The sequence below is a fragment of the Heterocephalus glaber genome, unplaced genomic scaffold, assembly GCF_053883595.1.
Source record: "Heterocephalus glaber isolate CG9 unplaced genomic scaffold, H.glaber_assembly_v1.0 deba00001457, whole genome shotgun sequence".
Taxonomy (NCBI): domain Eukaryota; kingdom Metazoa; phylum Chordata; class Mammalia; order Rodentia; family Bathyergidae; genus Heterocephalus; species Heterocephalus glaber.
In genome coordinates, this window is record NW_028258305.1 from 37,271,590 (window position 1) to 37,380,548 (window position 108,959).

The 108,959-nt window shown below is 45.3% G+C and overlaps 1 protein-coding gene, 1 long non-coding RNA gene and 1 pseudogene across 2 annotated transcripts; all 3 read left to right on the top strand.

Moving 5' to 3' along the window:
- The first annotated feature begins 778 nt into the window (after positions 1-778).
- On the top strand, positions 779-79,507 carry Capn13 (calpain 13). Its single transcript, XM_087216500.1, has 22 exons — positions 779-1,142; positions 17,549-17,781; positions 29,652-29,724; positions 30,789-30,904; positions 39,225-39,361; positions 46,091-46,265; positions 47,231-47,305; positions 50,289-50,374; positions 53,620-53,694; positions 54,883-55,028; positions 56,902-57,044; positions 60,992-61,194; positions 62,169-62,205; positions 62,551-62,607; positions 65,393-65,450; positions 65,543-65,601; positions 67,100-67,168; positions 69,189-69,264; positions 71,199-71,315; positions 72,267-72,322; positions 72,881-72,937; positions 77,976-79,507. Exons 2-21 carry the CDS (start codon positions 17,584-17,586, stop codon positions 72,905-72,907), a joined length of 1,983 nt encoding a protein of 660 aa, XP_087072626.1. The 5' UTR covers positions 779-1,142; positions 17,549-17,583; the 3' UTR covers positions 72,908-72,937; positions 77,976-79,507.
- On the top strand, positions 33,623-36,942 carry LOC106008877 (pre-mRNA-splicing factor CWC22 homolog pseudogene; annotated as a pseudogene).
- Positions 79,508-92,165: 12,658 nt separating the features above from the next.
- LOC147827034 (uncharacterized) lies at positions 92,166-107,968 on the top strand. The gene is made up of 3 exons (XR_015453053.1): positions 92,166-92,319; positions 107,110-107,227; positions 107,764-107,968. It is a non-coding gene; the product is annotated as an uncharacterized LOC147827034 (long non-coding RNA).
- The last annotated feature ends 991 nt before the right edge of the window (positions 107,969-108,959 follow it).

Here is a 108,959-nt window from a genome sequence, read left to right on the forward strand (position 1 = left end):
TTTATAGATTAGTAAACTAACACTCAGAGAAGAAAAGACTTGCCCAGATCATAAAGCCAGAACTTGTAGAACTAGAATTAAGACCCACTTCCCACCAAGCCAGTGTCCCCTACCCCACCCACTGTGCTGTCTCCCAGGGTGATTTGAGCCACTTCTCATGGGTGCTTGGATTCTTCCTTCCGTCATCCAATTCCCATCTTTTCCCACCCATCCCAGCCTGGATTTGGACCACTCATAGAGTGTATGGTGATTTCCCCATTTTTCCTGCTTTACTGATTGCATCCTTTTCTCCTATGACTGAAGGTGAACCATATTATCAGGGTTGTAGACTCAAGGAGCACGGGGTTTGCCTGCCTCATCTGGTTCTCCCTAACCTGTTAAGCAGGAAGGATGCAGGCACCGTCTCCAGGTTTCAGCATCCTCTATGTTAATCTGTTCTGAAATTTACTTGTAAAAAGAAGATTCTAATTCCAAAATAGAAAAGGCACAGGATAGGATTTTCCTTGAGTGGGAAAGACCCTTGATGGGGAAGACATAACAGTGTGCTTCCAGGAGGAGAATGAGGCATGACAAAACGTTGCTTCCCTGAATATTCTCTTGGTACTTCCTCTGTGCTTCTAGAAAGGTTTTGTAAAAACACAGATTCCCTGAAGCAGAATAAAGATGAAGAAATGGACATGTTAGGAAACAAGGAAAACCACAACCAAGGCAGCCGAGCAATCAATGGCTAGGGTTGTCCAGGAGGGAGGTGGGGTCAGGTAGGGTTTGTGTTGGGGTGGAGGATCTGAGAGATCTTACTGTTAAACCTTATGATCTTTTCATATACTTATATTCTCATATTCTCTCCCTCCCCTTCCTCCCCACCTCTCATGCCAGGCCCAAACACTGTTTGACTAAGGTGGAGTCCCAGCACCTGCTGTGCAATATAAGGAAGAGCCTGAGGGGTGGAAGTCAGCAGTTGCTGGCACTGCATTTGCCTCACAGTTGCTCCAGAGAGACTGTGCTGTCCGCCGTCCCCTCTGCCACCCTCCATCCTGCAGACTCTTGGTGCCGAACCTGCAGGAGCAGCTCAGTCCCGGCTCAGCCTCTTGCAAGGACACTGCTGAGCAGCACTCCATCATATGTACTTGTGCAGGACACAGGTAAGGTGTGAGTGGAGGTCGCTGGGCTCTGGAGCAAGCCAGTGCTCCAGACATAAATGACCTTCTGAATTTTCCAGAGAGCTGCTTTACGATGCAGAGTTTGAGTTCCCACCCCTAGAGAAATAATAATTCAATAGCTCTGCAAACTGGGTATTTCTCATTCAAGTGGTCCAAGGAGATGCTTTAAGAACAAGGGGAAAAAAATACATTGACTCCTTAAGAGAAGCCTATCAAAAGTTGTCCAGTTCATGAAAATTGAGGATTTATCAATCAGTGAATCACCTTCGCTTTCTGCTTATTCAAAGTCCCAACCTTGAAAGCGATATTGACCATGAGGGATTCCCTGAGGCAGGAATCATGTCTTCTGTGTTCACTGATGTCTAGAGTCTGTTGCACAGTAGGTATTTTTAAAATATTGCTAAAAGGAAGAAATGAGCCCAGGCCCTCTGGTTTCTAACAGTTTAGTGTACTAATTACATACATGAATAAAGGTGAAAAATCTGGGCTAATCCCAAAAGGCAGATCACTCCCACTTCCAAAACTCAGATGGTTGCCGCATCTCTGTAGCTGCACTAGTGTCACCTACTGTATATGGCTCTTCATCTGCTAGAGTTGTGTCACCCGTGAGATGTGGCGCTCTTCTCAGGGAGACAGTTCTAGCTGTTTAGTTTGAAACCAAGCTAACCACATTAGAGTAAATGTAGATGTCTTCCCTCTCTTCCCTCTGTGGTTACAGTGGAGTTACTGACCTGGGTCAAAAGCAGAACTTTGCTTATGCCCAAGAGGCACTAACTAGGTCTTCTTCCATCAGTACTCCCTCTTGGATTGCCTCAGCTTGACCTTCCTGCTTGTGGAGGGAGAGCGCATGAGGGCTGTAGGAGGTCCACTGGTCAGTACTTTGGCTGACGAGAATATAATGACCTAGCAATTGTGTAATAGGTAACAGTGATATGTAGCATGACCTCATGATTCTTAATTTGTACATGGAGAAAGTGACTTACTGTTAAGTTCACAACAGACACAAACGTGGCTGAGCTGGAGTCCTACTGTGCCTCATCTTGTCCCACCTCCTGTTACTTGGTTATATTCTGTGACTCCCTTGGAAGAACACCTTAGAAGAAAAAGTGATATCAGGAAATATACCAATTAATCATCTATATATTGGCATTGAAGGTGTACTCTGTTCGTTCTTGATACTACCCTATGTGTTATCTGTGTGACTTTCGGCATGGTATTTTACCTCACAGTTTCCCCATCACTAAAATGTAGTAGCCATAGTATCAGCCTCATAAGATTGCAAGGGTTAAATGTTGTAGTATGTGAAGCATGCAGTAGTGCCTAGCACATGGTAAGTGCTTAAGAAATTTTAGTTATTACTATTGTTATTACTTGGACTGGGTTCACTGTGAAAGACAACCTGAGGCCAAGTGGGACTGCTACTGCATGGACCTATTGGGAGATACAATCCCAGAGCAGGTAGAGTGAGGGGAATGGGAAATAAACAGAGGAAGATGGGAAGCAATACAGGTCACCCAGCTGGCCTCCCTTCACAGAGTCATAGATGGCACTTGGCCAAAGCAGAACATCCCAGGACTAGCTCTACAGAAACACTGTGTCTTATGGCCCATCAGAGAGTGGAGAAGTGATGTCAGTTTCTCCCGTCTCCTCTCTCTCCTTAAAGCAGCTCAGTCTCCTGCATTGGTGAGCCTGTACCATCTGGCTCCCTTGGCAGCCACTGGGAAACCTGGACCCTGTTCCTTGAGACATAGAACCTTTTCTGAGTCCAGAAATAGATTCCAGAGCCACTTTCCTGGCTAGGGTAGAAAGAAAACCAAGAGTCCCAGAAACAAAATAGACTAAAAGAACTGAAGATAGTACCTAAAATATGTTCAGTAACCTTGGAGTTTTCATTATTAGGGTTTTCTGGACTCTGTGCAGGGCACTGGTGTTTCCTGGCGGCACTTCTTTCTCCCATGAGAAAACCGTGAAGTTCCTCAAGTGGGCTGCTCCAGCCTGTTGTGCTTCAGGGCTTGGAAGAAGTCTGAACACACCCGAAGGCTCTCAAACTTTGTGTGGTGGTGCATGCCACTGACAGTACAGAAGCCCAGGGCCCTGCAGAATCCAGGGAAAATGTCAGTCCCAACACCCCTTGGGATGCTGAAACAGTGTTTCCTAAAGATTCATGCAGAGAAGGAGAATTCTAGGGGCTACTGCTGAGAACTCCTTAATATAAAGGTTCTAGGATGAATATTTGGGCTAATGGTGCCACCTATTCCCTCCTTCTCAGATGGTGATGATTCAGATTTGCATATAAAGGCTCTTAGAAAAACCAGACACAGATATTGGCCAACTGAGAGCGTCTGCCACCCCCATGCTAACATATTAGGAAGCACTGCCTTGTACCATGGAGACCCTGTCTCCCTTCTGTCTTGATTCTTGAGTTCTCCAGGGACTCTTTTCACTTTTGTACTTGTTTTTCACTTTGCACTTTTTTTCACATTGCATAAATATTTTTGGATAAAAATTCTGCACTATAATGAGAAGTTGTTCAGTACAGGAAAGTTCACCCATCTGCAAAGCTGATTCTTCCAAGAAACAACCAGGAAAGCTCAGCCAAGCACCATCTTCCCATCTTAGTAATGAAGACAATTGAACATGGGATCCCTGAGGGGGGCTCCTGTACTCTGGTGCTCATGTTAAAAGGAAGGTGAAGGTCATTTTATCCAGACTCTGCATTCATAGAGACAATCTCTTTGCTTTCATTTGTTTAAATCTGTTTATGAGTTGGGTCTGACAAACAGATCAGATTTGTAAAGAGATGACATAGGGATATGCAGCGAAGGTTTGCTCCATTGCCACTCCCTCTTGTGGAGTTGTGTGTGAGATGAGAGGAATATAGTATAAATTAACAGAACAGGGTATAATACATATCCTCCTGACATGTGTATTGATTACATATATCCCACTAGCTATATCCTAATTTACAGTTGGCTCCCATATCTGTGGGCTCTGTAGCCACAGATTCAACCAATCATGGATCAAAAATATTGGAAAAGGGCTGGGGATTTAGCTCAGTGGTTCTGCTGCCTGCCTCGCAAGCACAAGACCCCAAGTTAGATCCCTGGTACAAAAAAAAAAAAAAAAAAAAATTGGAGAAAAGTTTCTCTACTGAATGCGAACAGAATTTTTGTTATTCCCTAAACAATATAGTATAACAATGATTTGTACTAAATTTACATTGTGTTAGTATAAGTAATCTAAATGTAATTTAAAATACACAGGAGGATATGCATAAATTATTAAGAAATATGTTAATATGTATATTGATTATGCCATTATATATCATAACATACATTTGTCCCTCCATACCTACGTTATGAGATGTGACTGAAATATGGTAAATGTTTAAATTTTTTAAAAAATGAATCCCCTTCAAAATACTCTTCTTCACTTCAAACACTCTTATCCCATCATTATTGCCACTTTCTGAAGCAGTTCCGGAAGTGCTCTTTCCTGAGTGTCTTTACAAGGTATGATCAGGGATATGGTGAACGGTGCGGTCTAGGGCCATCCAACAGAAGGACAAGCTTATAAAAATATCACGGGGTGTCCTCATCCACCTTATTTGCCAGATCTGGCACAATATGACTTCTGGCTCTTCCTGAATGTCAAAATGACCGTGAAAGAGAAATGTTTTGCATTGATTCTGAACATCGAGGCAGCCAGGACAGTGCCACTAATGATTCTCATGAAAAAGGACTTCCAGAACTGCTTTAGAAAGTGATAAGGAAAACAGAATAAGTGTGTTCACAGAGAGGGAGGGTATGGGGAGGGGGTTAATGGCAATACGTCTTTTACTGCAATACATTATTTAAAATTTAAACATTCACCATTTTTTCAATCATACCTTGTATAGGAGGGACTTGAACATGCTTGTATTTGGGTATCCACAGAGAACCTGGCACCTTGGAACCCCTATGGGTCTGAAGGCTGCTATGTCCTGATGCAGTGGTCTGGCTGATGGGCTGCCTCTAACTCCTTGCACTGGGAGAGAGCAGGGCTTTGGGGTTAACATCTTTCTTCCATTAAATAAGCCCCAAGGCACTTCTGCTTTCCCTCTTTCCTTTGGGAAGCACTCCGCCCTTGCACCATGCTGGCTCAACTCTCCCACAGCCACCTCCCAGGCCTGACCAGGGGGTCCCACCCTGCAGGGAGAACCAGCCACACCCTATCACCCTGTAGACCAGAGCCACTGTTCTAAAGACTCCAGTGACTTCATCTAGATCCAGTGGGCTCTCAGGGCCTGAGGAAGGAGAGCCAGTGAGGTCCACAGGAACACGTGCCTTCTCCCTAAGAAGCCTTCATTGGTAGTGGCTGCAAACCAGCTGAACTACATCATTAAGCCCCATCTCTGAAAGCACCAGCTTCCTTTCCGGAATCAAATTTGAGGAATTTTCAGGAGGCATCACCTGGAGGTGGAGTCCAGGGCAGAGGCTTCTGAACAAGCTGGTTCCTGGCATTCTAGTGGGCTGGTACATTCCATCAACTCAGGGCTATCCTGATCCAGTGCCACCTTCTCCTTACCTAACCCTAACCCTGATCTTCTGCCATGCCCAGGATGGCCACGTGAAGGCTGGTACTCCCAAGGGGCCTGGCTCAGAGGTCCACCTGCTGGCTCCACGGTGGTTTCTTCCCCAACGTGTGGTAGCCTAAGCAGCACTGGGTGTGGGATCACTCAAGAGATCCATCTGGGATGCACAGCAGTTGTATGCTTTCCTGCTGCGGCTTGAGTATGCACATCCGTTGGACGAGGCGGCATGTGACAGTGACACCCTAGGCTGGTAGGATGGCATGGGAACACCTTCCCTGGGGCCTCCAACCCTTCTTGCATCATTCTCTCCCAGGCCTCCATCCTCATCCTCAAGGGCCCCATCCCTACTCCCTGGCTAGGCCTGGCTTCCTTTCTATCCCGGGCCCTCTCAGTTGAGTCCCTGCCACTTTCTCTGTGTGGTCCCTTTGCCTTGGTCCGACTCTTCCCTTTTGTTTCTCTTTGTCTCACTTTAAGGAGAAGCTAAGAAGATAGGTCAAGAGGAAATCCTTCAGGAATAAATGGATTATCTGAGTGTGGCCTCAACATGCAAAAGGCCTTGAAAAGGAAAAGGAAACAGCAAAGGAAAAAAGACCTGAATGTGGTGCTCTCTGGTTCATACCTTTAGGGACTGAGCAGGTGGGAGCCTGGGTCCTGTCGGGGGCACTGGTTCAAAACAATAGCTCTGAAGACTGAGCCTGGTGCCTGGCAGTCCCCACTTCCAGGGTCCCTCCAATACGCTTTAGAGGAAATCTGAGTTAGTTAAGTGGGAAAAGCGTATCTTCTTCATGGGTGGAAAACAATCTATGCCCAGAAATCTAGGAAAATATCCAATATTACACACTGTTTCTGAGAGGCCTATAGTTGTAGTACCCAGAAAGACTATTCCACCTTGTCCACAGAGTAGAACTGACAGTTTATTCAAGAACGTTGCAGGTCTCCTTTTAAATTGAATGATACATCAAAGGTCTCTGGAAAGGGGAGAGGAGGATTCTTTCCTGCAAAGACAAGTTTCCTTTTCCTGTGTTGGCACAGGATGAACCTAAACTTAATGGAAAGGAATAAAACATTAGTTGGGTTCCTATTTTATTGTCTGCCAACGATATTATTTAGGGTACATAAGAACCCATATTCTTGATGCCAAAAACACAGAATATTACAGGTAAAAGGCACTTCAAAGAGTAAGTCCAAATTTCTTAGCTTTCCCAATGGGGGAACTGAGGCTAGAGGAGGGAGAGACGTGATCTAGGCCCAGAGATTTCAGGGGAGCTACATGGATCCTTTGGGTGACAAAGAGGGGCAATGTCTGCACTGTCTGTCACAGAAGGCAGCCTCTGCTGTCTCATGCCAGGCTGTTGCTCTGCTTGGCAGCTGGCCCTGAGGTTGGACCCAGTCACTGGCAGGCGATGGATAGTTCTATTCTGAGTGCTCGCTTCTCTGGCACCTGCTTCAGATCTGGGATGCTTCCTGGCTTTCTCAATCTGAAGCCACGAGACAGGCTTCTTTCATGTCTCCCACATTCCTGGCCCAGGGTAGATTAGAGACAGTCTTGGAGGATGAAAACTACTTGCTACCCCACACCCTTCTAGGCCCTGATCAAGCAGAAAGGAGGACAGAGGACGGACAGAGCCTGCTTTCCTTGCCTGGAAGCTAGGGCGGGACAGGAGTGTACTAAAAGTGCTGGTGAAATTCATTTGACCTTAAGCCTCAGTTTTCCATTCTGTAGAGTGAGCCCTGTATAGTCTTCCTCTAGAATTGCCTTTCTGGGTGCCACGACCCCAACCCATTTTTTAGGACACCCAGGCATAGAAACACTCAGATGCCCGAAGTGTGGGGCCCTGGGGATAGCTCCCCTGGGGGTTCCGTTCCATCCTCAAAATCTGACATTTATGTTCCTTTCTCACCCTGAGATGTCTTCCCCCAGCCGTCCTTAGAGGAGTCACAGGGTCTCTGTCACAGCAGATGGCCGCATGCACAAAGGTCTCCTTCTGTTGCTCTCCCTGCCTCCCCTCTCCTTTTCTTCCCTTTCTCTTTCCTCTCTGCTTGCTTCCCTCTCTCTTCCGGGCTGTCTCCTCTTTCTCTGCTCCCGTGCCTCCCTGCTTTGCCTCACTCTCTTCCTCCTCCTCCCTCCCTCTCTCTCTCCTCCTCCTTCCATTCCTCCACCTCCCGCCCTCTCTCTCCCCCAAAGCCCTGAGGTGTGCCTTGCCGAGGTGACAGAGAGCTGGAAGTGCTTTGCACCAGCGTTTTTCCCCCCACCAGAGAGCAGCTAAGTGCCTTATTTTCTCCACTCGGGTGGCTAAATTATTCTCCATGTGTTAAACAGTGTAATTAAACACATACACACGAGCGTGCAGGGGCCCTCCCCACCCTTCCTTGTTCCTTGTCAGCAGAGAGAGTGTCAGCCGCAGGCTTCGAGCTCTGTTAGTTTTAATTTGAGTTGTGGAATTAGTAATGGGTTTTGCTGGAACACTGTTGCGGGAAATAGATCGCTCCTCGTGCAGGGTTTGGGCACCATTTCAAATGAGTATTTGTTAAGGAGAAAACCGTCCCTTGTCATGTTCTGCTACATTACATCAGATTTATTCCCATTGTTCAGAAAAACACCAGCCGGGAGAGGGCTGTGGTCCTCACTCCTGGGCAGGCAACAACTGGAAGCTTCTTCAGGTTTCTTAGCTGACTGAAAACCAAATGCAAACAGAGTCACCCACTGTGGCTGGGATATGCCAGGCACCTAAGCACATCTGTCCCACAGACAGGGACACCGGGGCACCTGTTTCCGTGCAGCCTGGGGGGCTGGTGTCCTGGGACCCACCCTAGGCACAAAGAGACTGAGCAGTTTGGTGGTGTGAGATTTGGGTGTTGAAAAAAGGCAGCTGAGTGGAGAGAGCCCAGCAGGTCAAAGGTGAAAAGGATCTGGTGGATTCAAGTGTTCTTCCCCTCCATGCTTTTACAATCATCTTTTCTGCCCTGCTGCGCTCCTGTGTCCTTCCTTGTTCTGTGGTAATGCAAGTCCTTAGTAGCTTTTCGTCAGCACTGTCCAATAAGGTAGCCACTAGTTGCACGTAGATGTTTGCAGTTAAATGTAAATGAAATAAAATGGGATCAAATTAAAATTCAGTTTCTTAGTCATAGCAGCCATATTTCAAGTGCTCCATAGCCACATGTGGCTAGGGGTTACTATATTGGACAGCATGAGTATAGACCATTCTGCTCGTTGCAGAAAATCCTAATGCAAAGCTCTCTAATCAAAATCACCACTACAGAGCGAGATCCTGCCTCAAAAAAAAAAAAAAAATCACCCCCCCCCCAGTATCTGGGACCCAGTTCCACCTTCTGGACCACATAGCTTATATGTGGTTCCTTTGCATTCAAATCCTTTCCCACGGAGGGCGAGCACTCAGTTTCCTCCAGGCAGTTTCCTCCATGCAACATATGGGAAAAACAGGATGCTGGGAAACTGGAGAGCAGCTGGTGTCTGTGGTGTCCACCACCTAGATTAAGGATACTGGTCATTAGGCTCAAGTTCATGGCCAAAGCAGCGAGCCAGGTGGGACACCTGAGGAGCTCCGGATGGGGTGATGGTCACAAGATTTACTATGTGCCATGCCAGGCCCTTTATAGGACTCTTCTCACTGCTCCTAACCAGTGCTAGGAAGCTGGTTTTACTGCCTCCAGCCCATTTTATATATAAGGAAATGAGGTTCAGATATGCCAGTGTTCAAGGGCTTCCAGTCGGTAAGTGACAGCCGGGCTTAAACCCAAGTTCTGACCTGATTCCACTTGTCCATAACCATCATTCAGTGCTGCTGTTTTTATTCTTTTAATATTTTTTCTTGAGAGATAAGGCACAGCCTAGTTTTTCAAACTAGAACCTAACCTTGGGAACCAGAGAAGCAGCCAGGGAGACTTAGGGGTGTGGAACTCATTGTGGGTCCAAAGGTATTTTACTGTCTCAGAGCAGGATTATTCTGGAGAACAGGGCTAAAGGGCTGAGAATCTGTAGGCTCTTCTGCCTGCCTTTCCCCCAAGATTTTCTGTAGATCTCCAGCTGTTCTTCTCTGGAGAGAGATCTCTTGACAGTCTCTTGACAGTCTACCTGTTCACTTGTCAGGACGGCCTCCAGCCTGGATGGTGCATTTGAGCTGATTAGATGGAGTCACCACTCGCTCCAGGTGGGCATTGCTGCAGGCCTGTTCTGGCTGGGAGCATGGCGCTTGCTTCCCTGGCCAGGTGTCCTTAAGCTTCTCCAAGCCTTCTTCAGCTATGACTGAGAATGTTGCTGGCCCTCGGAATGTGGCCCCTAGAACGAACACGGATGTCTGTGTGGGTCAAGAGCAGCGTTAGACAAGGGACTGGCGCCGTCTCGGCTAGAGCTATGCTGCTCCACTCTGGAAGCTGTTCAGAACCTACCAAACCTTTCATAGTTTTGCTTCATTTTAAACAGTAAGGCATGCAAAAGTTTTTTATTGGGCTATACATTTGTGATACATAATTATTATATTCATCTTGGGGAATTGGTACATACACATATTGTATCTTGATCATTTTTATTTCCCTTTTCCTCTTTCTGTCCTTTTCCCCTTTCTCCAGATCCTCTTCCCATCTTCACAAATTCTACCTCCTATTTCCTACCATATGTTTTTCATTTTGCCCTTAAATTATTTATATGTTAGGGTTTCTCATATAAGAGAAATCATGGGATATTTATCTTTCTGTGTCTGATTTATTTCACTTAGCATTGTGGTCTCAAGATCCATTTTCCTACAACTGATTCAAATTTATCTTTCTTTAGGGTTGAGTAGTATTCCATTATGTACACCACAGTTTTTGTATCTATTCATCTGTTGATCCCATATAGGCCACTTCCATAATTTAGCTCTCGTGAATTGTGCTCTATAAACATGTACATGCATGTGTCAGTGTAGGATGATAACCCTAACTCTTTTGGGAAGATACCTAGGAAAGGAATAGCTTGATCAAATGGAATTTCTATTTTTTAGTTTTTTTGAGCAAAATATTTTTAAGTGAAATTTAGCCAAGGCAGACCCTACTCACTGTGTGCTTGCATGGTTCACCTCCAAATGCAAAGACACTTACAGTGGCCTTGGTTAAGTTTCATCTTCTTGGTGTTGAAGTCATTTGGGGTTTTGATTCTGTCCTCAGTTAATGGTACTTCCTTTATTTCTATTACTAAACATGATAAAAGAGGAAAATGATCTTCATTTTCATTTCAAGGACTAAGATAAAAATGTTGAATGAGACAGGACTGGGAACAGAGTTCTTTGACTGTTACAGTGGCATGAGTCTAAGATAACCCCAAAGAATTCGTCCATAATCTCTGGCTCAAACTGTGAATTCTGTTTATGATGCTATACTTTACTTTAATGTGCTACATTGCACTGTAAACCATACGACATGATGTATGACCTATCCAGTCTAGTCTGGTTTTACCATCTTATGCATAGGGAGTGCAGATTTTATCAAATACTTTAATTAATATATATATATATCTGCCTCCAGTATTATTTACTAATTATTCAAAATTTTTCTTTGCAACTCTGTATCATAATTTTGCTATGAATATCAAACTTCTTAAAATTTTTATAACTGTAAAAATCTTTTATTTTTTATTTAAAATTTTTTTATTAGTACATATTTGCCATACATAGTACTCACATTTGTCATGGCAATTTTGTACCTATACATAATATACATTCATTCTTTTTTCCCATTCCCCTCCTGTTCCTTCAACCCTTCTTCCCTTTCCCATTTACAGAAGCTTTGTTTCCATTTTTTCCTTCCATTCTTTGTTTTCTTAATCCCTGTTCTCTTTCTGTCCTTCTCCCTCCCCCTCCCTTATTCCCCTTCCCATTGGAACGTGTTCTTCCTACTTCCCAGTATCTAAGCTCCATTTTTCCCCTTGTTTACCCTTAGGGTTTCTCACACAAGAGAAACAATGAGATATTTAAACATGTGTGTCTTATTTATTTCACTTAAAATTATGATCTTGAGGTGCATCTATTTGCTTACCAATGACTCTTCTTTATGGCAGAATAGTACTCCATTGTATATAAATGCCAAATTTTCTTTATCCATTCATCGGTTGATGGGGAACTGTAAAAATCTTTAACTCAGTACTTTGGAAAACAATAGTGTTCATTACAAATAAATTTTTTATTATAAAAAGAGAATCTCAGATTAGAGTTCCATAATAATGAACAGTCGGCTCAATTTATAAAAATTACATTCATTAACAAATATTTGCAATATGTTTCTGTTTGTATAAAGAATACCTGTGTTCTACAAAAGGCCCTGTAAAAGATCGAGATAAGCCACAAATTGGGAGGAGATATTTGCAACACATACAACCAACAAAAGATAGATGTCCAGAGAAAGTAAAGAATTCCAACAAATCAATAAGAAAAAGACAACCCAATAGACAAATGGGCGTAAAATATGAATATTCATTTCTCAAGAGAGGGAACAGGGATGGAAAAGAACCCCATTGAAAGATGCTCCATCTTGCCAGTAATCAGGAAAACAAATTAAGACTACAAGGACCTGTTCTTTACTTCCACCAGACAGATACAAATAAGAAGCTTGCCAATACCAATAGTTACTGAGGATATATAGCAATAGGAACTTCTTTACAATACTAGTGAGATTCTAAATTGGAATTAATTGGGCATTGTCTTAGTTACTTTTCTTGTTGCTGAGATAAAATATTTGTCCCAAACTTAAGGAAGCGAAGGTTTATTTCAGCTCACTATTCATAGAGGTTTCAGTCCATACTCAGCTGGCTTTGAGGCAGGGTGGCATGGCAGAGGGATGTTGCAGAGGAGAAACAGTTCATAATTTTTCACTAAAACAGGAGGAAAAGAATATTAAATATCCATGGAAAGGAGGTATCTAAATAAATGGTAGAGCGCTAACATGTTATGTAGCAATCAGAATAAATAGCATTCAACTACTCTTGTAGGGCTAAAACAACAAGTTGCTGAACACTATATAAACTATGCATAGCACTTAATTTTTAAACAACTTTAAGTGTGGTTAACATACACAATGGTACATATTTAGAGCGTAGGCTTTGACGAGTTTCTGCGTGTGTATATCCACATGAAATCACCACTACACTCAAAATAATCAGTATTTGCACTGCCCCTCAAAGTTTTCTCATAATCCTTTGAAATCTGTTCCTCCTTCCACCCCATTTCTGAGCGATCGCTGAACTTTTTTCTATCATGGTACATTAGTTTGCATTTCTAGGATTTTATATAAATGATATCATACAACATGTATTCTGTTTTGACTGGCTTCTTTCACTCTGCATAATGATTTTTGAGATTCATCCATGTTGTTGCAAGTATCACAGATATTTCTACCATTAAGACATTTCTACCTCATCATCCTTCTGCCAATTCAAATAACATTTGTATACTCAGCAGTTAGGTGCTGCTCTGCCATTTGCCCTCATGCCCATTGGTATCCTTCATCTGTACTCTGAGGTCCTACTTGCTATGTCCCAATTCCTCTTGGATCTGCATACTCCCTGGAATACATAACCAGAACCAGGAGAGTTGTTAGGTCAGCCTGAGGTTAGTCACTGCTGTGGCCTGAACCATTTCCCCCCAAATTTTATGAAGCTCCAGTCCTAACTGTACCTGTTTCTGGAGATAGAGTCTTTAGGAGCAATGAAGGTTAAAGATGTCATAATAATAGTCCTGACGGATAAAAAAAAGAGGGAGCCATCTCAATCTTTCTGTGTCTGCTTGCCCCACTCCATGTGACCATTAAGGCTAATATGTCAACTCCATTGGATTAGGAAATGCCTAGTAGATTAGTAAAGCACTCTCCTTGGTGTGTGTCTGGGTGAGTCAAAAAGACATGACCTTGAGTATTAAATATGGTCCCTCATCTATTCCTCTCTGGCACTGTTCCCCTGTTCTGAGTTCCCAGCCAACGTGAACTAAGAAATTTTGCTCTGCCATGCTCCTTTGCTATGATATTTCTGCCTTGGAGCCAGCTGGCCATGAACTGAACCCTCTGTAACCATGAGCCAAATTAAACCTCTTTTTTAACTTGTGGGAGTTGGGTATTATGTCCCAACAACGGAAAGCTCACTAATACACCCCATCATATGAGGACATAAAAACCTGACCAAGCTAGGAATCTGTTTGCAGACTTACAGTCTCCAGAAAGAACTGTGAGAAAATAAATTCTCTTGTTGAAATCCCTAGTCCAGTGATGGCACACATTTAGAGACCAAGTGTCCAAACTGTAACCCACTTACTTATCACAAAGTGCCAACACTGCAATTAAACCTGAACACTGTGTTTTAGTTTAGAAAAAAGCAACTGTTACCTGGTGCTCAGCTACTGGGGTGAGTTGGCTTGTGTGCCAACAGAGAGGGCTCTGTGTGCCTGCTGTGGCACACGTGCCATAGGTTCACCATCACTGCCCTAGTCCGTGATATTTTGTTATGCAGCCTGAGCTGACTAAGACATCCCCTCACTCAGCAAGGAATCAAGGGAGCCTGCATTCTGCTTGTTTCGTACACAGTGAGGTGAGGAACAGAGGAGGTTTCATGGCCCCAAGTGCACTTTCTTCCTGCTTCTGAAGCTTGATCATTAGCTTACACAGTTACTCACAGGAAAAACTTCATGTCAACTCTGTCACGCCAACTCCTCCTGGGTCATTTTTCTTGCCACCTCCAAGAAATACCTTACAGAAAGACAGACTTTAACCTGAACATCAGGTAGGCCTTCATCTCCCTGATTCTCTTTCTTAAATCCAAGCAGTAGCATCTTGTCTTGCCCTTGCGTGCCTTACAAAGTGAGGCAGGAAGGGAAGAGAAGGAACCAAAAGCCCTCTCCAAAGTGACACACAGGAAAATGGGTTGGTCTTTTCTGGGGTACACAACGTGAATTACTGTCACGTTCTCTAGATGAACAATCCAGAGAGAAAGGAGGCGGCCCTGGGAGGTGTAAAGTGTGTGTGTGGAGGCTGAGAAAGCTTCTCCGCCTGCCTCCCTTCTCGGCTCCTCTAAACTTTCTCCCCAGAGCAGCCACCTCCTATAGCACAGACACCCACCTGCTCTGTATTCTCTGCACCTTTCCCTTCCCACCTCGGCCTGAGCAGCCAGGGAGCAGAGACGGAGGTGTGATCGCCCGCCATGCTTAAGCCCACCACCTGCAGGTCCCCCTGAGCCCAGCCTGTCCTTAGGTCTGAGCAGGTCCTTGTCTGAATGTGCCAGGCCTCTGCACAGTCCCTTCATGCTAAACAGTCATCATGATCATCACACTAGTAATGATTATGTATTGACTGCTTTCTATTTACCAGTCACTGTGCTAAGCATTCTGCAGGCATGGTTTCATCCGAGTCTCACCACAGCCCGATTACGTGTGTCATATTATCTTCATCTCCATTTCACAAATGATGGAAATGAACCTTACAAGGCATTCCTAAAGTCTGGCCAAGCTACTACCCACGGGGGGCAGTGGGGACCCTCCAGATGGGCTGGAAATTGACTCCCTCAGGTAGGGATTTTCCATGGTTCTAATGGAAAAATGAAGCAATTCTTCAAGTTTTTATTTTTATATGCAACAAATGGCTTCTTACTAGCAATCCTGTAATTGTGTACTAAGGATAACTACAATTTAGTTCCCATAAAAATAAACTTTCATAAAAGTAGCTCATTACTGGAGTTCATCACACACTCCAATGTTTGGGAGGACGGAGGCTTGGCAGCGCTGTGTTCATTCCTCTGTTCCCATGCACAGATGCAATTGGTAAACCCGTAATTTTCCCAACTCTTCCTTACTGGGTGTCACTACCTTTGCCTTGAATTGACAACTGGTTTCCATCACTATCTTTGCTCTTGAATGATAGCTTGCTGTTATTTTAGCTTTATCGCTATTTATTTAATTTGTTGTGGTTCTCTACATAATCCTACTGTAAGTGGGGAGGCATATTGAATAGTTTAGTCTGCTGTTTTCCAAGAACGAGGTTGAAGAAATACACATATTAGGCCTGTGAAACTGCACCTGTTTCACCACGTTGTACCTTAGGTTAAACCATACAAATCTGACTATATTCAACTATTTTTAACCCATAAAAATGCCAATTTTGTGGGGTTCAATTTATTAGTTCAAATGTAAATTACTACTATCTTGTCTGGAAGGCAATTGTATGTGCAATTCCCTCTAAATAAGTGTGTGCAATGACACTTAATTGGTGATATTCTGACTCTGAATTTGTGCTATCTAAATAATTTGCCACATACCATTATAAGGTAACGGCAAGATAATTGCTACATTATTTTAAGTTTGCATATATTTTTCTGGCATTCAAAATCTTGAGTGTATGTTCATGCTCTTTCTTTATAAGTCATTTATCCATGTCCTCTCTCACCTTTGTTCACTGTAGTGCAGCAATGGGCGGGACATGCAGACCATGGAGTCTTTTGTGGCACCTAAGCAGACAGTGGCCAAAGAAGCTTCAAAAGCACTACCATAAGGCCGGGGAAGATTTCTCAATTAATAAAATTAATCTAGAATGCAGATCTAGGCCGGCCTCATGGGTGGAAGAGGTGATGCATGTTTTGGTAAATGGCATCAATTGCATCTCTGTAACTGCCTAAAAGTAGAACCTCAGCCTTCTTTCTCTTTAGGGAACTGGACACACATCTATTGAAAGCATACTGTACACCAGCCACTCTACTTCATCTGTTAGGTCAAACCATATTTGACCTAACTGCAATGAACTCCCTGAGGTTTAGTATGATCAACCCGTACAGGTAAAGAATTAGGTTCACGGGCTTAAATACTAGCTCACTTTTACAGAACCAGTAGGTAAGTGGTGAAAGCAAACTCATACCTGTTCCCCACACTGCCTTTTCTTTTTCCTCTTCTTCCTCCCCTTCATCCTATATTCAATTCATCATCGAATCCTATTGGTTCTACCTATAGAATGATACTGGGATCTGTGTCTCCCCTCCCCCATCTTTACTATTTTTGTTCTATTTCTGTCTCTCCTGTGGGCAAAAGCAGCAGCCTTGTAGCCTCCACTCTGCTTATAGTCTCTACCCATCCTCCCCACCTCCTAACCCCATCTTGCTCCCAGCAGCACCATCATATTTACAGATCTGATGAGATTCCAACTCTTCCATCACCCTGCTGTGCTTATAGGATATAAACATTTCAGACCAGTTTTCCAACCTGCCTTTCTAGCCATCTCTTCCAACACTTGCTACCCCACCAAACCCTCTAGCCCTTCTCTCTTCCTTCCACACCCATGATTTGCCACCCCAATTCTCCACCTGGCAAATTTTCAAGGCCCAATTCAAATGCTACTGCCTATCGAAGAGTCATGCCAGTCTGTTCACAGAGTGCATAGCCCCTCCTATTTCTTTTATCCACAGGATTTTGTACAGATTTTTAATTGAATAATTTCTGTTGAATAATATCTGGTTGTTGAAATGTCTAAGCTGTCTTCCTCACTTGATAATGAGCCCCTAGGGGGCACAAGTTTAGTGCTCAGTAAATGTGCATTACATATATAGATACTCCCACGGCCTTTGGTGCACATAAAAATGTGCTGAGGAACTACTCAGTACAGTGAATTGAACACTGAACTGAAGTAGGGATTAGTTGAGGCTCACCCACCATCTTGGCTGTGTCACCAGGCACAACAAGGATCTGGGTCTCAGTTTCCCACTTGTAAGAGGTGGGGACAACAGAGTGCCCTTCTGGGACTTACATCTGATGATGTCAGGACTTGACTGCTTACCCCTAAAAATACGTCTTTTTCTCACCAGAAGGAAAGGACCTCAGAAGTCTTCTACGGAGAGTTATGGCACAGAACCCAGAGCTTCTAGCAGAGACCTCCGTCATCAAGTTCAAGGGTCAGGACTTTAACTCTTTGCGGGACCATTGCCTAAACACGGGGAAGCCATTTACGGATGAGATGTTCCCTGCTGAACCTTGTTCCATAGGCCAGAAGCTGCTCACAGGAAAAAACCTTTCCATCCTGAAGTGGATGCGGCCACGGGTGAGTGAGCCCCCTGGAGCACAGGCAGCTCTGGGACCCATGAAGCCGCCCACAGTGATACCTCCCAGTGAAAGGAAGATAGACCTGGGACAATTTTCAGAGATGGCCCAAACCAAACGAGAAGGAGAATGAAATCAATCCAGTCCCTCTGCTGCAGTATTGTATCTGCTCAGTGGCATGGGAAGACCCAGTGCCTGGAGTAGGATCCCCATCCTAGGGTCCCAGCCCTGTCCTCACACTGAGCCTGGCACTAGATTAAAATGCCTCTGTTCTCTCATAGGAACAATAAGAAGCCATGGGTGTGAGGATTATAATAGCTGGTCTTTAGGGTTCTCCCCCTCCATAATTGAGCCCATCTATCAGCCTGTCACCCTTTATTCTCTCCAGGTGTCAATGTCTTTATATTCTCCTTTCCTATTAGAATTTACTCAGAGGGAATATATCATGTCAGTAATTTATACTATAGGAGGAATTTAAATAATCGCCTTGCCTTTCTCTTTTTTATTCACACTCTCAATCTTGTAAAGGCTTGATCACCCATAAAAGAATTTTAGACAGCCACTGTAAAATTAGGAAGATATTGCAAGGCTGCATTCAAACCACTAATTCCCCTGGCTCCAACGACAGCTGCTAACTGCACCTTGTAGCAAGGGGAGTGTCTTTTAATAGTCTATGCCATGGTGAGTAGGAAGCAACAAGTAGCACCAGCAAGCCTGCCTTTCCCTTTTGTCCCATCCAGGCTACAAGCCTTTTGGGTGGTGTCACCCATGCCCAGCAGGGCCTTCTGTCTTCAGTAAATCTATTCAGCCACACCCGGAACTATGCTATTTCCAATCAATGGACTAATTTAGTATCACACACCCCTAATCCTAGTATCTCACACCTTAGACCCAGCAAGCTCTGAAATGCCCTACCTATGAGTACGTGAGGCTTTGGGGAGACATCTAAATACAAGCCATAACATTCTGCCCCTGGCTCCCGAGAGACTCCTGCACATCTCTTTATATAAAAGGCATTTAGTCAGTCTCTAAGAGTTGCCAAAGTCTTAACAGTTTCACCGTTGCTGAAAAGTCCAAGTTCAAAGTCTCTGAGATTTAAGGCAGACTCTTAGCTTCAGGCTCCTGCACAAATGAAAGAAGGTTAAACAGTTTCAACATACAATGGCACAAGATAGACATTCCCAAGCCAAAAGGTACAAATAGGGGACTATAAAGGAATGGAGCCAAAGCAAGTCCACCATCCATGGCAAACATTAAGACCTGTAGTTCCATGTCCAGTACCCAAGGAAATCTGTGGCAAGGTGTGTACTCCAACAGGCTTCGGTGGTTCCACCTCTATGGCATCATTGGTGGTTCCAGCTCTCATGGCTTATCACTTGGGCTGGCTTTGCTCATTCCTTGTAGCTTTCCTCAGACAATCTGCATTCCCGACTTCTCCAACTTTCTGGGGTCTTCACTGCACTTTGGCTTCACACTCACAGCTTCATACAGACTGTGCCCTTAAGGGGCACCTTGCCTGGCCTCCCCGGCCTCCTTCTGAAATCTGAGTGGAAGCCTTCCTGACCCCACAACTCTTGCATTCTGCATGCAACTGAAATCAGCACTGTATGAATGATGCCAAGGTCTTCCTTCTCTCTCGGCTGTAGGGGTTCAGTACCTGGATTGTTGAGTACTATGAACCCAATCCCAAGCAGCAAATTCCCTAGGCTGCCACTATTCTGGAGCATGGTGCTCTCAAGTCCTCATCTCAAAGCAGTCTTTCACCTTTGCAATTTTGAAGTTGCAAAGGGTGGAGTCCTGCTGCTTCTTGTGATGGCCTCAGACCATCTTTTCTATTGTCTTGTTCCTTCTCAGCAACCAAGTTCTCCTCTGCTCAGTCTTTGCAGTCCAGAATTTACCCAAATTAAAAATGTTTTAAATCATTCTGCTGGCTCTTTGCTCTTGATTCTCAACATAGATCTGGCTAAAAGACCTCAGCAATAGCCATGATACCGCTTCAACCTTAGACTGTCTTGAAACTTCTGCTAGATTAATTAGTCCACCACACTTAATCGCAGTCTCAGGCAGTCTCTGGACATTAGCACAATGCAGACACATTTTCTGCCAAAACCTAACACACATGGTCTAGAGTCTAACAGCCAATGCAGTCCTTGCTCCTAACTGAAAACTCTTGAACCTGGCCTTTACCAGCAGCATTTCTTTCAGCATTTTGGTCTTCTGAGTGCTGAACAGAATCTCCTATCAAGTTTGATTTACAGCACTCCAGGACTGCTTCTTCAACCAGCATTTCTGACCTTCCCAAACTCTTTCCACAAGCCAGTTCCAAAGCCTTCTGAACCACATGGCCAGAAAGTATCATAGCAATGACCCCACTTCTCTGTCCTAGTTACTTTTCTCGTTGCTGAGACAAAATACCAAACACCCACAAGCTAAAGGAGGAAAGGTTTATTCCAGCTCATAATTCATAGAAGTTTCAGTCTATAGTCAGCTGGCTCCAAGGCAGGGTAGCATGGCAGAGGGTCATCACAAAGGAGAAACATTCCATGGCATGGCAGGCAGGAAGCAGCAAGCAGTGAGTCTGCCTTTCCCTTTTGTCCCATCCCTGCTACAAATCTTTTGGGTGGTGCCACCTTCACCCAGAGTGGAGCTTGTCTTCAGTAAATCTATTCAGCCACATCCAGAACTATGGTAATTCTAATCAGTGGACTGATTTAGTACTATACTCCCTTAATCCCAGTATCACAGAGTCTAGATCCAGCAAGCTCTGAAAAGCCCTACATATGAGTACATGAGGTTTTGGGGGGACGTCTAGATACAAGCCAAAACAAGGAGTCTCACTGGTTTTTCTAGAACTATCTCAATTTTAGAGTGTGATGCTCAATGGGATATTTCACAGCAGCCTCAAAATTCTCATAACCTCATCAGAACTACTGTTGATTCAAAGGAACCAAATAAGAACCACACTGAGGATCCTGGTGCCCAAACCTCCTATTCATGTCTCCAAACTCCGCTGGCAGAACCTGGAACAAGAAAAAGCAGTACCAAATCTAGCAGACAAATGACAGTTTTATCAGCACCATTACTGAGCACTGATTAAATGCCAAGCTCTCTACTGAGCACTTTCATTAAGGTCAGGTCAAGTTATTTAGCAAAGGTATTTTCTGATAATGCCTGGTAAGAGACTATGATACCCCAACAGTATCTGTCTGGTTCACACATGCAAATTCCCTTCTACCCTTGGGAAGCAGAAATCATGACATCAAGCTCTGGAGGACACGGCTGGCTTCAGTTGAGACAGATTTATATTTGGTGGAAAGAAAGGGTTAGTGAAGATCAGGAAGGGCCTGAGATGCTGCTTAAAGAAAGAAGGCTGTGGACATTTCCACCTCCTTTGGCCCCCCTCATCAGCCATTGGTAGTAAGTCACCAACAACAAATTCTTCTGGCTTTTATCTCCTAAGAAGTGCTGAGGAGGCAGAGAAGTCTATTTAAAAAGTCTGAAGGGTCATTTTTTTCCCTTTATTATTTTCAAAAGCTGAGATTCTTTTCGGAAGTGGTGGGTTCTTTTTTTTGTTCTCACAAGGTGCTGAGCAATAGATGTGAGACCATATTTATAGTCTTGAGGAATTTATAACATTTCTATTTAGAAAGGGTGAGAGTTTCTTATTATCTAATTCCAGCAACATCTCAACTTGTGATGTCCTGTGGGAGTAAAGAGAAACTGAGGCAAACAGAAGTGAAAAGACTCAGGCAGAGTCATACTAGGAACCAAAAGTAGAGGCAGCTAGGGCCCCTGTGAGTTTTCCTTTCCTCATCCCAAAGCTTACCTGAATTTTCCCATGTCATTTTTCATTCTCACACCTCTTTTAAAATATCATATTTCTATTTGCCACTTCACACAATTACCGGTTCTTACATTTGTAAGTACTTTCCAGAGCTTTCTGAATGTCTTCTCTTCTTTTGTGTCCTTTGTTTTCTAACTTTATAGAAAAAAATGAGGTTCAGACTGGTAATGTGACTTGCCCAAGGTGCCACAGGGAGAGAAGGGCCCTGGATGTAAACTAAGATTCCAGTCCCCACATGCTGCATGGACTTGACAGCCTCATAGGGAGCTTGTTAGGATTTGGATGAATAGATGAGGAATGAGTGACTTTCTCCAATTGCCTGGCACAGGTTTCTAGTTTATATGTGCAGTAGAGAAACCTTGGGTTGATCCATTTTCCATGTAGCACAGCAGAGGGATAAGCCAGCTACTCACCTCTTCAACACTGTGATGTCCTTGACTGCTGAAGCTTATATCTGTGATGGCCAAGAACCTTAGAAAAAGAAACTCAGCCAGCCTGGTTCAATCCCAGTAGGAATAACCAATACACATGGTACTGACCGTAACATAAGCCTGGTTATAGGTGCTTTGATTCATTGAATCCTCATTGTAACTCTGTGATGAGGTCTTAATAGTAGTCCCATTTTGTGATGAGAAGCAGACACAGAGAGCAGAGTGACCTCCCAAGTCACACACCTAGACAGTGGTAGAGCTGAGATTTGAACCTTGGAGTCTGGCTCCAAGACCTGAATTCCTGACACCACACTATAGTGGTACCTCAGTTTATGAACTTAATTCTTTCCATGATCCTGTCACACACCAAATGGGACGAGAACCAAATCAAATTTCCCCATAAAGTCAACATCGAACCTAACCATTGAATTTGATTCAGTTCTCATCCCATTCAGTTTGCAACCAGAATCATAGAAAGAATTAAGTTTGTGAACTGAAGTACCACATATGGTCCCCTGTAAGTCTCCACTAGAAGCATATATTGTATTCTGGGCTTTTTCTTATCACTAATGATATTTTCTGCACCAACAGAATCTGCTACCTCACGTGGGTAAACTGGACTCAGTTTCTCAGAAGTAGATCTTTCCATTTATATTCTGCCCATCTTTCTATTTTTTTGGTGAAAATAATGGGGATAAACATAGCACTTGTTCCTCATATGGTTATTTTAAGGAGTAAATGAGTACAATACTTGTAAGAGTGTCTAGCACCCTGTAGGTAATTACTACACAGTGGCTATGGTTCTTGTGATTAACCAGGGAGGGTTTTCTTACAGCAGAAGCCTCAGGTTGGTCCCCTGTCATTTTGGGGCTTTCTTCATCCAGACATCTCAGCTTCAGCCCTCAGCCAATTTTAGCAAATGCTTCCAAGGGGACATACGGGTCTGAGGAAGACATTAGGGGGATAAGACTCCAGATCCCGCATGCTGCATTTTCCCCTGCATGAACTTGACAGGATAGGGAATTTGCTAGGATTTGGATGGATAGATGGATGGATGGATGGATGGATGGGTGGATGAATGAATGAATGACTATATCCAAAATTTTGGCAGGAAGTATGCAAAATGCCTTTCTTCTCATGTTCTGAGTCCTATTGCTCCTTTCAGAAGGTTGCAACTCACTCTACAGCTTGTTCAGTGCCTGTCCAGAGGTCTGACTGGTGCACCTTGAGCTTCAACTGTATAATGGCAAAGGAGGCACCAAGGCTCCTTGGGCCACTTCTGCATTCTAACCTTCTCTAGACAGTTGGGAAACTCCATACTCCAGGAGACTGTTAAACCCCCATGGACATCATACCTTAAGTATTCATCTCAGTTTGGTAGATTCAACCATAACCGAAGAGTCAGAGCCACAAGAACCAGCCTCAGCTTTCTCTGCCTGGTGCAGAAACATTGTTTTATGTCCCCATCTCTCTCTCTGTGTCTCTCTCTCTCTCTCTCTGTCTCTCTCTCTCTCTGTCTCTCTGTCTCTCTCTCTCTCTCTCTCTCCCCTTTTCCTTTACCAACCTTTTCATTTCTTCTCTTATCCTCTCTCCCTTTAATAACTAACCTAATTCACATTTGAAACACATGCTCATTAACAATCTGCTTTCTTCTGGGCCTCTTTGTTTGACACCCTCTCCACCACCCCCACAGTCAAGTACTGCAGTAGCCTTGTAGCGCCCTTGTAGCGAGGGGTCTCAAGGACTCCTCAATCTCAGTGCTTCCTGGAACCCTTGGTCTCAGCAAGAAACAATGCTAAGTGTTACACTCATACAAGAGCTGCCTGTGTAATATTTCCCTAACCTAAATCTGCTACTCAAGTGACCCCTTTTAGGAAAATTTTTATTTTGTGAATAACAAATCCCATTTGTCAAATGTGTCCATGTGTTAGGTGTTATGCTAAGTACGTTATGTTCAAGTTTTCATGTAATTACCCTCACAGTCCTTTGATATTGTCCTCACTAAATAGATGAGTACACCAGGTAGAGGAAGGGAAAAATCTTCCTCTTCTCTGCCTGAATGATTGAGCTGAAACAGAAGTCTTTCTTGCCCTCAGATTGGTAAGTTCACCACTGGGTCCCTTGGTTCTCAGGCCTCTGACTCACACTGCTGACTTTCCTGGGCCTCCAGATCGCAGACTGCATTGTGAAACTTCTCCACCTGTGTAACTGTGTGAGCCAATTCCTCATCACAAGTCTGGGATGGTGGAGATGTTCCTCCTTCGCTGTTCATTGCATAGCCACTAATCACCTGCAGCTACTGGGCCCTTGAGATGTGGCCATTGTGACCAAGGGACTGACGTTTTCATTTTATTTAATTTAAATTGCCACAAGTGGCTTATGGGTACCATACTGGACAGCGTAGAATTGTAGGAGATGGTTGATCTTCACAATAGTCACCAATGTATCAGATTGAGAGATTGGAATTTTATCTTTGTCCCTATTCTGTAGTGAAAAACCTTTCATTTCTCAACTGGAGAATGGGCAGTGTGCCCAGGGCATGTCATGTGGTGGTTGCTCAGAGCTCTGCATGCAGCCCCATTAGGGGTCCAGCCTGTGGCCTACCAGAGGGACGCACTGACTAGCCAGGTGACAATGATCATCATCAATGTAGCAAAAGCAGCTTCTGATGGGGTCACTCACTGACATGATTTGCCTTGCACCAAAATGGGTTCTTCAGAAAAAGAAAAAGTGAGAAAGTCAAGGTATGAGTGTAGAGTAGTTTGGGAAGATATCCCATCAGGTAATAGATAACAGAAGGTAACGGAAGTGACTATGCCAGCAGCCAGTTGCCATTGAGCCAAAGACCTGTGATGCCAAAGTATCAGAGCTCTCTAGGAAAAATAGAAAAGGGAATGATATTGCCACCTGTTTCAGCCTAAACTCTGGCCATTGTCCAAAAGGGCTGAATGGCAGGATGTCAATTAGGCCTAGTGTTCTCTCATCCAAGAGCAGGACATAGTGTGAGACACTGATGAGCAGCCTTCAAAGAAAGCTGGGAGATGCAAATGCTGTCACATCAGGAATAACACCTGCAGAGATGATTCAGGGACAATGGCTGGTGTGGTGCCACCTCAGAGACACAATTTGCTAAGATCCCAGGGATTCTTGCATTCCATGAGCTTCTGACACACCTAATATCACAGAGACCACCCCAAACTTTGCCTGAAGAAAGGGCCCCACAATCTGGAAGTAGGTCGCTAAGCTTACTTGGTTTGTCTAATGCTCCCAGCTTCTGTATTATTCAAGTTTCTTCAGAGAGACAGAACCAATAATATATATCATATCATATATATATATATGCATATGTCATCAATAACTTATCAGTGTGTACATTAATACTTTGTCCTATGGTATATTCTACCTTATATAGGCCATTGATTTTATATCTATATATTGATATGCTTATTTTATATACAGTAAGTCCCCAATTTAAGAATGAGTTCCATTCTGGGAGAACATTTGTAAAACGGATTCCTTCCTGAGTCCAACAAAGTGAGTCTTACACACAGTTGACATAAATATACAATGTAATGCATGAAAAACCCAAACACACACACATACTGTATACTGTCTCACTGTACAGTAAGCACACAACAGCAAAATCGTGACAATGTCCGGCAGACACATGAGCTCCTTCCGTGATTTGTTCACATCTGTGAGTGTTCCTAATTCGAGATCCGTTGGAAACTTGAATGTTCTTAAGGGGACTTACTGTGTATTATACAAGTATGAGTTATGTATATTTTATAAGTATGTTTTAAGTATTGCACAAGTGTATATTTGCTTTTATGTGTGTATAGATACTGTATTGATACCCATATTAGGAGAGAGGTATTATGAGACAGTTGTGCGGGCTGAGTCCCATCATACCCAGGCTGCAACCCGGAGACCCGGGAAAACCAGTGGTGTAAGTCAGGGGCCTGAGACTCAGGGGAGCCACCGGGCTAGTCCCCAGTCCAAGGACGGAAGAAGTCTGACGTCTCAGCTTAATCAGGCAGGCAGAGAAGGAGCAAATCCTCCCTTCCTCCTCCTTTTGGCTATTCCGGCCCTCCGTGGATTGGCTCTGCCTACCTACACAGAGAAAGGCATCTGCTTTCCCAAGTCCACCGATCCAAGTGCTAATCTCATCTCCAAACACCCTCACAGACACATCCAGAAATAGTATTTACCAGGTAACTCCCAGAGCTGGTGAGATTGACAAATTATTCATCACCACTTCCTTCTCTAGGAATGGGCGTTTGGGAGCCCTCAGAGGCCCAGTCCATATCACAGCATCAGGGAACATTATAGCTGAGAAGACTCTCACTGCTGGAGTGCCAGAGAGGCAGGGAGGGCTCTGGGGGGCAGACAGCTGATTCCTGTCCAGCTGGAGCACAGCGTTCAAGATCTCTGAACCCCCTGGCTTGCCCTAGCTGGGCCTCAGAATCCCCTGCGGAGCTGCATCAGTCGTGAACTCTCCCTCTGACCCAGTGACCTCCTAAATCAAAGTTGTGGACAGCAGGGGTCTGCAGCCTTCATGTCTGTGAAGCTGCCAGGTGACTCTGAGTCACCATCCGGTGCAGTTCAGCCTGAATCCCCAGGATCTTATCAGACTGACCTCACCATTGCCCTGGTATGCCTAGGGCACAGCATTTCCACCTCTCGGCCACAGTCACCCACAGTGCTCTAGGGCTCATGCCCCAGGAAATGACTGCAGTGCATCTGGGCATCATTTCCAGCCATGCCTTCCTTCCCTCTGTTTGAGTGAAGCTCGGGGTGGGGAAGGAACCGGCATGTAGAGAACAGGAGGCATAGGAGCTCTCCCCCACCTCTCTGCAAAAGACTTTGGTGTGTCCCTGTAAACTTCATACTGACAACTGATTTCAGGCTTGAAATAGTTGCCGTTTAATTTTCATCACATTAAAATAATCATTCTCTTCCTAATTATCAACTTTTTGGTTCTTTAATGATAACTTCTGTTATTTCAGTAAATCATAGAAAGTTGATGTGTATCAAATGCCTTCACAATATTTATCGAAAGGATATGCATTTTTCCTCCTTTGGCCCATGTAAGTGCTATTTCATATTATTAGATGTCCTGACATGAAACCATCTTTGCATTCTGTAGTCCTACAGCCAATCCTACTTGATAGCAATCAAAATGAGTCTGGGATGTGTGTGTGTGTGTGTGTGCATGTTGGCCATCAAGGCTATGCTGGCTTCTTAAATAGCAGCAAGATTCACCTTGTTTTCTTAATATTGAAAGTGTAACTAACATAGAGATGGCCCATTCACTGAAATTTGTGAGAACTCAGTGAGAAAACTGCACGTACTGTACCTAGAAATCTTTACAGATTATTAGGACAATATTCTTTGATTATATAAAAATACTAGCCCAAGGTGATTAATCTTTCAGGTTATTTACTAACTTGAGCCATTTTTAGCTATGTTATTTTCCGTCAGAAAATTAATAGTACTTCAAGATCAATCAGCATAGAATCTTACATCTTTTTTTATACCTCTACAGCCCATTTTTATTTCTAATTTTATTGGAGCTTCTCTACCATATTTGCCAAAGGTTGGGTTCAAGTAAATCCCCCATCCCAAGTAGAACAATTATTTTCTTTATTAATCTTGCTGTTTTTCTCCTTTGTTTGACACAAATTGTTCTCTTTATCACTTTCTTCCTCTTACTTTTGTGAGGCTCTTTTGTCTTGTTCTTTTTAATATCCATGAATTGACAGCTTAATTCGTGTTTTTATTCTGTCTTGTTTAATAATGAATGCATCTAAGGCTATTGGGTCTATCCATGAGCATAGCCTTTTTAATTTTGCAGATTACAGGAAGAAGGAATCAATATTTATCGAACCTGTACCCAGTCAGATGCTGTGCTAAGTATTTCATATCCTTTCTCCTTTGCAGAATGGAAGGGCTTGTCTTGTTTTGCAAGGCTGTTGGGAGCCTACAGGGAATAACCTGGGATACAGCAACTGGTGCTCTCCTTACCTTTTGTTCCCGTTTTAGACCTGAGGAAATTGAGCCTCAGCAAAGGAGAGGAAATTGCTCCAGGTCTCCAGGTCACTGAGGAGAAGGGTGGGGCAGGCCTCCACAGCAGATCTCCACAGGTTGTCCTGCGTGGGTCACAGCAGGGACCCTATCAGGACAGCAGCAGAAGAGCTGGGTGGTGGGTCAGAAGGATCATTGCCTTTGTTCTTGCTGCAAAAACCACAGGACCTCCACTGTCTTCCTTAATTCCTAAAAGATCATAAATACCTCACTCTTACCAGCAGGCCACCTTTGGGACCTGTGGTTCCTTATTTCCAGTAGAAGAGAGGGGACAATTAGCTGTAATTAAAGCAGCCCCAGGTTATTTTAAAACCAAGCATACGGCCAAAGCCCCATGGGACATTCTTCCTACTTGCTTGGGCTGGGGGAGATTCTCAAGTTCAGCCTGGCCTGGCTTTCCCTCTCCCAGGAGAGCCTATGTGAGCCTCTCCTGGTACCTCTGGGGTCACTTAGTTGTTGAGACAGCCAGAGGAGGGTGAGTGAGAGGATGACCCCTACACCGGGATGACGTGTTCGCAGGTGGACACGCCTTGTTTGTGAGGGTCTGGCAGGAGCCACAGGTGCAGAACTCTGTGCTTCACGGCTGTTGAGCAAATGAATCTATTCCCACTGTGCAGCCCTGCTGCCTGAGGACTTATCTGTCAATATGAAAAAATTGATAGAGGAACATTCACCAAATTATGCAAACATACACAATGGAAATCTAGAGAAGCTGCACGGAGAGGTCGCTGAGGATGATCCTATGGGGCCCTAGCAGGGGCTTGGGTAGGAGCTGGACCGTCAGCCCAGTGTGCCCCCAGAGTGCCCAGTGACCCCACCTCAGGGACTGTCACCTGGGTCTTCTCTGCTGAGAGTTCCCGAAACTCCCCCCGCACTGTACAATCCTTGGGGGCCCCCTCCGTGTAGTGGACAGGTGCATATGAGAGGGAGACTGGGGAAGGATGGAGTCTTCCACTCTCAGTCTGGGGTGAGCCATGGGGCGGACACAGATCTGAGTGCCGGGCAGCTGTGTCCTATGTGGCACATGGCTGAACTTAAACCTGGAGCTCAGAATACCCATGTGGTTTTCTTAGAGATGCCATTTCATAAGAAAAGCTTTCCTATGAAATACCATAGTACTTTATTATGTTTAGAAAAGTCTCATCTAGTAAATGTATCCAGTTCATTTTTGTTTGTTCCTAATCTCTTCATAAAACACTTGGCTTATTGGGACCAGAAGGGATGACTATTTGATAAAAGGCCGTGAGTCCTTATTTATGTTGTTTCCTCGTGTGGTTTGCTTATGCATTTATTGCCTGTCTTGTCAGTTACATATTCACCCCTTTGACACTTGCTTTATCAAGAGCAGTAAAACCTGAAGAATGAAGGGAACTTTTCTAATTAAAACTTTAACCACCTATTTAAGAATTAACCTCTATCCCTCAAAGACCAAGTGAATGATGTTATAGGTACCATACCGGGACATGAAGGAGTGAACGATACTCATAGGTTTTCTCCTTCTTCCCTAAGGATTTATCAGATGGTCCACCTCACTTTATCCTGGAAGGTGCAAGTAGATTTGACATCCAACAAGGAAGAGCAGGTAAAACTCAACATCTTCCCTCTCAGCCCTTGAACTTGGACTTCACCTGGGAAATCACACCATCTTGGACCAACTTAACAGACGCCACTTGGCCACTAGCTATAATCCACCTGTTAGGGTTTCACCTGGTTGGAGAAATGACCTCTCTGGAGGTATCTTTGTGACTTCTATGCCAACCACAGTGCCTGATGTGTAGTTACATTCTAAGAATGAATGATGTTGAAGGTGAAGAAGGCAGACTTGGGGGAGGAGAAAAGCATATCCAAAAGGGCTCACAGTGATATCTAAGGAGAAACTCAAGACTGCACATCTCACAGAGGAGAAAACCCCTGTGTGGTCCAGAGAGGCCCCTGCATAGGCTGGGATGAACAAAGAAAATTATAATATGTTTTCTATAAGTGTACAGAGTACCACTGCCACCTGTGTAAAACTTACTATGACTTTCACTCTGGACACTTCTGGCAAAAAGAGAACCAGAGAGCAAACTGGACCCCCAGCTCTGCCAAAGCCTGGCTGGGGTTCCCCTGACCTTCAGTACACAATCACCCAGTACCACCACTACCACCACCTTTACTCCATCTTGCTAGGAACTGGCCATAGAGAATCCTTTACCTAGTTCTCCTCTCTCAGAGAGCAAAACTGCCTTATAGGTTGAGCATCCTTAATCAAAAAATTCCAAATTCAAAATGCTCCAAAATCTGAAACATTTTGAGCACTACCACAGGTAGAAAATCCCACGCCTGACCTCATACGACATGTCAAAATCAAAACGCAGGTGCACTGAAAATATTGTTTAAAATTTCCTTCACATGATGCCTATGTATGAGACAAGTGAATTTGATGTTTAGACTTGGGTCCCATCCCCAGTGTAACTTATTATGTATATGCAAATATTCTAAAATCTAAAAAAAATTCAAAACTGGAAACTCTTCTGATCCCAAGTTTTGCTTGGGACCTGTATTCAGAAGGAAGTGTCCTGATACTGGTGGCTGGGACAGGTGAGATCGTGGGGTGGGCCTTTCAGGGACATCCAGTTGGTGTCTCACAACTTTGTCTCCTCCTAGGGGACTGCTGGTTCCTGGCAGCGCTGGGCTCCTTGACCCAGAACCCTCAGTGTCTGCAGAAGATCCTGATGGACCAAAGTTTTTCACACCAGTATGCCGGGATTTTCCATTTTCAGGTACATATATGAGGGGGCCCTCTGTGAGCCCAAAGGAGAGTCTTTAATATTCTCACGGCCTGGGAGCCTGCCGTGAGAGTGACTGTCATGTGTAACAGGATTTGGGCTTATGACCTGACCACCCATAGCGAAGGTGAGAGTTAAAATGTTTTCATTGAAATAAGAACTGGTAGGAACGATTAGCAAAAGAAAAAGAATCATGGATCCAGAACGCTGTAACTATCATTGAGTTCCCCTCTATATTTATTCCTGTGCCAGGTTGTGTTATTTTGATTGCAGGAGTATTCTAGCAAGTCCCAACATCTGGGTGGATGAGTTTTCCTTCATTATTAATTACCTGTTTCTCAAAATCATCTTGATAATTTTTGTGCATTTATTCCTCCATGGGAATTTTAAAATCATTTTGTATAATTAAAAAGAAAAGCCGCTGTGATGTAGAATGGAGCTGCATTCAATTTATGTGTTAATTTGGAAAAATTTCATTTTTGTTGTTTTAATTATTCCTTTCCGGAAACATGGTATATCTTTTTATTTATTCAGAACTGTTTTTATGCCCTTCAATAAAATGTTACATTCATACTTTCATATTGATGCTATACCTTTCTTGGTAAATTTATTCTCAAATATTTTTTAGTTTTATAGCAATGTGAGTGGGGCTTTTGGGTTTTTTTCTCATTTCCAGATCTATGGTGCTGTAAAAGAAAAAAGCTATGGTATATCACACATTACACTGTGTCTGGACCCCTTACTAAATTCTTTTATTAGTTCTCAGTTTTCTTCTTTGGTGGAATTTGGATTGCTTTAGTAACCTAACGGTATCTGTAAGTAACAGTAATTCTGTCTCTCCTTTTAATATTTATTGAACTTATTTCACTCTTTGACCTCGTCATAGCCATTACAGCGTCACAATTTTAAGTCAGTGCCAAGAGTCAAAATCTTGCCTTCTTGTGATTTTCGTCATTTACTTTCTTGATAGGCTGTCAGATTTAACTTGCTAAAAATCTCATTAGAAGTTTTTTACCAATATCATATGTAAAATTATTTTCTAGCTTGTTATTTTTATCACATCTGAGTTAGCTTTTTAAAGCAAACTGATTATAGCCTACTTTGTCATTTGAAATAATTTAAATAAAATTTGCTAATTGTTGATTAGCTGTCCTCAGAAAGTAAAATAGACAAGGTAGAAATAAAGTAAAATAGATAATAGTTATATTATCTGGCCCTGCCTCTTTTTTTAAATGTGGTTTCTTTAACTCTTCATTGTATTCAGTAGCCATTAATTTGCTTGGGACACTTATTTCTACTGAAAACTCTTGGAATTTTCTATCCCAGAAAAAAATCAACAGTTTTCCTGTATTTCTAAGCCATGGAGTAGCTGAAATGATTCTGTGAAAATTCCTTTAATGTCCAGTAATGGGTGGTTAAATCTACTTTCTCAACCTCAGGGCTATATTTTTATTTTTCCGGTTTTTTTCTTAATCTAGCTTGTCTTAATCCAACTAATCTGTTGTATTGATTTTGCTTAACAAGTCAACTTTTCGTTTTCATTATTCATTCTGTTCTTTTTCTTTTAAGGTATTGATTTCTATATAATGAATTTAAATTTCATTTTTATTAACTCCGTTTGACTTTCTCTTGGCTAATTTTTTTTTCTTTTGTGAAACTGCAGTTAAGATTTTTTTTTTAATGTCAAAAGCTTTTAAGAATATAAATTTTCTTCTGAGCTCTTATCTGTATCTGGGTTTTGGCCTGAAGCATCTTACTTTTGTTAATTTTAAATTTTAGTTTTGATTTGTTCTTTCATATGCATTTGAGGCTGTTTCTTTAAAGTTTTTTCAATTTTCAAGTGATTAACTTTCCTTTGGTGGTAATCTTTTGGTTGCTGAGTTTTAGTTTTATTAAATCATGGTCAGAGACTGTAATTTATAAAATGTCTACACTCAGGGGAATTATTAAAGTAGTTTTATTTATGGTCAAGTCTATGAGTTTTGGCTAATAGCATGAATACACAAGAATAATGTATATTTTCCAGTGGTCATGAGTTTTATTTATTAAATTAGGCTTTCTGATTTGCAATTGGTATTATCTCCAATTGTCTGTTTTATCTTGGCTTAATTTGTCTGTTTGGTTTATAAAATACTAAAACAACAATCGAAGTTCATCCTCACAGTCATATCTGGAGACATCTTTGGCTTTTGGATATTCTACTTCTGCATGTTTTTCTGTTATGTCCTTTGAGGGCCAATAGTTTATGATCTTGCTGACTTTTTGTTAAAATAAAAATTGCATAATATCTGGATTTGTTATATTTAGTACCTTTGGCCTTGAATTTCTCTTTATCTGATATTCATCTTGTCACTCTGACTTCCTATTATTACATTTCCCTCTCATGTTTTTCCTTATGTCTTTATTACCGATTTCATTTTCAGCGTTACAGATATCTTTCTTACCAAAAGAATGCTTAAACTCATTCTTTACTACTGCTTCTCTCCTTTACCTCTCCTGCCTTCCTTGTTCAAATTTATCTTTCATTAGATAGTAGTAGTTCTTTGCATACTTTTCTCAGGCTGCATGAGAGTTTTTCATTTACTCTCACAAATGGCATTTTGGCTACCTGTAGGATTCTTGGATCACATTCCTTTTCCTCAAAATTCCCCTTGTCCCATTGTCTTATAGCTTCAAAGTTGCAGAAGAAAACTCCATTATTAATCTATTCTTTTGATTTTGTATGTAGCATGTACTTTCAAATTGCAAATCTCCGAGAGCTTCTCTCTCTCTGGAATGCTTCAATTTTCTTTAGAATATATCCAGATGTGTGCCTTTTTAGAAACCATTAAGTTTAGGCACAGCCAGTGTAACGGCAGCATGGTGGAGTCTTAGAGTTTACAGACAGAAAAAGTAAACTGTCAAGGGATTCAAACCATTGAGTACTTGTAGGCCCAGGGATTTAGCTCAGTGGTTTCGCCGCCCGCTGCAGCAAGCACAAGGACCCGAGTTCAATCCCCGGTACCAAAAAAAAAACAACCCCACAAACCATTGAGTACTTGTAACTTGGACCAACTTGAGGAGTCTGATTTATCAGAGCAGCTGACAGCAGAGAATGAAAAGTAGTGTGACAAAGATCAGACATTCTTCTGGTCATGACAGAAGAGAAAGCTGTAATTCTTACCAGGGGACCTCCTCTGCATAAGACAGAAGCAGGGTCCGAGAAAAAGGCAGACAGAGAGAGAGAAATGGATAGGGAAATGATCCCAGAAATCTCCACCTCTGGGGAGAAGCAGCCCAGAAGTAGTAAACCAGAGTTCGGCTCAGGATGAACCTACTTCAAAGAAGAAAGACGAGCTGGATCCTCTCCTTACTCGCCATGGTGGAGCACATATTCCTCCTGCAAAGCTCAGGATGATGTAAGAACAGATTACAGACAAAAACAGCTTAGCATACCAGAGGATGAGCTGGGGGCCCTGAAGAAGCCAATCAATGGTCTTATCGACAAAGTCAACATTTCTTATGTAAGTATTTGTATCCAGGAGCTTCTTCAAGAAAATACAGTCAGAGGAAGAGGACCGCTGTCCAGATCTGTTTTACAAGCACAGAGTGCATCTCCAATCTTCACACATGTTTTTGCAGCATTGGTGGTAATTATCAACTCAAAATTTCCACAAATTGGAGAATTAACCTTCAAGAAGTTAATTCTTGATTTTCAAAAAGGCTATTGAAGAAATGATAAGCAACATTGTCCGACTGCTTCAAAATTTGTGGCACAGCTTACTGACCACAATGTGGCACATGAAGTTTTGTGCTTAGAGATGCTCACCTTGCTCCTGGAAAGACCCACAGATGACAGCGTTGAGGTGGCTATTGGTTTTCTCAAGGAATGTGGCCTCAAATTAACATGAGTGTCCCCAAGAGGAATCAATGCTATCTTTGAATGCCTTCGAAACATTCTGCATGAGTCTGAAATTGACAAAAGAGTTCAGTATATGACTGAAGTGATGTTGGCTGTACGGAAGAATGGATTCAAGGACCACCCAGTCATCCTGGAAGGCCTTGACTTAGTTGAAGAAGATGATCAGTTCATCCATATGCTCCCTTTGGAGGATAACTATAACCCCAAAGATGTTTTTAATGTTTTCAGGATGGATCCTAATTTTATGGAGAATGAAGAAAAGTACAAGCTATTGAGAAAGAAATACTTGATGAAGGAGATAGCGATTCAAATACAGACCAAGATGCAAGAAGTAGTGAAGAGGAAGAGGAAGAAGAGGAGGAAGAAGGAGAAGAAGATGAAGGACAAAAAGTAACTATTCATGATAAATTAAACCAAAATTAATCTAGTCTCATTTCATTGTACAATATATCTTGCTATTCAGTCAAGTTTAGATTTTGAAGAATGTGCTCACAAATTGCTGAAAGTGGAATTTCCTGAAAGTCAAACAAAGGAACTCTGCAATATGATACATGATTGCTGTGCCCAACAAAGGACATATGAGAAATTTTTTGGCTTGCTAGCTGGCCAATTTTGCATGCTGAAAAAAGAATACATGGAATCCTTCGAAAGTATATTCAAAGAACAGTATGATAACATCCATCGCTTAGAAACAAACAAATTGAGGAATGTTGCCAAGATGTTTGCTCACCTCTTATACCCTGATTCACTTCCATGGAGTGTTCTTGAATGTATAAAACTGAGCAAAGAAACCACTACATCATCTAGTAGAATTTTTGTCAAAATATTCTTCCAGGAGCTGTGTGAATACATGGGTCTTCCTAAACTTAATGCAAGATTAAAAGGATGAAACCCTGCAGCCATTCTTTGAAGGACTATTACCTCGAGATGATCCAAGAAGTACTCAGTTTGCCAACTTCTTTACCTCTATGGGTCTTGGAGGTTTAACAGATGAATTGTGTGAGCATCTCAAAAATTATCGTGGCACAGAAACCAGATGTTGAACAAAGTAAGTCTTCCCTGACCCCTTCGTCTTCAGCATCATCCTCTTCAGAGTCTAGCTCCTCTGACTCTGATTCTGACAGCAGTGAGAGCAGTTCAGATTCTTCCAGTGAAGATAGCGACTCTTTGTCCACCAGTGGTCATAGCTCTGGCTCAGCTAAAGATATGAGAAAGAAGAGACAACAGAAGACCAGAAGTAAAGATGGAGATAAATCAGTCAGGAACCAACAAACAAATGACAGGAAACAGGAAGAAAGAAGAGCAGAACAAAGTCCCCAAGAAACAAGGTCTGAGAGAGAAAGAAGATCAGAAAAACACAGAAGTCCAAATTCAAGAGATCCCATAACAAAGCACACATCAGACAGGAGCATCCTCTCCGAAGGGAACAGTTACAGTAAGGTTGGGAATAACTGAGACCAAGAAATGCATATGGATTGGGAAAATAAGCATGGTGATCCAAGAGAGAAGAGAGAAGAGAGAAGAAACTTTTTTTGGAAAATGAGAATTGCAGACTACGAAATCAGAACAGTGAAAATTCTAGAGGAGATAGATCAAAGTCAAGAGAGAAGAATAGAAAACATGCCAGCTCTAAAAGTGAGGAAGACAGGTATCAGAATTATGCTGAGAGATGGCAGGAAAAATCTAGCCACTGCTCTGAACATTCCAGAGAGTCAAAGAAAAATCAGGACCAGAGAAGAGAAAAGTAACTCTACAAAATAACATAAACCGAATATGCTTTATATTCAGTTCAGGGTATTTTTTTTACATTGATGAACTTTATAGAGCTCTTGTATAACGTACTGGTTAGTATTTGTAAATTTTTAAAATGTTTCTCGTTTAACATGTTTTATAATTGATACATTCAAGGGCCTCCGTATAAAATTATTGGGAGAGAAAAGTCTCAACAGAAAAGGAATGTAAGTCTTCCTTATGTTTTGTGAATAAAACAATCAAGGGTTAAAAAAAATCAGTTTATTGGTGCAATTTAGATATACATAATGATCATATTCATTGTATGGAATTTGTACCCGTGGATGATATAGCTTGATTCACATTTTTCCCATTCCCCTCCCCCTCTTCTACCCCTCTTTCCCTTCTTATCTACAGGAGCTTTGTTTCCATTTCATCCTTCTTTTCTCATTTTTTTCTTTTCCCTTCCTTCCTTTCCCTCTCCCCCTTCCTTGTGCCCCTTCCCATTTGAACATTTTCTTCCTGTTTCACAGTATCTATTATACATTTGGGTCCTTATTTATACTTTCGGTTTCTCACACCAGAGAAATAACGTGATAGTTACACATGTGTATCTGATTTAGTTCACTTAAGAGTATGGTCTCTATTTAGTATGGTACATCCATTTAGCTATAAATGTCTCAAGTTTATTCTTCTTTATGCCTGAGTAGTACTGCATTGTATTAAAATACCACATCTTCTTTATCCATTCATCTGTTGATGGCCGTCTGGGTTGTTTCCAAGATTTAGCTATTACGAACTGTGCTGCTGTGAACAGGGGTGTACATCACTGTGGTATGATGCTTTTAATTCTTTTGGAAAGATGCCCAGAAGGGGAATAGCTGGGTCGAATGGAACCTCTGGTCCTAGTGTTTTGAGGAGTCTCCACACTGATTTCCACAGTGGTTGCACCAGTCTGCACTCCCACCAACAGTGGAGCAGGGTTCCTTTTTCCTCACAGCCCCACCAGCATTTGTTATTGGTTGATTTCTTGGTACAGATGTGTATCTTTTAAGAAACAATCTTGAGGGCCGGGGATTTAGCTCAGTGGTTTCGCCACCTGCCTCGCAGCCCAAGGACCCGAGCTCGATCCCCGGTACCAAAAAAAAAAAAAAGGAAACAATCTTGCCTGGAATGCAGTGAGCCTTTATATCTGAAGACCAGCCTCCTGCTCAGCTGTTTTCTTCTTCATTGCTGGGCCTCCATCTTTACCCTGTGTTCACTTCCTACCTGCATGCTAGGTCTTCTGACAGGCACCCTGGAGCCGCCACCACTGCTGCTGGTCCAAGGACCACATTGAGGACTGAACTAGAGAATCCAGTGAGCCCGTGCCTAGGATCCCCACAGGGATTCCAGCATTGGTAGGAGCAACTTAGGTAGTTATGACAACCAGCAGCCCAGGCAGGACACACTCTGTCCTTTTGGGTAACAAAGAAAGTCACCCAGTTCCCCAGAAGCAGCTGCAGTGTTGACCTCTGAAGACCTCTTCTTATCACTGTGGGTTTGGGTAGTGCTCTGAAAAGCATCCAGCACCTGGGACATCTTAGATGCTTTTGGAGACCACTTCTGGTTTCCCTCCTGCTGCAGCCTCACCATGCCACTCACTCACTACTCACTGCAGCAGGAACAGAAGTCCACAGCTGCAATGCTCTGGCTCATTAATGGCTGTGATGATATCTTCTTTCCTTCATCTTTGCTGACCTCCCGACTCAGTGTCCATCTCTTCTCTGCAAACATGTCCTCAGCTGGCCGTGACCGCCCAATGTCTGGGCCATCCAGCTGTGGAAAAGCCCAAGAGGCCACGTGCACCCAGCTTTAGCACAGCCCACCTAGTGGAAATTTACCTTTGAGGCCCAGGCCTGAAGCCAGCAGCCTTGCTGCTTCCCCAGCACAGGGGATGCCAGCAGAGAAACTCAAAAGGCTGGCCTTTGTAATGAATGTTCCTCATTTGGCAGTGTCCCCCGGTGAACCATTTAGAGCTGAATGCTAAAGATGAAAACAATCTGTTTTGGAGAGGAACATCTGGCTCATTTGCACTCTTAGCGATGGCAGTGCCAGCCAGTTTCATTGCTTTGCTGTAATGGTAGGGCCAGCGTGACATGAGGACAGGAGTGCCAGTGAGACTATCGCTGCTCAGCCCCCCTGAGCCGTGCACATCACTCTGCCTCCAGGCCCTTGCCCATGTGGTCCTCACCACCTGGGACGCCTTCCCTATGTCCTCGCCACCTGGCCAAATCCTGGCACTCCCTCCAGCCCTCAGCTCTGGCAGGCTCTCCTCCCCATTATAACCCACTGCTCTCCTTGCTATTCAGTGGCTGCTCCCTCTGCTTCCCTTTGTATCTGAGAACTACCTGGAGAGTCCACAAAGGACTTGCCAAAGCAAGTTAGTACCAAAGTCAAACCCAAGTTTCCTTCCTCCCTGCCCATATTTGCCTTGGCTCACTCATTTTCTCCATCTGCCAGTGGAGATGACAGGCCTGTCCCCTGGCTGGTAAACTGAGCAGGGATTTTGTTCTGGATCTAGTTTGTTGTTGTGTCATGGAGGTCATGTTGCAACTGTGGAGATCTTTTGGCTGAGGTTGGAGGCCTGGAAACACTCCCTCCTGCCCCAACTCCACTAAGACCTGTTTGTCTCTCTTCCAGTTCTGGCAGTGTGGTCAGTGGGTGGACGTGGTGATTGATGACCGCTTGCCTGTTGTGGGCAAGGAATGCCTCTTTGTGCATCCTCGAAAAGACAACCAAGAGTTCTGGCCCTGCCTGCTGGAGAAAGCCTATGCCAAGTAAGTATGGGGCTGCCTCTCTGCCCAGAGTTTCAATGCTAGCTCCGGCTGCCCAGAGTCTTGCCCTCCCGGACGCTCCCTCCCAACGGGCCCTGCAGCCCTTAGTAGTCCTCCTTTATGCAAGCATTATCCCTGGAACATGAGAGTCCTTGCCACCTGGCTAGGCCTCCTCAGTGAACAACCACTGTGTGTAAGGGTCAGTGTTATGGCCATCAGAAGGGACCTTGAGGCACATAGCAAGTGTGGGCCTGGTAGGGGCCAGGTAGAGCTATGCATAGGTGGTATTGTTGTTATGCTAGTGTAAGAGTCCAGCTGAAATGCAATTGTCCTTGGCATCTGATGGAGAGTGGTTCTAGAACCTACCCACGGATATTAAAATCCACAGATGCTCACGATCCTTATATAAAATTTCTTAGTATTTGTATATAATTTATACATATACTTGAACTCATTTCTGCATTACATGTAATACCTAACACAATGTAAATGCTATGAAAATGGCTGTTGTATTGTTTAGGAAATAATGACAAGAAAAACATGCTCAGTACAGACATAATTTTCCCAATATTTTCCATCTGCAGCCAGTTGAAACATGGATACAGGGCCTGCAGATACAGAGGGTCAACTGTACAATATCTTAGTCAAAAATGACCTTGGTTCCCTGACCCCCAGAGTCAGGCTGAGGCTACAGGAAGAGCTGACACCTAAGCAAGGCTGGAGGAATGGACAGGATTCTGCAGAGCAAGCAGAAGGCCCAACAGCAAAGGCCTTGGTGTGATACTTCAAACTGAATTCCAGGAAGTTGAGGCGCTGGTGTAACTGGTGAAGTTGCATTCGTGTGTGGGTGCAGTCCAGGTTTGTCTGTTCTTATCTGGCCAACACACTATGCTCAGGGACTGGCTTCTGAGGCTGACAACTCAAAAATTTGTAAGCATCCCAATTCATGTATTTCACTTGGTCTTTTGGGTGGCTTTTACTCAACAGATGTTTACTGAACATTTCACCACAGGCCAGGCACTGGGTCAGACACTGTCAGGCTGCTCAACTGGATGCATGCAAAGGTATCCACACACATGTGTGGGGGAAGAGGGCACTGTTGTAAAGACCCTTACAGGTAATGAAGAGGTGCTCAGATTTTCCATAGCCAGAAAAATGTAAATAGAGTGATAAAACATCCTTTTATCCCTATCTGACTTTAAAAGTTAAGCGGCTGAATAATGCCAAGTATTTGCAAGGAAATGGAGTTCCAGGAATCCTCAAACAATCCTACAGGGAGTGTGTCCCAGGCAGTCTTCTGAAGGCCCTATGACATCAGTTACATTAGTTACATGCACATCTCACATCTGCTAATGACACTGTCAGAGGGGCCCTCAGGGCCAGGCCCGAAGCTGTTCCTGATGGTGCTGGGGTGGCGTGCAGGGTCCATCACCAGCATGCACAGCTACCATGGGGCAGGACACCCCAGCGGAGAGACACCCAACAGTTAGAAAGCACAGATTTGGTCTCCGCATAGCAGCCCAAGTTGTCCTCAGAATCCTGATGCTGAGCAATAAAACACAGACCTATTTATGGAGATGGAAGCTCTGTGAGTGCAGTGTGCATTTTACAAGAACACATAGGAATAAAAAGGCACACATTACACGTCCGGAAATGGGTGGGGTGGGAGGAGAACAGGATGAAATGATGGGAACAGGTGAGGGTGAGAGACAAGGAAAGGAAGGAAAATGATAATCAAATGAAATGACAGAAAGATAAGACAAACAAGAGCAGGACCTGGCAATGATAATATGGAGGAGGGGTAATTGGTGATGAAATCTTCCAGAGTCCGAGGGTGGGGCTCTGACAAGGTCTTGACCTCGGGACCTGGAAGACCATACAGGTGGGGCTAGCTTCTCTGTGTCAGCCCCTCTACTGCCCAGCAGCCTGCCTTGGCCCCATCCCATCTCTGCAAACTCCTGCTAACTTCACCTTCCACAGGACCCTCTTTCTTGTGACTCTCTTTTAAGTAGCTTGGCCTCAGAGCCTCTCTCTGCATCCTTTGGCTTTGGCATCTGCTGCTTCTATTCCATCCACCACTCCTTATCTGAATCCACTTCCAATGGACAAGAATCAAACTGACCAAGCTCTGGTCTGGTCCCCATTGGCTCATGCAGCCATGGCTAGCGTCAAATGACCACAAAACCCCTGTGGGCAGGAGCTGTGGAAGGGACAGTTTCCTCCAGAAGGGACGGAGGCAGGAGGTAGCTAAGAGATCTCACAGAGAGAGAAGCCTTTAAGACTACTTCTCAGTGAGATCCACCTTCTTGAGTTAAACTTCAACCCAGGTCAGGGCATCCAGGTCTAAATACAATGGGAGAAAGGAAGCAGGAAGCTCACCTCATACAAAATAAAGTCTCTGGGTGCCCAGTGGTCTTCATCACCCTTGGCCAACACCTCATTACCATGTCTTGACTATGCAATTCTAACACAAACTCTCAGTGGTAGAGGCAAAACCTTAGACAAACCCCTCAATCCCACCCTATACCCTAATGCTTAAAACCCTCAGCAGTAAACTCCTTCTGGCTGTGAGTTTGTCTTGATGGACCCTGTCTCAAGAAGAAGGAGAAGCTTAAGGAGAAGGAGAAGGAGGAGAAGGAGAGGAAGGGGGAGGGGAAGGAGGAAGAGGAGAAGGAGGAGGAGAAAGAGAAGGAAAGAGGAAGAAGAGGAGGAGGAGGAACAGGATAAGACTGTGGGAGGAGTCATGGCCTACAGACCACACAGAGGACCACACCCTTGGGGAGAATGAGCAGGGAGAAGGATCAGATTGTTCCAAGAGCATCCTAACCAGACACTCATTTCATGAACAGGAAGCTAAGCCTCCAAGCAGCGAGGAGACAGCAGGTGCCTGCAGTTACCCTGAACATGCCCAGTCCGTGCTCTCCTGACCAGGGGACCCTGTTAAGCAGGACTGGACTGGGGCCTATGGGATGGAAACCACAGTCCACCCTGTCCTTGTCCTTCTGGAAGTCACAATCTAAACCGCAAAGGGCTTCAAAATATCTTCATGTGGACTTTCTTTTGAGGCAACTTGTAAAAGTTGAAGGTTATGGCTAGGTCCCCGTGTCAGAAAGAGTTATTCATTAGTTTTGGAGAATGGAGCCCAGGTTACAGCCAGGGTTGCTGAACCCGTGCACATGTCTAGGGAGGTTAATTCACTCCTGAGCTAGTCACACAAACACTGCCATTATCTTTCCCTTATGGATCCCACCCTCATCACGGTAGGGCCTGGTTTTCTCCTTATGTGAAAGGGGGTAGCATGGAAGTTCGCTGGGAGTATTAGAAGGCTTGCGGAATGAAATGATGACTTTGACCCCATTTTGTTAACAGCTGACCTAAAGCAATCATTCAGCTTGAAAAGAAATGGGAAAGTAGACCCAGAATCCACATTCTACTGCCTAAAGAAATCAAGCAGAGGATAAAACGTTTCAAAGTATTAAAGCTGTTTAAAAGCTTTGCCCACACAGATGCAAAGAAGGAAGTTGCAGAATGCAGGAGTGAATTAAGTAGAATGACAGCATTTCAGAGCTGGGGGAACCTCTGTAAACATTGATGTCTGCCTTCTTCTGTGAAAGATGAGGAAACTGAGGCTCAGAGAGGTGAAATGATTTGCTCAAGGTCACACAGTGCCCAAGGCCAAGCCAGGGTGGGAACTGTCCTCCTAGTTGTATACTGTTCCACCCATTCATTTTTTTGGCGGGGGGCGGGTTCCAGGGATCAAACTTGGGACCTTGTGCTTGCAAGGCAGATGGCACCACCAGTTCTTGATACAGTCAGTGCTGCAGAGAGGGATCTGTCTTCTTGCCTCCTTTAGAAATTGGTGCCTGGCACAAGTGTGGAGGGCCCATCTGTCCACGCGTAGGACCTCTTTCCCCAAGGGTGTGGGGCAGTGGAATTCATATGTAGACTTCAGACTTTCAATTATCCTTGCAGCTGGGGAGTCTGGAAATGAATTGGTCAAATCAGTCAAAAGTGGGAGAAAGAAAATCACGTGTGGGGATTCCCCCACCACCACCCCGTTGTCATAAAGTAGAGAGCAGATCTGGGATAAGATCTAGCAGGCTGCATATTACTCTTTGTAGAATCTCTGCAGGTAAGAAATGCAGTATTTTAATATCTTCTCTGGTTCAGATTTAGACAACTGGATTCTTCCCTCTTTCCTATCGTTGCAGGCAGACAGACATTTTCCCAGAAGGAGGCTGAAGCTGAGGGCTAAGGACAAGGCTCTCTGAGAATTCCTGGGTTCAGGTGTCAAGGCATAGTGACAGCTGCAGGGAGCGTGCTTCTCTCGCTCTCCTTCCCCATTTCCTGTCAGCAAAGGGGGCTGAGAATAGTTGCCGTGTTCCTGAAGCATCCGCGGGTCTGTGAGCTCATGTGTGCAAAGGAGAAAGACAGCTCCTTGTCAAGACACCCAGCTGCTGCTGGAACTGGCTTTGGGGGCACTGCAGATAGACAATGAGAGAAAGTTCTGGAAGACAAGAGGGGGGGGTGCTAGTTGTATAGGGTGTCTCTGTGGGGACTGCAGAATGGTGTGGGTGCAAGGCCTCAGAAGAGACCCAGAGCCACTGAGATCGTGAGTGTGAGGGAGGGTACAGAGCCCCCAGCTGCTTCCTGGAGTGACTGCAGCACAGCTGTGTTTGAAGCCAGGAGGGGCCCTGAGTGTATCAGAGGAAAGAGCCGTCACAGTACATACTAGTGGGGCTTGCAGTGGGTTCTGGAACCGCGGTCCTCGTAAACCTCAGTATTTCCAGCAAACCCTAATTTAGGAACAGGAGCCAGAAGACACGTATGACATCAGGAGTAAAGCATTCAGACCCCACAGAGCATAAATAACCATGGTCAAAGGGAGGCTCTGTGGTTGACTAAGCAAACACGCCCAAGAGTCTGATCTCAGTCTCCACCAGGGTCAGAGAGAGGCAAAGCAGAAGATAAGGTCAGAACCAGTTTCAAAATCAGTTTTAAAATGAGTTAGATAAACCTGTCATGTGGTAATAGCTGCAGAATTGCCCTTTGCCCTAGGATCCTAAGTAGTTCATTTCTTTCTTTCCTTCCTTCCTTCCTTTCCTTCTTTTCTTCTTTCCTTTTGATGGTACTAGGGACTGAACCTAGGGTCTTCACCAAGAGCTACATACTCAGCCAGGCCTTTTGTATTTTTTATTCTGAGACAGGATTTCACTAAGTCACTAAGTTGCCCACTGGGGTATCAAATTTGTGATCCTTCTCCCTCAGCTTCCCAAAGTGCCGGGATTATAGGTGTGTTCCATCACACCTGCCTTAGCTTTCTTTAATAACTGGCTTTCTAAACCATCTGGTACATTTGTGCATGGTTCAGTGTCCTTCTAACAGTGTCCTTTATGTATTTGCTGGAGTGAATGTGCTAGAACCAGAGTGGTCCCCCAAGGAGAGAATGATCGAAGTAGGAGCAGGGAGAGAAAGGATGTCCAAGGGCTCCAGAGGAATCCAATCTCCCCCCGCCATTTCCAGGTGAAATGAAAAGGACGGGGCAGGGAAAGTTCTTGCCCACAGCCAAGACCACGTCGGAGGCCACAGTTAGGGTCCCCCAGGCCCTTGACTCCCATGTGATTTTTCAGTACAGGAAAAAGCCATGGCAGGAGGTCCCTACCCTGCCCACCCCTATGAAAGGCTTAGCCCCTATTGGCCCTCAGGGACAGGAATGCAGGCTCCTCCTAGTGAGGTAGGGACTGTGGTCTTATTCTCAGAGGAGCAAAGAGAACTGAGAGCATTCAGTCCCTTGGCCAGGGATAGCGGTCTCCTTGGAGGAGGCCAGGAGCTGGACCCAGATACTCCGTGACAGGTGAGTGTATTAGACAGCATTTCCTCACTGGGACACCACGCTCAGCACTCATGTTTGGCTCACATTGTAAGGAGATTCAGTCCATGGTTGACTGGCTCCCAGAGTAACATCATGGCAACAGGGCAAGATGGAACAAAACTGCTCACTTCATGGTAGCTGGGAAGCAGAGTAAGGGAAAGTTCCAGAGAGGAAGGAGCAAGAAAGCAGACATAGACCCTAAGACCATCCCTCTGTGACTCAGCCAGACATCCCCAAAAATGTGCTTTACTAATCCCCTGGGTTGGGTGCCTCCCAAGCCAATCAAGGTGACACAATTCAGCTTAACTATTACAGGGGTGAGGTTTGGGGCAGAAAGGGGAGGAAGATAAAATAAGAACAATGAGGGCAGGCATTTCCTGGGGTGTAAATACCGAAGCAGAAGGCCTAAAGCCAGGAGAAGGTGGAAAGAGGTGCTTTGGGAAAGAGATCTGAGGGTAACTTTAGAAGAGCCACTTCAGGGCCCTCCTGAAAACAGAGGCTGGGGTGAGGGCCCACCCAGAGTGAGGACAGAGGCTGCTGTGGCCAAGGAGGCCTTGGGCTTGTTGACCGTGAACTCTCTGAGAGAAGGGGTCGGATCTTGCTTGCCTTGGACCACATACCTGGCATGGTACCTCATGGGCTACCCATGTGTTTCGCATGTTTTCAGACAGAGCAAGAGCAACAGCTATCAAAATAGCATCCAAGTATTTTCTGAGGGCCTCGCTGTGGTCTTTCTCTCCTCCAGAGTGGCCGTGGCCCGGAGTAGACCAAGAAGTCCCTCACGTGGGAAGCAGCAGAGGGTCAGTGGGTAGTCCCCCTTCCCAGAGAGCCAAGGGTTAACCTGGACTCTTCCTCCCCAGACTTCAGGGATCCTATTCTCACCTGCACTACGGCTACCTCCCTGACGCCCTGGTGGACCTCACAGGAGGGGTGGTCACCATTGCCAACCTGCATGCCTCTCCTTCCAGCCTGCTGATGATGGTGAAGACGGCAGCCGAGGCTGGCTCCCTGATGGCCTGTGCCACCCCCCCGGGGGTAAGTAGATCAGGAGCCCACTGCACTGTCTGAGGCTTTGCTTACCCCAAAGTGGACAACCAAGGGCACCCAGCTAGGGAGAGAAAGGCAAGGGACCCCCCTGGAGCTCCTAGGGTGGGCTTTGCCTTCATGGAATGCTACAGCAGCCTCCCTCCCCCGGATATGGGAGTGCGGAATTTACTTCCCGGAGGGGGGGATGGGGCCAGAGAGGTTCAGTAATGTTTCCCCGTCACACAGCCAAAAAGTACTGAGCAGGGTTCAAATCCACCAACTCCAGAGCCTTCATTTTCTTCTTTTCCGTGACTTGGAGCCACCAGGCCCACCATTACCAAGGGGGTAATGAAGGGCTGCAGCGGTGGCAATGGCTTCTTCTGATGGCGGGAGCTGCTTTGTGCTTTGCCCTTATTCTACAGAAACCCCCGATTCCTGCTGACCCTAACAGCAGCACAAGGGCAACTTGTCTCCTTTTGGAAAGCTTGCCTGACCCTCCACATTATGTGAGTCTGTTCTGAGACATCTGGCTCCGTCTCCCCAGGATGTTTCCTGAACTCTTTAAATGTGTGCACCTCCCTAATCTGAAATGACACCAGAACGTGCAGGCGCATTTTAGAGCCCCAATCCTCGGGGCAGGGGCTCTGCATATCCCTGAATCCTGCAAGCCACCTGGTAGACAGGTTGTGCACTGTGCCTGGCTAATAATTAGTGGCTGGCAGAGCGAGGAGCCTGGGTCCTCAGGAGCTGGTGAGCTCCATCAGTCGAGTGGTAGCCTTCTGGTCTTGAAATACCAGAGCCTCACACACTGCTCGCTGCCTACCTCTGTCTTTCCAGAAGGGGTTCAAATGCATATGCCCTCCTCAAAGGACCAGGGCTCCACTGGTTCAGGTGCTTTCTGAGCCGTCTTTCTGCATCTTACCAGAGAGTCTCCGAGCGTGTGGTGAGTGCTCATCTGCTTTTCTCCTTTGCAGCCAACAGACAGGTCCGAGGTGATGCAGAACGGGCTGGTGAGCCAGCACGCCTATACAGTGACGGGCGCTGAGCAGGTGAGGCTGGCTGCTGCCCTGGCATCTCTCTCCAGGGTCCTACCTGATGCTCCTGCTCCTCTAAACAGGAGCCAGAAGCACATTCCTCTATAAGCCCAACAAAGCTGACACTAGGGATTACCACCCTCATCCCCTCTGTGGCCTCCTCCAAGGGTGGCCTCAGTTGTACCCATTCGTCCAGAAGTTTCTGGATGAACTTCCTCCCCAGGGGCCCTCTGGAGTCCTTCCTCTCCTTGAAGTGAGCTCAAGTGTCAGTGTCAAGCTAGATGGCAGGCTTCACCCCAAAAAGAGATAGAATGAACCATCTAGCTGACTCTGGATGGTTTCATTTGTGACATACAAGCTAATCTGATAGGAGAAAAATACTCCCGCACATAGGCACTTATGACAGAGTTCATAGCAGGTAAGCAGGTGACCCAAGGCTGCTTCTACCCGTGAGCCCAAGACAGCTGCTCCAGGTCCTCTGGTCCACCTCCCGACCCCGTCCCTGAATTCTCAGTGGGGACGAAGCCATTGTCACACCTGTGGACAAGTGGGGACAGACAGGCTTTATCTCACTGGCCAGCTTTGATCACTGGCTGCACTGTCTGGATTCCTGTGTTTATAAGACGTTGGCACTGCTTGCAGATTTGGGGAAAGAGCTGTGTTTGATTCGTGATACCTGTGCTGACATGGGATGAGGGAGTGCTCTGAACAGAGCTCCTGACCTGGGCTGACAGGTGATCAAGGCCACATGTCCTGTAGGGCCCCTCCCTCCCGCCGTTATGAGCAGCTGACACCATAGAATGTGCTCTCAGGAGTGCTAAGCTGGGAGGTCCTCTGTGAAAACAGGCTTCCAAATTCCTTTTGAAAATCCAATTCATCGTTTCCCCTTCCTGGAGACTCGTGGTATATATGAATAGTTAAAGGCTCTGAGAAGGTCTGTATTTACAAATACTGCTTGGTTTTAATCTACCGTCTGCCAAGAAACCATGTTGTTCTAGAAGTAACTACTAATGGCCAGCGGAGCTGTGCTCAGGGGTGTACATCTGAGGAGCCATCATTCTAGGGTGAACCGCTGGGGCCACCGCCTGCCCAGTGACACCCTTTCTGAGAGAGCCACTGGGAATAGGAATGCGACCCTTGTGCCCCTGACCGAGCCCCACGTGATCACCAGGACAGCACTGTCATAACAGTCACAGTTATACCAGGGCCCAGGAACTTGATGTGGCTGAAGATTTCTCCTCCAGAGAGTGGGGGCTGGTTCTAACACTGAGCCACAACTGCTAGGATTAAACCAGCCCACAAATGCAGTATGCTTTTTAATCTGCTCATCCTCCCTCCAGGCAGGACACAGACAGGAAGATAAATGAAATTGGCATTTTTTATTATGCACCTAGCTCCAGCAGTGACTCCCCTGGGCAAGGGGGTCAGAGCTTACATGCATGCCTCATTTAGCTCTGCTCTCAGCCCCTTTGAATTTTCCTTGCTTTGCCCAACTGGACCTCCGTCTATCCCTTGGGCACTGAAGATGGCTCATTAAGCTCTGTGGCCACCGGACAACCATTTCTCATGTCCCTGCTTGGTGGCCTCCGCCAGGTGCTGGGAGCTAGTGATAAACTGTGTACAAGGCCTGGGGTGGGCAGAGGCCCGGAGAGTCCTGTGGGGTGGCACTGGAAGCTGGAGCACCTTCCATATTTCTGGGCCCTTGTATGACGCTGTTGCTCCTTCAGGGCAGTGCTCTGCTGGGGACCACACAGGCCTCAGCCAAGGGCTCAAGAATTGTGTCTGAGGCCAAGGCCACCGCCACATCCAGGGAGGGGCCTCTCTCCATGCCGATTCCAAAAGTCAGAGCCTGGGCCGGGAATTTAGCTCAGTGGTTTCGCCGCCTACTGCGCAAGCGCAAGGACCTGAGTTTGATTCCCGGTACCAAAAAAAAAAAAAAACAAAAACCCCAGAGCCTGAGATTTGCAAAGTAACAGTGGCTCAGATCAGAATCCTACCTCTACCACTTTGAGGCCTTGGGAAAGTTGCTTTACCTCTTTGATGCTGTTTCCTCCTCTGCAAGGCAAGGTCGGGATGAACATGTCCCCCGAGAACTGCAGGCGGAAGGCAAGCTCCCTGGCGACCAACTCTGAGCTCTGCCTCCGAGTGGACTCCTCCCTTCCTCACCCCTCTGTCCCCTCACACAGCATCAGCACAGATCAATAGCCCAGCTACAACTCAATCATAGTTAATTCCCCTCTCCAGACTGAGGGCTCCGGGCCTCCGGAAGTGGAGCTGCAAGGCTTTGCTGTTTTCTGTTGTAACTTCCCCACTGCCCTGCCCTCTGGCTTGAGGTGAGTGGAGGAGCAGCAGTGCCAACCTCAACATCTGAAGCAAGTGATGATGATGAGGGGGAAGGAGGAAGAGAGGGAGGGAGAGTTGAGGCCACCGCAGGTCACCTGCTCTTACGCAGAGGTGTCTGCACAGATGCAGGATGCGGTGGGCTACCCTTGGCTATCTCAGTGCCCAGGCTGCCCTGGTCTTGCCCACATTGGCCTCCTCAGCTCTGGTCTCTCACAACAGCTCCCAGCCAGCTGCTGGCAGGGAAGCTGGCTCTTTCCCTGGGATAGAGATGCTGCCTGTGGCAGGGCTTGGGCCGGGGGACCCATAAAGCTCTCTCCTCTGCAACGAGAAGCAGCAGCCCTGCTGTTTATCTGCCCTTAAATCTGAGCTTGCCCAGATTCTCCTGCCGTACAACCTGATGAACTTGCACCTCCTGCAAGGGGCTGAGCAGAAGAAAGGCCCATTTCCTCCTCAATCTCATTCCAAGTCCATGCAGGCAGCAAGAGAGTCATTGATTTTTTTTATCCTTTCAAAAAAATTTTTTTCTGGCTGCAGCCAAATGAGGTCAGGAGTTGAATTAGTCCTCGGAGGGAGAGAGCGGTGGCATTCATATTCCCTCTTTCTGCTGACTTGAGCCAGGAGCCCTGACGGTTTGCTTTCCCGATCTTCACTGCAGATTCAGTCCGGGACAGGCTGGGACAAGATCATCCGCCTGTGGAACCCATGGGGCAAGACAGAGTGGAGAGGGCGCTGGAAAGATGGGTATGGCCGGGGCCCTGGGGGAAAGGCGTCACTGAGAACCGCTCCAGGCAGAGAACGGTGTCCCTGAGGCAGCATCTGTCACGCCTGCCTTGGGCAGCACTGCAGCCCCGTCCTGCCGGGTGTGGCCGTGAGGCGGCCCTCGCTCCCATGATGCCTTTCTGCTGGCATCTATCAGGCGTCAGTTGGGTACTCGCTATCCAAAGTGTGCGCGAGTCGGGTGCTCGGAGGGATGTACTGGTGACAAGACCTATGTCTGTGCTCCGGAAGGCTGGTGTTCCCAGGATCGGTAAAGAGGGCGGGGTCAGGCCAGGAGCCAGCCCTCCACTTGGCAAGAGAGAGAGGTGGACAGCGAGAGCCGCCTCCCTGGGAGGGATCTCAAGGACCCTAATACCCCTGCGCTGGCATTTCCCGGCTGGTACAGGATCTAACCCCTGGCACCCCACCCCTTGTTGACTGAAAATGGGAAGGTGATCCTGCGAAGTCTCGGGGGGGGGGGGCGGGCAGTGACGTGTTTCTCCTTTCAGAGCCCAGGAGGCTGCCCTGTTGCAGTCCTGTACAAAGCCATGCAAAGTGTCATGACGTGGTGGCCACAGAATTGTTGCCAGGAGTGTTGAGGGAGAGCATGATGGGAAAGGAAAAGCAATTTGTTCACACAGACAGGAGCACAGGGCCCACCATGCAGTGGCAAACCGTACAGTGTGCGCAGTGCTTTGGGGGAGGCAATGCAGCAGCCGTACTCAGACCGGACATCACTGGGCTATGGCCTGGTGCCCGCTGCGGGGTTATGGCAGGGCCACTCCGATTCTCCACAGCCTCCGGGCTGGTGTGTGCCTGGCACACGTGGGCACTCAGCCAGTGTATGTGCTGGCTGGGGGGTGAAGAGAGGGAATAAGGGAGAAGACAGCAGGTGGTCGGTTTGTAGACTAAACCTGGTTGTGACCTCATATGCTCCTTGGAGAACAGGGCAGCTGAACGCCCCCCAGAAGGGAAAAGAGCTGACAAAACCATGAACCAACCAGGCGTGGACAACGTCGGTCTTACTGTCCTCCTTTTTCCTTTCCTCTTGTTATCTTCCCTCCAGGGGGTCCTTACCTTTTCCGATGTAAATCCTAGCAACCTTGGCCAGAATCCCTGATTGGGGGTTGGCTATTGAGGGTAGAATCAGAGGGAAGGCCAGTAGGTAGGACAGATTCCCTAGGGCAGGGGAACAGATAATGAACTCCCAAGAGTTGATATTTCTCCTGTGTTTCCTATGCTAAATATCAAATGATCAGTGACAGCAACAAGGGACATCAGAGGTCAGGGGAGGGAAGTATTCCCTGGGTGGTCACATTCAGCAACCGTGTCACAGATGGGACTGATGCTCTGGGGGAGGGAGTATGACACCCTTCAGAAGAGACACTGGGTAGCAGGGGAAGCATAGGCCATGGTCCCCAGCCAGTTCAGGGTCCCTATCCTGTTCAGGGCCACCCAGCTGGCCTTGGGCAGAGGAACTGAGAAGAGAGGATGGTGGGCTGGGGTTGGAGGGCCTGTTCGCAGCATCGAAGCTTAGATTCCTATCCTGCAGGTGCAGATGTGAACAAGACTTCTGAATAGGAAAGTGACTGCAGGGCAGAGACCTGGCAACACATACCCCATAGGATCATGTCCCTTGGCTGAGAGCTGAGGGTCACCCACTTCCCACCCGCCTCCCTTCTCAAGCTGAAAGGAAGTGGTGCAAACTGCGTAATCACTGTCTCCATGCCAGTGGTCGATTTCTTCCCTACTTTTTAGGAATGGAGATGAATGGAGAAAGCTGGATGGTCTAATCTCAGCCATAATTGAAATTTCAGGCGCACACACTTAAAGGCAAACTTGCATGAATCAATAACGTATTGATTTACACTACATTTATTTTCCCTTACATACTGCGGAAAATGTAATTATCACTTAATTATAAAATTGCCATTTTACAATAACACATCTGACTGCCTCAGCCTGAAGCCGGAAGACTGAATGGACGTCTCTGCCTTGCTATCCTAGCACAGAGGTGACCAGGCTCTCAATTCAAGCTATTCCATGGAGAAAAATCTCATTAAACTTTTGAGCCCCTGGGTCCCATTGCCTTGACAGTGTTCCTGCACTTTAAAGAGCAGGCTGGGGGAGGCGCCTCCTCACGGACTCTAGGACTAGCTTCTGGAACAACTATCCCAGTGAAATTTACAACACGAGAAGAAACTGGCAGAAAGTCATTGTGTGCCAACCATGTGACATGACGTGTGTTGATCATTGTGATGATGTAAGGAGAGCAATGCTCCTCAGCTCAATTGGCACTTGCCATACCCAGACAGGGATAGCAACAAACAGGCAATAGCTACAGATAGTGCTGAGTGCTGAGATAGAAGTGTCTGGGGAGCTATGGTTGCTCAAAGGAGGGATCCCGCTCCAGATGTGGTGCTGGTGGGGGTAGGAAGTCAAGCAAAGCTTCCCAAAGGAAGTGCCCTTTAGGAGGAAAGATAAGTAAGAGTTAGTGGGTCCAAAAACTGAGAGGAAGATGAGTGTTCTAGATGGAGGGAACATCACAATGGAAACCAAGAGGTGGCGTGTGGGATATTGAAGGAAGTGAAGACTTTCAAGATGGCAGAAGCATGGAATTCAATGGCAAGTGTGGGGGCGGGGAAGTGCCCAGGTCAGGCTGGAGAAGTAGGCAGAGGCTGGGGTTTTCTTTAAGGAGTTTGAACTTCACTCTCTCTGGAGAGTAACGGGGAACCGTGGACATATTTTAAGCAGGGAAATGATATAATCCAGTTTAAATGTCCAAGAGGGAGAAGAGGGTGACCTGGACTAGGATAGCGGAAGTAGGGACGGAAGTGAGTGGAGTTTGTGAGAGGGATTTACGGAAGGAATTGGGGTGTGAAAGTACTTGGTGACTAGTGAGAGAGAGACTTCTCATGTTCTCAGTGGGCAATAGGAGAAGGCAGAAGACAGGTGATTTGAGGTCACTTTGGGACTTGAGATGCAGGATGGATTGTAAATCTCTCTTGAGTTCAGGAAAGAAGAGCAAGCTGGGGAAAGGTGTTTGGAAGCCATCAGCATAACTGAAGCAGAGAAATGTAATGACTTGAGCCCTGTTCCTAGGTAGAATGATACTCTACTTGTCCCCAGGAACTAACAATGGCCAAACAAAGGACCCCTGCTAGGCCACATGTGGTTGAAATAAAACTCCCTGAGACATGCCACCCTATGATCTGTTTCTCCATGTGTAGGTCCCGGGAATGGCAAGAAACCCAAGACCCACGGAAAAAGCAATTGTACCACATCAAGGAAGATGGCGAGTTTTGGTATTTGCCCTTTTAAAAAATGAGTTTTAAATCCTTATTGCCCAAGTTTTCAATCCCTGTTTCTTTCCGTAAATTTTTATGATGATGGAAATCAGCATTGCAGAGAAATCCTTAGAGAGAGAGTTTTCTCTACCAAGACAAACTTTGGGCAGAAAATTGTGCCACCTCTGGGTGTGAGAGTTGTCTTGGATTGTCCCAGATATTCTGATGATAAAAGGGAATGCTAGCATCAAAGATTTGGGAGAAAACAGCTTCTTTGCCACCAGACGACATGGTTGTTAAGCCCATGCCTTCCATGCCATTCTAATGGGACTCTAGCTCTGCAGTCCCCTCTGCAGTGAATTTACAAAAGGAGAAGCTGGAAGCTCAGCTCCCAAGCTGAGTCTGGAATTCTGGGTGAGGAGTCACTGTCCCCACCCAGAAGTCATGCAAGACTGCATGACTAGTTGTTTTAAAAAAAAAAATGTTCATCTGTGTACACACATCTTAAAGGAGGAGATAGACATCTCTCTGTAGAGTTGTCTGGTTTACTTAGTGTCATATTTAAATGAAATTAAAATATATGTGAAAAAGATCCTGGGTCTAAGTTATTAAGAATCAGAAAAAACAGGGCCGGGGATTTAGCTCAGTGGTTCTGGCGCCTGCCTCGCAAGCGTAAGGTCCCGAGTTCAAGCCCCAGTACCAAAAAAAAAAAAATCAGAAAAACAAATGTATATTAAAGGAAAAATATTCCCAATATCTCTACTTTCATCACAGTAGAAGGAAGGTAGGATTTTAGGTGTGGAATAAGCTTTGTTTTTATAAAGATCTCAACAGCAGACCTGGCAAATGGCCTCAGAGAAGGAACACCATGATGGCAGCATCAGGACCCAGACAGAGACAGGCTGCCTGTGGTCCCACTGGCCCTGATAGGGCTCATAGTTAGATTACCAGGTCAGGAAAATGGCTGATAAGGCCCCTGCCAGGTGACCCAAAACACCCAGAATTTGACTGCCAAGGTCCTTTCCACCACTGAAAGGAGAAGGACCAAGAAAGCCAAAGGTTGCTTGATGCTCTGACCTTTGGCTAGGTCAGTCAGTGAAGAAGTTAGCTGACCCTGAAAGGGTACCGTGAAGTGATGGGAACCCCCCACCTGGGGACACAATCAGCGGTCGTTTAGTGACGTGTGTCTGTGTCTGTTTCCAACAGGATGTCATGTCAAGATTTCCAAGAGAACTTCTCCTCCTTGTTCATATGTAACCAAGTCCCAATTACTTTGGACCGTGGAATCAGGCCCCAGGAAAGATGGCACCGAATGATATTTAGGAACCAAGTGATTCTCAGGAACAGTGCTAGTAAGTGTAACACTGGTGATCGTCCTGCCAGACCAGAAAGCTGTCATCAGCCTCCCTGCTCTTCAGTAAATAACCATGGTGGTGGGGAGGGCTGTGGAAGGAGCACTAGGCAAAAGTCACTGCCTAGGTTACACATTGTCCTCGCCACACCCCAGTTTTGTGACTCGGGGGTACAGCTGGTCTCTCTGTCTTCATCCTCCCTAGTTGTGGTCTTAATAATCCCTCTCTGCCCCTGGAGTCCACAAAATGCCACCCTGACCCCAAGGAGAACATCCTGCCCTGGGCTGGTTGGGAGGCAGCAGTGTGGGCACTTTTGAGCCAGTCAGAGAGCTCCTTGCAATAAATCTTGTTGACTGGGTCCTCCAGAGAGAGAGTCACCTTCCTTCAGTGTTCCTTCTGCATGCTGCTTGTGACACTGATGAGTGAAACTGCTCCCTGTGGAGTTGAACCTCAGTGAGCTACTATGTCCTTGATAAAAGAGGCTGTAAAAACATATTTGTGTGTGCAAGTGCATATGTGTGTACATTTCCACCTAGACATATGCATTCCTTCTCCCGAGCACCTGCCTGTCAAGAATGGTTGGTTGAATGACTCCTGGATCCAAGGTGGCCCTCTCTCCCATGCCCAGACGCCTATGATCACTCTGCTACTCAGACCACCCGGTCACCAGGAAGCCACAAGCAGAGTCTGAGAAACTGTCAAATAACTCTTACTGATGGATCTCCGGAGCTCTGTCTGTCTGAATATATAGGCTGGGCACAATGCATATCAATGAATTAACCACAATTATACATTGGGGCCATTTTTAGTAATATGTTACAAGGAAGAGAGGGACGGGAGCCAGAGACCGAGCACCTGCTATATGCTGCTAAGTGCATTTTAATGCATGGTCTTATCCAGTCCTCATTGCAAACCCCATGACTGTCCTCTGTGTCTCCCCTGTTCCTTTCACAGCTTCACAGTTGTGACCCAAACCTTCTGGTATGTATCCATTTGTCACTATCCCGACTTATTCCTCTGTGCATTTGAACCTGACAGTTCCCACATGAGTTCTTTGTCTCTGGCTCTGGCTTTGACCAGCAGGCTGCAGGTAGAGGAACATTGCAGACGACTGTCTCTCTGCCTATATCTTCACTGGTGCTTGGGCAGCTGATGTTGCCATGATGGTTACCATGAGGAAATTATCCATGTATACCTGAGGTCCCTGGAACCCTACTCATTATTAAAATAGGCCTTGACTTTGAAGATTGTTCAGGTTTAGATCTAATTGGCCCCAGAAGTCCCATGTGTTTGGAGTGTGATTGGGCCATGGGGGCATTATACTGGTCATGGAGTCATCCGAATGATGACTTCAGTAGCTAAATGTACTATTGGGAGATGGAGCCTGATTGGAGGTGGGTCACTGGGGGCATGACCCGGGAAAGTGAATTCTTGTTCCCAGCTCTGTCCTTCTCTCTGCTTTCTGGCTGCCATGGATTGAGCACCTTTTCCTCTGTTGTGCCTCTCTGCTATCTTGTTTCTGCCTTGGAGCCAGCCAACCATGGGCTAAAACTGTGAGCCAAAATAAACCTTTCCTCCTTTAAGTTGTGGGTGTCAGATGTTGCATACCAGCTGCAGGAAAATAGGTAAAACACAGATTAAGAGACATTTTCCTCACCTAGGGATTATACTCCTTCTTCTTGTTTTTTAAGAGGGAGAGACTGGGGCTTAGAAAGTAAAGAACCTTTCTGAAGTACCACAACTAGTAACTGCGAGACAGGTACCCAGGCCTTAGGTCTCCAAATTCAGAGGCAGTAACCTAGCCCCGTGGGGCTCTCCAAACTAGACATGCCCCAACAGGGAATGGCGCCTGTAATGGCCTTTTCTCACATAGGAGAACCCAGGAGGAATCCTTATTACCTCTTCAGTGTGCAAGAGTCCCAAGGAGGCAACAATGTTGTTGTGTCCTTCACTGTCATGCCACAACTCCTGAAGGCAGAAGAGAAGGGATTTCCCTTGAGTTTCCAGGTGTTTAAGGTAAGGCTGCCTGCCTCAGGGCTCATCTTTTAGGGACACTTGTGCATACCTTGGGCAGGGGAAAACAGCCTGCCAGGCAGGGAGATGTGAGTGTACCAGAGCTTGGAGACAAAACCCAAGGGTCTGTAGTGTTCTAAGTTTGCAAGAAAACCTAAAACTGGAGAGGAGATTTGACTTGACCAGGTTGACAGTGAGACACACCTCCTATCTCTGTCGCTGGTCACCTTTTCCAGGTATGCTGCAGAATCTAATGCCTGTACCTTGAAAAGGAGCCTGGCCCAAGACCAGCTATTGTAACCATGCAGATTCTTGGGGCTGACTGAATCAGAATCTGCAAGGACAGAACCTAAAAGTCTGCATTTTAACAAACTCCCTAGGGGCTGCTTACACATGCTTGAGAATTATTGGTGAAACTTTGGAGAGGCATGTAGGTTAAAAAAAGAAAAAAGCCAACAAGTATAAATCCAAGAGTTGTACTGAGGCACCTAATCTGCCCCACCCCAAAAATGAATAGGCCAAGCCCCAGACTACTAAAAATATCTCAGCCGACTCTTCCTTTCCCTGATGTGAGAGGGAGAAACCTTAGGACAGGCTGGGGGCCGCCTGAGTGCATGGCTCCTGGGGAAACTTCACGTCATTGTCCTTCAGCCTGGGGTCCCTGAGCTGCAACGTAGCAGCCTGAGCTAACTGATTTTCCCTGAGTCTTTACAGTTCAGAAGCTGTGGCAAGATTGTAACTGTGCCCATTTAAAAAGTACTACAGAGCCTGCTTCCCTCCTTTTCACTAGGATTTTCATGTGGGATTCCTCAGCTGCCCATTTACCACAGGAGCTCTCAGGCCCAAGGTCTTCTTGGGCTCCCTGGAGATCCCAGCAGATCTTTCAGGATTCTCACTGAGTTAAACACCAAAGAACTGTCTAGACTCAGACAAATCAAAGGTCATGGGGGCTCCTTCTTCAGTCCAGCAGAGAAACAGGCTCAATCAGGCTGACTCTCGTGAGTCCCTGGGCTCAGTGTGCAGTGCTCACCCAGCTGAAATGGGGCTCCAGCCCTGGTGCAGTGGGGACACTGCTCTGAAACCAAACCAAATCGTGGTTGTGTATAAATAGGCAGGGAGAGCTTGGGGCAGTTCATGGAATCTGGAGAAGAATTAAATTCCACATCAGCCAGGGAAGGCAGTGCCTGGTTGGGGCGGGGGGGGAGCAACACAGGTTGCCTTGTTCCCCAGTCTGCTACCTAAACTGCTGAGCCTGTTTCCGCCCTTACAAAGCAGGATGTCTGCTTGCAGAAATAGCATGAAGCACTGTACATGCAAGTGCTTCACAAACGGTAGAGGGGTTTCAAGATGAAACTGCACCCTCTGTACTTCTTTCCACCTGGTGGAAAAAGTGGAACACAGCTCTTTCCTCATTCACCTGCACATGTACGTCCCTGCCAGTGCCAGGGAGCTGAGAACAAAATCCCAGCATAATTACAGTCTGAGGGAACTACGGAAGGTCCCGACATGGCAAATTTACACAGGCCTGAGGTTGTGTCTTATCTCCAGGCCCGGCCATGTCTCTCCTTCCCTTCCAGTGTTACCCTCATTGCTATGGACAGGAACCACACCTTGCTGAGGGACAGAGGGGGTACCTTCCCTCTCACCTTCTTTCCTCCTTCAGTTCCTTCCTCTTGTGCAACCGAGTAAGGTAGTAGGGCTCCTCTTTTACAACTCTACACTGGGACTGAGCGCAGAATGAGTCCCTTCCCCTCACCTTGTGCCAGGAAATGGGGATGCCCACACAAGAGGAAGGAGCACCTGCTCGATTCTGTTGTGGTCCAGCTTCTTGACCCAATTTTCTTCTTCTGCCCCACAGGTTGATTCTCAGGTATGGCTCATCACCTTCTCCTGTCCCTGGTGCTGCCTCTTGGTAAAATGCCCAGACTCTTCTGACCCATGGCCTCCACATACTCCAGGCTGCAAACTCAGGCTTGCAAAGTCTTGCATCATATATAGGCCTAGTGTCTCAAGCAGGTCAACAAAGTGGGAAAACATGTAGTTGGTCTAGTCTAAAGGTTAGATCCCTTAGGCGCTCCCCTATTTAACATTCAAGAGGGCCGAAGTCCTCAAGCATCTGGCCCCTGCCAGAGAAGAACGACAGAGCTGTTCTTGTGTATGTAAGATGGGAGCAGCACTAAGGGACACTTAGGAGAATCTTCCACTTCCAGAGTTAGTCAGCCCTCAAATCCGCACTCCGCTGTAGGCACATATTCTGGATCCTCTGACAAGCAAATCGCCACTGCTCCTAAACAGATAACCTGACTCAGTATTGCTGAAACTTAAATCTGTGAGGAGGAATAGAGAAAGATGGGTGGAACTCAGAAAACCAGTCCTCAGGAGCACTCACCTGCCATGGTCGTGAGCTCTGAAGTGGGCGTCCGGGCCCATCCGTACCCCCGAGAGACCTCTGCCGCAGGAGCTAGAGGGCGGAGTGGATGGGAGGAGGGTGGGATATGGCCACAGCCAAGAGAGAGTCACCGTGGCCCCTCCAGGCCTTCCAAGCAGCAGCACAGGTAGACGGAGGCTGGGGAAAGGTGTTCCGGAGCAGGAAAGGTGACGAGGCGCAGGCGGAGTGGGGAGAAGTGGACCTTCAGGGAGGCCTTTGAGGGAAGTGGTCAGGTGCAAGGGCCGGGCTGGTGCTCCAGTTCCCAGAGCTGGAGAACAGGGTGGGGACTTGGCCCGGGAAAAGCCACAAGCCCCATCCCTAGAGCGATCATCAGCTCTGTTCCCCAGCAGCCCTGCTGAACTTGCAGGAGGCTCCTCCGAGTGCTGGACCAAGACATTGCGTCAGTCTCCCCCCACACACACTTCTGCCACTGAGCAAGCATGTTCTGAAGGATCGGGAGCCGGGGAGGACTGGGAGGGTCTCGCGGAGGGAGGAGAGCAGGGACACAAGGCTGTTCTCAACCCCTAGATCGTAGGAGGCATGCTGCCACACACTGCTGCATGCAGAGTCATAGCTAGAGCCACAGGACACAGCTGGGCCTCTGGAGGGGAACTGGTCCCATTATGGCTTCTGCCAGAAGGGCTCCAACACATCCAGCTCCCAAACCCATGGGGCTGCTGCTGTCATCAGTAGAACAGCTTGGAAGCTTCCACCCAGCGCTCTGCAGTACACCTGGGGTGGTGCCCTATCTCCTGACTCACCTGGGAGCCCAGCCCTGTCCCTGTGCTCTAGGAAAAATACTGCCCTTTCCCCTGTTTTTCCTCCAAAGCAGAGCACATAAATAATCATTTCATGCTGTGTAACCATTCTAAATGGAATCCCCATGCTCAATTGTAGTGGGGGGAAATTTGTTTAGTAAGGGGTTTTTATTATGTGATATATATGTGACATCTCGTAATAGGAACTACATTATATTTATTGTTTTATCTTTAAAGAAATATTGAAATAAAAGGAAAATAATCAGGGGCTATTATTTTCCAATGAGAAAGAATCTCAGGGCTCTGTTGGAGAGATGGAATCAGAGGAAGTGGAAAGAATTCAACACTGCAATGCTATGGCAGCCCAGAGTATTTCACTGCAAGTGTAGAAGGGGCTTTAGAGGACCCAAAAGAAAGTCAGTGTTGGAACAGTGTCACTAGTTCCCATGGAGATCTTAACACAGAAGCAGAGAGAGAGAGAGAGAGAGAGAGAGAGAGAGAGAGAGCACACCAGGATGCTGTTAGATTTAGTAAGATAGAATTGCTTGTCATATTTCTTTGCATTCATCATAGAGTCTATGGTCTAGATGAATTAATAATCTAAATTATACTGGGTTTTGTGAGAGTTCAGGACAGCACTGTCCCTTCCCAGGGCCTGCCATGCCATTCAGGTGTAATGCTGGGTCTGGAAGGTGGTGGGTCTCTCTTGGTGGCTGGGACCATGGAGAGAGGGGGCTTTTCCACAATAATCGTGTTTCTTCTAGTTTCAGCAATTCCAGGAGAGATTGCCGCCCACGTTCTTTTCTCCATTTAGAAATGCTGCCCAGGGCATAGATTATGAAACTAAGTGCAACTTCATGAAATCTTTCCATCTCAACCCTGGGACCTATGTTGTGGTCCCCTCAGCACATAGAAAAGAAGCTAAGTTCTTGCTCCGAATCTTCCTGAAAATGCCAGACAGTGACAGGTACAGAATCTCTGAGATGCCACATGTTTTATTCTACTTAATTTTGTAAAAAGCATGGTATCATTGTGTCCAGTGTTCTGTGCAAATTATAGGTAGCACGTACTGGGTCAGAGGGGGCACAATATGGACTCTGCTCTTGAGAACTCCCTGTAAGAGGGGACAAAAAAGTCTATGAGCCAGTAACTGGACCAAAGCAGGATGGGACCATTGCTAGATGCAAAGCTGAATAGGAGGAAGAGTAGAGGGATCCATTCTGGCCAGATGGACTGAAGAGGTCTTCTTGAAGGAAGTGATGCTTGAGTTAGTCCTTAAAAGAAAAAAGAAATTAATGGGAGAAGGAGAAAGTCCATGCAATTGGAAGAAAAAAGCCTTTGCAAAAGCAGGGAAGTGGGTCAGCACAGGTCTTGCTGAGTAGCAAGGCACAGACTGGTGGCCTACAACCTGTGTGTCCACTTGTCCACTAGTGGCCACAATGTGGGATGGGTTGGGGGACTGAGAAAAGTGGGCCTGTCCAAACCTGCTGGGTGTCGAGTGCCTAGTCAATAGGTCAAGCCTGAGACCCACAAGTACTCACTCGTGGGGCTTCTTGTCCCCCTTGGCCCTGAGACAGACATTGCAAGTGAACTTTCCTGTGAGTGTGAGGGAGGCCGTCTCAGTCTAGCAGGCTAGGCAGCCATTGCCACCTATTCAAGATGGACTGTAAAGCAATAGTCATCCTTATCCTGGCAATGGGAGTCACTGTACATGTGCATGTCGTTATGAAAGTGGCTATTTACTCAACGATTAGACTATCAGACCATGCCCACCCAAAAGGCTGGTCTGTGTGCTGACTGCCCACTTCATGTCCTCTGATGCCGAGGGCTCTCCACTCTCGTCCTTGTCAGAAACGTCAGGTGCCTCCTGGGTGTCCCCCATATGCAGCCTCTTCTCAATAGTGAGGTCATCTTTGACACACTGTCCTTCTGGTTTCCTAGGAACCCGGGCAGCAGTTTCAAGCTCAGAGCACTGGAGGTAGGTATGGAGGAAGGTATGGTTGATAGACACGGAAGAAGGTTTTGAGTTGGCACACTTCCTTGACCACATCCCGTCCCCAACAGCTTTGGCCAGCCTCACCACGGATCAGTGGAAATGGAGAGTCTGCAAAGGGCACAAAAGGGGTGGGAAGGAGAACATCGGGTCTTCAAGGTCAGGCTGGACCCAACCATCATTTTGCCACAAACTTTGATTTTCTAATTCTCTGAGTTTTTCCAACTGCCTTTGCCTCTGATCTACGTGGGAGTCGTTGGGCTCTTGCTGTACAGGAGAGGGAGGTTTCTCCTCAGAAGTTTAATGTTGGCTATTTCCCCTTTGATCCAGGAAACTCTTTCAGAAAATGGCTCTGAACAAAGCATTTTCTACAGATATGCGCCAAAGGTACAGTACCAAGCCCTGAGGGGCTCCGTGGGGCAGAAGATGGAGGGACTTCAGGGCAGGAGAGCTGTCTAGGCCCTTGTCAGGATGCAGAGGAAGAGCCAGTTGATGGGTCATTTTCTCAGCTTCTCCCTCTGCCTGGACCATCTCCAGAACTTCTCTGGCTGCCTAGCTCTGGAGAGAAGTGCCACCCCCTGCTGGGAGACATCCCAGTGGAACAAAGAGCTTAGAAAGGGGGAAGATAATTACAGGGAGTGTGCAAGGGGTATGTTGCCTTTAACATCTTTAAACAGGCAATTGGCAGCACCCTTTGAAATCTTTCCCTCTCTGGCTCCGCCACCTCCCCCCAGGCTGGCATCATTCCTTCCAGGAGCTGGCCAGCTTCAGAAAGCACAACAGCATGCTTCCTGCCAAGCCACCTATGTGCATTCAGGATGTTCCTAATGGTTTAATAAACTGTTATAAAGAACTCCCTGACCTGTCAGGATAAAGTAGCTGCCAAGGGCTCTACTTGGCAGGCCTTTTACCATTAATAATCGCACTGGTGAGGGAAGCAGAAAGTGATAGACATGATCGTATGTACCACACCAGACAGGAAGGATGCCAGGCCCTGGCTCTGTATTCAGAGGACTAAAGGGGTGGCAGTGTCCTGGAGGCACGCTGGGTTCAGAGAAAAGAAAAGAGAAATGCAGAATGTGGCTGGAACGAGGGCTACTTTGGGCCCAAAGCAGTTCCTCTCTGGAATCGGCGCTGGCTGAGGAGTCAGGCCACCCCCAGGTTACCTCTGAAGGCTCTTCACTTGCTGCTTGACAAGGCTGGCCAGATGATCATCGTTCTCCGTGTGCGGGTTCCCTTGGGGAGGGGGGACATTGTGTGCATTCTTTGCCCCAGTACGGCCTGATTAGGATACCTTAGACCAAGCTTCTTCAGGGTCCGTGCATTTGTACTTCTAAACTAAACACTGTGTCCAGTGATAAGAAGGTGCAGATTCACAGCCAAGACTTTCCCAGACAACAGCCAAACACCTCCTCTTAGAGGAGGCTCCTATTGGGCCTTGGTGGGAGTTAGAATAAGGCACAGACACAGCATCATTCCAAGGTCACCACTAGACTGGGGACCCTTGAACAAGGCCCAGCTGTTGTCATGCTCTGTGATCTGCAGACTATCCTGAGAGACTGTGTCTTCCAAAGAAAAGGTAAAGCAAAGTCCTCTCTCCTGATCTGTTACATCAGTTTAAACTGCTTTAAATTAATACAGTGACTTGTTCCCACCACTATTTACTTTCCTGAGCCTTGGTGGTGGTGATGGTACTGTATCAAGGACTGCCTTTGGGAAAGGAAGAATACACTTGAACTCTGGGTTGGAGCAAATCCACCCACTACCTACTGTTTATTCCGTGGGTGAGCATTTCCCAAGCACCTACAGCATGCCATGTGTCGCACCAAGCTTTGGGAATACCAAAGTGCCAGCCCTTGGGTCTCCCACACCGCAGTAGCAGAGACAAACGTGCAGTTCTGTGGGAATTTGTTTAAGCAGCCATCAACTCCATTCCTGCCTTCATCTTCTCACACACTTCTGGTTGGTTATGGAGTATGGCTCCAGCTCAGAGTGTGTCCTAGGTGGGGAATGTGGAAAAGGCAGCAGACATGTTCCCTGGTCCATGCTGTTGTAGCCCACTGGGCAATTCCAGGTAAGTTGGAATTCCTCATTAGCGTGTCAGCTGCTGATGAAAGTGAGGATTCCTTTGCAGAGAAACTCAGGTGATGTTGGGCACACACACCAGCTTTCCTGACACGCAAACTGTGAGATGTTGGAAGGGTAACCCGAGGGGCAACTTCAGATACTGGCAGCACATCTTCTTGAGGCATCAAGAGGACCTGTGCTCCTGGCTGAAGGACCCATTAGGACAGGCTGAGGGGCTGCATTTGCTCTCAGTGTGGGTGGTGAGGCCAACCCGGGGAGATGGAAGGGACAGTGTATCTTCTATGAGATGCTGGTTCTCGGAAGATCCACAGGAAATATCTGCTTCCACTTGACCCAGTGTCACTCTACAAAGCCACCGGCCGAGAAACCTCACTCCAGAGCCAGTTCTCCGAGCAAACACTTCCCCCAAGGACAACAGCTCTGCTTCTCAGTAAAACCGTCACCAAAGACACCGCCCATCATGCTGTTCAGTGCCCTAGTACAACTCTAATGAGATTAACTTCTCCAGAGCATAGGCCTCTTTCCCTTCAACCTTAACTGCTTCCTGCTTTTAATCCAAGGAAAACCATGCCATCTCCCTTTTGCTTCAATGGCTGGAAAGATTAATACTAAGCAATGTGTTCCATTGTAGTAGCTTCTCTTAGCCTAGATTTGGGATATTTTTAACTCCTATTATCACACATGTGTGCACACACACAGTCACATACCCTCAGTCATATTTTCTCTTAGTCTGGAAGTCGATGGAAACTCACCTACAGAGGTGCATTGATTCACCCAGCAGTACTGACCTGAGGGGTTCCTGATGCCAGGCATGGTAGAGAGGAAGCAGCTGTTTTCAGTCCAGTAATGAAGAGAAGGGAAGTGCCAGGAGGCGCCCACTGGTGGCAAATGTCAGGACTGATGGCCACTATAGATGCTCAGAGAGGGAGTCATTGCCATGGCCTGGAATAGCCAGGTCAAGGTGGCACAGGCACTTGGTGAACACGAAATGGTTGGCAATCAGAGAGCTATTCTGGAGCTGGGCAGTGGGCCTCTCCGGTCCCGGCCCCGTCTGATGCCCATCTTCCCTCCTTGTTTGAATCAGGGGCTGGACATTGATGCTACTCAACTTCAGAGCCTTCTCAACCAGGAGCTCCTGACAGGTACATTCCAGGGCCTGCTGGGCCCAGCCTTATCTCCCCTGGCCCCTCTCCACTCCACTGACGATTCAGCCCTTCCTGTTCTCCGTCCTCAGGACCTCCAGGGGACACTTTCTCCTTGGACGAGTGCCGCAGTATTGTGGCTCTGATGGATGTATCCTTTTCATTCGACCTTTTATCCAGCCGCAGGAGCCCATTCACTTTGTGGCCTTCCCAGGTTCACCAGAGGCCTGGGGTCGTGTGCGTTCTCCGCTAACTCCAGATCAATCGGCAGTGGTAGCAAAAGTGATCATCAGTCAAGCATTTACAAATTGTACTGGTGAATATAAACGTATATAGAGATTTTCCTTATAATTCTTGCAATAATCCTGTGATATAAGCAGTATCCCACTGTACAGTGGAAGAATAGGGATTCGGGGAGGTTCAGTCATTTACCCAGGTCACGCGTCTAGCCAGGACTTGTGTCCAGATGTGAAGTAGGGATTTCACCTTCAGTCTGTGTTCTAACCTTCTTGTACACCTTCTCCTTTGAGCTCCATGGAGGACCACTTCCCTTCCCCGTGTCCCTCACCACTGGAGAAGTCTTCACTACTTAGATTCCCTACTCAATGAGCCCCATTTCAGTGGAGATAACCGCACCAACATGCAGGAGCCTCCTTGCTCTACACAGCAGCTGAAGCCATTGCTGCTAACATGCTGCGTTTGCGGCCACAGACACTGGGTCTCGGCAGTTCAGTGACCGCAAGTGGCAAAATCAAGAATGAAATCCCAGCCTCCTGACTCCCATCCCTACATTCACTCTCCCTGAAGCGCCCTCCTGCCTGCACCATCTCCCTACAGGAAGGAAAGGCTGCGCACACAGGCAGGTCCTCCCCCAGCTGTGGCTGTCTCCGAGGGAGACAGATCACCCAGCTCCCACACCGTTAACAAGGCTCGACTGGGAATGCGAAGCTGGCCATTGTAGAACAAGAGAGCTTCTTGATGAAATCATAAATCAGGCCCTGTCTCCGCTAGCTGAGGGTTGCAATCAGACACAGAGCAATCCAAATGGCCCTCACATCTGCAGGCCGGGCCAGAGAGCCCAAGGCAGGTCACTCACATAGAACCCCACAAAGTATACCGGGCCCTTCCTGTTCCCCTGCTCCCCCATGGCTCCCTTCCAGTTTGCAGAAGCCAGTTCTTTTCCTCTCCCGAGTCATCAGTGTCCCCGTCCTGGGGGGTGGGGGCGGGGGGCCAGGACTGGCATCGATACACAGAAAGCGTTCCTTGCACACATTTGTGCACAAGGTTGGCACACTCACCCATCACTGCTGCATCCACAGTTGCAAGACCCTTCGTGCTCATCCCCATCCTCCTTGCCAGGGTCCCACCCAATTGGTGGAGGCCATATCAGAGTCACCCTGTCCTCTAGATGCAAGTGTGCTCAGCCTCCCTCTCTCAGGGCTTCTACCTCTTTATCTGTCTTCGTCTATAAAACAAATCTAAATCAGGTCACCTTCATACACAGTGCGAGTGAGCTGGCAGGGGGCCATGTGTAGGTGACACCCAACCGACTGCTTAGTAGTTGATAGAGTTGCTCTGGCTTTGTTGGTGAGACCAGTGGGCCTTGCTCAGGGTACCCCAGACTAGTTAACTCTTAACTCCTCACCCAGCTAGAGGTGAATGGGCGGCTTGACCAGGAGGAGTTTGCCAGACTGTGGAGGCGTCTTGTCCACTTCCAGGTAGGGGCATGTCCTCTATGACTAACCTCCTTATTTCATCTAGTTTAGCAAATATTTCCAAGGTGTCTGAGCCTGAACCAGGGTCAAGGGGTGGAAAGGGGAGGAAACCTCACCCTACTACCAGAGGTTGTATTGTCTGGGAAACGTGCTCACACAGGAGAAGGCCAAGGACCTGGGAGGCTTTGAAGAGAGAGGTCACCACAGCTGGAACTGTCAGCCAGCAGGGTGCTCCTCGCTTCTCCCCAGACTCAGTCTATGAGGCCACCCCTTTCTTGTCCAGTGCCTGAGCCAGAGCATCTGCCAAAAACACAGACACAGCTGGTCTACAGCCTGAGTGTGGCCTCCCCATTGTCCTCAGGACAAAGTCTAAATTCATCAGAGCAGCACACAAGGCCTTCTGATTTGGGCCCCTGCTTTTGAGTCAAGGAGAAGCCCTTTACACTCATGCACCTTCCTGTGACCCCAACTACAAGGCACCCGGCTATTCCCTGTAAATGCCTGCCCTTGTGCCTTCGGCCTGCTCTTCCTTCTCTGCCCCTGCACCCTGGGACCTGATCAGTGCCCCTCTGATTCCTCACACGTGAGCCTCCATCTGACAGCACAAGCCACACTCTGCTGTCTTACTGTTTTGTACTTAAAAATAACTTTTTGTTGCGATAAAAGCAATGCCTCTTAATACAGATGAACAAAAATAAATTTAAAAAGAAAACCTGATCTTACCAAAGGAAAACTCACACCTACCATGGTGAATATTTCTCAAATTTTTCCTGTAATATGTACAAACAGGAAATTGAAAAGTATCATATGCTTTTAAAGAAAGAAAGCACCAACATATTGGAAGCCACTAAATATCTCTGTGCAGTATTTACAGGCTGAGAAAAGAGCTCCTGTGTCTCTGCCAGGACGCACCACACAGGTCAGGGACACTGGTCACTTGGTTTCTTGCAAGGCACTGAAATTGTTGGCACATTATTCCCCCTTTAAATTGTCGTGTCCTCCAGGGCAAGACCTCCTCAGGTCCATTTGTCTCCAGTGCGCTGCACAGTGTGTCTAATATAGCAGCATTAAAAAATGCTGACTAAACGACCAAACCAGTTACCAAATGGACACAAGAAAACCCAGTGGGGAACACTTGAAGTTTATCTCTAGCTCACCAAAAGCCTCATAAGGCCAAGAACACCTCTTAAGCTGCTATTGCACAGTCATTGTCTTCCACAGTTGGCCTCACCTGGTGGGGTGGGGGAGGGGGGTGTATCTTGGAAAACTCCTAGGGGCAGCTATGCAAAGACCAAAACTGGAGTCCTGCATTCAGCCCTGCCGCAGCTGCCCACTGAATCCAAGGCCAGATCTCCTCCTGACTGAGCATCAGTGTCCTCTCCTGGGGAGTATGATAGTGAGCAGAATACAGTGAGGATTAGGCAGAGGTGGGAAAGCTGTAAGTGTAAGAGCAGCAGTGTACAAAAGTGACATATGAGTTACTACTTCCTGCAACTGTACCTGGACCCCATTCCCAATACCTATTGGACTTACTCCCAATACCTTCTCCACAGCATTCACTCCTGTTCAAGGTACACGCCTAAGCACCTGATAAATATTTGCCAGGAGAGAGGAAATAACTCACCTAAGATTAGTTACACAGCTGATAAATAGTTGGGCTGGGACTTATATCCCGGACATTTGCTCATCAAGTCTGTGCTCTTGACCACTACCCTTTGCAAACTCTTTAGATAGCCCTATGCTTCCATGAAGACAGCAAATTGTGCTAGGTGGCGGGATCCACCTGAGATGGGAGGAGGAAAGGAAAGCAGGTTGGGAGAGGGAAATGCACAGGCCCCAACTTCGGACACTCCTACCTGCCCCAACCCTCCTTCCTGCTCCCTGGCCTGCCTCTGAGCTGGGTCCACTGAGGCTTTAGTGAGGCAAACGCCAGGTGTTAAAAGGGATTTCCAAGTCTTTTCCATCCACACCCTGCAGGTCTTCACCATGGCTTCTTTCTTCTTTTCCCCTTTTTCCATGTCAGCATGTTTTCCAGAACATCCAGCAAAGCTCTGGAGTCCTCTTGAGCTCAGACTTGAGCAAGGCCATAGAGAGCACAGGTAAGGCAGGGGCCTTTTGAGCAGGGTGTCCTGGGCCTGCGTGCAGGGAGAGGCTCCCCTCAGCCCCAGTGTGTTGTATGACACTGTAGTGCTGTAAAGCTGGACAGTCAGGAGAGAGAACAACTCAGCTCCCACATTCTCCCCTGGTCTGCCATCACCCTGATGGGTCTCCAGGGCTCCAGACTCAGACATCAGGCCTCTGATGGAGCTCTCTTAATGTCAGTCAATTTTCCCAGCTGCCTTTTCTCCCCAGTACAGCTCTAACTGTGAGAAAATAGCTACTTGTGATTAATGCCCTACCTTCCAGAAGCATCCAGCTCAGCACCTGGGCCATCAGAGTTAAAAATCCACACGCAGGCTGATGGTCTCTCTTCTCTCTCTTCATGGAGGATTTGGGGCTAAATGGAATCAAATGGCATCTGCCTGCTTTCAGTAAACAAAAGTGCTTTGCTGGGCTAATGATAAAACCTTCAGGTATATATGGGCTGCACAGCTCACCAAGCTCTCCTGTCCACGTCACCTCATGTGATTATCTTGACTGCCCTGAGACCTGGGAAAGGCAGGAATCATTGCCTCCATTGTACCACTGGGGAAAATGGATCACAAAAAGTTAATGCAATGACCACTTTCCTCAAACTGTAAAATCGTGCTCCCCCAGGTTAACTCCATAATTCTCTCTCCCCTGGCTCCTGATCTGGAGAGGGGGTAGAAATACAGGACTCTGCTCTTGACTTGAGCGTAGATCCTCCCCTTAATTCTTCAGAGCAGGGTTGCAGAGCTTAAACCTGGGGGTCATCAGAGTCCTCTGCTCAGGGCTTGTGAAAGCACAGAAAGCTGAGCCTCCCTTGCATTTATATAGGAGGTCCAAATGGGGCTAGAGAGCTTTCATTTCCCAACAAGCACCAGGTGGTGCTCCTGCCCATCTGGAAAACACCTGAGAACCACCGAAGGCCCATTAAAGAAGAAATCATTACAGGAGCCCTCACTAAAGAGTTCAGAATAATAAGAAGAGAGAAAAATAAAGAATAGTTCAAATTCAACTGAACAGACTTCAGGGGCTAGGCAGGCAACTTAACCATAAGTGAATGAGCAGTCTGAGAAGCAGCAGGTGGAGACAATGGTATGGCCCCTTTGAAGGCATTGTGAGATTGGAATCAAAAGTGTCACTGGGTGCAGGGGTCCCACAGGCTACTGGGCTCATCTCTTGAGGGATGGCTCAGCTTGCAAGGTTTTGCTGCTCGCCAGAGTTTGCAGGTCCAACCGTGTGCCAGTCTGCACTTGTCCCTCTGTGGCTGGTGCCTCCCTGGAACTTATAACTAGACTGCAAGGCAACAAGACAAAGAGGGCAATGGGACTGTCTTCTGCCCGGCTGAGGCCCCCTTCTGAGCCTGGTCTCCCCTCTGAGAAGCAGCCTTTTCCCTGGGAGACCACACAGAACTAAATCCCTCTCTTTCAGGGAGTCCACACCTGCTCATCCTAGCAGCATCCATGCAGAAGGCCCACACAGAGTCCTGGGATTGGGGAGGAGGATGGTTTTATAAAGCCACCCACAGAGAGAGGCCCGACAGACCCAGGGCTAGACCCAAGCCCCTGGTCCTGCCAGCCCCCATGCTGGGCAGGATTATCCAATCGGGAAGGCTCATGTGTCTCCAGAGGAACACTCAGTGTCGTGTCCCTTAAGCTGGTCCCTGAACAACCTCCTGAACTGTATCACTAGTGCCCGGCCAGAGAACATGGGAAGATCAGCGAGGTCCTGAGAGAAGGGGACTGGCCACCAAACTAGGCTGAACAGGAGGCGATGGGGGGCCCCTGAGCACTCTGAACAAATGTCCCACGTCTGGCGAGGCAGAGGGGAACCCCTCACTTCCCCTTCCCCTTCCCCACCCTACCTCCTCCATTTACCAGCTCACCCTGTGGCCCAAACTTCCTTACAGGCATCTCCATCAGCAGTGAGCTGCTGGGTCTCATGACCCTTCGCTACAGTGACAGCGCTGGTCAGGTCAGCTTCCCCAGCCTGGTCTGCTTCCTGATGCGGCTGGAAGCCATGACAAGTAAGTGTCCCTGGGGGAGACCCTGCTGCCCCAGGCCAGGCAAGGCCTCGGGAGTGGATGGGCTGGTGTCCTGCCTGAGGCGTCCCTGCTGTAAGAGCTCAGTGCCAACTGAGGCTGTCACTAATAGTGCAGTCACTGAAACAGCGTCACCAGCTTCCCTTCCATACCCTGGCCACCCCAACACCCCCATCCCAGGTCTCTTGTGACCTCTTCACCATGTCTAGCTCTCCTAGGGACAAGGTTAATTTAAATCACCCTGCCCCTCTCTGGGTTGTGTATATAACTGAAACCTGCTCTTCAGTCTTGCAGGGAAGGGTGTGGTCTCTGCAGAAGAAACCACATACACATGGGTAAGGAAGTGGGACAGGAGGCCTTTCCTTGAGCTATGGAGGCCAGAGAATTTGACCCTTTTTAGCAACATAGCCTGTTTTAAATGAAATCCTGTGTGAAATCCCAGGCCACAGTGGTGGTATGGGGGCCAGAGACACCCCGGCCCTGCCATGTCCCTCTGCAAACCCCACAGTTCTGAGGGGGGAAATTAAAAAAAAAAAACTGAGTGAATGGAGCCTTGGGAGGGTCAGAGCCAAGCCTGAAGCACAAACCTCGCCCCCAGGGTATTCTTAGGGGCACTGGGCAGGTCCCCAGACTGCACTCATGAAACTAAGGAAACCCCACACATTTCCTGACTGAGTGTGGAGGGACATAAGGGGCCAGGAATCTGGAAGGGGAGGGGACTGAGCAGTCACAGAGGGCTATTGTGAGAACTGGAGCCTAGAGCTGACCCACAGTAATAGAGCTTGAGCCAAAAGAGGAACGTGGGGATGGGCTCAGTCTGTGGACCACGAGAGCTGCTTTACAGAGTCCTCACCGCTGCTTCGGTCCTCTCATGGGCCTGCCCTGCCCTGATTTCCTTCTCCTCAGTCAGTCAAAACCTTTCCTTCTTTATCCTAGAGACATTCCATAATCTCTCCAAGGACGGAAAAGGACTCTACCTGACGGAAATGGAGGTGAGGCACCTTCCCTTCTCAAGGCCAGGTGCAACCCCGGGGCCGCCCTTCCTGACCCACTTCCAGTGGGCATTCTTCTCCCTGAGGATACTGAACCCTCCATCAAAGGCCAGCCAAGCCACTGGCCCCCCTGCCTCCAATTACTGCCTTTATATATTGCTGGCTGCCGGGCTGCTTTAGGATCTTGGCAGACAGATTTTATTTTTTTCCAATAGCTTAATAAAGCAGGGGATTATGTGGGAGTCATAAATCCAAGAAGGAACTGAAGAGCAGCCCGCCAAGCTCACTGTACATTAAACTTGCTCCCACTGAATTTTAGAGCCTTCCAACAGGCCAGCTGGTCAACCTCAGTCATACTTGTCACTGCCTGGCTTCTGAGGGACTACCAGAAGATATGTTGAAATAGGGCTTAGACCTCCTGCTTGGGTTAGAGTTAGCTGAAAAGGGGTGATGAGACTGAACTGGGATCTTCCAAGGGAGGAGGGTAGCACTTGTACATCCCTATATGAAGTAAAGGAGCTTAAAGCACTGGTTGTAATGATGATGCTTATTTCTCAGTGGATGAACTTTGTCATGTACAACTGAGGCAGGAGCACAGCAAACCCCAAGGACAAGGTAAGATACAGTGATTTGGAATTCTGTCTTCTTCCTGTGAATATTTCCCTTTTCCTCCAGATTCTATACATAAAACTCTCTGGGAAACCTCCTCAAGGATTACAGAAACCTCAAGGCTCAGATACTCAGGACTGCTGAGTTTCAAGGCCAGTGCTACAGATTTCATCCAGGCCATGTGGATCAGGGGACTTTCATGGAAAAGTGTGACCTGAAAGTCATGAACAAAGGATTTAGAACTCGTAAGTGAAATTTCAAAAAGGAAAAGCAACCACTGGTCACTGACAAAGCAATAGAAATGGTGGAAATAGAGTGGTGCGGAGCAATAGAAATCTGGGGCAGACTTGGGGAGAGTGCAGATGGATTCAGTCTTTGCTCTACCATTGCCTCTCTATGCAGCTTTGGGCTGCTACTTGTAGGCATCCGTGTTTCCATATCTAGCATGAGTGTGCTGAAGAATGAACACCCAAGTCACATTTCCTCTAAATTTATTTTAATGGAACAGAACTTAGGTGCCATAGGTGGTAAGCCTATGGCACATGTGTTGTTTTTCTTTTGAGACAGAAGATGTTAATGTATGAGTTGCTCTTTCTAAACTAAAACCTCAGTATTTAGGTTTAATTGCAGTGATGGCATTTTACAGTAAATAAGTGGGTTTTGGTTGCAGTTTGGGCACTCGTCTCTAAAATGTTCGCCATTGCTGCCTTAGAGTTACATAGTCCCCGCCCCATCTTGTTGTAGCAGAAGCCCCAGTACAGTTTCTAGAATCTTCCTAGACTGAGGAGCTCAAGTGTTCCTCATCGATGGACATCTCCAGGTGTTAGGTATTCTTTATTTAGGGGCAGCAATCTACTTCCTTGGAACTTTTCACCCTTGCTTCTAGCTCTACTCCCCGGGCTACTGTACCAAAAAAAAAAGAAAGAAAAAAGGACTGGCCACACCCAGCCTTGAAGTACTTGAGGATACCTTTGTTGTCTCACCCAAAGCTATTGTTTTAGTTATCCCTGTCCATTTTCATCTGGGACCTCTTGTTGACCATTTTCTATATACCAATGTTTCTTTGAAAAATACAGTTCTCCATACAGCAGTCCTGTGATCAATGCCCTCTGAAACTCTGTTATCTTTGTAAATGATATTTATTTAATCTACCAGTCATGTACTTTGAAATTACAAGATAGATACTGTCTCAATAAAAAATAATATTTTAGCATAAACATTTCCTCATGAACCTTGCTGCTTCCTAATGATCACGGATAACAAACTTGCAAAGATCATAGTTCATTTGACTCTACTAGATTTTCTTGAATTCCCCTTTTACTCCTTTAAAAAATAGATCATTTCCAATATTACCATGACTGTTTCAATCAGCATAATTTTTAATATCAAGAATGATTCTTCAATTGTATCATTAAGCTAATTTGGCACACAGGGCCTGAAGATTTGAACTTTTAAAGTAACTAAATTCTTTCTCACTATTTTTTCTCCATTTAGGGTCCCAATTCTCTCTTAACTAATTTTTCTATCCTTTCTGTTTTGAACATAATATAAGAATGGAGTATAAAATGTGTGGTTATGTATACTTCAGTCTCTTTCATTAATGTCTATCATCAACCCTAATAATGCCCCCTCGGCTTCCTCATTAGTCACGGCCTCTGACATCACATTATTAATGCCTATCTATTCACTCTTGCCCCATGAGTTATTTGCAGAACTGGAGGAAGGAGAATGGAGATTTTCTTCCTCCAAGCCTACAAATCCACCTTCATCAGCAGCCACCTCCTTCCTCTCTTCCTCCTGTTATGTTAGGCATATCCCTCTGAAGGTGTTCTGCATCTCATTACCATCCACCTTTGCAAGAGCCTGGTTGAATGAATTCTCTCCTCTGTCTTCTGAATGCTAAGCCTGTCTCTCTTTAGAGCTTTCCAATTCCCATTCAAGCATGTCTATCTCAGATTTCTTCTATCTCATATTCCCTTCCAGCTATAGCTGCATCTCTCTCCTCTATTACAGCCAAACTTTATAAAACAGCTCATTGTCTCCACATTCTCACCTCCACTCTCCCTTCAAACTCCTTCAGTTTAGATTTCTTAGGGCATCATCTTTATTCCTGACTTTCATACTGATTCCCAATCTAATTTTTTGCATCTCTTTGTATCCCTCAAATCAATTACCTGCAAACAGAGTAAGTGTTTAAAAATTTAGGTGCATCCAGTGCTTTCCCTGGGTTAAAACCATTCAATCACTTCCCATTGCTTTACAGGACAAGTCTAGAAACATTAAAATGGGCCCCAAGAACCTGCATTCTCTGGCCCCTGTCCACACATCTAACCACACCTTATTCCTGCCTCAGCTCCCACTATGCCTCATGCACTGTTTCTTTGGATTGTCCATGTTTTTCCCAGCATCAGGGCTTTCCATTTATTGACTGCTCTGCTTAGAGTATTAGTCATTAGACTCTTGATCCTTCATGTCTTGGCTCCGTTGGATCCCCAAATAGTCAGTAGTACTGATACACTACTCTTCCTCAGCATAGCACTCAGTGCTCTATTTATTTTGTTGCCCAATCCTTCCATTTTTTAGAGATTTATTGAGATATATTTATCACCACTCATACATTCCACTCACCCATTTAAATTATAGAGTTCAATGGTTTTTAGTATAGTCACAGTAACTATCACCACAATATAATTTCAGAACATTTCTCATCAGTACAAAAAGAAATTTCAGAACACTTCTCATCACAGTTGTATCCCATGTTTAGTCCTAGGAAACTATTACTCTACCATCCGAATCTATAGATTTCCCTTTTCTGGGCATTACATATAAATGGAATCATGGACTATGTTGTCCATTGTGACTGGTTTCTTTCACTTTGCATTATGTTTTCAGGGTCCATCCATGTGTTAACATGTTCATTTTCAGCATTGTGTTAATATGTCATTCCTTTTTTTTTTTGGTACTGGGGATTGAACTCAGTTCCTTGTGCTTGCGAGGCAGGTGGCAGAACCACTGAGCTAAATCCCTGGCCCTATGTCATTCCTTTTTAATGATAAATAATATTTTGTTGCTATACCATATTTTATCCACCTATTCATTGGTTGGCAGATGTTTAAGTTGTTTCTTCTTTTTGACTATTATTAATAATCCTGCTATAAATATTCATGTACAAGTTTTGGGGTGGATATATGTTTTCATTGCACTTGGTTGTATACCGAGGAATGGAAATGTGAGATCAAATGGTAATTCTGCATGTAATGTTTTTAAGAACTGTTCTTGCAAAGCACCATACTACTATGTTCCTACCAGCAGTGAATGATGCTTCCAGCTCTTCCACATCCTCACCAAAACTTATCGTTGTTATTGTTCATCTCTATATTGAACTATCCTAGAGGCTTTGCAGTGATATCTCATTGTGCTTTTGATTTGCATTTCCGTGATGACAATGATGTTGATCATCTTTTCAGTGCTTAAAGACTACTTGTGTATCATTCAGTAACCGTTTTTGTGGAGAAAAATTTATCTGAAGCCTTTGCCCATCTTAAATTGGGTCATTTACCCTGTTGCTATTGAGTTATAATCATTATTTTTATATTCTAGTCACTAGTTCCTTTTCATACATGTAATTTAAATATTTTTCTCCCATTCTGCAGGTTATCTTTTCAGTTTTTTGATGGCATCATTTGCAGTACACGCGTTTTTAATTGTAATGAATTCCAACTTACCTATTCTTTCTTTTATCACTTTTCCTTTTGGTAGTGTATCTAAGGAATTGTTACCTAAGCCAAGGTCACAAATATTTACTCCGGTTTTTCTTCTAAAAGTTCTATAGTTTAGCTATTTTGAGGTAATTTTTTTCATTAAGTTTATTGGTACATTTTAGGTATAAAATACAGTTACGTTCATCGTTGGGATCTTGTACCTTTACATGATGTATCTTAGCTCTTATTTTTTCTCTATTTCCCTGCCCTCCCTTCCCCTGCTCCACCCTTCCCAAGCAATGAGGTAATTTTAAAAATATGTTTGAAGTAGGAGTCTAATTTCATTCTTTTCCATATGGATATCCAGTTTTCCCACCACCACTTGTTGAAAAAAATCATTCTTTCTTCCATTATATTATCTTTTTTTGTTTTTTTACTTAAATTCTTTTATTGGTACATTTTAGGTATACAATATGTTTACATTTATCATTGGGTGCTTGTACCTGTACCTGATGTATCTTGGTTCTTATTTTTTCCCCATTACCTGTCGGCCCTTCACCGCCTCCACCCTTCCCTATTTACATAGACTTCGTTTCCATTTTTTTTTCTTTTCTCATAATTTTTCCTTCCCATTCTTTCCTTCCCCCATCTCCTCCCACCACCCCTACCCCTTTGGACCTTTTCCTATTTCAAAGTATCAATTATTAGTTATTAATCCTTTTAATCCTTATTTACACTCTCAGTTTCTCACACTAGAGAAACTATTCGGTATTTCTACGTGTCCTATTTATTTCACTTAAGAGTATGGCCCCAATATGCATCCATTTAGCTATAAATGACTCTCATTTCTCGTTCTTTATGGCTGAGTAAGTACTCCATTTTATAAAAATACCACATCTCCTTTATCCAGTTTCCAGTTGATGGGCACTTGGGCTGTTTCCAAGCTTTAGCTATTACAAACTGTGAGGCAATAAACATGAGTACACATATATCTCTGTGGTATGATTCTTTTAACTCTTTTGGGAAGATACCCAGCAGGGAAATAGCTGGGTCAAATGGGACCTCCAGCCCTAGTTCTTTGAGGTATCTCCACACTGATTTCCACAGTGGTTGCACCAGTCTGCACTCCCAGCAACAATGGAGAAGGGTTCCTTTCTCTCCACACCCCTGCCAGCATTTGTTATTGGTTGATTTTTTGATAGCAGTCATTCTTTCTGAGGTGAGGTGAAATCTCAGTGTTGTTTTCATCTGCATCTCTTGAATGACCAGTGATGGTGAACATTTTTTCATATGTTTATTTGCTGCTTTTACTTCTTTGTCTGAGAAATATCTGTTCATTTCAGATCCCCATTTTTGACTGGCAAAGAAACAGACCCAAGGATCAGTGGAATAGATTAGAAGACGCAGAAACAACTCCAGACATACTCAGCCACCTCATCTTTGACAAAGGAGCCAAACACCCTCATTGGAGGAAAGATAGCCTCTTTAATAAATGGTGTTGGAAAAACTGGATTTCAACCTGCCAGAGATTAAAACTAGACCCGTATCTATCACCATGCACTAAACTAAGATCAAAGTGGATTGAAGATCTAAATATTAAGACAGAAACACTAAACTTGCTGGAAGATAAGTTAGGTAGAACTCTTGAAGACATTGGCATAGGAAAAGACTTTACGAACAAAACCTCAGTAGCACAGGAACTAGCAGAAAGAATCAACAACTGGGATCTTATCTTATTAAAAAGCTTCTGCACTGCAAGAGAAACCACCAACAGAGCTAACAGACCACCTACAATGTGGGAAAAAAATGTTAGCAGCTGTAACTCAGACAAAGGGCTACTATCTAGAATATATAAAGAACTGAAAAAAATCAGACTCCCCAAATTCCATTATATTATCTTACCACTCTTTATGAAAGTCAACTTATCCTAATGTGAGGATTTATATCTAGATTTTTCAATATTCCATTCATTTATTTTTTATTAATTTTATTGGGACATTTTAGGTATACAATACAGTTACATTCATCATTGGAAATTTGCACCTTTTCATAATCTTAGTTCTTATCTTTCCCCCTTCCCCTGCCCTCCCTTCAACCCCTCCATCCCTCCCTATTAACAAAGACTTTGTTTCCATTTTTTCATTTTCTCATATTAATCCCATTCCCTTCTTTCCTTTTCCCTACCCCTCCCACTTCCTTTCCCCTTTGCCCCTTTTCTTCCTATTTCACATTCCATTCATTTATATGTCTATCCTTAGGCTAGTATCACACTGTGTTGATGATTATGTTTCTGTAGTAAAGTTTGAAATTAGGAATTGTGAGATGTTTTGTTTTTGTTTTTGTTTTTGTTTTTTTGTACTGGGGACTGAATTCAGGCCCTTGCACTTGTGAGGCAGGTGGCAGCACCACTGAGCTAAATCCCCCGCCCAGGAAATGTGAGTCTTTCCACTATATTTTTCAAGATTATTTTGGCTATTCTGAGTTCTTTGAATTTATACATACATTTTAAGATCACCTTGTCAATTTATGAGGGGAAAAAAGGAGGAAGTGGCAACCAGTATGCATTTACACATGAATTTTAGGGTCTGCTTGTCAATTTATGGGGAAAATAGGGGCAGCTGGGATTTTGATAAGGGAGAACTTTAAATCTACAGATTAATTTGGGAGATACTGTTAGCTTCACAATATAAAATTTTTGATGAATCAATAGGAGATGTCTCTCCACTTTTTAGTATCTTTTATTTCTCTTTAAAATGTTTTCTTATTTTCAGTGTTGAAGTCCACATTTTCTTTGTTAAATTTATTCCTAGGGATTATGTTATTTTAGATACTCTTATAAGTATAATTTTTCCTTAATTTCATTTTCAGATTGTTCATTGTTAGTATATAGAAATAAATTTGATTTTTGTATACAAATAAATTTGATTTTTCCTGCAACCTTACTAAATTTGTTTATTAGAATGAGTCATGTTTTAAGGGGTTCCTTAGGATTTTACATACACAAAATCATGTCATCTGAAAATGGTGGAGTTTTATTTTCTCCTGCCTAATTTTTATGCCATTTATTTCTTTTTCTGCTTAATCACCCTAGTTAGAACTTCTATTATGATACTGAATAGGAATGGAGGAAGCAGGCATCCTCATGTTCCTGATCTTGGCAGAAAATACCCAGTCTTTCACCATTAAATATGATGTTAACTTAGGAGTTTTAATAGGTATCATTTGTCAGGGTTTGCATAGATGTCGTTTGTCAGATGAGGAAGTTTCCTTCTGTTTGTAGTTGACTGAGTTAACACACATTTAATTACTTGCTTGATGTCTGTATTTATTGCTAAACTGTAAGCCTAGGTGTGTCTTATTTGTTGCTATCCCCTTAGCATAAAGCAAAGTGCCTGGCATAGAGAAATCCTTCAATAACCATTTCCCAAATGACTGAAAGAAATTGTCCTTTCAGGATTATGGCTCCCTCTGTTTTGTTCTCATCCCTACATTTGTAAATATTATCTTACACCCAAATTTCCTGGCAATTTCACTGACTTCTTTTTTCTTCCCCATAGAGGTACTTTATCTTGTTATTATCTCTAATTTATCATGATCTGTATTCTCTTATGAAAGCTATTATTCGATGACCTATTTGTTCCTCATCATTTTGAAATCCACTTTCCTGTGTCCACATTTCAGCTCTGCCCAGCATTCCCTTCCTTTGCTGCTTCAAAGCCAAAATTACTTTCCTCCAGGATTCTTATCACTCCCAGGTCAGCAAGGAAACTTAGAGTATTGACCAGCACTCAATCCAGAAAAGAATTCCCTCTCCCCATTCACTGGGTCCTCCACGCAAAAAACGTATCACTGGAATAAGCAAAGGTTTTTCCATATTTGCGAAGTGAGCTGCTCCCCAGAGTTGGGGGGAATAGTGGAACCTTATCATCAGTCTCCTCTTCTGGGTCATTTTCTACAAACTATGCACAAGAAGCCTTTCCTTCACTCTTAGATTCACTGGCAACTTGGGTTCTGCTACTACTGTGAGAATACTCATTTGCCTCTATTTCTGTCTCATCTTCAAGCCATCTGCTCTCCTTCAAATTAGTAGCTTAGGATACAGGTGGGTGTCTTCCTCCCCCACCATAAAATCTATTTCTTTTGAACAAAGAATGTGCCTCCATTGCCACTCTGAAGTTAATACTTGTGTTTAAATATCAAATTTACACTTTAAAAATGCTAATAATACTCTGGGATATGTTCCTTGGAAATCCGAGGATGTATGGATCTTAACTGATTTCAGAGTCAAAAGGTTTAATACATTGCAAATCATATCCTGCTGGAGTTTGTCTAGTAGATGTCATCTATGCCCATGTTGATCTACTGCCAAGATGGTAGTAAAGTGCATTATTTTAACAAAAATAGTATTTGCAACAATTTCCCACTCCACAGAAATAAAGTGTCTTCAGGAAAAGGCTGCCTTCTAATCTCTATTAACGTGAAAATGGCCAGCAGTGGCCTTGACCCTGCTGATTACCTTCAGTGAATTTCTCCAGAGTGGATCTGCTTCCATCCCAATAAATCTATCTCTCCTATCCTTCAGACCAAAGAAATTCTTTTTAAGATACCTGGCTAGAGCCAGGCATGTTGGTGCATGCCTGTAATCCCAGCACTTAGGAGGCTGAGGCAGGAGGATCACCACAAGTTCGAGACTAGCCCGATCTACATAGTGAGTTCAAAGCTTAGGTGCTGGTTACCAGGAACCTTATGAGGCCAGAGTGTCCAGCCTTCTGGGGTTTGCTTTTGTAGGGAATGCACCTAACTAGAAAAACAACATGTATACTCCAGGGCATAAAACAAGAGGGAGGAAGAGCTGGAATCTGGGAAACAGGAGAGCCAGTGCTAGAGGGAGGCAGGAAAATCCAAACTCCAGAGCTGTACAGCCGAGCAGGAGAGCACACAGTCCCTTGGGGTACAGGGGTGGGCTGTGGGGCACACAGAGCCAGTCGTTTATCAGCTTGCTTATTCACAGAAAAGATAACATTCAGAGGGGTTTTAAATTCTGCCGGAGAGATTCTAAAAGAACTATTAGGATAATGACAGACTACACAGACACACACACAAAAAATGATGTAATTATTAACTCCTGAAAGAACAAAGAGTTATAGTAGAAAATGTAATCCAAGACTATTTTTTTCACTCAGCAATGAACAATACATACCTAACTGTAATAAAGTAAAAACTGAATACTGATTTAACAAAAATGTGATATAAATGTATTAGCAGAATGGAGGAAGAGAAGATATAAACATGAAAGTGGATTAGGAGCACCCCAGCCCCATCTTCCATCATAAGAAGTCAATAGGCATTTAAAATTAACAAATCAAGACTAAAGGTATTGCTGGAAATATGGAGAAAAGCATCAGAAGAAAGAGTCTGGGGAGAGGAATTGAGAAGAGTAGGCTGAGACATTGTTCTCTTTTCTTTATGATGTGTGATGCTGTCTGAAATTTTAAATTATGGATATTGGACTGGATTCTTTACAAAGAAAAGTAAGCAAATTAGCAAATAGGCTGAGAAACAAAGAGTTGAATGATTCAAGAGGAGGGATACAGGGAAGAGCTGAGGCTTTTTTGCCCCAGGGACAGGGCAGTCGCCCAATTACAGTTGCAAAAGAAATACCTATGCAAGCATGTCTCCTTAACCCAGGCCACTGCTCTGCAGAAGTGCACAGCTACCAGACTGGAGAACAGGACTGTTACAGCCAGACTGGAGAACAGGACTGTTACAGCCATCCTCAGCCTCAGCCCTTCCTATTTGCCTAGAGGTCAGAGGCACATCTGCTGCCCAAGATGCTGTCCATGCTGCTGTAGGTGCTCACAGTGCTAGGTGGGCTGTGGATTAGACTCAAGCTGTAGGCAGGGCAGAGCAGACAGAAGGTATCCTCAGAGGGATTTTGAAGAGTTGGGGACCACTCCCATCCACTGGGGCCCTTGGTGAGATGGAGCTGGTCAGTCTTGCAGCAGGAGGTTCTTGGATTCAGATGGTCCAGAGCAGCAGCTGTAGGAATGGAGTGGTCACTCAAAAGGGAGAAAAGTTTCTTTACTCTCCCCAGGCCTTCAGCATATGAACTTTTCTCCAGGACAAGCTCCCTGTGACCGCTCTAGAAACTGCTTCATTTCAAGGGGCTCTGCTGCCCCCTGTGATTGTGATTCAGCTAAACCTGCCCTGTATGAAACTGAGTCAAAGCCACCTTCCAGGAGCCTAGGCTGGGACTCTGGCTGAGTGAGGCCCTGGCAAACCTGAGGCCATGTAGCAGGTCCTGTGAGCTCTGCGTGGCACCAGCCTGGATCCCTAGAAAGTGAAACAGAAAATGTCCCACTGTCCGAAAGGAGGGGAGAAGCTGCCTCTAGCCCCTAGTACCATTTGGATCCATTTCTTGGAAGAGCCAGAATGATCCAGTTTGGCCACCCTTGGCATGTGCTGCATGACCCGGGATTGGTCATTCAGTGTTGTTTGCCAAGTAGCCATATTCTCTCATGTCTGAGTTCTTGTTGCTTCACAGCTAAATAACAAAATAAAACATATTTCCCATGACAGTCTCTGCTCGGTAAAAGAAGAATCTTAGCTCTGTCTCAAAAATACATTTTAGGGAAGGAAAACTCCAGCCAGCAAGGCAGGCACCTCCTTCCTCACTGTCCACCAGGTGGTCCTCAGGCGCCTCCAGAAGACCACAGCTCAAAGGTGTAGAGGAAAGTCTCCACAGAATGACCAGGCGAGATCTCACTGAGGGGAACTTGCAGTATGAGAGTTCATCTCTGGAAAAACCTCTCCAGTAGGGGAATCGGTGCAAAAGGCCCGGAAGTGAGAACCTGCCCTAGTGTGACTTTCAGAGCAGACACTCTCTGAAGAGGAAATGGTGGGGCAGGGCTGCTCCATCATGCACACACCAATCCCAGGAAGAATGTCAGCATTTGGAAGTGAATGCATCCTTTGCACAACTAACAAACACACCCCCTAACCTGCGGTTGCAGAGTATTCAGTGATTTGGGGTGGTATGGCCCCATCCTCGAAGAGCTGATTCCTTCTTCCTGCTTAGATTTTCAAATGATTGGAGGGTCAAATATAGCAATGCTTGAAGTGCATCCTTGAGCTTCCTGGGCCCCTGCTTGGTGAGCCAGGGCAGATGGTCATGGATAAAATGCTATTCGGAGTAAGACAGAGCTAATATCTGAAGGTCTGCTGTCTTGACTGCCAGACTGCCCTGTTACATAAGGTCTTCTGCATGCAGAAACCTCAGACCAGCAGGTCAGTAGAGGCTCTGCTAAGGGGGAAATTCCAGAGGAGTGAATGAATCATTTCCAGTAGGACTCAGAGATGATCTCCCAGCTGGAAGTTCACACAGAAGTTCCAGCACGCCTGCACACTTTGCTGCCCTAACCCATGTCACTGCAAACCTCTGCTGGGCCTGCTTGAGTCCTGGGAGACAAGAAAGGACACACCAATTTACAGGCCCGTGGTCAACCATGAGGAGCCCAAGACAGACCATGCCCTTCTGTGTTGGTGGAATTGCTGTCCATAGCAATGCAGAGCAGTTTCCCCTCATGGGCCTTTGCTTAGGAGCCAGGATTTAAATTAGCAGGATGTAAGGGATGAGGTTACTCACTGGATTGACAAAAAAGATGACTCTCAGAGCCACCCTGGAGTTCCAGAGGTTCAAGGAGCTTCTCGTGAGCATGGCAGAGAGGGCCTGGCTTCTCTGCTGGAGATGGAGGATACTAATCCTTGTCCACCAGAGAAAGAAAGTACCTTTGTCCTTAGATGCTAGCACAGGACAGACCAGCCAGCGTGTCCCCGGGCTGCAACCTCTCAGGGTTCCTTACTCCCCCAGCCAAGGTCAGAAAGGCCCCAGAGTAAGGTGGATATGACCAGCTGAGGACATCAGACCCCCCCGATTCCTACCTGTGGGTCCTGGAAATGCTGCCGTTTCCCTAGGACGAGGAGGTGGGCAAAGACCACTATGGCACCCAGACAGTGGAAGGGCAGTCACAGGGAGTCCACAAGAAACAAGTCATCAGCCTCAGACTCCCCAGGGCTTCCACAGTCACAGCCAGCTGGGGAGGGAAGCAGGGTACCAAGCTCTTCTTGTCTGTTTCACAGATGAGATCGCTGAGGCCCTGCAAGGAGGGTCACCCTGTCACAAGTAGCAGATATCAGACTGAAATGTAAGTCTCTGATTCAGTGACTGTGCCCTCTATAACTGGTCCCACTTCCTCAGAGCTGGGGGCTACCCAGTGAGGGTGGCCATCAGACAGCAGGCGAACACACACAAACATACCAGGAAACTGAAGTCCCAGGGAGCGGCGCTGCAGGCATTCACAGAGTTTGGGGGGGGGAGGGGCCAGTGCAGCTTTGCCTCTCCTCGAAATGGAAATGAGGCCCATTCGCCCCACTTGGTGTTCAGTACCTCTGGACCCTGGGGAGCTAGAGTAGAAAACCACAGGGGCTTGCCCTGAATGTGTTCTCCTTCTGCCTCTCTTCACCTCTTTTCTCCATCCAGAGCCCTCACTCCTGGGATAGAATCTATGAAGGGCCTCAAATACAAGCAACTCCATTTACTGGTGTTTCTCCCAACTTAAAATGTTCAACTTACCCAATTAACCAAGACACTATAATGTACCCAAAATAAAAAGTTTAAAATTTTAGTTCTGTTTGATAACCAATTAGGAGCAGGGGGGTGGGAATAAGAAAGAGGAAGAGTCTAGAATAGAGGGAGTGGAGAACCAAGAGTTTTCTGATAGGGTATAATCAGGAAAACAGGAACCGCTCTAGGTATTTCAAGAAGGAAGGGATTTACAAAAAAAAAAAAAAAAAAAGAAGGAAGGGATTTAGTACAGGGAATGAAGTGCTCACAAGCTGTTGGGTTGACTGGAGGTGCAAAGACCAGAAAGGTCTCTACCAGCTCTCAGGTTCACCACTAGCGTTCAGGCAACCAACATGCTCTGAAATCCACACCCAGTGGAAAGGTGAGCCTTCCCAGTGTTGGAGGTGGCTAAGTCTTCTACACGCCAAGCCCTGTGGCAATGACTCTCAAACCGTTGTGCACAGACATGGCCTCCATAACCTGTTGAAAGATCCTCAGAGATTCTGACCTGTGAGATCTACAAATAGGCCTGGAAATCTGTAATTTTAAAGCTCCCCAGGTGATGTGTGTGGCCCTCGAGTGACATTTCAGTATTGCTACTCTTCAACTCCACTGAACGAAGCAATTCTCTGAGTTGCAGCAACCAAGTAACTGAAATATCTAAAGAATTCGAGAACAATGGCTGCTCCAGTGGGAGGCCCTTTCCCCACCCCAATCCAGCCACACTGCTGCAGAAAGAGCTCCAAGATCCCTCTGCTGACTTCTCCCCCTTCCTTCTGGCTCCCAGAGAGCCAATGTCCTGGTTGATTTTTCCTTCTAAACAAGCTAATTAAGCAATAATCCTAGAAGAATCCATCACTCTGACAAGGTTGTTGACTAACTGTCCCCAAGCCAAGCCCAAAGTGCTTAATATCCCAGCAGAACAGTCAATAATGAGTACAGCAGTGGCACGGGGCTGCAGCAAAGCAGCTTCTGCCTGTATCTGAGAAGACAGATGCAGAATGGGTAATTGGGCCCAAATTTGCAGCCAGGTAGAGGACAGAGGAGAGAAAGATGGACTGGCTTGAGCATGCACAAACTGAAGTACCTCCTACAAGATTCTAGACCATTATTTCTGAGACCAGCAATGCCTGCAGGGGGCTTCTAAAGCTCTGAACAGCTCCAGACCATTAAAGAAGGACCATGTGCAATGCAGGTAGACAACATAGTTCTCCAGTTTGGGGCTATGTCAACTATACAGCTGCTGGACTAAATAGAGAGCTGGGCAGAAGAATAAATGGCTGCCTTTGAGAGGTAAATTTCAAGTCCAGACTGGCATACGTATCTCTTTTCTACATTTAGAATATTATTTCAAACACTCCTCTGTTCCCCCCCAAAATGTACTTTCTTCAGTGCTTGGAGAATGAGCTCATTGACCAAGCAGAGTATGATGAAACACTGCCCCCTCATGGTCGCAGTTGTAACTTCCAAAGGTTCCTGCTCAAGCAAGAATCCAGTGGGACCTCGGAATGCAGCCTCCAGCCAGCCCAGGCTGGGCACACCCCATTCGAGCTGCCATGGCTATTGAATTGCCCCCATTGTCTTTGTCTGAATCCTCATCTCACTTCAGCCATTGTTTATAGAAAGAGTGGATGGTGTTTGCAAGCACATTGGACCAAGGGACAGGGAAGTGACCTGCAGCTATGTTGCCCGGTGACTCTGATTTGGTCCCTGACATGCTGCGGCATCTTAGGTGTACACGTCTGTTCAGCAACAAAGAAAAGAGCATACAGTATGTGCTCTGTGAGTGTTAGGAGCAGGAATGGTGAGCTTACAGGGATCTCAGGGGAGGGGACAGAGCCCAGGTTCGTTCTCCATCCAGCTATGTATCCTTGGAAAATGACCTTCTCTTTCCAGACCTCCTCATCCAAACATGAAGGGGCCAGATTTGAAGATCTCTAAGGTCTCCAAGTATCGCAAACTTGGAAGGCCTGTTCCTAACATATTCTAGTGAGCAGTCATCACTGCACATAGCAATTAACAGCCAGGAGAAAAAGAGCCCCTAGCAGTGTAGCAACAGCAGTTCAGCCTGAGACCCACACTGTCTGGGGCAGAGAGTCAAACAGTGCTCTCTTCCCTCCTCTCTGAGAAATGATGTTCTCCTTAGGGTGCTGTGGCAACAGAAATTTAAAAACTCCCTCCGTTACCTGGAGTTGGCCTTTAGCCAGTGCTGATTTTGTCCTGGGCAGGTGGTGGTGAGACAGTGACACCTAGTGGCCATCTCTGCTAATCCCAGCCCAGCCTGACGCTTAACAGAAGTCCAGCCCTTGCTGTGGCTATATTGACATTAATTCACAGTGTGAGCGCTGAGGGGAGCGAGTTGTAATCTCAGCCTCGCAAGTGCCTCTGATCTTAGTCCGTTTCTTCAATTAGGAGTTTGGCCTAGCCTCTAAATCCTTCCCTTGCAACTCCCTTCTTCTCTGAGTTTCTGCCACGCTTGTAGTTCTGAGTCAGGATCCCTACCTGGTAGGAGCAGACTAGGCTTGAGCCCAAGGACACTGGATTCTGCCCAGGAGATCAGGCACATGCCTGTCCACACACCCAGCACTGTGTAACAGGCAGGACCACATGGCCGGGCCATTGGCTACACATGCTCCATGCCAAGGACTGCTTTTATCCCAGCTGCCAGCTATGGAGGCGGGGAAAGCGTAAAACCAGCCAGCATGAGGTTGGTTAATGTTCTGTGAGGGTCAGGGAGCAGTAACGTGGCTCTGTCCACTAGGGTACCAGAATCTTGCCCTATTCCTGAGGTCCATGGAACTCACATAGTCCTAAAGAGTCACGCAGGTGAGTTCTTTTTAGCCATTCTACTCCGATACTTATATCCCACAAATGGCAAAGGGTAGGGAGCGAGGCACAGGCTAGCTCAAGTGAACTGAGGACAAGATATCTCAGCTCGGGGGCCGGGGATTTAGCTCAGTGGTTCTGTCGCCTGCCTTGCAAGCGCAAGGACCCGAGTTCGATCCCTGGTACCAAAAAAACAACAACAACAAAAATAAATAATAAAATAGAAGATATGCTTTAAAAAAAAAAAGATATCTCAGCTTGCTGGGTCCTTCCTGGGCCTATATTATTCTCACCCTAGAAGAGCAGGGCTCCTATCTCTTGAGTCATGTTTCTCATCATCAGCTTTTGGCCTGGGTTTATAGGCCATCCTGGAAGTATAATCTTTCACTGCCTCGTGATTTCTCCAGATCTTGGTGCGTTCTAACAAGCCAACTGCAGAGATGTTGGCTGTGACTTTTCATTCCTTCACATTCCCCTCCAGGCCTTCCCCAGGCTGTCACCAAGATGCACACAGAAGTAACACTTCCTTAAGTAAGGAGGTCATTCGCTTGGGTTGGGGATGCAAATTCTAGAGTTGCCATAGTTTCTGGCAGTGTGTGGTGATTTTACCTATCATGAAATGATATGTGTAATCATACTTTTTTGAAATGAGAGCAAGTACACCACTATTTCAAAACATGTATCATATGTTAGTTAGAGTCCTGTCGGGAGACAAAAATCACGCCAGCAACTAGAATAAGAAAAATGTAATATAAAGTATTGTAAACTAGTAAAAGGCACTTAACTCCTAAAAAGGGCAAAAGAAGACCACAAGACAGTAAGTACAGAATGCAATGCCACCCCTAAGGCTAAGTGAAATTTCCCAGAGAAGGCCCTGAGACTCCAGATAACAGTATTTTACAGGTTGCCTACAGATTGGAAGTGGTGCTCCTGAGACCCCTTGCTGGATATTGGAGCCAATGGCCTCCCACACACTCCTGGCAGTCACTGTAGGAAGAACACAGGCACCTGGAGCCAGGAATCCTTCTTCCTGTGTAGGCCTTGCCGTGTCCCTCTAGCACCCTCTATGGACAAAATTGAACATTGCACCAGTGGGCTAAAGAAATGTTTTCAAGGTCTAGCTAGCCCCAGCAGGACAAATTAGGGCAAAGGGGAGCAGATTTGGAGTTGACAACAGGCACACTTTATACCAGGACCTGTGTTGTGCATATCCTTCACGAATCTCTTATAATTTTATACCCGTAAGTCTTTGAACTAGATATTAACATTCCCATTTTAATAGTGGGAAAACCCTAAGAGCTACCAGAAGTAGCTTATGTGGCTGAGCTGATGTTTGAACTGGGGTGTGTGTGTGTGTGTGTGTGTGTGATTCTAATGTATATTTCTACACCAACCCAACAGTGCCTCTCTCTTTGTAAAGAATTAAGGACAGTAAGATTTATAGTATGGAAGGATTCAAGATGGTAAGATTTTGTTCTTCTCCTTCTAGTCCCTCCTTTTCTATTAAACCACCTGACCCTTCCCAGCTCTGACTCATGGACCCTTTTCCATGGCAAGACAGACCATGAGACATGTCCTGTGGGGCTTTAAGGCTGTGACTCCCAAACTAGAGAAGAGAGTCCAGAGTACCTCAGGAGATGCCTGTTTAGTAGATTTGGGGTGGGAGGAGGGAACCTGGGATCTGCATTTAATAAACTCCGCAGAAGTCTCCCATGTACGGTAGGAAAAGAGCATCCCTCTCTATGGCCCGGAAGTGGGAAGTGGGAAACGGCCTGGCCAGTGACGGGAGAGAGAGACCAAGATAACAAGCTCATCTCCACCCCAGCTTCCCATGAGAAAGTCAGTAGCGATACTAGGTTTCCAAAATGAAAATCAGATAAGGGACATGGATCTGCTTCATGGGTGATGAGTTTTAATGGCTCGAAAGAGGAAAAATTGATTCCTGTTTGTCCGATGGGAAATGGGAGAAGCAGGCCCCTTGGCCTCTTGCCTGGCAGCCTATTCAGGCATATTTTCTGGACAAGAGCTGTGTCAGAATTAGAGCATGCCAGGGGTCCTCTCATCTGACTCAGAAATAAGGGCCACCAACTTCTGAGCACCAGTGATGAGACAGGAATGATGCTACATTCTCAAATCCTTAAACCCTTTTCAGGGTTTAACACCACAACTTCAGATGAAGAAACAGGGTTGCTCATGCCCAGGCAGGTACAAGGGGAGAGTGCAGCCAGTCACACCCCAAAGCCAGGCTCTTTCCACTAGTCCATGTGACCTTGATAAAAGAAAATAGCATCTGGCCCAAGCGACCCACTAGGGGCAGCCAGGCCCATGAGGAAGGCTGAGCATTCACTGCCCTGTTAGCCAGCTTGACTAGAGAAATACGGTGCAGCACAGCCTCGCAGGAGGCCAGAGCCTGACCAGGAAGCCCAGAGTGTCCCACTGGGGAGAAGGGGACATGGTCCCAGCCCCGGGTGCATCCAGACACCTGGAGATGAGGGTGAGTTCACAGCGAAGCCTGCAAGGTGCGTGCCTAAGGTAGTGATCCATTTCCATAGTAACTGTCACCCCATTGCTAACCAGTGCAACCTGCAGGGAAGCCCGGTGAGGGGGGCCTGATACAGAGGCACAATACACTGAGGGGATTGGTGTCACTGTGGGACTGTGAGCTCCTTCAAGGCAGCAGCTCTGCCCCGTTTAGTGCCGTCTCCAGTGGCAACTGTGCCTGTCCCAAGCTGAGCCCGGAGTAGGAAGCTGCATGGCCCTGTACAGAGACACAGATCTCTGCCACCTCCTGCCACATGACCTTGGTCTTCGCTTCAGGGCCTGGCTGCTTCCCCTGTAACATGGTTATTTGAAAACATTGCCTCTGCTCCCAACCCACGGATGTCCAACGCCCAGAGTGACCTGAAGCATAAACTGTGCTCTGGGGATGGGGCAGCAAATCCAGGTCCATCCATGCATCTGGTAGGCAGAGGAGGCTGCACAGGGTGGGCACGGGCATGGGGGAACCTTCTGCTCAATTTTCCTATGAATCTAGGACTGCTCTGCAAGGGCTAAGGGGTGAGGAAAATACTTCCATGAAGGTCTCGTGAGAATTGAATAAGAAAATGCTGTCAAAGGCCCTCAGGGCAGAGTGAGGGAGCATCTCCCTCCTAGGAGCCAGGAGGCCCCTGACAGCAAGCAGGGTGCTCAACTCCAACACACCCCACCTCCCACAGGAAGCCCTGGGTGGGGTCAGGGGTGAGAACCGAGGGCCAACTGGGCCCAAGGCCCTCGCTACTCACCAGGAAACAGGGCAGCAAATGCGGCCCAAAGCTGGATATAACACCAGGCCAGGCCTCGGATCTGTACGAGGAGCCTTTCCTCCCCTCTGGCAGACAAGCCTCTTCCAAGCAGTGGAAGGAATGAGAAAGAAGTGGGCTACTGGGGAAAAGCACGGACCTGGCCGGGCTGTTCCCCTGCTCATTTGCTCCCGGCACACGAGGCTCGCCCTTCTCTCACTTGGCCCTGCAGCCACGCTGAGGTCATGCGGCAGAGTGGAAAGACAACAGGCTGGTGTCTGGGCATCTACGTTTCAGGCCCAATTCAGTGGCCTACTGTGACTATGGGAACATCTCTCACCTCTCTGTGCCTCGGTTTCCCTAGAATGGATTCCTCCCTTCCTTCTATCACTGAGTCAAAAATCTCTAAGGATCCTTCTTATAGTGGTGTTATTTTTTAAAGAAACAATGTAGTTTAAAGGCACTGGAAGAAATATAAAGCAAACACACAAAGCATACCGATAAAACTGTAAACATTTCCCTCACCTGGGTTTCCCGAGTTGGTGTGCTTCCTCCCAGGCTGCACTTCTGTAGGCTGGGAACGTGACTGCTTATTTGAAAAGGTCTTGGATAAGCCTGGAGACTGCAGAGCTATGGTCTTGCCCTCGGTGTCTGTCCATAGCTGGTCAATCTCTGCTCTCTTGGCAAAGCGAAGACAGTGTGAAGCTAGAAAACCAATGGCTGCTTCCTGGACCACTGATCCCGATTCTCTTTGTGTGTCTCCACAGTCAGACCCACGCTCCCTCCCAGGGGCCAGCAGAGAACCCAGAGCTCTGAGGAGTGGGGAAGGAGTGAGCAAGAGCTTCAGTGAAAATCCCAGACCTGCCATGTACTTGCTTCTGACCTTTGGAAGCTGCTTCATATCTCCGAACTGTGTTGTGTTGGATCTCTTTGATGAAGGGACCGACTCTACCTGAGAAGGTAACCGTACAGATTAAGGAAAATGACCCAAATAATGTCTCTGGCCACTTTGTTTAATAAGATATGAGGAATCTCATCCTCAAGTGAAATGAATGGTGTCAAGTGGTAGGCTGGTGCCTAGGAAAGATCCCATACCTAATAGCTCTTGTCACATCCCGGCCATTTCCGGTCTGCAGTCATTTTCCTGCCCTTCCCTGGGACCTCCAGGTGGCAGCATGGGGCTGTGGAAGAGTCTTCTGTCTCAGGCTGTCACCTACAGACCAAGAGCCGGTAGGACCTTGAGTGAGGAGACCCACAGGGTTATTTCTTGTGCTCTTACCCTGTTGGGTGAGGGGCAGCATGTAGCACAGCACCTTAACCTGAGTTCTGGGTCCTTCCGAGGGAGGGCACAGGTAGGCAAGGGGCTCCTGACCGAGGGAAGCGCCGGCAGGGTGGAGCAGGGTCAGGCCTCATCCCTGATCCCTAGGCCCGGGCCTTGCTTTCTGGCAACTTCTCCAGCCCCAGGAGGGGCGGGACCAGGCCTGGAGCCACCAGCCAAGCCCACAGCTCTGCAGGAGGCCCGGCCTCGCTCTCTGGAGATCAGACACCTCAGGCCTCACTCTGTCTGCCTCCCACACCAGGACCTCTTCCAATCTGCAACTAATCTTTGCCAAGAGCCAGAGGGATTTGGGGAGAACTTTGTCCAAATCCTGGGCTAATCCTCCTCTTGCCTGAACTCCTTTAGGAATTGCATTTGCAGCCTGGTGGGCTCTAATCCTCTCATCCCCAAATGTTCCCAGGGAGCCTCTGGGGCAGCCAAATGTGCAGACCGGAGCACACCTGTGACCTCCGCTTGTTCCGCTCCGCTTCTTCTTTCTCCCCTCTGGGAGTCTCACTGTAAAGCAGGCTGGGGAGAAGGCCGAGTCTGTGCCCAGTGGTCTCTGGATAGAGTGCAGTAGAGCTGAGGAGCGCCAGCCCCTGGCCCCTCTGAATGACTGGCTTTCAGAGGGATGCTCGTGTTAGAAGCTAGGGCCTTGGTTTCCTCGCCACTTAGATGGGGAATGAGTTGTCTTACCTGGAAGGGATGCTACAAGGCTCTGCCGAGACCATAAGCTTACTGAGCTTAAGCAGCACCTGGTATGTAACAAACATTTGGTCAGTTAGCTGTGGGCAACCTGGGGTATCTACCTGCCACTACCACAGCCCCCCACTCTCTTCCACCTCTGGAGGCATTGACCCTAAGGACCCCAGACCCTCAGAGGCCAGGAAGCAAACAGATGAGGGACAGCTCTGGGCAGGTTGAGCCTCTGTGGGCTCTGCAGGCTCTGGTGCTTTCTGCACATCTACGGTTCTTGCCAAGGAGGTGTCCAAGAACCTGCAGCTTTGACGGTGTCACCGAATAGAGGAGAAATTCAAAATGTGGCCACCATTGGGTTAGGGTTCTATCTCAGGAGGGATGTAGTAGTACAGGGCCAGAGAGGCAGGCACTGAGGAGGGGCTGTCTTCGTCCTTGTCAGGAGCAAGCTCATCACAGCCCCCACTGGACAGAGAGGAAGGTCCCAGCCAGCACCCAGGGGACCACAGTGGGGAGACAGAAGGGAGGGGCTAGGCAAGTGCAAGCCAACTTCTTTCATCTTTGAGGCACAGAGTATTGTTTGCAATCCACAAATGAGCAGGCTTCCACTGCCCCTAAGCATGAGATTAGATTGGCTAAAACTCTCTGTTGCAAGAGTTCAACTCATTCCCTGAGATTTATGCTCAGGCCCCGACCTCCTGTCCTGAGCACTCTATCCCTGTCTCTTCTCGGACTCGGCAGTTATTCCCTTATGTCCTCCCAGATGTTGGCCAAGTCACAGACTCCTGAGTCCTTTCCCTATGTCTACACCACATTGGAAGAAAAAAACCTGTAGATCTTCAGGGTAGAGGGTTAAAGGCCCTCTCCGGGGCAGGTCCTGCTTAGCCCAAAGCACAGATGCCCTCCCCTAGTCAGCCAGGAGCAGCTCCTCACTGGGAATCACAAGCTTGTCTGACTGACACGTGGTGGAGGCCGGGCCACCGAGCCCAGAGAGGCGAGCTGAGCTGGCCTGCCCCCAGGCTCACATGTTAGATGCAAGAGGCCATGCTTCCCACTGCTCGGGAAATGTCTTGGAGGGTTGCTGAGCCCTTTCTCCTCTCTCCGCCTAGAAACCCTCACCACTTTAGTCACTTGACTGTCAGGAACCTGAGAGCTAAGGAAGGAAGCAAGGGGTACAACAGGAGTCTCTAGCTCTCACCACCCGTCAAAAGTGATTCGAAGACACACTGCATTCCATCAATAATCGTCTTGCTTTTTAAATGTAACAAACATTTATCTCACAATAAAGTTCATGCAGGAGCCCTGATGTACACAAAATAGTGAAAATAGAACCATCGGGCTGAATTTGGAGCAGGCAGAGCCTATCCTACGTCTCCATCCACACCCCTCAGAGCCCTCTCTGAGCGCTGGAGAACAGAAAAAGGAAGCAAAATGTCTCTTTAATCAATTAAGGACATTCAGTTTAACTCCTACCAAGATAAGCACAAATTAAAACTGCACTGAGATACTATTTTTGTCCCATCATATTGGCAAATATCCAAAAGTTGAGGAGTGTTCTATTTTGGCAGAAATGTAGGAAACAGACAACTCTTAGGATTTGTATAGGAGGGAATCTAAACTGGTACAGCACCTGTAGGGGGCAGTTTGGCAATGGCTAGAACACAAATGAGTACATTCTTAGGCCCAGGAATTTCGTGAGCAGTGTTTGATCCTGCAGATAATCTCTGCCCAGCAGGAAATGACATATTGAGGAAGTGACATATTGGCACTGTTTGTAAACAATATCAAAGGCAGTAACCAGCCTAAATGTCCATCAGGGGAGATGCTTAAGTAAATGGTATGTAGCTAAATAAATGCAAGACCCAATAGAAGAGAATACTCCACAGCTGTGAAATGAGAAATATTTTACACTGATCAAGAAAGATCTCCAAAACTTATATTTTTATTTTTTAAAAAGAAAGACGACAGAACAGTGTGTAAAATATGCTACCAGCTGTGAAAAATAGGTGGAAAATAATGCCTAGATATTTTCTCGTAATTGCATAAAATATTTCTGAAAGGACAACGAGAAACTAGTAATACTGACTTCCAGTCTAGAGAACAAGGCAGCAGGGGAATAGGAATGGAAAGGACATTCTTTTGATTTTTGGAACATGTGATAGTATATGCTCTTCAAAACTTAAATTTATTTATTTATTTTAAGAGGAGGAAATATTTATTGAGGGAAAGATAGCTTCTGTCTAAGAGATACAGAAAGAGACCCAGGAAGGAGGGTGTCCCTCAAAACTTAAATTTAAAAGTGTATAAGAACAAATAACAAATAAAAAGCTAGAGCATGAGATAAAAACTAATGATATAGGAGAACTATAACTTCCCAAGTTCGTGCCCCCTGAAATCAAAGAATGAATTCCAAAGGACAAAGGATGTTAAGGGTAGGAAAGGCTTACTGGGAAATAGGAATAGCCACCGAGGCCTTTGGAAAGGGGTAATTTATACAGCAAAGTCACAATGGGGGTACAATGTGGGTCTTAGCTAATATTGATCCAATAGGGAAGCAGGCATGTTATATATATATATATATGGCTGACATCATTAACCTTGGCTTGTCTGTGACTTCTGAAACAGGAACATTTGGGGAAGGGATGGGTGTAGGTGGTCTGGTCATCCACCTGGGTGTCTGAGGCATAGCTGGACTTAATGGACTGGGTGGTACCTATGACAGTATAGTCTCAAGTTGCCTTTTATGCCTTAGGAAAGTATGCAAGTCTGGCTTTGTGACTTTAGCTTGAGCCTTTCTCTTCTTCAGGAGCACCTCCAGCCACAGTTCTGATCTCTTTATTTTTCACTGACTTCCATGAGCCCAGTCCCCCTCAGACTGTATGTTAATTTCTATCTAACTTAGCTGCCTATAACACGAAGATACATATTAGTCTCCTACTTTATGCATTGAATGATTTGTACTCTCAAAGAACCCAAAAAAAAAAAATATAAGTTAGCTTTTTAAAGATTACTTAACATTTCTAAATAAAGTAAGTTTCTAGACTTTTAAGTTCAAAAGGCTACAGGGGATTTGGCCTCCTGGTTAGTGTATAGGTAGCCACAAAAAGCATTACCCTCACTCTTACAAAAGAAATAGCCAAATAATCTGAAAAATGAAATATTTTCATTAACTAATCAGAGAAGTGGAGTTGCAGGGAAAAAAGCTAATTCAAAATGCAACAGATACCAGGTGCCAGCAAAGGGAAAGAGGACGGGGTGGTTGCTTACTCATCAGACTGCACAGAGCGGAAATAATTCAATCCAACTTCTGAACAGCTTCCTAAGGGCCACGTGTGCGGCCTGAATGACTGAATAAATGCCGTGAGAGCTGCGGACATAAGGGGAGTACACCCCCACTTTCAGGCTCCTCTCCAAGGACCACATTAAATTCTCACAAGAAATAACGGTGGAGGAAAGAACCATACAAATCCCTCTCCTGGTTCGGGTCTGGGAGAAAAGAACAGTGCTTCAAGAAAAGCCCTGAGTTCTGAAAAGACCCTTCTCCCTAAATCCCTTTGGCGGGGAAGAGACCCATTAGGAAAGGGGCAGCAAATCCTGTTGTCTTTGGGACTTGGGTGAAGCCTTACCTCAGCCCGGAGAAGGGAAAAATAAAAACTCTCTATCTCTGGATGAGGAGTAAAATTACATGCAGACCAGCAGTCTTCTGTAGATGAGGTGTGGGGCAGGACTACTGAAATATCCCCAGCCCCAAGACAGAGGAACAGACCTTCTGCTTAAGAGTCACACTGAAGCAGAACAACAAGGATGCTGTTCACTCTTTCCTCAAGCCCCACCTCCAGGCCAAAAAGTGTTGCCTAACAAGGAACAGCAATCAATTGCTGGGGGAAATTCAAAAGCAGAGTGATTTTCTTTAAGCTGTGGGCTTACAAGGAAATCCTAAATCTGAGAGTGGGACAGAAAAACCCTCTGGCAAATCAGCTACAAAACACAAGTAATCCGGGAGAAATGTGAAGCCTGAAGTGCACTAGAGGTGACTATAACAACCACAAAGCTCAACTCCCGAGTAGACTGTTCAACCCTCCATAATGAAGACTTGGTAAGAGATAAGGCTTGAACATTTCCAGCTGTAAATACTATTTACCTCAGTCTCTATTGTTCTACACAAGCTGTCCAGCTTTCCATAAAAATTACAAAGCACATAAAGAAAAAAAACCCAGCACACTATCAAGAGACATGGCAATCAATAGAACTAAGCTCAAACATGATGCAGATATTGAAACCATCAGACAAGAAGTTTTTTGGGGTTTTTTTGATTAGTACTCCCCCCCCATTAAGTTTATTGGTACATTTTCGGTATAAAATACAGTTACATTCATCATTGGGATCTTGTACCATTACATGAATATCTTGGTTCTTATTTTTTTACCCTTCCCTTGCCCTCCCTTCACCACCTCCACCCTTCCCTATTTGCAAAGACCTTGTTTCCATTTTTTTCCTCTTCTCATATTTTTTCCTTTCCCTTTTTTCCCTTCCCCTACCCCTCCCAATTCCCCTGCTCTTTTAGACCTTTTCTTCCTGTTATACAATATCAGTTATACATTTTTTAAATTACAATATTAAGAACTAGGAGACATTACCACAGATTTTACAGAATTTAAAAGGATATAGAAAGCATATTACAAAAATCTTTTTTGAAATAAATTTGACAACTTCTGAGAAGTAACTTGGAAGACAAATTAATGAAACTAACTCTGGAGGAAATATAAAATTTGAATAGCACCTATTAAAAAAGGTATATTCCTAACTTGAAAACCTACCTATATGACAACAGCAGGCTCCTAAACATTTTAACAGATAAATTATATCAAACAAAGCAGAAAAAAGAAGGAACACTTCTCCCCTCATTTTAGGAACTCAACATTGTGCTAATCCTAAAACTGGATAAAGACAATAGAAGAAAAATATATGAACATAGACAGAAATTTGTTTAACAAAACAAACTATTAGAAGTCAGATCTGGCAGGATGTAGAAAGTGGTTTTGTTATAGGGATGGCAGTGTTGGTTCAGCATTGAAAGATCCACCCCCAAAAGTCATCATTTTAACAGAGGAAAGGAAAAAGCCATATGATCCTGTCGCTAGTTGGAGAAAGAGTATTGGACTAAATTCTACAGCCGTTCATGGTAAAAGCTATCAGGAGCCTAGAAGTAGAACAGAACCTTCTCAACAGATTAAAGACATGTACTCCATACTTCCAGCGAGAATGCCTTATATGAATGGAGAAGATACAATGCTTTCTCCTTAAAGTGGGGAACAAGGACAGATATGCATACTCTTTATCTGTCCATTAAACTTTGAAACCTAAGCCCCACCAAAATAATCTGGCAATAAAGTGACACAACTAGGATAGGATTGGCATGGCAGAAGCAAAATCTTTACATGTAGATGAAATGATCATCTACAGAGAAAATACTAAGAAATCTCTAGAAGTCCCTAGAACTTGTATTTGAATTTAGCAGGATTAGAAAACACAAGGTATATATAAAAATTCAGGTCTGTGTATACTTGCTATAAATGAAGAATTGGATATTGAAATTTAAAAGTTATGTAGGAGTACAAAGAACCTAGGAAAGTTAAAAAAAGAAAAAAAAAAGACAAAAAACAGTGTTGGAAGATGTTTAGTACTTAATTTTAAGACTTCTTCTAGAGCTACAGTAATCAAGGCAGTGTTGGTGTAAGGAAAGACATATGGATCAATGGAATAAAACAGAGAATCTAGAAATAGAACCACACATATATGGTCCACTGAGTTTTGAAAGATTTTTAACATTAACATTTTATAGAATATAAACTCGATTCAAGAGCTGAGGAACTGATAGTGTTTTCAGCAAATGGCACTAGAACACCTGGTATCCGTATATGAAAAATTAACCTCAACCCTTTCTTTCCATACATGAAAATAACTTGAAGGGATCTATGAACCTAAATAAGAAAGCCTAAAAGTATAAAACTTTAAGAAGAAATTATAAGGGAAAATGTTTATGAATTTAGAGTAGGCAACAACTTCCGAAGATACAAAAAGCATGATGTATAAAAGAAAAAAATGGTAAATGCGATTCCATCCAAATTTAGAACTTCAAATGACATCATTAAAATGAAAAGTAGTCCTTAAACAGACCATATTTACAATGTATATAACCTATGACCAGAATATATAAAGAATTCTTAGAGCTCATTAATAGACCACCCAATTAAAATGTAGACATAAGAAGATGATAAATAGCCAGTATAGCACAAGGAAAGGTGTGCAACTCTAGAATCAGAAAAATACTAATCAGTGCAATAACAAGATTGAATTAGAGTTCCTCTCTAAATGTCTTGTAGAATTCATCAGTGAAGCCATCAGGACCTGGGCTTTTCTTAGTTGGGGCGGGGGGCAGTGCTGATGCCCACGTGGCTCACCTCCTCTGTGCTAGGAGTGGTGGTAGGTTGTCCCAGATGTCTCCTACTCTGCACCGGGAGCTGCAGCACATCAACCCAGAAGCCTCCTCTGTTCTGGGAGCAGTGTGTGAGCACTGTTTGCAATGAATTTTCCTCAGCTTCCAGGTAGGCGTGCCATGGCTTCAAGCCCAGGGGAGACCACCAGATCTGTTCCCCACAGCTCACAGGCAGCAGGAGGCTTCCGGGTAGGCATGCCACAGCTCCAAGCCCAGAGGAGGTGAGCCGCGCGGGCGCCAGGAACACAGACCCACCCTACTCCCCGCCAACACACATCAAAATGAGAAGACAGGTAAACAAGCCACAGAACCAGACTTCCAGATCACCTACAGCAACCCCAAAGGGAAACAAGTTGGAACATTCTGATACTCAACAACCTGGACTCCCTGAACTAGCAACGAAGGAGGATCTGGAAAAAATGAAATCAGAAATAATTTCTCACATAACACCAAAGATCTTGCCCATAGTGCAAGATATGATTAATAAATCTAGAGAGGATACAGATAAAAAAAATAGAGGAGCTGAGGAACATGATGGAATGCCAACATAGGGAACAAATGGAAAAACAGATGCAAACAGATTTCCAGGAGATTAAAAACTCTATTGAAAGTCTATGCAGCAGAATGAGCCAATGTGAAGACAGAATTTCAGACATAGAAGATAAGATTGCAATTAGTGACCAGGAAAAGAAAAATTGCTTCAAAATTATAAGGGAACATGAGAATTCAATCCAGCAGCTACTAGATGATGCAAAGAAAAGTAGCATAAGACTGATTGGAGTTAATGAAGAAAAAGGAGAGAGTGCAGATGACATAAAAAAAAACTGTTCACAGAAGTGATGGCAGAAAACTTCCCAAATAGGGGAAAAGAATTTGACATACAGATAAGCGAGGCATATAGGACTCCAGCTAGCCTTGATCAAAAAAAATCTACACATAGGCATATAATTGTTAAGATTCCAGAAACCCAACAGAAGAACAAAATTCTACAAGTAGTTAGAGAAAAGAAACAAATCACATACAAAGGAAAGCAATGAATTTTCCTCTTAGGACTGCTTTCTTAATGTCTCACAAGTTTGGTTGAATTGTACAGCCATTGTCATTAATTTTCATAAATTTTTCAATTTCTCCTTTGATTTTTTCTGTGACCCATTGGTTGTTTAGAAGTATGTTGTTAATTTTCCAGGAGCTTTTTTTTGCCTTTTAAGAAATTTCTTCTGTCATTGATTTCTATTTTCATTGCACAGTAGTCTGATAGTATGCTTGGGATGATTTCAATTCTTTTATATTTACTTAAAGCAGGCTTTTTGGACTAGTATGTCTTCTATTTCAGAAAAATTACCATGTAATGCTGAAAAGAATGTATACTCTGATTTAGAGGGGCCAAATATCCTGGATATATCTATTAAATCCATGGTTCAAGGGTATAGTTGAGCTCTGAAATTTCTTTATTGATTTTTTGCTTAGTTGATCTGTCACTTTGCAAAAGTGGACTTTTAAAGTCCCCTACTATAATTGTGCTAATGTTTATTTGATCTTTTAATTTCAGCAGTTTTTGTTTTATGAAGATGAGTACTCAAGTATTTGGTTCATATATGGGTTTTTTTTTTGCACTTTATTAAATTCTTTCATTGGTACATTGTAGGTATACAACACAATTACATTTCTCATTGGGAATTGTACTTTTACATAATGCATCTTTGTTCTTATTTTTTCCCTATTCCTAGCCCTCCCTTCACCCCCTCCACCCTTCCCTATTTACAAAGACTTTATTTCCATTTTTTCCATTTATCAATGTTATCTCTTCTTGTTGTATTTTTCCCTTAGTATGCAGTGACCTTCTTTTCTAATCAGTTTTAACTAGAAGTTTGCCTTGTCTGATATTAGAATTGCTACCCTTGCTTGTTTTGAGGGTTAAGATGCATTAAATGTTGTTTTCTGCCCTTTCAAAAAAAAAGATTGAATTATACACTCATTAGGGAAATGAAGTAAAAAGTTTTAAAAGCCTTGTCATGACTTTTCTTTTTGCTGGATTCTCCCGCTTTGCGTTTAATTTGTCATGTCCAATGGATTCATTCTGCTGGGTTTCCTGGGGTTGTGATCCTCACTGTCTTTTCCTAGGGTATTGTCTAAAATTTTTTGGAGTGCTGGTTTAGTATTCATGAAGTTCCTGAGGTGCTCTTTATCATGAAAGTATCTTATTTCTCCATCAATTTTGAAAGATAGCTTTGCAGGGTACATCAGTCAGGGTTGGAGGCTGTTTTCCTTTAGGGCTTGAAATACATCACTCCAAGCTCTTCTTGCCTTGAGGGTTTGCACTGAGAAGTCTTCTGTGATTCTGATGGGCTTTCCTTTGTATGTGATTTGTTTCTTTTCTCTCACTGCTTGTAGAATTTTGTTCTTCTGTTGGATTTCTGGAATCCTAACTATTATATCCCTATGTGTAGATTTTTTTTTTGATTAAGGCTGGCTGGAATCCTATATGCCTCACTTATCTGTATGTCAAGTTCTTTTCCCCTGCTTGGGAAGTTTTCTGCCATCACTTCTGTGAACAGTTTTTTTATGTCATCTGCACTCTCTCTTCTTTCTTCACTGACTCCAATCAGTCTTATGTTATTCTTCTTTGCATCATCTAGCAGCTGCTGGATTGATTTCTCATGTTCCCTTATGATTTTAAAGCAACTTTTTTTTTCCTCCTCACTAATTGCAATCTTATCTTCTATATGTGAAATTCTATCCTCACATTGGTTCATTCTGCTGTGCAGACTTTTGATGGAGTTTTTAATCTCTTGGAAATCTGTTTGTATCTGTTTTATGGATTCCATTTGTTTCCTATGTTGGGATTCCATCATGTTCCTCAGATCCTCTATTTTTTTTATCTGTGTCCTCTCTAGATTTATTAATCATGTCTTGCACCATGAACAAAATCTTTGCTGTTATCTGAGTAATTATTTCTGATTTCATTTTTCCCAGATCCTCTTTTGTTGCGAGATCAGAGAGTCCAGGTGGTTGAGTATCAGACTGTTCCATCTCATTTCCCTTTGGGGTTGCTGTAGGTGATCTGGAAGTCTGTTTTTGAGGCTTGTTTATGTGTCTTCTCATTTCCATGGGGTGGGGGGTTGCTTCTGGCACCCACGCAGCTCACCTTCTCTGCCTTAGGAGCCTGGGATGGCAGTGGGGGAGCTTCCCTCTAGGTGCTGGGACTGGCTGAGCTTCTCTGCCCTAGACAAGAAGTTTAAAATAACTATGGTGACTATGTTGTTTTAGGACAAGTGGACAATATGTATGGGCAAGAAGATAATTTTTAAAAAGGGGAGAAAAGTAGAAATGCTAGAAATAGAAAACAAATGGATAATGTCATTCAAAGATTCATCAGTAGATCTGATGCAGCTGAAGAAAAAAACAGTGGACTTGAAGACAAACCCATAGAAATTACCCAAAATGAAGCACAAAGAAGGAAACAAGTGAAAAGCTGAACATGAGCTGTGGGACAATGTCAAACAGCCTACTATAGATACAACTGAAATTCCAGAAGGTGAAGAGAAAGAACAAGGCAGAAGGAATATCTGAAAAGATACTGGCTGTTAAGTAACAGAGTGAGCTTGGTGCTGAGTCACATGCCTTTAATTTCAGCTACTCAGGAGGCTGAAGCAGGATCATATGATTGAGGCAAGTTTGGGTAAATTAGCAAAACCCTGTCTCAAAATAAAATAAAAAGAGCTGGAGTTGTAAGTCAGTGGTAGATTGCTTGCTTAGCATGCATTAGGCCCTGGGTTCAATTCCAAGTGCTGCAATACATATACATACATACATACATAAAAAGAAATACCAAAACACAGGTCCACCAATCAAAGAAGTGCATACAGAATAGAAGAAAATCAAGAAGATGAAGGGTAAGGAGAAAGAAACCTAAATGTATCATATTCAAAGAACTGAGAAAAATTTGAAGGTAGCCAGAGAAAAATGACACATAACATACAGAGGAACAAAAAATACAATACAGTAGACTTCTTCAGAAACTATATAAGTCAGATTACAATGGAATAATATCTTTCAGGTATTGAAAAAGAACAGGAAATTTCTAGGAATTCTACTTGCAGTGAAATCTTTCAAACATAAAGGAACTAATAACTTTTTTTTAGAAAAAAGAAAAACAGATTATTACTAGCAGACTGGCACTCCAAGTAAATAAAGAGGGGTTTTTTTTGAATAAAGAATTTAATAAAGTATTTAATAATGAACAGAAACCAGGATCTACAAAAAGGAATAAAGAGCATGGAAATAGTATACATGAATGTAAATTTTTAATTGTTTCAAAAGATAACTGACTGACTGACTGACTGAAGCAAAAGTAGTAGTAATGTCTTAAGGACCACAAAGGAAAGGGAAATATAAGACACCATACCACAAGGAATGGGAGGGAAGAGTGAAGAATATGTTATAAGATGCTTACAGTACAAATGAAGCAGTAGGATAGTTTTTGAAGGTAAACTGTAATCAATTTAATATTTATATTATAAACCTTATAGGAACTGCTAAAATAAATTTAAAATGAAATAAAAATAACCCCAAAGTAGACCTAAAATAGAAAAATATGAAATATTCAATATGAAAAAAGAAAAATGGAACAAATAGAAAACAGCTAGCAAGAGTATAGACTTTAATCCAACCTCTTAATAATTACATTAAATATAAATTCCCATATACACTGTATAGACTCAATGACGCCCTTCCAAAATCCAAATGTTGAGTCCCTAATACCCAATGCCTATGTGACTGTTCTTAGACTTAGGGCCTTTAAAGAGGTAATTGAGGTTAGATGAGATTATCAGGGTACGGCCCTAATCTAGGATTTCTGGTTCCTTATGTGAAGAGGAAGAGACAGGAGGAATGCTCACAGAGGAGAAAAGGCCATTTGAGGAGTGTGAAGAGCAGCCATCCACAAGCCAAGAACAGAGGCCTCAGGAGAAAACAAAACTTGTACTAAAACCTTGGCCTTGGCCTTTCATCCTCTAGAACTGTAAAAAAATTAATTGCTATTGTTTAAGCCACTCAATCTTGGAAAATTCATTACAGCACTCCTAGCAGACTAACATGTGCACCAATTAAAAGATCCAATTGTCAGATTGGATTTTTTAAGACAAAATTATATTCTGCATTTTCATAGGAAGGCATAAACAGGATAAAACTGAAATAATGGGAAATACATAATATTATGCAAACACTGTTTAAAAATAATTCTGGAGTGACCCCATTAATATCAGACAAAATTAACTTTGGAACAAGCAATATTACTAGTGCCAGAGGAGGACAGTATACTGTTATTACAGGGTAATTTACTACAAAATGTAATAATCCTAAATATGTGTCCATCTAAAATGAGAGTTTAAAAATATGTGAAGCAAAACCTGACATAACTGAAAGGATAATAGGAAAATTCACATTGTACTTAGCAAGGGCTGGGGATTTAGCTTAGTGGTTTCACCACCTGCTGCGCAAGCCCAAGGACCCGAGTTTGATCCCCAGTACCAAAAAAAAAAAATATTCCACACATTGTACTTAGCAGCTGCAATGGTCCTCTCTAAATAACTAATAGAAAAGTAGACAGAAAATCTCTAGGGTACAGAAAATCTGAACAGAAACTTCACCTATGTGGTGTTTATAGAGATTTCTACCCAATAAGAGGAGGATGCTCATTCTTTTTAATAACATATGGAAAATTCATGAAATAAATTATACTCAGGGCTATTTAAAAACTAACACATTTAAAGGAATTTAAATAATAGAAAATATTTTTCTGAGTATATCAAAATTAAACTAGAAATCAAAATCTAAAAGATATCTGAAAGAACCTCAAATATATCAAACAATTGGAAATTTTAAAACAATATTTTTAAATAACCTGTGGGTCAAAGAGGAGGTAACAGAAAATTGGAAAAAAATTAAACTGAATGAAAGTAAAAACAGAGCATATCAAGCTTTATGTGAACTGTTTGAGTGTTCAGATTGGGGAGGGGGCTGTATAGCATCACACATGTAGACTAGAAAAGAGGAAAAGTATAAAATAAATGACCTGCTTTTGCCTTAGGAAACTAGAATAGAAAAGCAAATTAAACTTAAGGCAGGCAGAAGGAAAGAAATAATAAAAGAATACCAGGTATCATGGCACACACCTGTAATTCCAGCACTAGACGACCATCACAAATTCGAGGCTAGCCTGGGCTACACAGTGAGATCCTGTGTGAAAAGTAAATACATAAATAATAGGAAAAAAACAGAAATCAATGAAAATGGAATCAGAAAAACAGTAGAAAAAACTCAGTGAAATGAAAAACTGCTCCTATGAAGAAAATGAATAAAATAAATAAGCCTCTAAACCAGACTGAAAGAGAAGATTAAAACCAAACACATTAAATACCAGGTATAAATTTTCCAATATATGTAACATCTATATGGTGAAAATTATAAAATTCTAATGAAAGACTTCAAGAAGACCTAAATAAATGGAGAGAGTTGGAAGATCTAATATTAAGAGATCCAGTTGCCTCAAACTGATCTGTAGATTTGATTCAATTCCAATAAAACTCTGCTAAATTTTTTCATAAAAATTGAAAAGGTGATTCTAAAGTTTATGTGAAAGAATAGAGGAACTTGAACAACCAAAACAATCTTGAAAAAAGGAACAGAGTTGAAAGAACCATACTACCTGATTCCAAGATTTATTAGACTTGAAGACTTGAACAATAACTGAACTTAACTGATGTTTATAGAATATTCCGTCCAACAACAGAAGAATACTGTAATGAAGTTTAAAGCTACAGAAATAAGGTCAGGGTGTGGTTTTAGAGAAAAGGAAATCATATCCACTTTTGCTCTAGAACCTTCACATGGCCACACAGTACATAGGGCCACATACTACATATAATCACAGTTTCAACCAAGTTGTTAGGTTCCAAAGCCCATGTTCTTTACACAATATCCCTCAGCCTTTTTTTTTTAGGAAAATAAAACAACACTTGTGCTTTATAATTTCAAAAGCACTTCTGGAAAGCATTTTGGCATATCTCAGCTCACTTGATCCTACAAAGCCCTAGACAATACTATTATAACTGAGGCTCAATACTATCTTAACTGAAAGAAACTGAGGCTCTGAGGGGATAAGTGAGTTTCACATGGTCCCCAAGCTAGTCAGCGACAGACCTCGCTCTTCTGACTCCAGTGCTTGTCCTATATCCCACAGCTGTGAACCTTGTATCCAGGGCCTTGCCTCCAGGGACCCCCACAGCATGTGCCCTCCTCTCTTCCCAGTGAGCATCCTTGCCCTCGGGACATCCTGGATGAGCTGGTCATCACACCAGGTAGGCCTCCCAAACTCAGGCAAGATTTGCACACTCTTTTGTACACTAAGTGATGTCCTTTTCTCCAAGTGTCCTAGCCCTGTTCTCTTGGGAGGGGCCCCAGGTGGGTGCCCACATCCCCATCACAGCCTGAGTTCCACTCTGAGATCCCCTGCTGCTGAGTTCTCCAGGTCCCCTTCTCCCTTTTCCTACAGTTCCCCAGCTATCTGGCCCTCCCCAACCTGCCATCAATGTTCTCCAGGTCTCAACTTTGGGCCCCTTGAACCTCAGATCTGTCCATGATTCAGCTAAAGGAGACTGGAGTAATGTGCTTGCCTCCCTGACTTACTTCCTGGAGGCCTGTGCTGTTTCTGACAGTCCCCATGTCCTGGTCATGGTGAGAGAGCCCAGCACCCCTGGCAGGAATTCCCTGCCCTGTACTGGAGGCCTCTGCTATGGGTTAAAGGCAGAACCAAAGCCATTTCTCCTCCTGTCAGATAACTATACCAGCTTGCCCTGGTCCTCCTGAATTTTGTTTTGGGGTTTTCTTTCCCCAGGTCTCAGCTTGGAATCACTGCTGGGATTATAGGCATGTGGTACCACGCCTGGCTGCAACCTGCTCATTCTGATCCAGCCCCACTCCCCCCACTCCCAGCCGGGGCTGCAGCCCCAGCACATGTGTCCCAGGCCTCTTTGCTGCCCCCAGCCAACTTGCCTCTCACTGAGTACTCAGTGGATTTGGAATTAAAAACTAAATGATCAAGCCCAGTTCCTCTGAGCTTTTGCTTTCTACTCTTCCTGTTTGCCTGCCTGTCTGTCTGCCTGCCCAACTACTGATCTATTTTTCTATCCATCATGGTAGATAGGTGTGAATCAACCATAGATAGTCATGGAATAGTAGCTGTTGAACCAATTGCCTTTTGTGGGTGTGTGAACATACTTGCGCATGAGTGTGGCCATGTGGTATGTTGCCATTGACGCAGTTTGTGAGAGACAGAAGCAGAGGCAGGAAGAAATGAATAAGAATTAGATTTTTTTTGAGGGGGCAGGGAAGGAAGGACCTTGAAATCACATCCATTCAAAAATGTCCTGCCTTTCTCGAAGATAAATATAGCATCATGAGTAGATGTGTCACTGAGGATACTTTCAAAACAAAGCCGGGAAGAATCACTTGAGGAGGCTGCTGGTGCTTGGTGCTCTCTGTGCTCAGAAGCCCCTAGGTCCTGTCCTTCAGCCACACCCCACCTGGGGAGGGGCAGGAGGAAGCTGGAGGAGAGAGAAGCTAGGGGGAGAGGAGAGTAGCAAGGGCAAGGTGCTCCTTGGAAAGGACTGCCCACCGGAGGCCCCAGGTCACCGATTCCTGCCCCCTCGGGGAAGAGCCTCAGAAGCCAATTCCTCCACAGCCGCTGCAGTGCACGCTCAGAACAGACGGCTCAGCCCCAGACATCTACTTACCAGGCGAGCCATTGGGAGCAACTATCTGAGCTAAGAATACATCTTCACTCCACGGTTGCATTAAATTCATGCAGCCCCTAGTACAGCACAGGGCCTTCCAGTCAGATTAGATTCCAGCTTCTGACAATGCAGATAATCCTGCCAGAGCTCTAAGAGGTCCAATTTGCAGATGGAGAGAATGAGGACCGGGGTTGATTCAGTGACTTCCCAGGAGCCACGGTCGGCCACGGCAGAACTGGACTTTGTCTTCCAGGTGCAGAGAAGGCTCCCCTTGCTCCCCAGCTACACCCCAGCAGGG

Bases quoted from the DNA above. Each gene is read 5' to 3' on its own strand.
- Capn13 (XM_087216500.1), top strand. From the start codon at position 17,584: ATGGCACAGAACCCAGAGCTTCTAGCAGAGACCTCCGTCATCAAGTTC. The intron at 46,266-47,230 runs GTAAGTAGATCA...TCTCCTTTGCAG, and splicing joins CCTGTGCCACCCCCCCGGGG to CCAACAGACAGGTCCGAGGT. The intron at 71,316-72,266 runs GTAAGTGTCCCT...TCTTTATCCTAG, and splicing joins GCGGCTGGAAGCCATGACAA to AGACATTCCATAATCTCTCC.